Here is a 144179-nt window from a genome sequence, read left to right as displayed (position 1 = left end):
TGATTTATGCCCTGTTCACAGATAGTGTGTGGATTTTTTTTAGATCAATTAGTGTTTGTTATCTTCACTTTTTTCATCAAATCAGTAAATCATCAACCAGTCATTAGGAAGTCATTAACCAAATCATCAGTAGTTCATTTAATAATCATTTATATATATCATATAGTTATACATCATAAGTTATATATCATCAGTTATGTATCATCAGTTATGTATCATCAGTTATATATCATCAGTTATATATCATCAGTTATATATCATCAGTTATGTATCATCAGTTATGTATCATCAGTTATATATCATCAGTTACTCATAAGTTATATATCATCAGTTAAATATCATCAGTTATATATCATCAGTTATGTATCATCAGTTATATATCACTTATATCACCAATAAGTCAGTCAAATTATTAGTAAATCAAAAAAACATCAACAAGAATTAATTAATGTAAATTTGTTTATACGAATTAGCATTTTTTCAATCAACAACTAAAAAAACACTTATCCACATGTAAAATGAATGTTTATCTTTCATCTAACCTTTAATCTGGTGATTTTTATAGCCATCTTAAAGAATGCCATTCGGAGTGAAACAGAGGACGATGCTGTGGACATTGAGATGCAGTCAGACATGTTGCTGATTCTCTCCTGCTTGTGTGAGGGAGACATGCACAGAAAAGTTAGTAGAAAAAGAGATTAAATATCAGAATTTTATATTGTCTGCTTTATCACTCATGTAACTGTCTATAAAAGAAGGAGAGAGATGGTCTAATACAAGTGTAAAGCAATTAATTTCTTTTACCCTTGTACATTATTTTGAACCCTTTCAAAGGAGAGTGTTCTAAATTTTGATTGCACTTATAAAATTACAGAATATATTCAACTAACTTTGCTCTTAAATTGAGAATAAACTTTTCTTTGTTTTCCATTGTTAGGAGTTGTTTGTTGTTTCTTAACTCATTTGTCTTATTTATATTTAGGAGCTATTTGGGGTGGATGGAGTGGAGGTGATCATTCATTACTTGAGGACCAACTCTAAATTCCTGAACAGCGGCCTGGGTCATCACCGTCTTCTGTTGTCAGCTGTAGATTGTGTCTGGTCAGTAATTATTTCCCTTGTCAGTTGTGTCTTGCCAGGGGTTATCTCCCTTGTCTCACTGTAGATTGTGTCTGGTCAGTAATTCTTTCCTTTCTAAGCTTTGTTTTTATCAATAATAGCCCAGATTCAAAAAACTAAGACATGACAGCACCCATTTTCAATTGGTAAACAAACTTCTGATTCAGAAAGATTGAAAAAATTTCCAGATTACAAGATATATCTTCTGTTTTCCTTCCATAGTGAGTAAGAAATCATTTCCCTTTCAAATGTTTGGATAATAATCAGGCTAAAAGTTTTTCTGCTCAGATACATAGCTGACTCTGGCCATCACAAAAACTGTTTACAACATTGTTTGAGGTGTCATTTGAGATGTCACAATCGCAATGACCCTCCAATCAAACTATAGAATTTCATTTATATGCATAAAAATCATAAATAAACCAATGAAATAATGGCAGAAATTAATTTTGGTCTAAGTTTTTAATTCTGTGAAATTAGGGATGTACAGTAGTTAACTCCCTTGAGAACTTTGAGTAATCTTATCGGTAGTTATCACCCTTTGTTACTTGTTGGCAATGTTACTTTAGTTATTTGAGATACAGGTGTGCAGTATCACCTTTCTATATTCATCTCCCCTGTCAGATGCTGAATGAGTCTATTCAGTAATTAACTCCCTCGTCAGTGTTAACTATGTCTGGTCACTAGTAGTTATCTCCCTTGTCAACTTTATGGGGTATAAATTGTGAAAGAAAACATTGACAATTCTTCAACAGTTTTAGGGGGTGGGGGATGAGAAGGATTCTTTAATTTGATGAAAGTAGTTGCTAATAATATGGTTGCTTTCGGAAGAGGTTAGGAAGGAAAGAAAGAAAATAAAAGGGAATTGTTTATGTTACACAGGATTAAAGATTTGTGTTCAGAAAGCAAGCTTTGTGTGGGATGTGTCAGTCACGATAATCAGATTTGTTGGTTTGTTGAGGTGATGTCAAAAGTAGGAAGAATGTATGAAAAAAAAGTTGATTGATTGATGGAAATGTTTTCACAGATTTCACATAATAAAAAAATCCTTTAATCAGGTTGTTTGATTTTATACAGGTGTGCTGTGGTTGGATGTTACATCACAGAAGATTTCTTTTTGGAGAAAGAAGGTGTATTCTTACTCATTGATCTCCTGGAGGTAAGTTATCAAGTTCCTAATGAGTGCTTCTCACTAATTACCACCCACACATTATATGTTCTTAACTGTGCATGTCAAAAAGTAGATATGCAACATGAGTCAGTCTGTGAACTTGCATTAGTTTAGTGTATAAAGTTTAGAAAAGAGGGCTAATGATGCCATGTAATGATTTGTGTATTCTAAGATTCAACATTTTATTGCTTAAAAAGGGATTAACAATAGCAAAATGGTTTTCCATTTCAGGTCTGTCCAAAAAATACACACAACCTGATTCTGGGATGTCTGTTAGATCTGTGTGAGAATCCAAAGACAATTCACCACATTCACACATGGAGGGGCAAGGACAACTGCTCAGCGGCCCACCTGTTCTGTGAAATTTACAGGAATGAGGAGAAAGACATGGGTGTAAAGAGAGATAAGGACGGGGCTATTGCTGACATCACAAAGCCACTAATGGGGGCCCTGCAGGAGTATCAGGGTGTAGTACCCCTTCCCGCCAGTAATCCCAGTCAGTCTATCGTAGATGTGTCAGAAAATATGAGGGCTAAACTGTACTCACTGTTCTGTAAGATCGGTAAGTAACTCTAATCAGTCTGTTGAAGAATAACAATAGAAATTGTTAATTGGTCAAAAAAAAAAAATGCCAGGTCTTGAACTAGCATTGTTTGCTACCCTAATTATTTGAAATATGAAAAATTACAGTTAATAAAATATATATTTTACGTAAGGAGATTAATTACTTTGTGGGGATATGAAGTGATTATGAAGTTATTTTTCAGGATGGTCTGATTTGTCTGGTCTTACAGTAGATGATCATGTTACACTGGTTGTTTTAGAAAAATACTTGGATTTCAAGGTAGGTTTTTATGGTGGACATTATGGTGCATTCTTGTACATTTGTTAGGACATGTACATAAACTGAAAACACTTATAAATAGCGACTGCCAGGAGACATTCCAGCTAAATATTCAGCAAAAAGTTTCATATTATCTCAAGTTTTTGTCTCAGAAAAGAGAAAACTAAGTTTTATAACCCTGGAGTCAGTTCTAGTATACTGACATACAACAAACAAATCAAGCAAAAGGCATTTCACAAGCAGTAGGACAAGTTATACAAATTATCATTTTAGATTTATGTGTTTGATTTTCTTTCAGGGAATAAGAACCCCTGTTGTAACTGAATTACAATTACATTTTTTTTTACAGAAATTTAGAGCAATTATTTATACCATACAAGGCAAACTATGAAACAACCCATTATTGAAGACGATCAATTTATGAAGGAAAGAACTGATTTGTAAATTGTAAGAGTTATCTCTCTTAGTTGAGCCATGCCACCTTAACGTATTTCATAATTCTTGTTCCTTTAGATGGGTGAGGTATGGACCGAGATCATTCAGGAACTGCATGCTGAGAACGTGAGGCCTGTGACTCCAGACATGGAAGCCATTGAAGCTATTTCCCGAGGAATTGAAGAGCGGGCTAAAATCGTGGCAGGAACTCAGTACGAACTCCTAGAGGCCCAACAAAATCAAGACGCTCTAGATGAGCAAGAATTCTATGCCGAGGTTAGGAATTTTTCTCAACTTTTGTTTTGTTTGGCCATAATTTTGTTAAAATTGGCAAAGTGAATTAATGAAACATTCTGTGATAGATGTACTGTAAACAGGAAGTACATGAAAAGAAATCTATTGCTTGAACATTCTGTAGCAGACTCATGCCCTTATATACTAGTGAACTAGCGCTTCACTATCTTGAACATCTATATCTCATATACCATGGTTAAACTTATGTCAAAATTAATTAAGTTGGAAGCCCTGGCCACTTTTTCTCTCAATATTTTAACCTCTATATCTTGAATCATTGGTTATATCGATCCAAAAAATGTTTTAGTCCCATCAACTTTGAGATACATGTCCTGAAATTTGACTGAATATCATATGTTATGGTTGTGTCATGGAAATAACCCATATGTATCAGTTTTACCTAGAACATCCATAAATATCACCCTTCATTTCACTGAAAATAAAAACTGCTAAGATTAACCAAGTTACAGGGAACAAAAGATAATCTGCATATTCTCTGCTAATGGGGATTCCTGAATCATTTACTTTCCATCATAAAGAAACTTTTATAAGAGATTTTTAATAACTAATGTCTCTAGTGTTATGTATATTATGTGGTAGCATTCATTTATTCTGTGACTTCTATATAGGGTAGAAGAGGTAAAGTTTTACAATGTTTTTCTTCCAGATTCGTGAAAATCACAGGCAGAAGGAAAAAGCTCTGAACGATTTCACTGATTTTGTTGCTAGAACTTCAAATTACCAACTACTTAAGGTAAGAACATGCAATCCATGCTAACTTAGTAAAAAATGTATACTAAAATAAGTACACTCTAATTAAAATTAGATCCTTTACACACCTGTATACTGTTATGTTGCTGTAAGTGACATACATGCAACAGAATACAGGAGCGTAAAGGATCTAATTTTAATTAGATTGAAATAAATAAGTCTTGCTAAAATATAGAATTTTTTTTTTTTAGTCTTTATTTGATAATATCAGAAAATTGCTTCTATAGAAGTTGTAACCTATCTTTGTGAACATATTATTTGATCTTGACCTTGATTATGACCTTGACCTATAACTTTATTTTGTGATATATTAACCTTGATCATGACCTTGACCTTTTGTAGGCTGCTAAAAAGAGACAGAACCTGTCCATTGAGGCTTCACTTATGGGCAACAGATACAGGGAAAAGTAAGATAGTTTATATTCACTGCACAAGATTTAATGATATGTGTTATACTGATACATAAACTGTGGTTAGTTAGGACATTATTGTCTATCCTTAGAGTTGTATTTATTAGCAATACTTTTAATATCAAGTACACTTCTCACAATGATCAGATCATTTCCAAAGAAAAATTTTTTTACATTAATCATCAACACAAATTAAGTGGTATTGTACAATTTTTTTTATTGGATATCATGTCTCTGGAGATGTTAGAATTTCTGCAACTGTTCCAGATTTTAGGAAGAGCTATTGAGTGTATATAGCCCAGATATTATCACCTTTCAATACTGCTAGATAATATTTAAACCTTAATACCAGAATGTGTAATAAAGTATTAGAACCTTATACTGTTATTATACTCTAATCTTACCAAAGCCCATTAATGATCAAATAATAGGGCTTTTAATTACTGGTTTTCAGTTTATTTTCTTGAATGCTTTTTTCGTCTTGGATATTATATAACAACAGACTATTACACTAATATTCCTAATTTTGTTTAGGAAAACTTCTTTTGCTGCATATGAACAATTACAATGTACAATCTACAATGTACAACCTCAATTAAATGTATTTTTTATTGGGATCAGTGAAAAGAGGATGACTATGATTTGTTAAGGTCAGACGACACGTTCCTCAGATACCTGCTTTGTATCTTTTGGTATTATATCAAAAAATTATTCAGAATTGTCATTCTCTTGTAAATTCTAAATTGTTTTCAGTATGTTTTAAAAAATAAATACATCAAAAAAATGTGACAATTGCAATTCAGAAGATAACCCATAAGAATTATGTAAGAAATATCACCCTCTAGTATCTTGCCCAAATGCTTGGTAAGGTACCTCAATTTTTTGTGAGGAAACTTGTTTAGGTAACAATACTTCAAAGGCAAATTCTTGGGAAAATTTATATGTTTTCGAGGAATGTGTCGTATGACCTTAAAATAAAGAGGGCATAATGTAAAGGTTACTTAGACATCTCAGGTGATTGACACAATTTGTTCGTTTCTTTTTCAGGGACAACTTCCATGATTCAGAGTTAAAGAACACCAACACTACAGTAAGTTAAAAATTACAGTGACCTCTGACCTGTACAAACATTTGTTTTTATTTATGGAGGACTATTTTGCAGTTTTTAGGAACACTGACCTCTTATTGACAATTGTTTTTATGAACAGGACCATGCAATGTCCATCGTCTCAAGCCACGGCTGGAGTCCGCATATAGCTCTCTCCTACCCGTGGCTGCTTGATCATTAAAAGTGTCGTAATCTTACACCTTTACACCTTAATGTTGTGACGTCATGTTCAGCCAATGACAATATTGTTTCCATCGCAATTGAAGTCAACAATTGACATCAACAGTATACACGAAATGTTTCATATACTGCATTTGGATATTCAAAGTTCATTATCCTTCTATGCTTTACGCGCATTGGTCAATGTTTTTAATGAGCTACGAAATATTCTCATCTCATTCAACCACGGCCAGAATGGGAATGGATCGTACATTTTGGCCGTGGTTTGCCATGATGGACCAATGTCTAACTATTCATCTTGTGCTCAGGCCCTGTTTTAAAAATTAAAAAAATTTCAGCGGCCACAAATTTATGTAAAGACTAGAGGATGTTCATGACCCAATACCAAAGTTATTTGGACAAAATAAGGTGGACGATGGGGATAAGATTTTAAAAAAAAAAAAAAAAAAAAAAAATGATGGCAAAATTGTAAAAAATAAGTCCGAAATTTTCCAGACCCAAAATCAATTTATTTGATGAAGATTGATTGCATTGTAAAACTTGTGTAAGAAATTACTTGGTTGATTTTCTCAGTGACTTGCTGCAGGCAGAGGTTTATTAAACAACTTTTTTCTGTTCACCTCATATCTTCTTCATACCTTTAATCAATCTTTTTAGTGTGCCATTTGTCATGTCAGGTAATTAAATGAGAATCTCTTCATAATTCCATATCCTGTTTTATTGCCTAATATGTCATTTTTAAGCTAGCTAAGGCTTAAAGTTAGGCTTAGTAACCAAGAAGTACATTAATTATACATACTTAATGCTCTCTGAAGGCTGTGGTCCAGGAAGACATTTTGTTATAAATGACTGTGTATCAAGCACATGAGCAGGGATGGGGTAATCGTAATCGAGTAATCGTAATCGATTGTAATGATTACTTTTTTTCAAGTAATCGACAATAATCTGTAATTGAAGAGATTTTCGATTACTTGTAATCGTAATTTAATCGATTACAGCTAAAATTTTCAATGTAATTATAATTACTTTTTCGATTACTTTCGATTATTTTATACACAAATGGATGTTATTTTGGAGAATTATTTCCAGTCAGTCACATATCAATATCAAATATAAACCACCTAGTGTAATGTTTGGATTTACTAACTTTTATTATCATAAGTTAAATAATTTTCTCAATAAAATTTGCATTATGGACCTACTGGTCTAGTATTAAATAATTCAGAAGTGTATTTCAACAATTTATTAATAAAATATACAGATTTTTGTGTGCATTTTACATTTGACCCACTGTCCTCTTGCTGCATGTCCTTTTTCATATTTCAGATGTTGAAAAACTTTGTCTTGTAATAGAAAATTATAAATAGCAAAAACAGATTTAAGTGCTGTACTTTAGTCTGTTTTTGCTAATGTAGTTTTTTGTAGTTTTTTGACCAAATTATATATATTGTAATATAAATAATTTGGTCAAAAAACTACATTGTACTCGAAAAAAAGAAGAAGATGGAAATACTTATTCATATCTGAAAATGTTTAAACAACTTCAAACTTGTGTTTCAGTAACTTTAAAATTTGCAAAATCAATCTCATGTTTTCATTCAAAATTGTAAGGTTGCTTTTATATCAGTGAGAGGTTATATAAGTGTCTGTAAGAGAGGGAGTAAGTGTCACTGTGTTTGCTTATCTTGGCTAATTAATTGACTGAGACATCCCTGATTTGCAGATAATGAGGTGTAAACTGTGAACTACCTAGTGTTTAACTTTCATTCCATTGAAGACAAACAATATTATTAAAACAATTAATAGCTCTCAAAACACTTATTTCAATACAGAATGAAATTGTGCTATTTGTTAAAATACTTAAAGACACATTTAATTTACATGTTTATTACTAAGAGTTCGTTCTAATTTGCTTAAAAAAAAAAAAAAGACATGTACAGAAATGTTTTATGTGCACTGCCCAAATAACACTAATGAAGTAATTCACAATAAAATATTATTATAAATAATTTTTGCACCAAGTCAATAAAGATGGAGGTTCAGATCCAAGGTTGAAAGGAATAATCAATTCCTTGGCATATATTGTTGCAAGAATAATATCTCCACCTTCCATGGTAGAGAATCCCTCATTTGGGCATTTAGTAAGAATGTTAGCCACTGAAACTGCATCTGCACTGAAACTGCAGGAACATATTCAAACTTCAGTGGATAACATCAACATTTACCATTTAAATATTGCTTTGAAATTTGAAGGGAAAACAGATTTAAGCGCTGTATTAAAAACTTGGAAGTAATCGATTATTAATCGATTACATCTTCCAAAGTAATCGATTACAATCGATTACAGGACAAAAATGAGTGTAATTGATTAATAATCGATTACACAAAATTACTCTAAGTAATCGATTATTAATCGATTACATTTTTCAGCCTTTGAGTAAAGGCTGAGAATATGCTTTTGAAATTAAAAAATGCAGATAGAAAATAAAATAATGTATTGAAATCTAGAGGTATTGGGTCATGTATTTCTTTTTGGTAAACTAGCTACATGTATACAATATTCTAACTTTTTTATCTTATTTTTATGCCCCCCTCCCCCCCGCCTTGTAGTTGAAGATTTTGGGATAATTTTTGGTCTGTCTGTCCGTCTGTCTGTCTAGCTGTCTGTCTGTCTGCAAAAAACTTTAACCTTTTCATAACTTCTGAATGGTTGGTGCTACATTTTTTCTATTTCACATGTGTATTTCTTGTGACAAAACTTTTTTTTTTACCTCAGACCCTTGGAGTTTGACCTAGTGTTGTAAAAATTTAACCTTGGTCATAAATTTTAAACGGTTGGTTTCATGTGACAATTAAGACCCTTTTTTGAATTAAAAAAAAAACCAGAATGGCAAAGAGAGATATATTTATATATATAATTAACACTGGAACCATAAGGAAATAATTGTTGTGTGAACCTTTTGATCAATAATTTCTGCTATACAAGATGACTTCCTTGTATAAATGTTAAAAAATCTAACTTCAAAATCATTTCATAGACAAAACCAATAACACTCAAAGCTTGAATGCAACAAATTACAGGCAAATCAGAAGCACCAAAGGCAATACACCGTGTAAGGCATATAAACCATTGATAGATATAAATAAAAACCTCAGAACCATAGCTTTGATAGATGGAAAGATTTGACACAATTTTAGTGGTTGGACCTAATCCAACTAACACAGCTAGAATGGTACGGGCCAATTATCTGAAAGAAATGCCTTAAAAAGTACAGAAAAACAAAATTAAATGAATGACTCACCAAATCAATATCTGACGTGAAAAAAAAACTAGATGTATAAAGCTTTTTAACATTTATATTGGAAATGTGGATATCGGCTCTCTGCAATACAATGAGTCATTTGTTACGCGAGTTCTCCTCAGGTTTTAATTGGGTTGCGCAGCATTGTAGATTTATCTCCATGTCTTTACAAGGTCAATATTGCCGGGGGGAAAATTGGTCAGGGAAATTTTACACAATTACTTCAGGAGCTAGAATGATCCGGGGGCCATGTTAAAGTTACATAATGTTATCTACTCCTTTTGGGATGCACTTGAGATTTTTCCAAGGAAAATAATTCAATCTCATTCTGATTTATAATCTTTAAACCCCATCATCTACAACTTGCTTTGGTTTGCAGCTTTCTTGTTACAAGTATGCATATAAGTATACAAATGTTTAGTTTCCGATGTTTGAAAACAACTTTTAGTTAATGTAAAAATAAAATATGGTGATTTAATCAGCAGTTTATCAGATATTTGTCTTAGTCCTTAATGTTCATTGTTCCCTCTGATAAGAAAGACAACTCTTACTTGGTTGATTGAGTATTGTTCTTTAATAAAATTATCAAATTAAATAGCCATTTCTGTTAATTTTTGTTCCATAAGGTATGCTGAAATTATGTACATGTCAATTATAAATTAGATTTCCTCTGGAATATTGATAGCGTGAAAGCAAAATTGATATGAATGAACAGAGTACCATTGCACCTTAAGGACATACGCAACGTAGTTTGAACTTTACTGTCTTTTTCCCTGGAGTTGAAGAGTTCCAATTCTTAAAGGAACTGTGTGCTACATTTTAATGTCTATATATGCTGCTGTACACTTCTTCTAAAACAAGTTTGGATAAATAAAACATCTAGAATATATGTTTAGTATTTTTTGTATATTTTTCTTTTAATTATACAAGAATTTTCATCAACTGATATCTTTTCAAAACCCCTGGTGATACATGCTGACTTTTTGTCTACGAACATCTGATGGCACTTTAATCTTAAATTGAGAATATCTTGAAAAATTATCAGTAGGTAAGGTACGTTGCGTATGTCCTTAAGTTAACAAAGGGTAGCTTACTCCATTTATAGAATTCATGTATGTCTCAGAATTTATGAACTATGAGTTGCAATCTTGCATAATAAATTGATTTTTTTTTCTTTCAGACATTCTGTTTTAACCTTGTGTCAGTAGAGAGCACACCACTGTCTTTAACTGGTGGACCACTGTCAAAGTATGACACAAAGTTAGGAACCACCCAACCAAGGAAAATCCTGAAGCAAAAATTGACCACCATGAGCTCAAAATAGGTGCTGGTCAGTAATGTTGTTTATGTAGATGATGCATATAAAATTCAATTTTGTGAAAATTTGTATGTTTCTAAAAGGGAGGCTGAAGACTAAGGCAATGGAAGAAGAAAAAGAAATTTATTTTTTTTATCCTTAGATTGATACAGAAAACTTGTAGAATTTAATCCATAGAATGAAAAAAATTACCCCCCCCCCCTTCAACTTCCTCCATTCAAAAAAAGAAAGCCAAATGATTATAGATGAAATTGTAGGAGAAGAGGGGAAAAACAGATTACAAGTAACATTTTGTTGAAGAGAGTTAACAAGATCCATCCATCATTTTCTTATTTCTATAGAAGATTAACAGCTTAAATGTTTGTTGCAGGTTTGTAAAAAGGAAGAGACATTTAGTGACAGGCAGAAAACTATGGACATTAGTAAAGAATTCTGCTGTGATATTTTTTGGAAAAATTGTAATATATATGTTTTTTTCTTCTTGTACTGAATAAATGTATTTTGACCAAAATGACTAAAAGGGTATTTTGTAAGCTTTAAACATATAAAACAATAACTCAATGTGTTCGCTCATTGTGTTACAATCAGATAGTTCTACACCTGTGAAGGTGTCTTTAAAAGATGCAGCTTCAAGGTGTAGAAACTCAGTCCATCTTAAGACATTTCAGCACGGACAATATTTATTCTGCAGTCTACTTAATTTTTAGGTCACCTGAGTCACTCAGGTGACCTATTGTTATCTGTTTTTGTCTGTCGGCGTTCGTCGTGCGTCGTGCGTCAGTGCGTTAACATTTGAACATTTTTAGCTTCTTCTCTGAAGAACCGCTCAACCAATTTCAACCAATTTTAGCATATAGCATCTATGGGTGAAGGGGAACAAAAATTGTGAATTTCATGGTCCCTGCCCCCCTGGGGCCTGAGGGGTGGGGCTAAAACCACCAAAAATAATGCAATCTTTAAAAATCTTCTTCTTTACTCCTGGACATCAAGCAGTCAAACTGTTGGCATCATTGTAATAAGCATTGAGCCCTCTACCAAAATTGTGAAATTCATGGCCCCAGGGTCAGGGGTTCTGGCCCAAGGGTGGGGCTATATAGATCATATAGTGAAAGTGCATTACTTCTTTGAAAATCTTCTTCTCTGCTCCTGGGTATTAAATAAAGTAACTAAGTACATAGTTATGAAGAGCAAGACTGCCTCTTTGAAAATTGTGAAATTCATGGCCCCAGGGTCAGGGGTTCTGGTGTTAGGGCGGGGCTCTATTGATTATATAGTGAAAATGCATTAATTGTTTGAAAATCTTCTTCTCTGCTCCTGGGTATTAAATAAAGTAACTAAGTACATAGTTATGATGAGCAAGAGTGCCTCTTCCAAAATTGTGAAATTCATGGCCCCAGGGTCAGGGGTTCTGGTGTTAGGGCGGGGCTGTATTGATTATATAGTGAAAATGCATTAATTCTTTGAAAATCTTCTTCTCTACTCCTGGGCATTAAGGTGATAAACTAAGTACATAGTTATGATGAGGAGGTGGGCCTCTTCCAGAATTGTGAAAGCCATGGCCCCTGGGTCAGGGGTTCTGGTGTTAGGGCGGGGCTCTAATGACTATAAAATGCATTAATTCTTTGAAAATCTTCTTCTCTACTCCTGGATATTTAATAAAGTAACTAAGTACATAGTTATGATGAGCAAGAGTACCTCTTCCAAAATTGTGAATTTCATGGCCCCAGGGTCAGGGGTTCTGGTGTTAGGGCGGGGCTCTATTGATTAGATAGTGAAAATGAGTTGATTCTTTGAAAATCTTCTTCTCTGCTACTGGAGATTATTTAAACTAGAACTGTCCAAAAGGGACAAATACCCCCCGCTGGGTTTTTCAGAGAAAGTACCAAATCACTAATGTTTTCTAGATGTGAGAGGTGTTCACAATTTCCTTAAACATTTACAGTGAAAATTTAATTACTCATTATATATTTTTATACGTCCGTCTTATGACGGGACGTATTATGTTATAGCGTTCATGTTTGTCCATCCGTTAGCTTTTTCATGTCCGGCTCATAACTTTAATACTATTAGGCATAGAATTATCAAACTTTGTCAGCTGATACATCTAGGGTAGAAGGTGTGTCGCACATTAAAACCAGGTTGCTCTGACCTTTAATAAAGACGCTATGACCAGATATGGAAAAATCATAACTAGAAAACCATTAGACTTAGAATCAAAAAACTATGTCTTTTAACTTTTAAATTACACAGTCCCAAAAGATGTCAGAGTATTGCAGTATCTTTATTAAAAAAGTGTTAAATCAAGAAAATACTAGTCTTATTTTTTTTCACTATGTTCTTTACAGCAATCTGTAACAACAAAAATTCCACCTCTCCCATGAGTGTAATGATCAGGCACTGGTCAAGGAAAATTTTGATAGCAGAAAATTGCATGTCAAATTAGAGAGAAATTAATGAGTTTAGTGTGAGGAGATAACTGGTAGAGCATCTCTGATCAAGCAGGTGTTATCTACATCTCTTGGGAATTGGGCAAAAGGAATCAGTCTCTTAATTAATTGCTTGTGTTGTATTGAATTGTTCTTGTTGGCTAGTCTTACTTTCAAGATAAATTTGATGTAATTAAAACTAATTTGATATTGTATATAATAATTAAAAGTTATATGATATTGTATAATATAATTTAAACTAATTATTTATTGTACATTTTTTATTTGAATTTTTATATCTTTACAACAAATTGCAGACTCCCTTGTCTTGCTAAGATGTCATTCAAACAATTGAATCTAAACTGTTTATGATAATTTAACAATATTTGATGGGTGTATCATGCTGTGGTGGGGCACTTTATTTAATGAATGAAACTAAGGTGCAGCCTAATAAAACATCAACACTAATAATTACAGTGTTTTTTATTACATTGAAAAAATAGTTTGCAACTATCTGCCATCTTTGTGAGACATGACACTCTGCAAATTGATTGTTGAAAAAAAGAATATCATAATTAATTATAGAAAATCAAATTGATTTTAATACCTTTATATCAAACTCATTTTAAAAATAAAAGGCTGGTTTTAGTAACTATGTATTTTGACAGGCATAAATTACAATTAAGAGACTTAGACAACAGAGATCTTTATTTCTTTCTGCCCAATTCCCCTGAGATATAGATAAGACCTGCTTGATCAGAGATGCCCTAACAGCTTCCCACACTGAACTCATTAATTAATCTTTAACTGGATGCATGTCCACTCATTACTCCCAAGGGACAAATGGATTTACACTATCTGCTGTGTAATGTAAAAACTGTTTTTAATACTTTGTGGGTTTTTTTTAGTTCTAATGAGTAGTTTTAAGCTGTAGTTCACATTTTTGTACAGATGTTCTAGATTCTATGTCTCAAACCTTAGACATGAACCCGAAATGACTAAGTCAATAAATTAAATTAAAAAAAAAACACCTGTAAAATGCAGAAATATTATCAAATAATGTTGAAAATACCAGGTGCACATCTTCATATGGTAAATAATAAGTGTACAAATTTTCATACAAATCTATGCAATGGTCTCTGGGAACAGATCCAGACAAAACCACATAATAAAAATGAAAAAAAACACCTGTAAAATGCAAAATAATTATCCAATCATAATGAAAATACCAGGTGCACACCTTCATATGGTGAATAGTAAGTGTACAAATTTTCAGACAAATCCTTCCAACAGTTTCCAAGAAATGGTCCGGACAAAATCTCGTCTACAGACAGACGGACAGACAGACGGACATGCTGATTCCAATATACCCCCCCCCCCTAAACTTCGTTTGCGGGGGGTATAACAAACTAAGTGCATGATTATGATAGGCAAGGATGCCTCTTCCAAAATATTTAAATATATGGCCTCAGTTTTTGGGGTTCTTGAGGAGGGGGGGGGGGGGCTCTATTGATTATATAGTGAAAAAGCATTAATTCTATTAATTAATCATTAATTAATCCTGTCTGCTCCTTGGTGATGAGCTGATAAATAAATTGCTTAGCTATGATGAAAATGGGAGCTTCAAACAGATATATTTTTAAATCTTGTGGTCCTAGGGTCAGGGGTTCTGGCATAACGAGGGGGGGGGGGGGGCTTTTGATAATATAGTGGAAAAGTGTTAATTCTTTAAAGTCCATAGTTATGATGATGAGGGTAACTCTTCCAAATTTGTAAATTTCTTGACCCTTGGTCTTGGGTTCTGGTGTTAGGGTAAGGCTTTGTTGAATCTTTAGTGAAAATTCATTGTACCTGTGAAATTCTTCTCTGCTTCTGGGCATATCGGAAGCAAACTGAGTAAAAGTTTAAATGATATAAGTAAGCATATTTCTACCAGATTTTTGAACATCTGGACCATTGGTCTAAGCATTCTGGTCCTGGGCAGGGCTCTATTAATTTGTATTCTACTGAGAGAAGTTTTTCCCCTTTTCCATTCACCTTTGATAATTAATCACTGTAAATAATGTATTTGAAAGGTTAATAGAATAAGACAATTATGCAAGAATGTTTATTGTATAATTCAAAAAGTACTTTCTTAGTTTTAATAATCAGGTAGACCTGTAAGTAATAGATAAATAGAAATGAGACAAAAATAACTTATGTTATTAAAAGTTCTTCAAAGACCATAAGAGAGGTCAATGCTAGAGGTCTTAATATGGGTTTTAAAAATAGTACAGAAGCACTAATAATTTGTTAATAGTCTGCATGGTGATAGTGTTAAGTGGGGGACAGATTAGAACTTAGTTTATGAGTTGATACTGAATACTAGACTAATTATTTTGTTGATCCTGATCTTCCTACTTCTCTTGCTTTAGGGCAACAAAGCTTCATCTATCAGTGTATTTAACTTCTAAATTGTTGTATTATACTCAGGTGACCGTAAGGCCCTTGGGCCTCTTGTTATAAGATGAAATCAGAAGAAGCATTGACTTACATTTTTTCATACATGCTGATTTAGTGCTTTGAGGTGTGCATGTAAATGGAGCAATATTAAATTTGTTTGTACCTCTAGACTGTTACAGCATCACAAGTTGCAAACCAGGTCTCTGATGAGATTGAAGCTCAGCTCTACTGGTGTGTACTTGGTGTATCTTTTTTTTTTTTTTTGATTTACATTGCCCAATATCATTACAAGTATACAAATGAGACAATTTATGAGGTCTTTTTTACATTAATATAATTTATAATATACTTGGTGTATCTTAGTGTAGTGTACTTGTGTACCAAGTTTTATATAAATTGTGGAAGGAGAGCGCTTTGAAAGAATTTCAAAGAAATTTTTATTTTAAATAGCCATGGCAACATCATTTTTCGAAATAAAAAAATTGATACACAAAATTATGTATCTTAATAAAGTGTACTTGTGTATCAAGTCATGGAAATTGGACCAAAACTGTAGGAAGAGTAGCATTTTGAAGCTAATTTCACAGAAATTTCTATTTTTAGTAACCATCGCAACACTGTTCATCATCGAAATCAAAAACTGATACACAGAACTATGCGTCTAAGAACAGTGTGCTTGTGTACCAAATCTTATTGACATTTGACCAACACTATAGGAGGAGTAGCATTTTGGAAGAATTCTATAGAAATTTGCATTTTTTTGTAACGATGGCAACACTGTTCGTCGAAATCAAGAATTATTTATCTAAGTAGAGTGTACTTGTATACCAAGTCTTACTAAAATTGGATCAAAACCGTAGGAAAGTAGTGTTTTGAAAGAATTTCACAAAAGTAAAGTCATAACTGCTATAAAATCTTTAATAATCGAATTTTATCACCAAAATTTTACCTACTAATTTCTCAATATATTTTTAATTTTGCCTCAAAATTTCATTCGGTTATATAAAATACATTTTAAAATATTAGGATAAACACAACGTTAATGTTTTGCTATCGCCGCACGGCAAAAATGTTACCGACGTCTTTTCGGCACTTATTTTCAGTTCATCCGTATATCTTATGAAACCTCTTCATTTAATAATCTTAACATTTCGCTATAAAGCGTCTTGTTTTGAGTTGTTGTATTAAAATTATTTGGAACTTTGTCCAAAATATTATTTCTAAATTCATTTATTTTAGCGTAGATCTTACTTGTGGATGAACTGAAAATGAGTGTTTATCTTAATATTTTAATTTAAAATGAGTGCCGAAGAGAAACGTAAGAACGAACTTCGGTGCATTCTTTCCGTGCGGCGATAGACGATATCCAACGCTGTGCTAATTTTAAAATATTAAAAAGTAAAGAATATATCTGAATGAAATATTTAGACAAAAGACAAAATAGATAGTGGTATTAGTATCTTAAATTTTGTTGATAAAATTCGATTATTAAAAATTTTATAACAGCTGCGACATCACTTTTGGATCAACCCTCGTATATATATTGTAACGATGACACTTTTCTCTCCTCGTATATATATTGTAACGATGACACTTTTCTCTCCTCGTATATATTTTGTAACGATGACACTTCTCTCTCCTCGTATATATATTGTAACGATGACACTTTTCTCTCCTCGTATATATATTGTAACGATGACACTTTTCTCTCCTCGTATATATTTTGTAACGATGACACTTTTCTCTCCTCGTATATATTTTGTAACGATGACACTTTTCTCTCCTCGTATATATATTGTAACGATGACACTTTTCTCTCCTCGTATATATTTTGTAACGATGACACTTTTCTCTCCTCACATTTCGTGTTTTTGTTTTTAAATGTAATCGTAATTTGCATGTTTTTATGGCGTTCATGCATAAATTACATGTACATAAAAACATGTCAATTGATTTACAATATGGAGCAAGAAAAAACAAACAAACAAGATGTGTTTGTGAAACACCGATGTCCCCGTATGACAGCATATGACGAAGGTTAAAGTTTCTCAAATGCAAGTCAAACTCCATGGTCAAGATATTAAAAACGTTGTTATCCAAACCTGTGTCAATGGATAAATCTGGTAAATATGAAAGCCCAAGCACCAACCATTCAAAAGTTACGGTCAAGGTGAACGTTTTCTAACATTGGGTCAAACTTCAAGGTCAAAGGGTCAAAATTAATGGTATGCAGGGGAAGATCTTGTCATAAGAAATAAACATACAAACTATAAAAGCCCCAGAACCAACTGTTCAAAAGTTATGGTGACGGTTAAAGATTTTTAAAAGTAGGTCAAAGTCCAAGGTTAAGGTAAAAATTGTTTGTATCCAAAGGAAGGTCTTGTCACAAGGAATACACCTATGAAATTTGAAAGCCCTAGTACCAACTGTTCAAAAGTTATGGCCAAGGTTTTTTAAAAGTGGGTCAAACTCTAAGGTCAAGGTTAAAGACATTTACACCCATGGAAAGGTCTTGTCACGATGAATACACATGTGAAATATGAAAGTCCTAGCACCAACTGTACAAAAGTTATGGCCAAGGGTAAAGTTGGGTTATCTTTTGCAAAGGTGAATCGAACTCCAAGGTCAAGAGCTCAAATTTAAATATGTTGGTACCAAAAGGAAGGTATTGTCATAAGGAATACACACATGAAATATGAAAACCATAGCTCCAACCAATCAAAAATTATGGGTAAGGTTAAAGTTTTTTGCGGACAAACAAACAAACAGCTATTTGTATATCAATATATTTTTTTTCTATATATAGACTTTGACAGTTGTAGCCATTTATGGTGAGAACCTCGTAAGTTGTTAGAACTTGTGTTCAAACCATTTGTATATTACTTATACAATAAAATATGCTCAAACCAAACCAAACAGCTAAACAGCTAGACAGACGGGCGGACAGGGCAAAAACTATACACTTGAGCTGACATTCCTTATTTTAAAACAGACAAGAAATTATCAAAATATGGACGTTAAAGCCTAACACATGGTATATCATATCGACATTATTAATTCGCATCGTGTAAACTGTTAGAATATTTAGACGCATTTTTAAGTCCCTGAAAAGGAGTGGAGGGGAGGAGTTCAGCTGGGCAGCGCAATTTGAGTTAAATCTAGGAATAATACACTCTTATTTCCTATCGTTGAGTTTTGCTTAGATCAAACCATAATAGATTTTCTTGATATTCGAGAGAGCCCACTACCATCTCATGATTGCACGCCTCTCCACTTCTGTGTTATATGCTCCAATAATTCTTTGTAAATGTAGACTCAGGGGCCTGAACGAGCCACTCGAAGAAAGTTATGAAATCGAAATTTGACGCTTGCATGTCGAAATAGCATCCATCCATATAAAAAGATGAAAATCCGGGGCGGCTTTTTAAGTGAGCCAGAGGTTGTTCAAATCACTAGATTTCTGATTGTTTTATGTCCCATCTAGAAATTTTGAATCATACTGGACACCACCATGCAGTTGTCGGTGATGGGCTGCAATTTTAATCTTGCACTCGGCATTGAGTAATGAGGGATCTTTTTTTCGTGTATGCTCCTCACTTTTCACTGCGACACGGGAACTCGGTTTATACGAGGGTTGTCCGGTAAAATTGTGGGCATCACGTTTCTATCAAAAAATAATGCACGCACTGAGCTGAAACTTTTAGCAAATGTTTATTTATCAAATTTAAGTACATCTGAATATTTTTAATAAATTACAATATATATTCAAAAATAAGGATTTTATCATACTTGAATTATCTATTATCTCATCATTTGGAAAATTTCAAGGAATTTGCTTAATTTTCGCAGTTTTCGGAGATTTTGAAATGGGAAAATGGTAAACGAAGCACACGAAAAATAGCGACGTTTGATCACGTTACGGCGCACCGGAGACAATGCAGTTCAGTTATAAATATTTGATGGAGTAATTCTGATAACAGAATATAACAAAAATGTCCCTAATACATAAGAATACAATGGGATGGGCATTTTTTAAACGGGAGCTTTTTGATAGAGTCCCCCGGTAGATCAAAACATACAACCAGCTATTGGCAATGACGAAAGACGCGCTATCATTCCAGATCGTCGAAAAAAGACTGCCTATTTAGTCCTGTGAAAGTGAGAGTACCTTCCACTACTAATACAAGTTTTCATAAGGTCCTACATGTATGTGTGTGTGAATTTGGTCTATCGCTGTTAATGAAGCAAGAAAGGGGGAACTCGAGTGTGTGCGCCAGCAAAATTCCCGGAATTAAAGTGGGGCTTTTCCAACTTCTTCAAGTAGAGATGAAACGTGACGTTGCTTCAGACATTTTGACGTTATCATCCGTGCACCGTAAGCCGATACCACACATAACATAAAATCCCATATTTTGTTTATTTGAACATAAAACTCTTTTAAACTTGATATTTAAATTGATGAAAAATGTACTAAAGAGAAGGGAACATTTTGGAAAGCAGTGATGATTATTTTTCACTCTAGATGACTGGTCCACGATTTATCGGACAACCCTCGTACAGTCTCATCCAAAAAATGGGTCTCAGCGTCACACATTGGATTCGAACTTGCGACGTAAAGATCAACTTCTTACTCCGCGACTATAAAACGAAACGCTTTAACCACTGATCCACGCGGACTTACCCTATGTTATACACATTCACCTGTTACCACAGGAAAGGTAACAAACGATTTCGTAATCACTAATATTGAACTTTTCTATAATTGTGAGAGAAAAAAAATAACGAGAAAAGTGGGCTTTCTTGATTACTTTTTTTTTGCATAACCTGAGGCCTCAAGGGAAATAAACTGTCAAGGATCTGTGATCCTTTTCTCTCAGCTAAAAGATTTGACAAGGAATATTAATGAAATTGAAAAAGTAGGTCATTGTGACCACCTCTGAATTGACCCTGGTTCAAATATAAAGGTGAAGATTTCAAAAATTTTATAACATAGGTCACTGTGACCTACTTTAGATGAACATTTTGCGAGGTCAAATCATGCATCAACTGACAAGGTTTGTTGATGCCAGGCCTCTTCATGCGCGGATCTAGAGGGGGTTGGGGGGTCCGGACCCCCCCCCCCCCTGGAATTTGCAGAGTTACTAAAAGTATATACTGAAGCAAATAAAAAATGACTTTGTACCCCCTCTAGAAAACGTGGACCCCACCATCACCACCACGAAATAGGAAAAAATTCCTGGATCCGCGCCTGCTCTTAGTATACATATATTTAGCTGAAAGATTTGGAAATGAAGAGCCTTATAACTCAAAAAGTAAGTCACTGTGATTTTTCTATTTGGTTGACACCCACCAAAATGACAAAATTTAATGGCCCAGAGTTTTTTTTATAGCAGGCCTCTAAAATTTAGGCGCCAGCTGGCGCCTTATCAAAAAAATTTAGTCGTCAATGCAAATTTTTAGTCGCCAGGCAATTTTTCTAAGGCACCAACTTTAAAAGTTAATAGAATATAGGGACCCATGACGTGCCTTAGAAAACATGACTTGTCCATTCCTAAAATATGATTTCCTCTTCTTTTAAATTTTTTTTGCTTTTTTTCAGAAAAATTGTTAAAAAGGTGAAAATTTCCGGAATTCGACGATCGAGGTCAATTTTAAATGGTCGCCAATTTGGCGACTTATGGAAAATTTTTAGGCGCCAATCAAAAATTTTTAGGCGCCATGGCGACTAAATTAGACGCCAATTAGAGCCCTGTATAGTGTATATATACACAATTTAAACAATTTGAAAATGACTAGCACAATAATATCAAAGTAACCAGACCTACAATTGAGATACCATACTTGTGAGGCCTTTTTTTAGGATGATGCCAAATTTAAATCTACAGGCATCCTTGTGTAGAAATTTGGTGAAAATCTGACCAGTGGTTCTGAGAGAAAGCACTAATTTCTACCCCCCCCCCCCAAATCTCCTCTTGTTCAAGGATTACATCCCTATCTTTATTAAAATTACAGTACTTTGCTCAAGGATACTCCAAAAGTAAGAACAATTCAATTAATAACATCTATTTTTTATTTGAAAACAATGTATCCATTTTTTTTCTATAAAAGCCTGTCTTCTGACAACTGTGGAAAGAAACAAGGTAAAAAAAAAAGAAAAGAAAAAAATACAAAGGTCAGTAATAGATTACACCTGGAAATACCAACAAAACACTGTGGAATAACTGAGGTATACAAAACCTGTAGTCTTACCAATATTAAATCAAAATGATTGATAAACCAAACAAAAGCTTAAGATCTGATAATACATAACAGTAAAGAATAATCGTGATTCTTCTTTGGACATACCATTGTTAGGTATGCAGTCTTTCAGGTCATAGTTTTCAGATACATTCAGAATCTACATATTACGTACATGTATATTATACTAGATGAAATCCCGCGCAAGCGCGGGGAATTGAATTTATACTACTACCGACAGAAAATATATTGTAGTTTCTACTGACAGCCTACAGGCTTATAGCAGGAAGAAATACTTTGTTCAAAATTCTGCAGGAAGTAGATGTACGCCCCCCTCCCCCCATTTGTGAAAATTTGAAAGAAAAAAAAACAATTTCATTAATTGGCGTTTATTGTGAAACCTGTTACACTATTTTATGGATATTGTACTTCAGATGCTCTTATTGAATCCGGGATGTTTCGCGCCGATACTGTTTCGCACTGAGATGGTTCGCGCCTAAATGATTCGCGCCGATTTAGGTGCAAAACATCTCACGATTTATTTTAAATATTCAATGACATTTTTATCAATTTTAAAAAATTGTTTATCAATTATAAGATATACATATATAGATGTTGTGTGTTCAAATGCATGACTTAATAATATGTATGCACTGCCAAAGATTACGGATCGTGTTCATCAAATATTCCATGAGGATTTAATTGTAATTAGTTGTAGATCGAAAGGTGAGAATTTATTAATGGACGTGTTGGTAGTCAAACCAGCAATAATTACTTAATTAGATATGGCGGTATTATAATTAGCATGGTGTTAAAATAATACATAATTATACATACATAATTATATGCTATGTATACTTCAAACACAGACATAAATAATTATGTCTCTGCTACAAATATAATCTTCTTGAATTAAAAAAAATGTTTCAAAAAATATCAAAATTTACACCATATAACATGTTTAAAATCTAAAAATTTTGTTAAACGAACTTCAGTAGGCTAGCACATATTTGTACAACAATGTGGGGCGAACCATCTAAGCGCGAAACGGAATCGGTGCGAAACATCGTAGCGCGAACCATGCTTAGGTGCGAAACATCCCGTTACCCTCTTATTTCATTTCCCTCAAGGATAAAAGCAGCGATTATGCACATTTTACTTATAAATTGATTTGGGGGGGGGGGGGGGTTAAAATTCACTGGTACTTGGGCCTTGCTTTATAAATATGTACGTACCTTATCGATATGTAAAAAATGTACTTTACTTTTTTACATACATGTATCAATAAGGTACATACGTATTTATAAACCAAGACTCAAGTACCTGTGTAAAAATTAGCTTTTAACGCCCTATGAATAGGCCGAGTATTTGATACGAAGGACTGTATTCAGAAAAATAACTGAAATGTATTGATTAAAGCACAAAAGTTTACAGCTTTGATTGTATTTGAACAATACCTTATTCATTAATTTTCTCTTTTCATGTAAGCAAGTTTATTACGAAGTACAAATTGTACTTCGGGTTCGTTGCAAGGATGCTCTCAGTGAGGATTTTACCGATAAATTTATTAGGAAAACCTACTACATATATGTTTTTAGTCTTTCGATATATAAATATATTCAAAACTTATAGTGTTATCAATGATTTACCATTATTTAAATGACCATTCACACAAAAGCTTTTTTTATATTCATGTAGCATAATAGCCTCGTTTTTTTTTTAACATCGGGCTCGATGCTATATGATGTTCTAGAAGCTTCCGTCAATATTAAGATCGGTGAATGACGAAAATAATTTGCACATTTCCCTTTTTAATCGGGTATCACACCTTATCTCTTTTATATCATTTAAATCAAGTTTTGATTGAATAATTCAGTGATAACGTTTTATGAAATAAATGAACGATTGTTTGTTGTCAGTGTCATTAAAAATTGCCAGTAACTTAAATCCGCCAACCGGAAACGCCACCGTACTCATGTTTTTGCTATTTCATGGCTGTTTATAGAAAATGAGGGTAGACTTTTAATTTAATGTACGATACTAACTATCCGAGTGAAATCTAAATATAGTTTACGGACATCATCTTGTATCTAGTGTATTCTTAGAGGAGTTAGTATGAACTCTGGTGCACCCGTTTCGGAGTTTATTTGCAAAATTTATTAATTTATAAGTATAGATATTATATTGTAACTATTTTCTATCTTGATTTCCAATTTCAGAAAAAGGTGATTTTGACACAGACTTTTGAAATTTCATGCAAAATTATTTAAACAGACCATAACTTATTTGAATCAAGCAATTTTTGGGTAGTTTGGTCTCATTTGGAGCCAGAAGTCTCTGACGAAACTGAAGCTCTACTGGTGTGTACTTGGTGTATATAAGTCTTACTGAAATTGGTTAAAAACTATAGGAGAATGGGCAATTAAAAAGAGTTTCACAGAAATTCTTTTTTTCAGTAACCATGGCAACACTGTCAAAATCAAAACAGATATACAGAATTAGTTATCCTAGTACAGTGTACTTGTGTACGATGTCTTATTGGAATTAGACCAAAACTATAAGAGTAGTGTTTTGAATAATTGTTACAGACAGACAAATGATGGACACCTTACTATATTGCATAAGCTCTTCTGGTCTCAGACCAATAGAGCTAAAAACCTTCATAATATTTAGCAAAGCTTTAACTGTTTTCAAAAATCAAAATTTTTATAAAAATCCATCCATGGTTAATATTTTCTAATGGTATGGTATTATATGACATGTCTCTGAACTTTGGTTGTAAACAAATAAGCAATTGTGATCAGCTATTACTTTAATACAGTGAAACCTCGTTATGTTAGAGGCCAATAATCAGGACATTTCAACTTCAGGGCCAAATCGTTTGAAATAGATTGAATATTAATATCTAACCAATTATAAAACGTCCAGTTCAGTTATCCTGACGATTTGCTTACAGGAAGACAAGCACCTGGATTAACGAAGCTTGACTGTATATGTTTTAGATTAATTATCTGCTTTCCATTGTTGGTCACAAAATGATGTTGAAAAATCTATGCAGGAATGTTGGGGAAAAAAAAAAAATAAAATAAAGGCTCCCGAAAAAGCGAATAGTTCCTCTACATACTGAGATCACGGAAAACTGAATTTGTATGCTTACGAATGTTAATTGACACAAACATGTATTCAGTCCATTACAAATTGCAATTAGCTTAATGAAGAAAATCAACATTACAATTTAACAATGCATGAAAATGCTCATATACTCCAAAGAAAGTACAGTATATGTATTGCACAAGCAAATCTAAAAATAACTTCTACAAGTACTTTTTTCTTATTATTTCTTTCTTTTTGATTTAAACCCCCCTCCCCCCCCCCCCCAAAAAAAAACCCACTAGTATCTTTAACTTAAAGCTAAACACAATGTTGCAATGTCTTCGTTCTTTGATTTCTATAGAGACAAGGACAAACAGAGAAGTTAAAAAGGTGACCAGCACCTGTTCGTTTTCATCTAAACCTTACATATCAACACTAAACACAGGACATGGCTACTTCTACTAACATGTAAATTAAGAGACAATAGAAAAGAGGAGAGACAGAAGGGATTTTTTTTTCAAAATAAAAGCATTACAAAAAACTTCATTTGGAGCAAACTGTGGACTTATGATAGGTGGGGAAAAAAAAGTTTCTTTTGAGAGGGAAAATAGGGAAGGGGAGGTGGTGTTAAAAACATGCATACCTCTGAAAAATTCTATGTGAGGACTTACTTCATTGATCTTTAAAAAGAATACTGTAAAAAAAAAATTCACTTATTTTTGTGGGGTCAAATCTTTGTGGTTTGAAGAAAAAATACTTGTTTAAGGGGATTTGATTTTGTGATTGAAACATGATATTGCAGTATGAAATTTTGACATTTCATGGGGGATGTGAATTAAATCAATTCATGTCTTTTTATACCACAAAAAACAATAAAAATTGACACCCCCCTCCTCCTTGAAAATTACTGATTTCACAGTATTTGGTACATCTATACTAATGGAACATCTGACTTATCAAACATGATAAATTTTCTAAACACTGCTTTACTCTTGAATGTTTATAAATGTTGTCAAACATACAGAAGTTGTTAATGATTCACCTACATGTAGTTTACACATGCATACAATTTAATCATATTTTTCTTTTGTTTTGCTTTAGGTTTTCCCTGATTTATTACTGACAATGTTGTATAATACAAGTACTCATAAACTCATATAGCACCTATAATATTTTTTCTTCCAAAAGATGTCTTTCTAAAAAGGCTACAGTGAATATATATCACAGCTCATCTCATTACACTAATCAACAAGGTTCTTTACATATCTACAAAAAAGTTGCAGGCTAATTACAATCTAATAAAATTTTCCTGGCTTTACGTTGGCATACATTTTCAGAGACAAAAAGAAATGAATTACTTGCAGCTAATTTCACTCAAATGTCCCTGTGCGCATTTAATAACAAATATATATACAAAACTATGTACATGTCAAAACTTAATAAAACCAAAACCCTTTTCCTTTAAGAAAATGATTTTTACATGATCTTTCAATATATGCTTACTTATTCAAGACCAGCAACAATTCAGAATGCTACTTTTCCTTCCTAAAAATAATTTAATTCATTTGAAAAAGATTAAGTTGCATACTAATTAAGTGTGCCATTTTGTAGTCGCATAAGATACTCACTTCTCTTTTTCCTTAAATTAGCTTTCCTAGTTGAATCTTTTTCTTTCCAGTGCTCTTTCTAAGCCCTTGAAATATTTTGCTTTTATGCAATATATTGTTATATGTACTGACTTAGAGAAAAATAAATCTGAACACTGTACAATGGTTTAACTATAAAAAGTGAACCATAACAATGCAACATGCAGGTCAAAATTGATTGTCAGAACATGAATTTTAAGAATTTAGTGTGGTCACAGCTACTCATAACTGCAAAAAAAAACCTTAGAAGGATCAATTGAGATGAAGGTTGCTGTGCTTTTAATCTGTATGAAAATTATCAATGGTATCAAAGTTAAATTTTTAACATATCAAGTTTTTACAGAAAAAAATCAATTCAAATGAAAAAAAACTATATAACAATTTTCATTCATGTTTGAAAACCATGCAATACTAAAAATTCTGATCTAGAGTCTTCACAGAAAGTGACTACACTTATAATGCTGGTGTCCATAATATAACAACAATTCAGCAAAAAAAAAAAAAAAAAAAAAAATATTACTCTGATATAACTGCATCTTGTTCTATCTCAGAAAAGATTTTTTTTTAAAACCCAATTTCCTTATTCATATCCAAATAGCTGTCTCCACACCAAATTCTCTTTCAAATGACAAGTTAATTGATTTAATCATAGTCTTGTTTGAGTAAAAATTACATTTATATGAAGTAAGAAAACAGTAATAAGGAACAAGGGAAAACAGTTTGATTCAAATCTTCATTGCACTTCTTTTTTTAACTGGTCCACTTTCACTAATTACACACAAAGTACACATCATGGAGATTATCGGGAGAAGGGAACCAGTCCAACAACAACTGTGCTTCAAGAGCAACATATCCTAACACTATACAACACCCATAATACTTTTATTATATAGGTACACATTTTTAATACAACCAACTGTAAAAACAACAGCGATAACACTTTCTCAGTAATACTTATCACTTTGACCCTTGACCCGTATCTCAACAAAATCCAGTACAAAAAAACACAACAATCCCTGCCAGGTACTGAGTAAAAAATTCATGTCAATGTAACAATTTTTTTTTCTTTGACCACATCAACACAAATATACATTACAGTCTCTTTCCAGGTCAAGGTCAAAAAATGAACTATACTTCAAGGTCACATTATTCTGCATCTTTAACCAGATGCCACAAACTGGTACCACTTCTGTCCTCACAATGTTTTAGTTTCCATCAATGTGTCACATTCTTAACAGCAGTTTAATCCTCACTGATCCATGTCAACAGTCCAGTATTTAACTGTTCTGACCTGAATGAGGTCATTTAAGCCGAGTGTCCTTATCAAGGAGAATAGGAGTAAAATGCTGAATCTCCTCCCACGGTCACTGGTAGTATCAATTCTTCATGTATCGGTACAAAGTGCTGAAAATAGAGAAAAGTCATTGGTCACAGAATACTGAGATATCAGACATGCAAGGAAATCAACAAAACTATACTGTTTCCCATTTGAACTAAGCTCTCTCTTGGTATTAAAATAAATTTCATGATCTATTTCATTTCACTCCATTAAATTAAAAAAAAAATACATAGCTCATTTATCATAATTATACAGTAAAACACTGTTATTGCAAACATGCTTAACGTGAATTTACACTTACAATGAAATGATTTTCTATCCCTGTGGTTTCAAAAAGTATTGTAATCTTAACAGACATAATGAATTATATTTATAACAATCAAAATTGTTCATCCCTGGCCCTTTGCTATAAGCATGTTTTACTTTAATTATTATGCTAAAATATTTCAGGTAAAATGTATGGGAAAGCACTTGATGAAAACAATCTTTCAGTTAAAATGTTAAAAAAGTATAAGGTCAGACTTTTACAATCCATGAAATCTACAATACATTAATTTTATTTATTTATTCATATGAATTCACATTCCAGTTTCCTTCATATCTGAAATACAAGTAATTTTATGAAATGTCAAATATACTTATATCAATATATGTATGACCTTGGTTCAGGTGAGCTGTAAAAACAAAATTTTGGAGCCAAAGACTAGAGATTACAAACAGCTTCAATACAGACATGATTAGCAGTTTTGATATACTGACATATGTTATCAAGTGCTAAAAAGATTTCATCAGATGTGGAAAAAAATGCAGCTTATCTGCCACAATTATAGAGCATTTGGTTTTCATTGATTGTGAGAACCCAGCATAAATTCTTCTATTTGACCTAATAACTCTCAACTAAAGGTCACACGACCTCCTTAGAAGTATCGTGTTCATTAACTGCAAAAAATTCTGTCATATCCTTTCATATTTCTTGCACAATCCACTAGAAATGTTTCTAAACCTGAATTTGTTGCATGTTTGTGCTTCACTTATCATAGTGTCTGTACAACAAAAAAGTGATATCACCTTTAAGCACTCGAATGATAAATATATCACCAGTGACAGTCATTATCCTAGATCTAAGATACTTTTTTTTATTACCCTGTTCCACGATCAACCTGACACTGATACCCTATTTCCTTCAAATATAAACGTCCAATGTGGGACGTAAAAACACAATTCTTTAACTCTGTCTGAGCATTGATAGGAAATGCAATTTGAGTAACTTGGTATGTTATGCCGATTTCATTAGAATGTCTTACAAATTTGTAGTGCATTTAACACAATACACAACATGGAATTTAAAATGCAGTCTAGATTTTTACACCGATTTGTCTTCTTAATAGTCTACATGATTATAATAAACCCCAAATCTTTCACAGAATAAAAATATTTCTGGCTCTTACTTTTATACAAATGCAGTAAATATGCCAAGTTGTTCTAATGTATCTCCGGTAATTTGTATTAAACCTCTTTAGATCGGCTCTTCCTATCATTTCAATGAACAGCAATCACCGACATTCTGCCTAAAGAATACTTTATTGAAATGTTTAGTGTTTTAATTGCTCACAAGAAGCTATAGGTTATAAGGTCAAGAACCCTTCATCAATCAAACTCGGCAGAGATAACCATGCCGAAGGAAGCTAAGGTTTGTTATCCAAGGAAGCTAAAGGTTTGTTATCGAAAGCAAGCTAAATGGCATTTATTTATACTTATTATATCAATAGGGCATCTAGAATTCTCTGTCAACCAGTCATTGCGATTAAATCTGATCATGTCTGAAGCAGACATTGATCTATAGTCATATAAGTGTCCCTAGACACTCATTGGGATCATGTCCTCAATGCACTATAATGTACTGTAAAACACACTTATAGCAAAGTGCCAGGGGCAAACAATTGTGATTTGTTATAAACATAATTCTTTGTATCTGTTCAATAACAGGGAATGAAAATCACTTGGCTGTATTAAGCAAGTATTCAATATAAGCAATGTAACCAGGTTCTACTGTACAATGCACTTCTATCATGAGCTAATGCTCAGTGGCTGTAAAGTTCACCTGAGTAATGTGCAGCAAAATTGAATTTTCCATTCTGCAGACATCAAGCTTAAATCTATTGATCATTTGAGGCTCTAACAAGATTGTGTTCTGGTTTAAAACTTACCATTTCATCTCCCTGGGATAGAACAATTGACACAGGGTTGATGCACCTCTCAGACCAAAACACCAGGGACTGAGCAGCCTGTAAACGACAGCAATATCGAGCGCACTCATCGTCTAAAAGGGCCTCACGATACCTCTGCTCATTTGCTATTGACAACACCTCTTTATACAGGGGGATTTCCTGAGTTGGTTGAAAATGTCTGCTGCTGGGATGGGAAGATGGAACATTATGGGAAATAATTTGAGATTGCAGTGTATTGGCTCTAAGCGAAAGTGACCCAATGTCTTGTGAGTGAAAAAGTTTTGGGGAAGAAGTAGATAAAGTGCTTTCAGAAGTCATACTTCTTTTATTCAAGGGAAGGTGTTCAGCAGAACTATTGAAACTTGTCTCAGTCAATGATTTTAGACTCAAGTCCATGGGTTCGTCAGCAGCTTTTGCATAGTCTGGTTCCTGCTCGAGTCTTCTCTTGGTGGAGGGAGTTGAAGGATCTGATGTTGAGTGGCGCTCAGCTTCACTCTTAAGAGCCATAGCAGTCCATATTGGAGGAGGAGAGGGTGACTTAGCACCTTCCCTCTTTGAAGGTGGGGCTGGTTTTAATGGTTTTGGTGACTGAATAAAGGGAAAACGATTTTGTGAATCACAAGTAAGATTGCTAAGCCTAGGTGTAAGCAAAGACTTTTGAACAATGTCTGAAATATGAGGTGCCTTTGGTGTGCTAAGTAGTGTATTTGAAGCTAAGGGTAGACCTGATGGCTGTGACACTGAAAAACTCTCCTGTATTGAACATGGAATCAAAGGTGATTTCACAACAAATGGCGAGTCATAATTGTTATTATTTCTTTCTTCCTCTTGAATGCTTTCTAAATTCTGAGTTTGTTCATCACTCTGTAAAGTCAGCATCTGCTCAGATGATGAAATCAAGTCACTGACTTTCGCATCCAATGCAAAATTCCCACTCTCGTCTCTCTGGTTATCTGTGTGACCTTCGACCTCTTGGTACTCAGCCTCCATCTGAAGTTGTTGCTGGAGCTCCCTCTGCAGTTTAAGTAGTTCTTCCTGTTGTTTTCTGATCAGCTCTAGCTGGTACATGATGTTTGTGTTTTTTCTCATCTTCGATTGATTCCTCAGACTCTGAGCCTGATTACAAAGACTCTGCATGTGAACATTAGACTCAGATATACTCTCATTGAGCTCAGCAATGCTCTGTCTCTTTTTGTTTTTCTGGACTCGCCCAACAAAGTTTCCCACAGAGTCCCGAGTCCGCTCTCCACTGCTGGCCTGTTCTCGAGTCGATGTTGAAGGAGCTTGACTGTTGTCATCCTGTTCTGTCTCTGTAAACATGGCCATGGTGGTCTGTTCTCTTTTTTGCTCTACCAGAATTTCCTAAAAACAGTAAGACACATATCATTAAATCAATATTACTCTGTGTATATTTGGTCATTCCTTAAATCCAACTGAATGGAGATAAAGTAAATGATGGAACCCCCCCCCCCCCCCCAAAAAAAAAAAAAAAAAATTGTATTAACCATGGATTCCAGATACATGTATTGAGATTAAAATAAATTAGGAAAAGGTGGTTGGGACTTCCAAATCAATTTGACATATCCATGGCATTCAAAGTATGGAAATTCAAGATTCTGAAGTTTAATTGTGATTTTTTAAATGTTTTTGATTTTTAGATTTTTTAATCAGTTGAACTGTCCGGAATTAATCTTATACGTTTTTTGGAGAATCTACCCATTTGGAAAAATAATGAAATCATCTTTGTGCGACAAACACAATGTTTGATATTAATTTTCTCATTCTAAACCAAATTTGGTGTGGAATGGTCATACAAAAAACTGCTAAAATTGTTCAAAATACAATCAGTTCAATTTGCTTAATAAACACTGTGGTAGATGTAAGCCTCATTTATGGATCAATAAATGCTCAGAGCACTGAATCAGCTTTCATAAGAAATTTTACAACCACAGTGCAGTTAGAGTTGTTAAATTTAAATCACTCCTCATCAAAATATAGTTACCACAATTAATTACATGACCAAGTTATATGCTAAAATGGATGCTGATAAGTAGAAATTTCTGATCCAATTTTTTTGATCTAAATTGTGCAAAAATTATGATTAGGAGGTGAAAATTGACTTAATTTATGGGTCAAGGTAATTTGTGCATTAAATCAATGAAAATATTATGATCAACTCTACAGACATGTTTAGAAAAAAAAATTATGCAGATAAAATTTTTTTTTCCACACTTTGAACTGTCAATCTGATAATTAACATTATCATTGAGGGTGATAATAAAAATTATGTTTTTTTGTCTGGTGGGATGTCAATTTATTCCAGAACCGTGTTATCTAACCCTCCATCTGGGTTTTACTAAGGAAATGAAGCGGTTTTCACCAGATAAACAGCCAGGAAATGATATTGAGTCATACAGTCAATAATTACGGCAAACATAAAAAAAAAATTCAGCACACTATCATGTGCACATGTAATTGTGCAAATAACGATCTATTGAATTTCCATCTGGAAGAATCATTTTATACCAAAGGCCCCTAGCCAAATCAATCAGCATCAACATCTGTCTAGTGTGAGGAAAAAAACCCAACCCTGTATTTTTTTTAAAATTTGAATTGAGAAAGCTTTTATTAATTTCTCAGGTGCATCTTAATTTGCTTTTTGTACAATTGTAAACAATGCTGGTACAGTGCACGTAGGAATAAAATTAGGCTTAAGTAAGTCAATCATATACAAGGTGTGCATATTATATAATTATTGCTGTTTTTGAGGTCAATACCATGATTTAGCCACCTGAGGAATACAATATTCACCGAGCCCAAAGAGCGAGGTGAATATTGTACTTCAAAGGTGGCTAAATTATCGTATTGACTGAAAAAACAGCAATAATTATTTTATTATATGATTAAACGATTAAATGATAGGAACTCGTTAAGCAGCTCATGCCATCTTACTTGTTTACATTTGCCCATAAGTGAAATAAATTCCATATTCAAATACAAAATATTGAATATTCTCTCTCTCTCTCTCTATTTTTTCAATGAGTAACTGGTTACTGGAGTACAAGTCGAAAGGTCCAACAAGTATCGAATTCAAAAATCAGTACTCGAGTACTGGGAAAAACTATAAACCTATGCAATATTATTAATTGTTAATCACATTATTCTCAGAGATTATTGGACTGTTATCTCAATTAACTACCTTGAATTAAGACCCCATCATGTTCTGACAATTTATTAACTAGAACTGTCCAAAATGGACAAATACCCCCCGCTGGGTTTTTCAGAAAAGATACCAAGTCACTAATACTAGTATTTGATGAATCTAAGAGATGTTTACAATTTTTTTTAAACATTTAGAGTGAAAATTTACTGGTAATTGCTCATATTATTTTTTTAATGAATGAAACTAAAGTGCAGCCTAATAAAATAGCAATACTAATAATAACATTGTTTTTTTTTAACATTGAAAAAATAAATATCAATTTTTTCAAGTATTTCTCGGTATTGGAAAGTATGGATGCATTATCAAAGTTGTGGAAACGTTTTCAGATAGCCAGTCATTCAGACTGGCAAGAAGACAAAATAAGCCGGTCTGAAGTGATTTTAGCCAGTCCGAAAAAACAAAAACAAAAACGCCCCCCCCCCCCCCCCCCCACCACCACCACCACCAAATCAAATAAACAAAATATATAACATTTATTTACTTCATTACACATCTTTTTACTTCATAATAATATAACATTTACTCAGACTCCATTTCTAAGTCCTCGTCTGTTTTCAGCTTTTGCATTTAACAAAGTACTAGATTTACTGCTTTCTGGCAGTTGACAATGCTAATTTAGGATAGTATACATAATTTTGTTGAAACATTTATGCACTGGGGAATTAATATCAACCTAGAAAATGTGTCTATAAAAAATGAAGAAATTCTGTGCATCAATAATAAAGATATCAAGATGATCAATGAAAAACCGAAATCCGGGACAGTCTGGACTACTAGATTTACCGCTTGCCCTAACTGTGTTTGAATTTTTTATTTTTCATATTAAGCTTTGTCTCCATCTATTTTTACTTGGTTTCACTCCAGTTGTAAATTTAATGGACCACGAGGCCATGCTGGTTTCACTTTCATTAGCCTTGATTACGTGTAAAGTAAAAGTATTACGCAATCGCACTTTATACGATAATTGGGCTGGAAAGTGTGCTGATGATAACAGGAAAAACGAAACTTAACCAAAAAGAGGGCCGGTCCTTTGAACCAACATTGATGGCGTTTTTACCGGTCATATGCATTTTTAGTCAGTTCTACCGGCATGACCGACAGTTTTCCACAACTCTGAATTATTTATTCATTTTTTCTTCAGTGACTATAGGTCAAGATCATGACATACCCTCAGGTCATAAGCAATCTCCCAACATCCCAACATTATTTTCCATAAGAAAAAAATGGTCCGAACACAAATTATGAACTTTTTCTGTCAGTGACCTTGAACTTGCCCAAATGACCTTGGGTCAAGGTCATGACACACCCTCAGGTCATGAACAATCTTTGTGTGAAGTAGAAGATTCTAATGTTCCTACATAAGAAAGATATGCACCGGACATGTTTGCACAGACAGAGAGCTAGATAGACAAACGGACAAGGTGATTCCTATATAACCCCCTACCCCCCCAAAAACTTTGTTTGCAGGGGGTATAATTAGTCATTAGCCTCTTAGTCAGTAGCGACACATTGTTTTCTTTTTAATATAGGTTCAAATTAATTCAATAAAATATAGCATGTCTCTTTGTCTATTAGTAAATAGCAAACTGTTTTGATCTTTAAATGTCTGGAGTTTTTAATGAGGTTGATCATGCTATCAAAGTCTTCAGAATTTTTTGTCAAGTATATCTTTTTATTATCTTCACACATAGCTAACTTAAAAATCAAAACCAGAAAGGGGAGGAGGGGTGTCAATATGCTTTTTCTTGTTGACTAAGTCATTTAATATAACCTTTCTGCATAGTAACTGCATCTTAAACATAAAATTTATTACTTTTTCAAAGATGGGTATCTATGATGTAATTTTTTAGATAATAATTTCCAAGAAGTGTTAATTGAGATCTGAAATTGGGGCTTTCATTTTTTTCTATGCTTTCACAATATGTTTGATAAATTTGTCACAATTTGATGATACAGACTTCATAAAAGTCAAATAATTAATAAATAATTTGGACCAGAAAAAAATACACACGTATCTCATGTATACTGCACAAAAAACTCTGGTGCCGCCTCCATGGAAAAATAGGAATCCAAAATTAATAATACTGTAAATACTTTGAAAGAGAAAAATTGATTATTTTCTTCTTTTTACATTAAATCAATTAAATGTTCATTATAATTATGCATAATTATATATTTACATTTGCAAATGTTTTCCCATATTTAACACAAACTAAGGCATATTTAATTCTTTGTATAAACAGGTTTGCTGACCATAAATTCATTGTTTAATCATAAATGATTGACAAAATTTCATAAGTAGTTGATGTGTGCAACACATTTTATACCGTTGAGGTTTGAAAAAAAAATCATTTCATGATTTTAAAACTATAGTACCCAAATATTTGCTAAAAATCGGTTATAAATGTATGTGTTAAGGTATCAATTTAAAACTTTTATTGGGATGTAAATAGGGGTTGGTCATGATCAAATCCCATAAAGCCCGAAAGCTAGGCTTTATGGTAGATTTGATCACATACCAACCCGAATTTATATCCTGACAAAATTTTTAAAATGATAACTTATTTTTTCAATATAGGGGATATTCAACATTTTTGTACGTGAGACAAGATTTGTTTTATTTTTTAATATATTTTCAAGAGTGCAAAGAACCTGTGAAAATATATATACAGTCAAACCTCGCTATCTTGAACTCGAAGGGACAGAGAAAATACTTCGAGATAACCAAGGATTCGAGATATCCAGGGTAAAATACTTAAGGAATAAGCAGTTAGGACTTCAAAATCAATTTGACATATCCATAGAATTCGAGATATCCGTGTTCGAGATACCGCAGTTCAACTGTATATCTGTATAAACCTCTCTCATGAGTGCATTAAATTACATATCCAACTATAAAACATTGAATTTTCTGTTTATTAGATTTTCTTTGTGTTTTTATCTTTTGTGACTATCAGCCTTTTAACTACTGTAAACCAACTTTTATTTGCGTGCGAGAAATATCCGTGAGTTTTGCGACCTACTTTAACTAGCGAACATTAATCACCGCGAACCATTTATTTTGCTTTGTACTTGTAGAGAATGTTTCCTAAATTGTGAAAATTAATCGTCACAGATTGAATTCAAACTGACGAATAAAAGATGACGCGAATAATAGTTGGTTTACAGTATCTGGTTCTTAACACAGTATGTGACGTAGGCTATAACATCATAATTAAGTGGTTGTGAAATGTCAACGCAAACTGAGTAGTGTGAACATGGACATCAACATCAATTTAGAAAAACTTTGGCTGTTTTACTTAAGAAATAATGTATCATTTTTAAACATCAATCGAGATATAAATACGGGTTGGTCACGAGATCAAATTCCATAAAGCCTGAAGGGCTTTATGGTAAATTTGAACTCGTACCAACCTGTATTTATATCTCAATAGATGTTTAAAGATGATACATTATTACTTATATTTACATTTATGACTCATTCATATTTTATATTTTCCTGATTATAATCTTTAACGCTTGAAATGTTTTATTTTTTAAACTCAACGGCACGTATTGATTGCGCGTCCACCCTTTATGACGTCACTGAGGAATTATGATGCAAGGAACCCATGTTTATACGGATATAGATACGTGTTGCTTATAATAGTGTTCATCTTTGCTAGCCAAGGGTTTGTGATACGCTACTCTCCTCATAAGCCCTAATGGCATACGGTGTTAAAAAAAGTTGGGATTTTTTCTCAAGTTGTGATTGGAGTTGATCGACATCGGTCGACCAATCAGCAACTGTTTTTTTGTAAATGACGATATTTGCGTTCGGGATATATCTTGACTCTTTAATATCGTTAATGTAAAACGCAAGTAAACAATGATCCGTAAGATAACATGCCATTCTATGAATAGCTAGTATGGTGTCATCCAATATCAAAAGCTACGTGCAAAATATGTGATTAAGAATCTATACTGAAGATGTAGATTTGCATTTTTACATGTTTAAATAACAGATTAACATAACTCAATACCTTCTTGTTAATTATTCTTTAAAAACATTTTTTTTTTAATACGCTTTTTATTTCTGTCGATGACGCAATCTGTGCGTACCTGGTAAGAATCATGATCACGTGACAAAAACAATCCCGTCTTTTTTCAGCACCCTATGCCAAGGGTTTATGAGGAGAGTAGCGTATCAGAAACCCTTGGCTAGCGAAGATGAATAGTGTTATATAAAAGAAAACATTAGCAAATGTAAATATTTGGTGTTAAAATTAGGATGGTATATTTACTCTTGCTATCTATTGGAAGTATATTTTAACTGGTATATTTTCTTGAAAAATTTTTGTGAAGGGAAGGAAAATAGAGTTTTATAGAATGCAAATTTACTACAAATGTATTATCACAAAGTGAAAATAACTTTTGTTGTTAGCATGATAAGAAGGTCTGTAAATATATTACTTTCTTATGAATAAATTGTTGAAAATTAAAAACCAGAAGTCTCTGATGAGACTGTAGCTCTACTGGTCTGTTTGTATAACAAAAGAAAAGTAGCACTTGGATTTGAAACATTGCAACATGCAACAATAAATAGAATTATGTATCTTAATGTAGTCTACTTTTGTGACAAGTTATTGAAATCAAATGAAAACTAGGAGTAGTAGCGTTTTGAAAGTATTTCACGGTAATTTCTATTTTTAGTACCGGTAACCATGACAACACCATTCACCCAAATAAAAAAAAACAGAAATACATATTATGTATCGTAGTGTATTCTAACTGTGTGCCAAATTAGATTGAAATCAGACCAAAATTGTAGGAGGAGTAACGTTTTAAAGGAATTTCACAGACATTTCTATTTTAAGTAACCATGGCAACACTGTTCATCGAATTAAAAAAAATGCAATAAATTATGTATCTTAGTATAGTCTTCTTGTATGCCTAATTATATTAGAAGCAGACTAAAACTGTAGCAGGAGTAATGTTTTAAAGGAATTTCACAGAAATTCCTATTTTTAGTAACCATGGCAACACCGTCCATCGAAATCAAAAACCGATGCACTAAATTATGTATCTTATTGTAGTCTACTTGTGTGCCAAGTTATATTGAAATCGGACCAAAACTGTAGGAGGAGTAGCGTTTTAAAGAAATTTCACAGAAATTTCTATTTTTTAGTAACCATGGCAACACCGTCCATCGAAATCAAAAACCGATGCACTAAATTATGTATCTTAGTGTAGTCTACTTGTGTGCCAAGTTATATTGAAATCGGACCAAAACTGTAGGAGGAGTAGCGTTTTAAAGGAATTTCACAGAAATTTCTATTTTTAGTAACCATGGCAACACCGTCCATCGAAATCAAAAACCGATGCACTAAATAATGTATCTTAAAGTAGTCTACTTGTGTGCCAAGTTATATTGAAATCGGATCAAAACTGTAGGAGGAGTAGCGTTTTAAAGAAATTTCACAGAAATTTCTATTTTTAGTAACCATGGCAACACCGTCCATCGAAATCAAAAACCGATGCACTAAATTATGTATCTTAGTGTAGTCTACTTGTGTGCCAAGTTATATTGAAATCGGACCAAAACTGTAGGAGGAGTAGCGTTTTAAAGGAATTTCACAGAAATTTCTATTTTTAGTAACCATGACAACACCGTCCATCGAAATCAAAAACCGATGCACTAAATTATGTATCTTATTGTAGTCTACTTGTGTGCCAAGTTATATTGAAATCGGACCAAAACTGTAGGAGGAGTAGTGTTTTAAAGGAATTTCACAGAAATTTCTATTTTTAGTAACCATGGCAACACCGTCCATCGAAATCAAAAACCGATGCACTAAATTATATATCTTAGTGTAGTCTACTTGTGTGCCAAGTTATATTGAAATCGGATCAAAACTGTAGGAGGAGTAGCGTTTTGAAAAATTGTTTACAGACAGACGGACAGACAGACAGACAGACAGACAGACAGACAGACAGACGGACGGACGACGGACACCTTACTATCGCATAAGCTCTTCTGGTCTCTGACCAGTAGAGCTAAAAATAAAATATATAATTTTCATGTTTTACAGCACCTTTAAGCAGGAATAAAATACTGTTAAATGAGTATCTTTTTAAAGCAATTAAGAAAGAAAATTGATAATTTCAAAAGTTTCTCAGATATTTGCATCCTAAACACATGCAGTTGAACTTAGGTATCTCAAACACTGATCAGTGTTGATAGCTGGAATATCATGGATATAACATTGAAGTTAAAATTCAGAAGTGCCAACTATTTTTTTTTTAATTACGTTTTTAACTTCAATATCTTCAACCCTCGGACATCTCGAAGTTTTAAATCTTGGTCCAATTGAGTTCATTAGATAACGAAGTGTGGCTGTATTTTCTATCTATTCATGCAGGCTTAATTAAGGAGGTGTCTTGTACCTCGGTAAAGAAATAATCCTGTATATTTTCTAAATGTTGTATTTTCTTGAACTTTCACAATATTAATGCAAAGCAGTTCTAAAATTTTAGAGAGTAAATAAGGCTATAAAGACAACTTACTGATTTAACAAATGTTTAATGCCCTTATTTGTTTTTTGTTTTGTTTGTTTATTGTTTTGTTTGTAATAAATGTATCTGATAAACTTTATGAACTAATCACTGATTACTTGCATATATTAAAAAATCAGCACTGAGAACAACTTCAAACAAAAAAGTATTTGCACTTGCTACACGTAGCATCGATAATTGACAATTATTGAGTGAATTGTTGCATCTGTCAAATTTTTAAGTTTCGCATCAGTTAAACTGCACTCTATCTTGCTTTAATTAAATTCTCGTGGCTTGGACCAATTCTCTTTACCAAGAAATATCCATCTTTATCAGGACATTTTTTAATCTTTTGATTTAAGGAGGTTGGATCCTGCCACCAAAAGTAATGAGAATTTTTTATCAAGTATATTTTAAGAATTTATACACATAGCTTAATTAAAAATCAAAACAAAACCTGGGGGTCAATGCGCTTCTTTTGGCGGTACAGAGCATTTAGTTTGACCTTTTTGCACTGTAAATACGTCTTACACATAATCAATTTTTAAAGTTTTTCCTCCAATATTTTTTATTCAAATAAATTATGGGAACAAACACAGCCTTATTTCTTCTCGAATAGACACATTAAAATTTGTCACAACAAAAAAAATTTCAAATTACTCCGCATGTTCAATTATTTGACCTTTTTGCACCCAAAAAATTTCATTTTTCTGGCATTAAACATTTAACAAGCAAAAAAATAATTTGAAAGTAATGACATTTTACTGAATTTAAGAAGAATGGTTAAAAGTATCTTATATATTCAGAAAATAAAATAAAAAGTGGGGGTCTGTGATGTAAATTTTTAGATATTACTAAAATAGTGCTAATTTTAAGCTTAAAATAGGGATATTTTTTTCTTGATTTTCACAATATATTTGCTATATTTATGAAATATGATGATAGAATCTATGACAGTTTATTTGATATACAATTTAGGACCAGTATAAAACAGTTCACTGTACAAAATAACTTTGTGTGCAGGCTGCATGGAAAAATAGGAACCCAAACTTAACATACTTTAAACACTTCGAAAGAGAAAAAATGATCATTTTCTTCTAAAAAACCTTCCGCCACAAAATATAGTTCCTGACTTATTGCTTTTGGTATGGAATTTAATCATGGAGTTTTAACTAAATATAGTTTAATTGGCATTGTAGAATCCAAATTTATTGTAAGAATTAAAACTTTATGCAGAATTTTTAAAATATAGGTTAAGATATAAATCTGATCAAAAGCTCAGGAGCGAACCTCGTTAATTATTAGAAACTTGTCTAATTGCCTCAATTAGAATAACAGTTATCTTGGCATTAATTTATTATTTTAATAAAAATATCTATGAGATTTTAAGGATTTTTTTGTAAAAGGTCCCTGCAGAGTTCACTTTTCTAAGATATTACTGATTCAGATCCTTGTTTTCAATACTACACCAGTTTTTGATAGCTATCAATAATAATTTAGATAAATATTGATCTAACCACATCTTTATCACTTGAATTATCAATTGAATATAAACGATATCAACCTGATGAAAGGTGTCAAACATGTTTTCAATATCTATTTACTTATTTTTTAAGAGAATCTCATGGATTTTCCCACACTAACTTCGTTTCTCTCTCTCTTTTATTGGATCAATTTTTTTTTTAAGCCATATTGCACTTTATGAAACAACAAGCAATAAAATCCCATTTTTATCCAATAAAACCACACTAGATATCTTATGAGTTTAATATAAATCATAAATTCTGCATCTGTTAATTTATTTCAATGGATACCACTGATTTATCATAGTTTGGAGAATTTTTTTGTCATTCTATCTTCTCATAAAAGTTGTTCAAGCAGCTAATAAACAGAATATATCTGTTTATTTTCATATTTCAATTTAATTCAACGCATATCACAGTGTTTTTTTTTTATTGTTTTGTTTTTGTTTTTTTGAATTTTTTTTTTCAAATGAATATCAATTTCATGGCAAGAAGCAGAATTCTCAAAAGGGTAAAACCTGTATTTGAACGCTCTAAAACATTAGGTATCACATAATTAAAAATGCCATTGCCATGATAAAAATTTGTACACATGGACCGAACTGGAATGTTTCTTTCCCTTTGAAATCAATGTCTATCAAACTGTAACTTAAAGCACCTGTTCTCCCACCTTACCTTAGTTATCACCAGTTTTCTGACATCACATTGTCCTTCTTGGCATTGATCCCCTAACCCTGCAGAATATGGTCTAACCACTGTTTCTTTAGACTGTTTATCATCACCACCATGCTCCTGAAATTGCTGCTTACTTACAATATAGTTTGGAAAATGTCTGATTTTTTCTGCCTCTGAATTAAAATTCTGTTCATCACATTGTGCTAGATTTTTTATACAGGCATAATGTTTTCCTTGTTCTCTGCAATCTTTAACAAGATCAAGAGATCTACTAGAAGTTGGTTGACTTTCTTTGATTATTTGTGCATTGAGCTCATTTGATGAAACAAGTGTGTGATCCACTGTCTCCAAGTTTTTCTGTGTCTGGGCCCCATCTCTGAAAACTCCATTGTCCTTTTTGTGTTCAAATATCCTCTCTAAACCATTAGATGATGCTTGAGCATTTTTTGACTGCAAGTGTGCAAATTTTCCCTTGGGATTCTGCAACCTGTGGTTTGAGATCTCAGCTAAGCTTCCTTCTACATTTTGCAAACCTTGGATAGAGTGACCTTCCTTGGAATTTTGCAATCCTTGTGAGGAACGGTTTCCAAGATTTTTTGTGAATTCAAGATTTGCGGCTCTTAGTCCTTGCAATTCCGAACAGGTAGCATTTCTCAAGTTACTAAAGCATTGAGTGTCTCCAGCATACTGGCGACTGTAGGCTTGTGGTGCTACAACACAGGAATGAGTCACCCTCTCTCTATTGCTGCTTCCATCTCCTGATATTGGTAAAACATCTTCAGAAACATGGGGTGATTCATCGTGACAATTTGCTTTATCAGCAGTGCAAGGAAAAAGTCCTCTTTTGTAAACAGTTCCATCCGTGCTGCTGGCAAAGCCCCGAGATTCCCCACCAACCTCCAGATCATTGCTCAAATGAGACACGAGTCCATAAATCTCGCTCGAGCCCTCAGTTTTTGGGTCAGAACTAGTCTGAGCTACACTCTTGCTGTTATTGTTATTTAGGTTACTAGGCAACACTTGGACTTCCTTAGCTTCAGCGGTTTTCTGTCCATTATTGATGGTCCACTGACCAGTGCTAGTGTATTGTGGGATTGATTTGACCGTGCTCTGCTGACCAGTCTTAGCTGGAGTGAGTTGTTTGGTTACAGGACAGATATTCTCCTTACATTCATCATCTTCCTCAGAATCCTCCACAGTAGTGAATAACGTCCTCTGGACATTGTCCTACAAAGACATCAAAGTCAAAAATAAAACTCATCTGTACCTGTAATTTACATGGAAATCTAAAGTTTACTTTTACATGTATTTGATCTTTGGAAATCAAAAAGAACCAAATAAAAGTCAACAACATACACAAAACATACCAATTTAAATCAAATTAACTGGCCAATTAACATGCTTTGTTAGGACAAAACAGAACTGTTTTTTTTTCTAACTTTATTTTCAGAAAAACAGCTTTCCAAACCTGATCAATACACTGAATGAAAAACAATGCCCATCGGTGCTTATCTCATGTAACAAGTACCTTTTAATAAAGTTCCAACAACAGCATCCGACCAGAAAACAACTTTATCAATAAAATCACCCTACTGCAAAAATCTGTCCCCGTTATCATTCAGTTTTCCGTTCCATAATTTCTTACTGAGATTTTTGCACATCATTCATGAATAACAGTCATTCAGAGAGAACATTAAACAACAATTTCCCTGTAATGCGTACAGGACACCAGCAGGATCATCATTTGATAATTCACAAAGGAGAGCGTGTGCCTAGAAATTAAAGTACTGCAGCATTGCAGCAGACATTTATCCATATTAATGATTATAACTTTGATTTTATTAATGTTTGGGATTGTAAATGTTTATTATTGAATTTTTTTTCTAAATTTTTTAAAATGAACTTTCAATTAATTAAATGATTTAATTTAATCCCCTTCCTTAAAAAAAAATCATGTTTCTCACCCTTCTAATATTCTTCAAGTGTCAAGGTTAAAAAATTATTGAGAGACAGACAGACTTAACAGAGTATATTTCCCTTCCTTCAATCTAGTACTGACTCCCCCCCAAAAATCCTTTTATTTTATTCAATAAAGTTGTTGACAAACAGACAGACACACTATAAAGCATACATTTCCCCATCTTCCTATCAATGATATAAAAAAAAATTTCTTTATTTGATTCAATTAAGGACCCAGAACATAATAAATACTGATTTGTGGTTGATATGTGAGCTTGCCCTGATTTCTTCCTGGTCGAGCTATCAGAGAGAACAATGAGTCATATCTACTATTGAATGCAAGGACAAGTCTACAATTTCTGATCTCCAGTGGATAACAATTGCTCTCATTTGACTTTCATTGTCATATCTAATAAAGCTGTTGGGAGAGAGAGAGAGAGAGAGAGAGAGAGTGCAAAGGGGGTCCCTAGGCTACATCACTCACATTGCAGCTGCATATATTTATTCATCATTTACATTTTTTTCTTAGAATACTTAATTCTGAGAAATTTGTGCTTTTGTTTTTTTTGCTCATCAAAATGGCAGATGAAAAAAGCATCAGGGATTTTTTTAGGGTCTCTCTGGGGCCGAAATCCGGCCCCATTCCCAACACTGAAAAGTGCATGTTTTCCCAAAATTATACCTAAAAATTCCCAATATGAAAAAAGTATAAAGTTGTAAATTATTGAAATACAATAATGACAAAAAGGCATTTATGTTCTCTATGTGCGATGTATGAGCCATCCGAGGAGTTCCGAGAAGTTATTCGGAATACTACGGAAGTTTGCATGCATACTTTTTAAAGCGGGATCTATGTTTGAAAATTAAAGTCGGGATCTTTATTTAATAAATAAATGTGCATCCTGTCAGTCTCTCCAGTTTGACGGTAATTTTCAGGCTGGGTTGGGTCGCCCTTATTCTTATAAATTGGTCAAATAATACCGATTAACCACTCATCTGGAACAAACCCACTATCAAATGTTATTTTAAAGAACTTCTTACATAAAGGTAAAAAAGATGACAATGTATAAATATGTTCATTTACAATGTTATCATACCCTGCAACTTTGCCATTTTTAAGCTTCTGAACTTCAACAGCTGCTATTATTTCATATCACTGAAGCTGGTTCAAGCCAGCTTCATACTATAAAAAATAAGAAAAATGATTAAATATTTGACTTTTGCTTGTTTTTTCCTATTTTAATTTGCATGAAGATATTTTTCCCAATTTCAACCAAATATCGCTATTTTTCCCAATCTTGACGGCCCCTGGAATCAAAGGGTAAAAAAATCCCTGAGCATAGGCACTTGATGTTATGTATATGAACAGTATTTCATTAAAAAAATTATTATCAACTACATTTTTTCCCAGAATAATTACTTTGAGATATTCATAGTTTAGTATTTTTGTTTATCAAATTGAGGGATAGGGTTGAATAATATTATCGGTAAGGATGAAAGATAGAGTTGGATACCATGAAAGATGAAACAGTATGATACTATACCTTTAATTTTTGATATGATTTTGTAACATAAGACAGACAGACGGATGCTGGACAATGGGTGATTAGAAAAGCTCACTTGAGCTTTCAGCTTAGGACAAAATTGTCATATCATAATAATTAAGTCCTGTCATTGGGAGGGTGTATTAAAATAAATAAAACACATGCAAGATTTAAACCTACAATCCCCAGATCCCAAGCTAATGATCTTACTGCTTGAGCTATTCAGAAAGAAAGAAAGATAGAAAAAGGAAGTACATCACATAATGGAGGTCAGAGGTTCCCTTTCTCCATAACCTTACATTTTTTCTTAACTCCCAATTTACTCATGTCCATAGTCAGGCACACTGTTGCTTACTGGTACTTATTATTTTTTTTTTTTAATTCCAAAATGGATCCACCAGCAATAGTTATCTAAAAGTTTCACCAAAAACATTTATAATAAGAAAAATCTTTTATCAACCTACCCTTTTTTTTTGAAAAGGAGGGGGGGGGGGGGCATGAGACAGAAAAACATTAAATTATATACATTTTTTGCATTCTGCTGTATTTTTCCATCATACTCAATAATGCACACTTCTAAAACAGAAAAAGTCCTCCACATATAATCCTCTATTGCTCTAACACTGTAATACATTGAAGACTGTTGGTCTCCGACAGCAGGCTCTGACTCAGTGTTTGTCAAAGGAAACAGGCTCAAGTTATCTGCACTCAAAGACTCAGTTCTAAACGAGATCAGGGGATTATTATAACAGGAGTCCTATGTTGACCCGTGCAGTGATATAGCTAAATGAACATGCTTTTAGTTATCAGACTGACATTATTTACGTTTAGTCACTAAGTCTCAGAAACTGCACTCAGTGCCCTTCTGAATCCAGTTAAATTCTTTTAACTTGGCTTAACATCAAAAATAAACTCAGAGCCTAATTTGCAAGACTGACACGGTCTCATAAATATTCTAGGCTTTGACAAGATAATCTATTGTGAATCTCAACAGCAATCTCAAACTTGAATTTTGAACTCTAAGTTGACATGAAGACCTGATCATGGCCTTATGCAAGATAAAATTTTATGCAAGATTTAAGACTGTGGGCCGGAATTATAACAGATCAAAAACAATATACTCTTGGGGTCACAAATTAAGTGATCCCAGGGCTCAATAACCTTTGCATCAAGGTCGGGTAAAAAGACCCTGTCCAATACTTCCATTAGAAAAGTGCATCACTACATTTGCAGATGACTCCATGTTGATTCAAAAGCCTCCTTTCAACTGAACATTATTATTAGGTACAGGCATTTAAAAAAAAAATAAGAAGACTTAACTAAAAGGAATTTTTGTTTGGCTTGAAAATTGCTGAAGGAATTGACTTCCAGCAAATAAAAAAAATTCTTATTCCCATTTGACAAAATTATTACAATGTATTACATTTGACTCTTCAAGACAAGGAGGAAAGAATGGTAGATGAGTTCAACGACTTTTACCTCTTACAAGATGGCAGGGGAAAATCTGAAAATCTTGCAGAATTTATATCACAATCAATTACTGCAGTCAAATGAAAATGAAAAATTGTCAGAGGGTCCATAAGGGCTTGAGAGACCTAATAAAAATACTCCATAAGCAGCATTGTATATTCTCCGAGTTCCAGAGCAAACTTCAAATCCAAGGCTAAAGTCAAAAATAGATGTGCAAGAGTTCCTGAGAACATGACAGGTCACAATTAGTGATTTTCTTCTCACTGTTCTCTGATTTCCCCTGGTGGACAACCGGTGACATACAAAGTGTACAGCAGGAATACAGATTCCTGCCAATAAGGCTAAAATTGTATTTCTAACTGAAAAAAAAGAAACTTTGTCACTCAGATATGGTAAACAAAGACAAGATACATTATTGCTTTTAAACTGTGTTATGAAACGTAGAGATATGTCTGATTAAAAATGGACAAAAATTAAAGATTGTAATCTTTGTAATCTTCTGCAATTTTAACACCAGCAACACATGCACCCATGCATATGCAATAAAAAAAAAAAACAAAAAAAAAACATACTGCTGATAGACAAACAAGTTAAAGCAATGCAACCACAAAATGCAGTTCCTCTTTTTCCAGAAAAAATTAAAAAAAAATCAATCTAGCAGAAATCAATGTTGCACCTTGAGATTAATTAGACGTAGTGTGAACCATCTGTTAAAAGTACAATTTCCCTGATAACCAGGCTTTGTGTTACAGAAAAATTGGTCCCAATGGTTTAACAAAGCCAAGATTCCTTAGACATTCTATTAAATGCTTAATCTGATGCTTGCATTCGTCAAAGAAGTAAAAATTCTTTCAAAAATTGGGTGTTGCGATATCATTGCAAAATCTAACTGCATGATTATCTGAAATGTTGGGGGGGGGGGGGGGGGAGGGGGGATTAATTACATTTATAAGACCATCTTTATCTAAACTCTCTTCTAATTAAAAATCTCTTTTGCATCAAAACTTACAAAAAATACCTGGCTCTCTTATTTCATCTTCCAGGAGCACCTTCAAGTACTGGACATTGGTCAAAAGCCTGATTTTTTTTTTGCAAAACATAGATGCTCACACAATAAATTGATATAATATCCACAACAAAATGAATACCAATTACTAACCTTAGCCTTTGAACTTTTGACCCTGGGATCAAATGGTTTCTTTAGCTTGGCAAAATGCCTTTCTGAATGAAGTTGAGACTGACAAGTTATGTAATATAAATAAATTTTGTCCACAATGTCATTTAAGAAATGAATTTAATTTTTGAGAATTCATGAGGACATGAACTACGACACTTCAAGCCGGCATATTTCATGAAGCGCATTAACTTTTTCTAATTTACAAAGAATCTTAAGGAAAAATATTTGGAAATGTAAATATTTACTGTTGACATTGACCTTTTGACCCTGAATCAATAAGCCTTTTCTCTGGAAACCATGCATTTCTATGGCAAGTTAAAATTAAGCTGAAAGGTCATATTCTTTGACCTTGACACCTGATTTTTTTTTATCCTCAGACGTATAGATCTCTTTCAAAAGTCATTTACTAAACTACATTTCATGACCAAAACACCTTTACAAACCCACAGGAACAGTTGACCTATGGACCTTCAAAGGCCTGTTTCTCTGGTCAACTCATCTTCGCTTAAGCCAAGGGTTTGTGATACGCTACTCTCCTCATAAGCCCTTGGCATACGGTGTTAAAAAAAGTAGGGATTTTTTTCTCAAGTTGTGATTGGAGTTGATCGACATCGTTCGACCAATCAGCAATTGTTTTTTGTAAATGATGTTATTTGCGTTCGGGATATATCTTGACTCTTTAATATCGGGAATGAAAAACGCAAGTAAAAAACGATCCGTAAGATAACATGCCATTCTATGAATAGCTATATGGTGTCATCCAATATCTTAAGCTATGTGCAAAATATGTGATTAAGAATCAATACTGAAGATTTAGATTTGCATTTTAACATGTTTAAATAACAAATTAACATAACTCAATACCTTCTTGTTAATTATTCTTTAAAAACATTATTTTTTTAAAATACGCTTGTTATTTCTGTCCATGATGCAATCTGTGCATACCTGGTAAGAATCGTGATCACGTGACGAAAGCAATCCCGTCTTTTGTCAGCACTGTATGCCAAGGGTTTATGAGGAGAGTAGCGTATCAGAAACCCTTGGCTAGCGAAGATGTGGTCAACTATACCTCAAAAGCAAGAGAAAGGCTAAATGGTACTCTACACATCTTGTCCATAACACTAATAAGAGGATATCCTTACTCTGACCTTGACCTTTTGACCATCAAATGCATAGTCTTGCTCCTCCGATCACTTACCAATTCACTTGCAAGTTTGCATAAATGGTTAAAAGGTACTCAACACATCCTGCCCACAACACTTAGTAAAAAGATTCCCTATCAATGACCTTGACTTTTGACCCTCCAATGAATAGACTTTGCCCCTGGTAACCTACCACCTCTGTATCAAGCTTGATACGGAAAGGTGAATTATCCAATTGTGTCCAAAACACTGTTAAGGATGCATGGTAACTTAGTAAACTTTTGACCCAAAAAATAAAGATGCCCTGTAATTAATTACCTCCGTAATAAGTTTGAGACTAAATGATCAAGTGGTGAAAAAAAGATAGGTGTTAACTGGATATAACAATAAACAGATTCATCTCTGCACTACGGGTACTTCCTATTGCAGCTAGAGTTATATCCCTTACATGAATCTTCAATGTAAGAGAAATGCTACCAGAACAGACCACCTGAGGCATTTTAGACTGTATCAGACCTTTAAATAATCATGTGTAAATGCTTCTTAAAATGGCAGAATTGTCTTATTTACAATGTAGTTGCTTGCTGCTTTACGTATGCAATTGCCTTGCATGCATAGAACCTTTTTCTGTCTGGAAAAGCTAATCAAACTTTAGGTGATGCTTTTTTACTCCTACTTCCTCACATGCAATGTGTCTATTGGTAAAATTTGGACTGGCAAATCAGATGAAGTCTGATAATAACAACCTGATACACAGGGCTACTTCCATGCTGGAATCATTTGGTGTGAGATTTGACTTTGCTGGGTGAAACCAAACATTTTGTTCTTAGATTAATATAGAAACTGATATGAATTTCATATATGAATGGTCAATGGTCACACGTACTGTTGTGGCTATAAAGACTATCCTGAAACTTCTAAATTATAACCTGAGCTTTAGGGTAAACTGAGGCAACATGAAAACATGATATTAAACAAGAGGCCCATGGGCCACAACGCTCACCTGAGTAACTTTGGCCCTGCTGTTCTTCACCAGACTTTCCCCCATGTAATACACCTGTTTAGAATCTACACTACCCCAGGATACTTCTACATTAGTTTCAGCTTTTCTGGCCCAGTGGTTCTTGAGAAGAAGATTTTTAAAGATTTTTTCTATATATTTCAATGTAAAACTTGGATTCCCCATTGTGGCCCCGCCCTACCCCCTGGGGTCATGATTTTAACAATTTAGAATCTACACTACCCCAAGATGCTTCCACATTAGTTTCAGCTTTTCTGGCCCAATGGTTCTTGAGAAGATTTTTAAAGATTTTTCCTATATATTTCTATGTAAAACATTGATTCCACATTGTGGCCCAGCCCTACCACTGGGGGTCATGATTTGAACAATTTAGAATCTACACTACCCCAGGATGCTTCCATATAAGTTTCAGCTTTACTGGCCCTGTGGTTCTTGAGAAGAAGATTTTTTAATGACCCCACCCTATTTTTGTCTTCTCTTGATTATCTCCCCTTGTGAGGGGACTTGGCCCTTCATTTTAACAAATTAAATTCCCCTTCACCCAAGGATGCTTTGTACCAAGTTTGGTCAAAATTGGCCCAGTGGTTCCTGAGAAGAAGTCAAAAATGTGAAAAGTTTACAGACGGACGGACAGCTAGACAGACGGACAGACAGACGGCTAGACGGACGGACGGACGATGGACAAAATGTGATCAGAAAAGCTCACTTGAGCCTTCGGCTCAGGTGAGCTAAAAAGACTGATTCATAAAAACAAAGACCATGCATACTTTTTGGTGTACATCAATTGTCTCAAGAGTATAGTATTTCTTTTCTCTTCATACTTAATACTTTATCTTAGTGGGAGAGTTTTCTTGTAATTAGCACCTGTTCAATTTCTTATTATAAAATTAAGTAAAGAGAATGTAAAGGGCAATGCTTGTTTCCCTCTCCTTCACTAAAACAGCTGCTAATGAATATTTTATCAACACTGTACCAACAGAAGGAAAACATTTTCATAAGATTTTTTTGGTGCACTGATATGAACTTTGAATATTTCATTGACCTAAAAGCTGGCAGCAACATAAAAAAAAAATCAGTTGTGACATTGTGTCACAAGGAATATGGGTGTCAGCTCTAAGACAATGAACAGAAGAAATATCTGCCAGTGCCAACTCACCTACAACACAAAAGGTGTCAGGTCTTGTACAGAGAGAGAGCTGTCGCCACCTTAATTTGTTTGCAGGCACATGAAACGCTAGACCATTGATGACTTAATTTTGAATGGGGAGAAGGATTCTAGATTCAATCCTAATTCTGTTAATATTTACTCTGTCGGGTCTGTAATGGTACACTGTACAAATTAATGCTATCACCTGCCAATATCAAGTATTGAACCATGTGGAAATCGCTTTCTTCTCTTAATGAGCATTTAACTTAATTACTAATTATAACTAATACTTTGGCACCATAACTAAGTCCTGGAATAAAAAAAATGAATAGAGAAATTAAACATAATTTCAAAGGAATTTTTTCCTCATCAACACGTCCTTATTATTTTTTTTTTTAGAGCATTAAGTTCATGAGAATGAGAAATCTTCATATTTCTCCCAGCACCAACAGAAAGGGAAACAAAGGTCTAGTCTTTTTGTATTGATTCCCATTGAACAAACTATTTAGGGTGAAGGTTTCAAAGAGAACCTTACCATCTCTAAGCAACACAGGAACTTGGATATAAACGAAACCTCTATTGACAAAGACATGAGGAGTATCGAATGCTTCAGATGAAGGTTGTGATGTGCTTTTGTCATAATAAACACACAGTCAGTCAAGAGAACTAAGACACAGAGAATGTTATAGTCTGGTTAATAAATAAATAATTCACATTCTAGTACTTTGTCTCCCACTCCATCCTTATCCCTTTCAAAGCAGAAATGAAATAAATAAAACAAAAGAAATCAAACATTAAAATAATTTTTAAAAAATACCTAGTCATAATATATAAATTTAATTATCATGCACCTTCAAGCTTTTTGAAATGCAAGTAAGTCATTAAAGTGATAAACTCTGGGGATCATGAATTGAACAAACTTGAATTTACACCTAATTAAATATCTGAAGCTTTCACATAAGTTTCATCTTTTCTGGCTCAGTGGTTCTTGAGAAGATTTTTTAATACCCCACCCAATTTTCACTATTTCTTAGTTATCTCCCATTGGAAGAGGTTGTGGAACTTCATTTAAACAACTTGAATCCCCTTCTCCCAAGGATACTCTGTGCTTAGTTTTGTTGAAATTGACCAAGTGATTCTATATGTGAAAAGTTTACAACAACACCAATGATAATGACAATGGACAAAATTTAAATACAAATCTTACTTTAGCTCAGGTAAGCTAAAAGAGTAGGGTCAAGATCAAAGAGAAGGTCAGGATAAGAAATGTTTGCAGCAGTTGAATAGCTCTCATTAGTATGTATCAGCATATGATGTTTGATAAAAATATCTTGAATAGTTCCTTTGAAACTGAGCTGACACAAATTTAAGTATAGAAATATCAAGGAATCTTCAAGGCTAATTTAAATGTTTGATGCACTTGAATAGCTCTTACCAATATGTACTTAGCATATGAAATTTGAAAAAAAAAATAGCTGGAATAGTTTTTTGAAGCTGAGCTAAACACAAATTAAAGAAAAGTGAGGTCAAGGTCAAAGGAAACGTCAAGATCAAAAATGTTGTTCTAATTGAATACCCGTAGCTATAAACAATATGTACAGTATCAGCATATGAAGTTTTAAATATCTTAAATAGTTTCTTTGAAACTATGCTATAAACACAAAGTGTGACAGATAGACAAAAGAAAGGTTGGAAGACATGACAAACACTATTAATTTGTCCCTGCCATATTCATGATGAAGCAGAAAAATGTGTGGAATTATTGTAAATATCAGCTTAACTTGATTAGTTTAGCTTTCTACTGTGTCAATTTTCAAAGTTCCTTTAGTCAAAAACTCGTTAAAGTGATTGATTCAATTTGCATGTACTGGTAATTTTTTTTTGATCTATGACACAACTAAATGCAAATAATGACAATTAACGGTCAAATTAATATGGTCCATTTTATGACATCATAACCTAACATCAAATCAAACAAAAAAATCAAAATCATTCTCTTGACAATATTTTCAAATTATACTCACAAAAATCCACAGGACTATCAGTTTAACTAAGATCCAAACCTCAGATACCATGAAGCAGCTCAGCAAGGCTACTAGTTCAAATGAGTTACATTTATAAACAAGAAAATGTTCATAAAATCCAAAATTTGCAGCTGCATGTAAGATACAACAGCTGAAAGCCGGCTCACTAATAGGCCTGAACTGTAACTGAGGAACTGTGGCAAATAGTATAGATAAAAACATAAATATTACAGATTATCATCTTATATCAAACACTTTAGCTGGCATTGTCGTGCATTATATCCAACTTTCAAAAATGTTTCAGAAATGTTGCAACTTTAGGTTATGTACTACAGCTAGATAATATAAAAGAAAAATGTTAAGTTTTCTTCAAGAATGGCCAAAAAAAAAAAAAAAAAAAAAAAAAAATCAACTGTAAAAACAATATCTGATGAAATATTTCTGCTATGGCAATATCCTGTAAATTATTCTAATGAAAGCTCATATTGTTAAAAGACTGCTTATTTTCTGAGGGGAAAAAATCACAGATGTAGATTCCTCGCTTTAATAGCTCACATCGATGGTTCATCAAAAAAGATTTAATCATCAAAGCCGCATTAATCATGCCAATTTCTTATCCAATTTTTCCTTTGAATTTTGTTAAAATAATATTTACTTAGGTATTTCAAAAGAATATGTAAAATGTAAAGTATAGTTTTCATGAACTTAACAAGTTTTTCTAAGAAATTAAGGCATAAGGATCAGCATTTACAAATGAGATTTAACATGTTAGGAAAATTTCCCTATTCATGCTATTTTATTCATGCATTGTCACTTTCCCAAAAGTCATCACATTGCCCTGAATATTTTTTTATTAAGTATCACTATCATGCTCCTTTTATATTAAAAAGCAAGTGAATTGGAGTATTTAATTTTCCCCCCAAAATTTAATGAAGCTATCAAGTCCCCCTCATCCAACACTATTTGATGCCCTCTCTCCCCCACCACCATTTTTTTTCTGTTCCATGGACTTGAAATTTTTTTAAAATGATTTCTTTTTCATTTCCCTTACTTCTCAAGGTTTTTTCTTAAAGATCATGGACAATGATTTTTTAAAGATAACAATGATATCTATTATATATACATTGTATATATTAAATTATAAGCCTATCACTAGTAATTCGCTTATGTTGACTCCTTGTGGCAAGGTAACGATATAAATCAGACCTTCATCATAAACACTTCACAGCAGTCAATGAAGTGAAAAAATATCATATAGAAAAATATTAGAGCCCAACCACTGCGAATCAAACATCAGGTATTTTAATCGTGATCTTCCTTAATTGATAGCTAATAGAGTTTGGCTCTGAGGGTAGTTCTGAAGTCAGGACCTTACGTATTTCCCACGCTTCTTCAAAAGGTCGGGAGAGGGAACCAGCGTAGCTGCCAGGCAGGGGGAGAGAAAATATGTTTTACATAACTTGCGTATTAATCACAACGTTCTCACCTGGGAAATTTGAATGCAGACATGAGAAATGGCTGGTGTTATCTATCTGTTTCTTGTCTCTCACTCCCCTCTTATTTTCTTTTCTTCTGGGAATGTTTTCTCTAGATTTTTTCTATGTATATCTTGTATACCTGTCTTGTGATAATTTGATTTAATTTCTTTCAGATTCCTCAGAATCATGTATAATGCTGAGACGTAGTAAAATTGCTGTAGACAAAACGACCTCTTTTTTTCCTGGGCCAAATGACGGGAGAAAAAAGAAAGAAAAACATGAAATAAAGGGCGTCAAAAATTTTTTTCTTGCACACTATACTTTCTTCTAATTGTGCATTAATCTCCTTTGCCAACTCTGAATTTAGAACTTTTTTCATGGAATGCCAAAAATGACATTTGTTTTTCATTCTGAATTTTATTTTGGAAACCAAAGGACCGCGGCTCACCTGTTGTTTATGATTTGTATTATCATCACAAGACTTTCACAGACTCTCTCTCCTTAGATCTGCTTGTCTGTATAATTGTAAGCAAGCTCTCTCACATTCCAAAATCATCCTATCTAATGGCAAGTTATAAATATGTGAACTACAGTATCCCAGTGTCTCCTAAGTCAAAACTAAGCAAGCTAGAATCCTTCCACTTTGCCTGGACTTACTGAATTTTCAGGAAAGAGAGAGGGAGAGAGAGAGAGAAGGAGAGAGAGAGATAATAACCATCTCTAACAATATCAGCACATTCCCACTGTATGAAGTCACAATGAGTCAACTCTAAAAACCATGTGTACATCAGACAGGTTAATGCCTGCCCACTAAACCACAAAAAAACTTCCCTGCCAGGCTCCGATTCCAAATACAGGGAGCTTATAAAAACTACGATCGAGATTCCCCACTGTTTCAAATATTTCACTCCTGGTCATTGTATAAAAATGTTGTATAAAAAATGAACTCATTCAAAGACAATTTTTCTTGAATTTCTAAAATCTACTATGTTCACAGTTCAATCAAGATTTTAAGATATTTTAAAACACCCAATTCATATTGCAATACTGTTTTTTAGCTATTCAAAGAAAAAAAACATATTTAACTTATTATCAAATTCAATCCAACTTTTAAAATTTAAACTTAGAGGCAGGAATCAAGGTATTCCTTGAGAATATTAGTACAATTAAATTACAAGAGCATGATGCCAACAATATGTTTATGTTGACAATTTTTAATTTATATTATTGTAAATGTTAATCACATAATTTTTGCGACATCTTTCTTGGAACCATAGTTATTTGGTATTTATAAGCAAGATAAATTTTTCAAAAATTTTTGGTTTTGTTTTGTATCATCTTTAATAAACAAAAAGAAGTGACACTAAAATTTTTGCGAGCATATAGCAATTATGCCAAAAAAAAAGTTCTTGCAAATAAAAGGTGATTTAATTAAGTATACACCAGAAAGCCATCTCAGTAGTTTCAAGAACATAAAAAAACCCACTATAATTTGAAATAAAACACCAATATCAATTGAAAAAGCTAATGTAACAGTTAAAGTTTGATTTGAATGAAAACTGAATATAATCATGATAAAGGGACAATAACTCTGTGAAACTGGACAAAATGTATATAAAATCAAAATGATTCTCTAACTCATCATTTAAATTTCCATGTGCCATGTTAGTATCAAGTAATACAAGGCCTGGCATGAAATGGTAAATTGTGGTAATTTTCAATCTATCCAAGTTTTGGGCCACATTTCTGTTCCTTTAGCTTACTCCAAATCTTTAATAGTGATTCAAGGACGTCTGAAATATATGACTGCCACAACTTAGTGGAGAATACTAACAGACAATTTACAACAAGACACCTTACCACAATACAAAGAAATAAAGTACAAAATCTGTGATTTATTAGAGATGAACATAAAAAACGTTCCATCTTCTGAATTTTCCACCACATAGCTCTCTTTCTACTCAGCAAAATAAAAATATAAAAAAAATAATCACCCATACTGTTCCAATAAAAATGTTTTTTGTAGAGGGGTACAGTGCGGTAATTAGTGCGCTCTTGTGTCAATGGGTCCCTTGTAGTCTTAGCGGGCATATAGAGTTACTTCTAACACTTAAGAAATGGATGACTTTGATCCCTCCCCAGCAATAAACAAGACTTTTGAATTGTTGCCTCTGTGTGGTCTAGCCTCGTAAACTGGGTTACAATTCTCTAAATGCATCATAATCACTTATGAATCTCCATAAATTCCTTGTGAGTGGCATATTTTTTTGTGTCTTAAATGCTATCAATCAAACAAAATTTTGTTAAATTTTTATGTTACCATTTGCTCGTTTCTACTCATACAACACCTGACAAAGAGAATTGAATTTGCTGAACTGATGGGTTTCTATAAGACCACACAGCAATATAAAATTCTCAAAAATTTGTATGATTGTCTGGAACGTAAAACAATGTGAGGAAAATTATGTGTGAATTTTGCTTCAGAGATGAGAATGTTATAAAACAGAATGTCACTATTATATCTCTTTGTTTCCTATATTTTCCTTCCTTCCTTATTCACAAAGGTTTATAATCCTCAAATGGACTAAGTTGATGAGAATATTCTCAAGTCAATCACAGTTCATGCCCCCAACAGGAGGTCTGGTACTCATTCATAAATAATAATAGTGCTCCAAGTCACACTTATTATCAGGTTGCTAACTGGCGACCTATACATTTTTTTAGGTTGTCATTTCAGAATTTCTTATGGATTTAATAAAATTTCAAAATTTGTCGAATTATCGGGAACCAAAATGAGATTATTAAGACTTGTTCTTTGCATCCTCCAAACAATTTTTAAATTATCAAAATAATACTGCATTGTTCTGTTGAAAATCAAATGTGTACCAGTGATTCATTTTGGTCTGTGTCCTGCGTAAATTACGCTTAAATTTTGCTCAGGACGCATTATTTCAATAAATTTGCATCCCAATGGACGCAATAAATTCAAAGAAGGACATTTATTATTTTAAATTACTTCGATATAATCTGATTCAAAACTTGACCAATTGCATCATATCCACATGCTAAGTGATATGCATAAGCAATTTAAACAGTTATGTTTGACAACAGGTCAGATTTTACAATTCACTGTTAAATTGCAGTTAACAGTTAACGAGCAATTATCAGAAAATGATAGCATAGTTTGATTATGTCTACTGTTGAACATTTCTGAAGCATATACTATACCTTTGTATTGAAGCTGTAACCTGTAGTTTAATTTTTTCTTAAGAAGCTAAGAAGTATAAAATTCGATCAACTTTCTTTCTGACTATTTTTCATTTTTAAAAACTTTCTTTACTTCATTTAATAGAACTGATCTGCTTTTGTGCTTTTTATGACGAGATCGTATTTAGGATCTAAAAATAGGAATAAGGTGCACAGTTGACAATATATTATTTTTATGTCACAAAATCATGTATTCTTACTTCCAATTCAATAGTAAAAGTATAGACCATTCAAATCGTCGCAAGCCACGGTTTTGTGTCCATTCTATTTCCACAAACCCGTGGCTGCCTCCTACCAAATTCTCTCGTTCTCGCGACTGAATCATGGAATATTTATTAAGTAACACCAGATTTACCTTGACCAATGAAATCAATCTGTAGCAATTTCTGGTACGCCCATAATGAAATCATGTTTGCTATGCTTGGCAGAATTATTAAAAAAAATACGATAGATCCTGAAGAACAGAGGTGAGTAACATATATTCTAAAATACTTACAAAGTTTTACTTTAAAATACAGGGTTTCGAATGTAGACGTTGTGTGAGAACGCTGAATAGCGTTACTTGTTGAGAAAGGAAATTAGAAACCGAAGTTGATGTACAGCTCGTGGTTATGGTTACATCCAAATACAAGATAGACTGATCATTTTCATTGGTTCTGACTTGAAGCGTCAGATGTTATTCCATTGGTTGAATGTATGTTATTAATATTCATGAGAACGAGAGAAATTTGTAGGAGACAGCCACGGGTTTGTGGAAATAGAATGGACACAAAACCCGTGGCTCGCGACGATGAGACCATTCACAGCTACAATAAAACATTTGCACTTTCATGCAATACCCTTTTATATTTCACCAGAATTTCCTCTATTGAATCTAATATGCAGTACCCTTGGATTTGCACGCATGATTTTGGCATGGGACTCATTGTTGTCATTAAGAGGGGTCCTTTGGACCCATGATAACCATTTTCAAAATGAATCACTGTGTACAACTTCTTTTTTAAGATAAGAGTTTGTGAATGACTGTGCAACACAAAAGTGACCATTTACACCTAAAGACATGATATCTATGACTAAAAACATTTATACAAGCATAACTGCTTGCTTGAAAAGATTCAGGATGTTTAAGTCATAGTCTTATTGAAATCCAAGTCCCCTTTACAGTGACTTATCAATAAACTAGAGGTATCGTGAGGGAGCTCACAAAATCATAACACCCCCCTGCTGCAATTTTGTAAAGTGTCCATTTATAATTTTCAAAATGTGACCTTGAACTTGCCAAAATGATCTTGGTCATAAGTAATCTGTATGTGAAATATGCACATCAATATTTCTCCATTAGAAATCAAGATGTGGTTGTGAAGCACTGATGTTCCCCATATGGCAGCTCATGTTAAAGATTTTCAAAAGTAGGTCAAACTTTCTAAGGTCAAGAAGTAAAAAATGTTGGCACCCAAAGAAATGTCTTGTCACAAGGAATACACATGTGAAATATGAAAGCCCTAGCAACAACTGTTCCGAAGTTATGGCCAAAGATAAATTTTTACAAAAGTAGGTCAGACTTAAAGGTCAAAAAGTTGGTAATCAAAGGTCTTGTCACAAGGGTTACACTTGTGAAATATGAAAGCCCTAGCAACAACTGTTCAAAAGTTAAGGTAAAGATTAAGTTTTACAAAAGAAGGTCAAACTCCAAGGTCAATACCATGAGGTAAAAATATGTTGGTAGCCAAAGAAAGGTCTTGTTACATGTACAAGGAATACACACATGAAATATGAAAGTGCTAGCACCAACCATACAAAAGTTATGGCAAAGGTCAAACTTACTGTAAATCATTTTTAACTTTGATTTTGCATAATTACCAGAAGGTCTGTCCATGAAAATTTCATTCTCACGTTAATTTTTATTAGCAAAGAATATGTAGAGCAATAACCATCATTTGCTTATAATTTAATTTTGTTTGTATTCTAGCCTCTGATTGGTTAATATCCAAAAAGGAACACAAATTATTTCTGTATAACCTGGTTAGGTATGGGGACACACCCCCTTGACAACCAGCTGAATCATCTGTATCCATACAATCCTCTCGTTTCCAGTCCTCGGGATTCATGGAAAATTCCAGATAAATGTACCTTTAATTTGGAAAATTCCAGATAAATGTACCTTTAATTTCAAACAATAATTCGATCTTACCACATGTAACCAAACAATATGGCTTCTAGGCCTATGTATAAGTTTTTACCTCCCCTCGATTCCCATCACTTCCGTTACTTCCGTTGCTATGGTTGTATTATTGAGCGGCAAATTTGAACTAATAAAAAGTAACGAAATTTTACACCCATAGTTATTTAATGATTTTAAAATTAAATTATAAGGAATGACTCTAATTCTTGGCCAAATTAATCGAGTATAACCTGTTTTATAATGTTTTATAATCTGCTTCGCGGATTATAAAGCGTAAACTGACCCAAACCAGGTTATACTCGAATAATTTGGCCAAGAATTAGAGTCATTCCTAAAATAAATACCAAGTAACTATCGCGCAAAAATAAGGTGTCACGAAAATTTGGTGTTCTACAGTAGGCTAAAGCTTTACAAAAGAAGGTCAAACTCCAATGTTAAAGTCATGCAGTCAGAAACGTTGGTAATCAAAGAAAGGTCTTGTCACAAGGAGTACATTTGTGAAATATGAAAGCCCTACAACAATTTTTCAAAAGTTATGGCCTACGTTAAAGGTTTTGTGAATACATTGTGAACCTGACATAAACTTTTTACTTTTTCTGCCAGTGACCTTGAACTTGCCAAAATTACCTTGGATCAAGGTTATGGCATACCTTCAGCTCATGAATAACCTTTGTTTGAAATTTCAACTTCCAGTACTAATCCATTAGAGATTAATGAACTGGACACAATTTTTTTTTTAATTTTCTGCCAGTGACCTTGATCTTGTGAGAATAACTGGTTCAAGGACACACCTTCAGGGAATATGTAATATTTGCGTGAAGTATGAACTTCCAATGTTTTTCCTTTTGAAAGTTAGCTGGACTACACACAATAAGTGGTTTACAATAAAGAGGCTTGACCAGGGACATCTGAAACAAATTAGTTGACAAGAATAAAGTCTCTTAAGGAGGCTGGGGGGTCAACAAATTAACCACAAATTAACCACCAGATTTAACTTAATTTTTTAGATATGATATCTTAAGCTGTCAACTATCATTTGGCAAAGAAAAATTTCAAAAATTTTAGTTTTAAAATTTGATCATTTTCTATATCTTCATATGGAGCTCTTCTTCTAAAGGAGATCAATATAGTCTAAAAATGGCCACAACCCCCCAGCCTCTTTAAAGTGAATGGTGTCATTTTAAAGTAGGCTAATGACTGATATATTTTAACAAAATACAAGCTTGAAGTGGGGGGGGGGGGGGGCTGAAATTGAGTTAGTTACCTTGTGGAAAGAAAAAGAAGGGGGTGATTCAACAATACGAAACAAGTGCCTGTGTCAGTAACCAACCTTATAACTAATATCAGAAACACAATTTAAGATGACCATCTCTCATCTTAGATCAATTTACCAAACAGTTTTTACATCAACTTAATCTGCTGAACTATCACTTTCCTCAGCATTACTCCTCTCTTACAGTACTTATAAGTTCCACATGTTGGAAACACATCAAAGGGGAAGTAACTCTTCAAAGAAAAAGTGTAATTCTTTTGAACACACCATTTTCAAAATTATTTATATTTTTCAAATAACCAGAGTATTGTCACAAAAGTGTATATCTGTACTGTGTATCTAAGTAATTCAGTTGTTATAAAGTATTCCCTTGATAAACTATAGATTACTTTAAAATACTTTTGAACCAATTGGAGTTTTCTCTTGTCATTTTCAGGCAATAACTGCTACAATTCTATTTCTCAGTAGATTCGTGATAATTAAAATTGTTTAAATAACCATAAAGTTTTCAAATCAATAAAATAATTTTCATCCCTAATAGTTTTCTTTAATGTATTTTGTACCTCCTAAAAATGAAAAAAAAAAAAATCAGAAAAAAAACCCACACACATGCATCAAATTATTTCCCGAACGTCAGGTTATGATACACATCAAGGATATGACAAAGTAAAGCTGGCATCCGATGAACAAGTCATTAAGATAACATCATATACATGTCATTGTAAACCTGACATCAGGTAGTAAGTATTAGGAAACTGACATTACGACTTGACATTATGACTAGTAATTGTAAAAGCTGACATCATGATGACATACATTTTTATCATTATCATGATTATAGTTCAATGGAAATCATGAAACTGACACCATGACATATACTGTGAAATCACAAAATTTTGTGAAGGTTTTTCATTGATTTCATGGTGTGAAGAGAACCATAAATTCATATCCTCCATGAAATGTTAGAATTTAAGACTAAAGTTTACTTCTCACTTCTTCAACCATGAAATTGAATTCCCACAATATTTTTTCCTTAAACAATTTAATTTAACAAGGCCAAGTCTAACTCAAGTGTACATGACTTTGTGCAGCTTTTTAATTTCATGCAGTCGTATGTGCAACATTACATATAAGAGATGTGGGAAGGGGGGTGTTTTAAAAATATTTTCCGTCTTCTGTTAATTTTTATAGTGAAAAATGCTAAATTTACCAAAATTAAAGAGTTATATCTCTTTGTTTTCCCAAATAAGCCATGTTTTATGAAAATTCACATAAATATCTATATAAATATGAAAAATCATTCAAATATGCTAACTTTTGAAATTTGACTTGGAGGTAGGCGGGAGAACAATACTATCGTTAGCAGTTCTTTGAAAATGTTTTGATGAAAACTATTTGAGTTATTGTACAAGAACAAATGTGTTGATAGACGGACTGAGAGACGGACAATGTGAATCCTATAAGGCTCCGACATTTCATTATTAAAACATTACTATAGTGTAAACATATCACTACAAGACCGACTTTACATGTACATGCCATTATCAAACTGACCTTCTCTTCTGTGATGGACTCCTCAAACACATCTGCCCATTTAACATGTTTCTGAAATGAGTGAAAAAAAACCTTGAATGTGCAACATATTTTATAATTCTGGATGAATAAAAAAAAATTACATATGATGAGCTGGCAAGAGAAGCAGCAGAAGTGTAACATGTGAACTTCAAGATTTATCATGGAAAAATATATCTTAGAAAGCAATATTTTAGTAATAATTTTTTCAAAAGAAGAACACTCAGCTTATGAAATGAGATTTCAAATATTATGTATTTATCCCATGTTTACCCCATTATCCCGTGGATATGACTCATTGGATAATTTTTTCATAATCCACAGTTGTGACGTCACAATGGTTTTTGCGTTAGCGCGATGAAGTAAAATAAAGTGGAGTCCTATATAAAACAGTGTAAAACATTGGTTGTGAAGTATTAAACATGGGATAAAAAGAATCTCCCATGATTTGTAGTTGGATATGACTTTTATCCAACTCGTTGTGTGTTTTTATCCCCTCGCCAAGGCTCGGGGATAAAAAACACACAACTCGTTGGATAAAAATCATATCCAACTACAAATCATGGGAGATCCTATATATATGTCACTTGTGGGGCAGTGTTAAAAAAGATCAACTTAAATGTATGTAATGACAGTGAAGAAAATGGGTTATCTACTAGTCAGGGGCAAACATAATACAGATGACTCTCGACGGCTCGAACTCCGATCTCTCGAAGTTCTCGATCTCTCGAAGTGAACCTCCGGTCCCGTTTTTTTCCACTATATAACTAAGCAAATTTACTCCTGATCTCTCGAACTCCCAATCTCTCGAAGTTCTCTATCTCTCGAACCAAGACCTGGGTCCCGTTATTACACATATTTCATTGTTTTTTACTCTCTATCTCTCGAGTTTTGATTGCGCATGTATACATGTAAATCAAGTGTAAAATTAATTCAGCTTGGACTTATCTGGGTAGCAGTGAACGCCTGGGGCTGGGATGGACCTGTTAATTGGGTGTTTACATAGATGATACTACACCTGTGAGTCGTCCGAGTGTTGATATAATTAATTGGTTAGTTGGTAAATTATAAACAAATCACTTCACAACTTATTTTGACTGGACGAGATGATAATTTTGAGAAAATAATTTAGGGACGTGTCAGTAATTTTCCATAGATTATGAACTTTAATATTATTAGAGTCTACACAATCCCAGTTTGGCAAACATTGCACAAGAAATCCTATCTCAAGAATTGTATACCGATTATGAGCAATTTTGTGAAGGACCGATCAAGCCCGCGCCCGGGTTTCATGTTATCATGAGATGAAAACAAATAAATATTGAAACTTAATCATTTTATTTATTCAAAATATGATCATTGTTGTTGAAATCAAGTAAATTACCTGTAAAATACGAATGAAAACGTGTAATGATGATAATGACATTATCAACATACACTTCCGGTATGTATAATAGTAGAACAATGATGATCGGAACTGAAAACTCTGGATTTTATTCATTTTCCATCTCTCGAACCCCCCGATCTCTCGAACTTTTCTTACGGTCCCTTGAACTTCGAGAGATCGAGAGTCACCTGTACCAGGTTTGATATCTATCAGATCTCAATATCATTAAGGTAATTTACTTCTTAGAGGGTGTCAAGTGTAGTGAGTGTACCAAGTTTGCAAGCAAATGATTCTCAAGATATGTTCCTTTATCAAGAGTAGATTGACCTTTGATCTTGTGACCTCAAAATCAATAGAAGTACCAGTGCACCAAGTTTGCTATCTGTCAAGGAAATAATCCTCAAGATATTGAACAGTCAGTATCTTCCTATGTCTAGTTGGACTCTTGACCTTGTGACCTCAAAATCAACAATGGTCATTTACTCAAGGAAAACCAATGTACCAAATTTGATGTTTTTCAAGCAAAGGGTTCTCAAGATATTGAGTGGTCAATATTGAGATATTGAGTGGCCCTTCCAAAAATAATCAGGAATTTTGATGCTTTTTACGTAGGTCAACCATTACCTGACCAGGTCCATATAGTCACAAATAGACCTCATCAAAAGTCAATAATTGTATAATGTCTGGTTTGACTCTTGACCTTTTGACTCAATATCAATAGGGGGTCATCCTTACCTTAAAGAGAACCAAAATACCAAGTTCAATGTCTGTCTAGCAAAGGTTTCTGAAGATATGCGGACAGTATTTTCAGTATTACATACAATACTCTATAACAGTTACATGTATGCGCAGTATTCATACATTGTCCACATCACTGATATGAATGCTCTCAGATACCAGTTACTATATTTCCTGTCAGTTTTTTATGACGGAAAAAATAGTAATGTCAAAAAGAGCTTATTGGAATAATTTTATTTTTAAAATTACAATGGCTTTCTCATAAGATTTTTTTACTTGTTTTACCTCCTGGGTCTGAAACCCTAAAAAGCAAATTCAAAGTCAAGGTCAGAAATGAAAGTTCTTGTCACAAGAAATAAACATGATCTGAACTTATGGGCAAGGTTAAAGGTCAAGTTTTTCAAAAATAGGTCAATCTTGAAGGTCAAGGTCATAAAGATAACAATAAAGGCACTCAAGGAAAGGTCTTGTCACAAGGAATACATGTGAAATATGAAAGCCCTAGCCCCAACCTTCTAAAGTCATGGGCAAGGTTAACGTTTCCCTGTACAAATAGACAAAAACAAACCAAAAACTATATGCCCCTGAACCTCCAATTAAGGGGCATAAAAATACATTGCATTCTGTTTGTATATATAGTCACCTGTTCTCCAGGTTTCTTTGATGGTCCCTCTCCCAGAATGCCACATTCATTTCTTAGCACCCTTCTTGCCTACAAAATGTTAAAGATTAAAATCATACCGTATTTGGTTGAATATAATATGCACTTTTTTCCTAGAAAATGTTTTTGTGAGAAAGGGGTGCCTATTTTACACCACAACAGGATTTTGATAGTTTTTTCTTTCAGATGAAACACGGCTACAGTATCACACGGACATATCGTAGTATAACCTAGAGACATGGGCAATTTCTTGTTGTTTATCGCTGTATTTAAAACTTCGGAAAATTGTTGGAACGTAGGCTTGTTGAAAATGTTATGTTCATAATCTGTTGATAATGATAATCTGTTGTTAAATGATAATAAAAACAAGTTACAATTAATTTGAGCTGCATATTCATCATCTCCATTTAGGCCGCCATTGACGATGTTATTTATAGACGTTCATGCATTCCTTTGCCACTTGCTTGCGTAATCATAGTACACATGTACCTAATCAGACACTCGGTTGGAAAAACAAATAATTGAGCAACTTTATAATGAAATACAATAAATCAACATTTATTTGGGTTTTTAAATAACGCGGTGAAAATTCATTTCAACATAAACACCCCAGTATACCATTGCATACTATATGTCTCAATCGAAGCCAATGTTGTGAACACGTGCACTTGTCACTTGATCTGAACACCCCTCCAGGCAAATAAATTGTCTACCAACTCCTAAGCATTGTTTTTACAGTTAGAGCACTGATTATTTACTGCCCTTATTAATGGCTTTGATCGTTTTCTTTGTTAAAATTCGGGGGTCGATTTTTAGCCTTTGTACAGTATCTATGAACTTGTGTTGATTACGACACATTAAAGGTGCTTAGACACAGATTTGAAATTAATATTTTCTCAAATTTTCTGTATAATATCACGACTTATATATTGCAATAGCATTTCACACGAAAATATAATTAAAAACTTATTTTATCTGGAAATTATTGGAACTACGAATTCCTGGACGCGTTTGATTAACACATCCTTGCACTTTCACAAATTTTATCTTTATCCTTAATATTTAAGAAAAGAAGCTATTTTTTGTGTATTAATGAAAAACATTACATCTATAATCCAGAAAATTCAGAGTAGAAATGTGTGAAAGCAAACCCCCTCACTAATACCGTCAGCCCGTGCTCAGTGCTGTGTACAGAGTTTAACAAATTGATTACACCCGTGAAACGTAAACTGTTTTTGTAAACAGGGCACGAGCTCTGTTATTGTTAATGTTTACGATTCACCGGGTGTGTTCAATTGTTAAAGTCTGACACCACACACCACTGAGCACGGACTGACAATACTGTGAGTGGGTTTTGCTTTCGAACATTTCTACTCTGATTTTTTCTGGATTATAGTTTTAATATTTTTCATTAATACACAACAAAATTGCCATTTTTCTTAAGTATTAAGAATAAAATTAAAATTTGTGAAAGTGCAAGGATGTGTCAATCAAACGTGTCAAGAAATTTGAATGTAAAAAAAAGACAACATTACTGCTTGGTCAATTTTTTGACAGCGTATAATACAACTGAATTGCGTTTTTCCCCAAATTTTCAAGCCAAAAAAAGGGGTGCATATCTTACACAAATGCGTATTATATTCCGCCAAATATAGTATATGTACATTTTATGTGAAGATTATATTTATCTAATTGAATGAAAACCCACAAGAGGGTCATAAGCCACTATGCTCACTTGAGTCACCTTGGCTCTGATGCTTTTAGGGAAAAGATTTTTGATTTTCCCTATGTTCCTCTGAAAAAAATTTAACCCCTTCTGTGGCCTCAACCTAACCCCTAGAGTAGGAGTGAAACGGTTCACCGCGGTATCGATGCACCGCGGTATTTTTTCTCGGTTTGATACACGGTGCAAAATCTCTAATTTTCGGTTCGGTTCATTTTTCGGTCGGGATCGTTATTCAGTCGGGTTTGGCATAAGGTATAACACGTTACTCAGTATAAATAAGTGTAGAAAACGTAAATTTTTGATGACTGATAGCTTGTAAGATAATTTTTGACAGTCAAATAATTTTAATCAATTTCTTCTAGTCAATTTGCAAATAAAATTCGTAAAATAGGTGACTAGATTTAGAAAAAGAAAGCATAAAACAACGTTGAATTTGTTTCCTTCTATCAAAATGTATCGTATCGAAAATAACCGAACCGAGACAAAATTATGCAATACGTATCGAACCGTGAAGGAGGTGTACCGTTTCACCCCTACCCTAGAGTCATTACTTAAACAAATTCTTTTGGGTTTGTTGTGTCGAAGATTTTTAAAGATTTTGAATTTACAGTATGTAATGAAGCTTTAACATAAGTTTGATTTTTTCTAGCCCAGTGGTTCTTAAGATTTTTAAATGACCACATCCAATTTTCACTATTTCTTAAGTATCTCTCCTTGGAAGAAGGTATGGTGCTTCATTCGAACAAACTTGAATCCCTGGAGAGCCCTGGCAGGCTAGACAGACTGTGATCAGAAAAGTTCACTTGAGCCTTTGACTTGAGTGAGCTAAAAATACATTTAAATTCTCTAAATAATGAATCGTGTCCCACAAAGTCTGTGGATTCTTTACCTCACTTTTGGTGGCACTTTTAATGAGGTCCGGCACAGGGCCCTTAGCTGGGGTCCTCCCTAGGGGAAACACAGTCGGTGCAGGTGATGAAGCTAATGAAACAATTATACATGATTTTTTTTAGACAAATATCTCTCACGTTTATTTTTAGAGAGAGAGAGAGAGAGAGAGAGAGAGAGAGAGAGAGAGAGAATCCCAAATTAAAAAAAAAACAAACAAGAATTCTGTGAGCCAATGCTCACTAGTAATACCCCCGCTTTGATGTGACTATACACTCTGATGTGAATGTACACAAGTTCAGCTACGGACAGACACAGGGATAAACAGGAAGTTGACATCAGATTGACAATGGATTCAAACAAAAATAAATCCCACCATATGGCATGCCTAAACAAACAGTGTGCTAAAATTTCATACATCTGTAATGAGTAGTTGCTGAGAAAAGTGCGACAAAAATTTGTTATGTATGGTACAGACAGACACACAGATAAACAGGAAGTTTACACGGGATTTGTACAAAAATGAATCCTACAGTCCCTGAAACGTTCTACTTTCCCATTTTTCCGTTCGCTCACCATTCGTTCAGCGTTCGTTCACCGTTCATTCACCGTTCACAGTTTTGCGTTCTGCGTTCACCGTGCACTCGCGTTCACATAGCGTTCAGCGTTCGCTCTCCGTTCGTTCACTTTGCGTTCACCTTGTGTTCAGTGTTCACTTTTCGTTCAGTCTTCAGTGTCATTCGGAACTCCGAAGTGAAAGGACTTATCTTTTTTGTAACTAAGGATTTACGGGATTTTTTAATTTAATAATTAACATATCGTGTTTAAAGAATCGTTATCTCATTGGAAAAAATATCCATAATATTCTAACATTATTTTTTTTTATTACTCAAACTTTGCTGTAAGGTTATTTATTAATCTACTCTGGGAAATAAATGTTGTTATAAATATGTACCTACATGTATGTAGAACGATGCTGAAAATTTTAATTGAAATACGGGCGATATCTAGATACATCAAGCACTGCAACATTTTGTTGTTATGTTATAGACGACAAATCGTTAATGGGGAGATAATTATCCAAGATAATTAAGTTACAAACTGCAGCAAAATTACAAAAATATTTATTTCTAACACTGCAGCAAAATTACGAAAATATTTATTTCTATTAAAACTCTTTTTTTTTTCAATTACTACAGAAATACATGATAGAACTAGTTCTGAAAATTATACATAGTAATGCGGATATCTTGTTAATTAAATATCTTTGGAGCGAATTAAATTGATAGTGTGGTTATTAAAATATTTATTTTAAATGTAATACACTACAGATTTTCTCTACTATATAAAGTCTATAGTTATAGAGAAAATAAATTCTTCCTTCACTGTAACTTTACATGTATATGTTTGCCATTCGATATGATTAAGAGCCCCCCTTTTTTTCCTCCTACATGTAAATCAGTTACTTAGTCAGTATTTCCAGTATATTTTATAAACATTTAAAAAGGAGTTAATGTGTTTTGTACCACAAAAATTTCAGTCTAAAAAAATGCATCTAAAAAAGTCATTAAACAATAGAAGTTCAAAATATACACGTGTCGGCGGTGGTATTTTAAATTGGCAGAGAGTATGTTTCAAATTGAAGTGTTAATGCCCAATGTATTTTAATTATTTATTTATATAAAATTGTTGGAATCAAATCTAGAAATAATTTTAAAAAATTAAAACTTGTTGGAGATACTAGCACTTCGTCTTAGGTTTGACGAGACTTTCACACCTGCACAGAGTCGAATGATTTTGATTGACAGGACAAACACGTGGACTTCGTGTGAACTTGAAGCAGGAAAAAAAAACCGAGTGAAAAAAAGAAATGAGTATGACAAAACAAATGGATATGTTGATAAAAAAGTTTTTTTCATTGCCTGATATATTTAGAAAAAATGAAGATTTTTTGTTTAATATCAGTACAAACATTTGGTGAAGCCTGAAAGGGGGGGGGGGGCTAAAACGGAATCTCTCTCTCTCTTTCTCTCTCTCATTTGTCTTTTTGATAAAAACTATGACAGCATATTGCTTAAATATCAAGTTCTGAAAGTTTAATCTATAACAAAATTATGAATATGTATGCCTCTTTGTATAATCTTGTCCGAGTATAATAACGGGGAAATGTCTACAGGTACATGTACATGTAGAAGTTTGCTTAATAAATAGAGATGTCACAAAAAATATTATTCCAGTAAAAATGTAAAAAGGGGATGTATTTATGCAGTACGTCCACAGACCTTTGTTCACTTTTTTTTTTTTTTTTTTTTTTTTTTTTTTTTTTACACGGAATCGCCTTGGCACGGAAATACATATGAATGGGTGTTACAACCGTTATAATTCATTCTATAAATCAGAAGTTTTCTCTTATTTGTACTGGGGTTTTTTATCAAATAAGACTAAACATATTGATTTTCAATCTAAAATATTTTTATCTTTTTTATACTACAGCATTCAGTAACAATTACAATGTATTGCAGCGATAAAACTCGTGTGATTAAAAAGTTGAATTTAAACATCATACAGGTAAAAAAAAAAACAAAACATTAGCTTTACTTAATGTGCATGTATCGTCTTTAATTTCTTAGGACAATTTTGTAGCATTCATTTTATTTATTTCTCCATTAATTTGTTTATTTATTTATTTTTTGGCACGTGACATTAGAATACAAAAGAAAAGTTTCAATCAAGGAAAAGATCAGGGGGATTCCGAATAAATCGTTCATCTTGCGTTCATCGTTCGTTCACCGTTCACTTTGCCTTTGCGTTCCGTTCGCGTTCTGCGTTCGCTCACCGTTCAGCGTTCACACATCGTTCACCAAGTTGCGTTCAACGTTCACACATCGTTCACTCACCGTTCGCTCTGCGTTTGTTCACCGTTTGCTCACCGTTCAGGTGGGAAAGTAGAACGTTTCAGGGACTGTACCATATGACATGGCTAAACAAAGAGTGTGCTAAAATTTCAAGCCTCTGCAATGAGTAGTTGCTGAGAAAAAAGCAACAAAAATTAGTTATGTTTGGTACGGACAGACACACTGATAAACAGGAAGTTGAAATCGGATTCATACAAAAATTAATTCCACCATATGACATGCCTAAACAAACAGTTTGCTAAGATTTCAAGCCTCTGCATTTAGTAGTTGCTGAGAAAACTGCAACGACAATTAGTTATGTATGGTACAGACAGACACACAGATAAACAGGAAGTTGACATTGGATTTGTATAAAAATAAATCCCACCATATGGCATGCCAAAACAAAGAGTGTGCTAAATTTTCAAGCCTCTGCGAGGAGTAGTTGCTGAGAAAACTGTGACCAAAATTCGTTATGTATGGTATGGAAAGACGCATGAAAAAACAGGAAGTTGACATCAAATTCATACAAAAATTAATCCCACCATATGGCATGCCTCAACAAAGTGTGTGCTAAAATTCCAAGCCTCTGTGATGAGTAGTTGCTGAGAAAACTGTGACGAAAAATGTTACGGACAGAGAGACAGACACACAAGGGTAAAACAGTATACCCCTCTCCTTCAGAGCGGGGGTATAACTAAACCTTCACAAGTTATCTCAATATGATAGAAACTGAAAAATTCTAACCTGCTCCTATCAATAGTTTTCCAGTCCTGGGACCTGCTCTGTACTCAGATAATCTCACATTCCCAAACACTGAGTTCCTTGAGCTTGTCATGGCGTCATAGATTGATGGTCTTTCCTGAAATTTACAGCATTAAAATCACTTTTATATACCTGTAGTGTTAGGGTGCTCAATAAAATCACACAGACCACTTTTTTCCTGTGTTATGACAACCAGCTTGACCTCCCTGTCAGTTGCAGGAACTTTTACCATAAATTTTCACTGTTCATAATCTGATAATAGTATGTAATCAACAGTATTCTTTATAATAGGTCCTTCTAAAAGGGAAAACATCTCTTTATTGGATCCCTTACACTTCCTACAAAGACCATTATGTACTGTTAACTAACTTTCATTTGTGTGCAAGAAATATCCACATGTTTGTGACCTTCATTTACTTGTAAATATTTTTTGATAGTCATTTATCAAGTAAAATATTTCCTTAATCATGGAAATTAATTGTCAGAAATTGATTTCAAACAGAGGAATCAGAAATAAGAGCTGTTGCTGATGAGAACTGGTTTGACAGGAGGGCAAAGCCTAAGACAAGTTACCTCAATAGCAGTACCTCCGACAGATGTCATTGTATATAATATACCTAGTAGTGTATTAGCCCTGATACAAGCATATTGGACTAGGTGAGACAGCATCTGGGAACTAGGGCTTTCTGGCCCTCAGGACAGTAATTGAGATAAGCACATGCCCTGTGCCATAGTCGCATTAAATTAAATAATGGCACATTGCTATTAAAAATGCTGCGCCCTTATGGTCATCATCACACATACTTCTAAACTTTGAGCTTTTCCCCACAGGCTTGTGATCTCTTTTGCTACAATGCTTTAACAATTGCCATCATATTTACGCTTGTTACACATATTACCTGTCTTATGACTGGTCCTCCCAGGGTTTTTCTGACAGGGGCAGTAACTCTGACGGGGGTCAGTCCTTCACTGTTGATGATATTTCTCATTGACTGAGGATCCACCTCAAACTCCTCAGCTAAAAACATTATATCACATTACTTTTAACACACCATACAATCTAGCTGCAATAATGTAGCCCTCTCCGATTTTTTTTAATCTGATATTTTCTGGAGAGGGCTACAATTCCACTGCATCTCCGTAATGGTGCAAATATATTTTTTAGATATGGGCGAATGCAGGCAAAATAAATTGTTTTTGCATTCAACTTACTTCCAATAAGACGGAATTTTTATTCACAATCAACATCATAGCCCTTAATGAGCGAAAACCAAGTAAAATAAATCTGCGTGTTTACCAGTCGTTCTCTTCAGCAGCCATGATAGTTCTCGCGTGATGTACAGAGACTTGCGCTTGAATTTTAGAATCACTTGATAAAGTAAATGTCAGTGTTGATAAATCTTTGTGTGGTATGACATCACTAAACATCGATAAATAAAAGCATTCCATGTGATTTTTTTTTTCATAAACAGTGATATTTATGCTTAAAATAAGGGAAATCCTAAACGATCCGCTCCCCTAGATCCCGATTTCTCATTGGTTGTCCCAAAATAAAATCGATCAAGGTCAGTAAACATGGCGGATAAATTCAAGTTGTGATGTTGACATACACAAAAAATAACCGATATATGGATTGTTCTGTATATTTTTGGATCAACTCATGTCTTGCATAACTACATTTTATGAGTTCAGGTAAGATATGTTAATAAAATACCCACTTACTGATAATTTGAGCCGAAATCTGTGCGGTAGTGAATCACTCCCGCACTCGCACCATTACGGAGATCCTAAGGAGTTGTAGCCCTCTCCCAAAAAAAAAAAAAAAAAAAAAAAAAAAAAACGGGAGAGGGCTACATTATTGCAGCTACATACAATCCATCCACACCATATACACAGAAAATTTTTAATCAATATTCTTTTGCTTCATTTGAAATTGAATATTTCTTTAAAGTTGATATAAATTTTACTATTTTTTTTTTTTTGCTCAAACATGAGTTGTCCTTCTTGCCACAGTGGATATAGAATTTTTGATTTATTTTGCAGGAGTTAGATTTTCGATTGCATGAGCTTGGGAGTCCATTTTTAAAACCAAATGAGTGCCAATATCTACCAACACAGTTCAAAAATGTCTTTGTTTAATTGCATGGACACATGTTTCTCAAATTGTTACAGAGTCTATTATCTCATTGTTTTTAGATAGATAACTGAACAATAATTTGCTGTGAAGACTTTTTTCTGTCAGAATGGGAATGTAATTTTCAAAGATTGCTGAGACCTATTTTTTATTCGTAACCAGGATCCCTATTTTTTATGTTTGTAATTCTGTACTCTATAGATTTGTTATGTTCGTGATTCTGTACTGACTGTAACTCACCCAGTGACTGGGGTTGCTGCTCCACCTGTTTTCTAAGGTTGTTTTGGGGAGGGTCTCGGCAAGCTTGTGTAGCTCTCTGTACAGGACTGCTTGGGGGACCTAAAATAGTCAAATACTTGCACCTACTAGTATCTCAATACTAGTACTTTCATTGATCAGAAAAACAAACTGGGAATCTTTAAATTCATATTCAGTAACAAATATCATTTGTAAAATTGTACCTAGACCTATGCTCTTTATCATGTCCAATTGACAAGATTTTACGAAAAATCAAAAACTAGATTTACCTCAATTTATATTTTTACAGCAGTTTCATTTCATAATTTCATAACTGATGTCACATGACTGTGGCAATTAAATTAAATAGATTGGAAGGTAACAACTTTCAATATTTACATTTGCTGTGTTATACTTAAACCATGAAATTGATTTGAATGGAATTTTTGTGTATACTCACTAATAAAAATTACACGGAGAAACTAGTGTAAAAATTACATCACAATGAGGATACAGAGACGTTAATAAAAACATAACGATATAGAGCAGTGAGAAGTTTAAACATTAAGTGCATTTTTGCAGCTTTTAAACATCTAAATTGTAATTATAAGAAATGTTTCTTAGTTTTGTGTGAGTTATTGGTGTGTAAATCACACAGACTTGTCATGTAGGATTATTTCATGAAGAGCTAGCATGCTGCATGAAAAATGACTGTGCGATTTACACACCAACTCACAAAGAACTAAAAACACATACCTTAAATAACAATTCTTAATCAAGATCTTTTTCCCCTGCTTCAGACTCCTACATACAGAGCATTACTATTGTTTACTTGTTTTCTTTACTTACGGTTCTTGGGATGGATGACCTTTGAAGCCTTGTTTGCCATCTGTACTGCAGCGAATTTAGAGTTCAGATGTCGAGAACTTGTCATTGCATCATAGATTGAAGGCCTCTCCTTAAAATCATATTAAAAAGAAAATTTACATGATATAGTAAGGTTCAAGTTAAACTCAGGGAAATTAGAATAGACTCCAAAGTTTGTCTTTTATAGTTAAAAAAAGTAGATTCTAACACATTTAACATAAAATTTTAACATATTAAAATTAAATCTTTAATGAAATACTGTAAAATAGACAAAATTTGAGAAGAACATAAGTTATTTATATTACCAGAAAATTTAAAATTAAATTTCTGGATGTAAACATTTTTTCAGTTTTATTTTAAAACTAAAAACCTAATTTTTAATTTGTACTGTGAATTGTACAAAGATATTAACAAACAAAGAACTGATTTACTTGTCTGATGACAGCCCCTGTCGTGGTCTGTCGCTTGGGAGCCGCTACCCGTGACGGGGTCATACCCTCGCTGCTAATGATGCTACGTAAGGCTTGGGGATCTGGCTCAAACTTAACTTCTGAAAACATTTGATTTTGAATGTCCCTGAATCATCTTCAATTTTGATTTACATTAAAAAAAAAAAAATCAAAGAAATTGATTGGTACTGAAAATGTAGTTTCAGTTTAATTCCTGAAACCTGACGGACTCACCAGCACTCTCTTTCAGGACCTTGAGAGGGATCTCCGCTCTGGCACTGCGACTTCTACGTCTGTTCGCTTTGGACGTTTGATCTGGGTCCAATGGAAGCTCTCCAAGTACACGCCTACTTCCAATGCTGTTACAACTTTGGCTTCTCTTCCTACAAGGTTTAAGAGCATTAAATGCATAAGAAAACTAGAAATATATCCATAAGACATGCATGTCCTGTCCAGAGTTCATTAGTAATGTAACATGAAAAAATCCGTATTAGCATAAGAAAATTCTTTAAAACTGAATTTTATTCACAATAATTAGTATTTAAAGTCAAAGGTCATTGGGAAGGTCAAGGATAAAAAAAAGTTCTCTCCAAATTATGTAACAGTGCACAAGGTTACATGAAAATATATTGAATAGTTTCTTTGAAACTGAGCTAAACACAAATTTGAGAAAAGTGAAGTGAAAGGTCAAAGACAAAACATGTTGATGAAATTGAAGTCCCAAATATGTAACATCATATAAGGTTTGATAAATACATCTGGAAACTAAAATTTAAGAAAAAATGAGGTAAAGATGAAGGGAGAAGTCAAGGTCAAAAATGTTGATCTAATTGAATAGCTCATATCACTATGTATCAGTAGATAAGGTTTAACTAAACTCTCTTAAATAGTTTCTTTGAAACTTAGCTAAAAACATTTTTTTAAAACTAGAAATATGTCCATAGGACACGAATGTCCCAACGAGGGTATATTAGTAATGCAACATGAAAATTGGTATTAGTGAATATGAAATTTGATGAGAATATCTTGAATAGTTTCTTTAAAATTGAAATCTAAAAAGTTGGATATAGATGATAAATTCTCACCAAATTATGTGTAAGTGCATAAGCTTACATAAACATATCTTAAATGATTTCTTTAAAACTAAGCAAAATGCAAATTTAAGAAAAGTGAGGTCAAGGTCACAGGAAAGTTCAAGGTCAAACATTTTTGATGCAGTTGTATAGTTCTCACTAATACGTATTAGCATATAGAAAATAGAGCTAAACATTAACTTAAAATAAATAAGTTAAGGTCAAAGGAAAGTCAAGGTCAAAAAATGTTGATGCAGTTGAATAGCTTACATCAGTATTCATCAACATATGAAATTTGATTACACCATCTTGAATGGTTTCTTAAAAAACTGGGCTAAAAACTAATTTAAGAAAAGTGAAGTCAAGGTCAAAGGAAAGGTCAAGGTCAAAAAAATGTTGATGCAGTTGAATAGCTTACATCAGTATTCATCAACATATGAAATTTGATTACACCATCTTGAATGGTTTCTTAAAAAACTGGGCTAAAAACTAATTTAAGAAAAGTGATGTCAAGGTCAAAGGAAAGGTCAAGGTCAAAAAATGTTGATGCAGTTCAATAGCTCTCATCAATATGTATCAGCATATAAAGTTTGATGATACTATCTTGAATGGTATCTTTAAAACTGAGCTAAAAACTAATTTAGGAAAAGTGAGGTCAAGGTCAAAGGAAAGGTCAAGGTCAAAAAAATATTGATGCATTTGCATAGCTCTTATCAATATCTATCAGCATATGAAGTTTAATAAAAATATCTTGGATTGTTTCTGTGAAACTGAGCTTTGAACTGAGCTAAACGCAAAGCGCGTCGGAAGGACAGACGGAAGGATGGAAGGACCGAAGGACAGAAGACAAACATGACAAACACTATATGCCTCGGCCATATTCATGGTGGGGCATAAAAATGAGGTCAGGATCAAGTAAAGGTAAAAAAATAATGATGCAGATGAATAACTCTCATCAATATGTAACAGCATATAAGATTTGATAAAAATATCTTGAACAGTTTCTTTGAAACTGACCTAAACACAATTTTTTGAAAAATGATGTCAAGGTCAAAGGAAAGATTATGGTTAAAAAATGTTGATGCAATTGAATAGCTCTCATCAATATGAATCAGAAAATTAAGTTTGATAAAAATATCTTGAATAGTTTCTTTGAAACTGAGCTAAAAGCAGAGTGTGATAGAAGGACATACAGAATGACAGAAGGATGGAAGATGGATATAACAAATAATATATGCCTCGACCATATTCAATGCATAAAAATTGTACATAATGGTTGTAGCAATACTACATCAGAAGAAAAAGAAAGTTGGATTCTTTCCTAAACACAGGTTTTGTAGCTTGTAAAATGGACATTTAGAACCTTTTCACAATATGCATTGTCATTGACCATTTTGACATGAAAAATATCAATACTGATCAATATCAAACCCAATAAACCATCTTATGGAAAAGAAAACTTTCTGGGGGACAGACAGAGTGATTTTTTAGAAGGCTAGCAGAAATTATTGGGGGCCCCAAAAGAATCACGGTAAATTAATCAAATGTTGCACAAGCACATGCATCAACACCTACACATCTCTTCCTGTTGCTGTGGTTGCTCTTCGTGAAGCAATTCCACGTCCGGGCAGCCCACGGAGAATGGCTTCCAAGGACTTGTGATCTGCCTCAAACTCTTCATCCGAGAACAACTGTTTCTTTGCATTGTTAGGTGGATCAGCTTTGTTGCTTTTGCTCAGCTTAAATTCTGTTGGCTACAACAAAGATAATTTTATTTTCATCAAAGATCTGAGAGCTCCTTAAAATATCTTCAGAGATCTGATGTACATTCTATAGCCTATACATTGACTATGCTGTAATCTGGATGCCAAAGATCTGGAAGTTTAACATTACTCGCTACATTTCAAAATGAAATACCTGGCTCTGGGGCCATAAAAGTTAGATCAGCTAACTTTTGATCTCAGTCTCACTTTTCCATTATACAGTTAAACTTCGCTATCTCGAAGTTGACGGGACCGTTGATGAACTTTGAGATATCCGGGGGTTCGACATATCGAGGGTTATAATTCAAATGAACTTTAAATAAACTTAGTGCAGCGAACGTGTACTTAAACATGTCAAATTCCAAATTCTGTATACAATTTCTTATATATACATGTACATGTATTAAGCAATAAAAAGATTTTTACATCCTCTTTATAATTTACAAAATAAAAACTTTATATAATATGCACAGAAGTATAATCCTTAGAACTACCAACGCGGCAAATCAACCGCTAGCATCGCTTCCCATGTATACATAACCGGATATCGTCTTTGCATTGTAAATTAAAAACCGGTTGCTGTCAGAATAACGAAAACGAAATATACATTTTCTTTTATTGGAACAACATGTTCATGCATGTATAATCAGTTAAAAGAAAATTATTTTACTATAATAAGATCAAATGCAAAAGAAGAATCACGCACTTTTGTCTAACAACAGAACAACACTGAATCACAGGGCACTATAGCACAAGTTTTCACTGCGACACACGCTCACATGATGGTGTGTACGGACGATTGTAAATTCTCCACGCTCATATAGGAAATATAAATTCTAATTGCATTAAATTACAGAATTTTGTTTTACTTCGATGTTTATAATTTTCACTTTCGTATGCATAAAATATGTATGCGCGCATATTTCACAGCATTAAATAGCGATTATCAAGATAAACGTACCCAAGCCACAAAAAAATTAACGTGTCATCCACGCGTATGCATTAGACTAATACACACAACCTTTGGCTTGCATAATTAAAATATGGTAAGCCATATATACACTTCGTATAATTATCGCGCTATTATCCGTTGATCACAGGAACACAGGTAACCCGAGCGTGACAGACAGGTGGTTGTTATCAATACAGCATTCAGTTTACATAACGGACTTGATCATCAGAGCGGAAAATTATCCTGACTTCGAGATAACGCATGTGATTTTAATGAATGGGTACACAATTTTACTTCGAGATAACCGGGGTATTCGACATTACCGTGTTCGACATAGAGGGGTTTATTTTAATCATTTATAAAGCAAATTTCATCGGGACCGCGGCCTTACTTCGACATATCCGGGGTATTCGAGATATCCGTGTTCGAGATTTCGAAGTTTAGCTGTACATCCCTTTAGTAAAAGTGAGACTGAGATCAAAAGTGAGCTCGTCCAAGTTTTATGGCCCCGGAGCCTAATGATCATCTGATACCTGAAGGTCAATTCAACTTATATTTTAAACAGAATTCTCACCTCCTTTTATTTCTATTTAATTGTAAACTAAGCTTGCAATGTATGATAAGTCACAACTCTCAAGTCCAGTTTAAATATAAGCAATACCATTTAAGACATAGATTTTAACTTCTTTCATTCAACAATTAGGTGTTCATTAAAATTATGGATCCAATGATAATGTTCCCTCAATTGTTAGCGTATTCCGGTATTTATAAAAACCTTACCACTGTCTGTGGTTTCTTGTTACAAATTTTGCCGACTTCTAATTGTTTCTGCCATTTCTCGTGAAGTTTGCCGAAGTCTGGGACCACTTTTGTCTTTTTCTTTTCACCAGGAAAATACTGAGGAATTTTACTGAAAAAACAAAATAAAATTGTTATTATTTGAATGCACTGGTTATCAGAACAGGTCAGATAGGCCTGTGAATTAGACTTGGTTTTGACTGAATACAGATTAAGAAATCAAAAAGAAACCGAGCTTGAAACTGATGTTACTTTCCACAGATTCCTCAGAACACTTTACATTTAATTTGTGAAAAGCAACATATCATTCTTATTAGTTATAATCCACGGCAATTTTTCTTCATATATTAACTATCATTTTTCAAAATGATTTTTTAGCAATATTCTCAAAATATTTAATGTCTATCAGGTTTATATATATATGAGGCATTCTACCAGTGAATGAATCTCATCTTCCACACAAGTCATGTCATACATTCTACAAATTCTTTCATTTCTTTCAATGGTGGTTTTTCTGTCCTTCCATGTTTAAAATTTTTTTTTCATAGCATATTCCTCTTTCACATAACTATAAGCCTTAGATGCTAATGTAAAAAAAAATTGTCTGTACTATAACAATTATCTTTGCTGATTTTCTTGATGGAGAAACCAAACCTTGGACCGTAGCTGTTTGTTTTCTTGGCCTGTCGTCCTGACTGGGACTCGGTTCTGACAGAGGTTCTCTTCATCACTGCGAAGTCTACATAACATTTATAATCATTATAAATAGATGTAACTTTATCAGGAAAAATAAAGTTAAAGCATGTACGGTACATGAATCTCAAAATAAGCATAATTTTTTCTGTTGATTCTAATGGTCTTTAAAAGTATTCAACTTAAGTAACAGTCTTTCAAAGGGCAGTTAAAATTTTAACAAATTCTTTATGATAACAAATAATACTTGGGAATTCACAGTTTTTTCCTCTCATTTTTTTTTTATTGAATTAATCTCATCTTTCTTGCAGTTCTTTCTGCATCAATTAGCCACTTCACCGTAACTGTGGTACTTCTCTTTTGCAGGGCAAAATAACGTTTGGCGAAGTTTTTGTTGACAGCTAATCAACTGACGTATATTCAACAATTACTTTTACGTCATATTTCACCAAACTATATCATTTTACCCTGCAAAAAAGCAGTACCACAGTTACCATGAAACAGTCTATTGATTCTTTTTAAAAATAATAATATAATATAAAGAACTTTCCATGAAACTTTCCCTGAAATTAAGGATAAGCTTTAAACACTGCACACTTTTATGCAGTTAGAGTGATCTGCCTTGATAGAATAACAGGATCTAGATTTGTGAACTTATAAAACAGTTCCAATCTTTGAACCAAGTACTCTAAAACTAACACTTTTGCTGCAGTGAGACAATGGAAAGGGAAATACTCACTCACATCATGCACATAGTTAGACACCTCGGCCCAACGACACCTCGGCCGATTGACATTTCGGCCCAATGACATCTAGGCTCAGACGGGTCGGCCCAAGTATTAAGACAGGTCGGCCCATACATATGACACCTCGGCCCAAGCTAAATTTTACTACTAGATGAAATACATATTTCCAATTTTGGGACTTGAATTAAATTTTTATTGAAAAAAAGTACATGAATAAACTATCAAGATTTTTTTAAAAAGACCTTCCATGAGCACATTGACGATATTCAATGAGAAGACAATGCTTTTAATTAAAGTGCTAAATGATAAACAAACAAAATGCTGCGGCGCATCCTTTGGTATTGGTGACAACAGGGGTTCAGGGCTCGACATTAACGCTTGTCCGGTACTAGTGAAAAAAAATTAAGGGCAAGTGAATATTGCTGGGCGCTTGTCCGATTGGACAAGTGCATTTAAATGTAAAGAAGTCTCAAAATAATAAAAAGAATGACTGTCGAACGTTTACCGGTACTGAAGTTCAAAGACGGAAGTAATATGTTCCTAATACCGAACTTAGATTCCAATATGGATCACTATGTAGTTGAGTTCACACTTGATTGGGATCGAAGTTTACTAATTGCATACTACTGCAAATTAAGGCATGGAATTTATGAAGTATGGATTCTGTTTGATGTTGACAGTCCCATTTATGTTGTTGTTAGGACAGAAAGTCTAGATAAAATTTTGTGTTATGTGTTTGTTGTATTTATCAATAACATCATGAATCAATCAAGCACATGTAATGGAATTCATTTTAGTTTTCAAGTTGACAGTATTAGATCTTTATTAAAAATTTTTTTCGGACAAGTGAAGTTGAAGTTCGGACAAGTAAATGTCTTGGTCACTTGTCCGAATGGACAAGTAGGAAAAAAAGTTAATGTCCAGCCCTGGGGTTTAAAATTTACGAGCAGACAACAATTTTGGGCCGACCTGTCAGGGCCTATTAAGAATAATTTAACTGTGTCCTGGGACAAGCCTTCACCACAGTTACATGTATAATACGTCCCATATACTTGCAATGTAGCAAATCAGAGTGGATCCACTCCGAAATGATTTTGAAGAATACTAAAGGAGTTGCACTGAAAATAACTACCAAATTAATCATAACAAACCTTTTTGAGACTGTATATGCCTTTTAACCTAAAAAATAATCCATATAAATATGAAAATTCAACTCACTTTCTCAACATTTTTTTCATCGCTTCAGATTTAACGCCATGTTGACATTTGGTACTCTCTGGATTGTACACAGAAAATGCAGAGTTCCGAGTTATCGCCCGTGTTTATTTTGCAAAATTGCCAATACATGGAACGAATTTTATCGTTAAAAGTAGGACAATATCATTTTAACGATAGAACATTCTATCTAGTCAGGGCTGAGATTAGGGTTGGATACCGTTAAGGATGAAACGGTACGATACCATACCGGTATTTTTAAAACGATACGGTATTTTTAACGATACGGTACTATATCTCGATGAATGAGAATGAGGGCTCATTTTATAACAAATGTGCTTTCACCAGTCTTCAACCATTCAATGATATAATCTAAAATGAGCCTATAAACTATGTTATATTTCAATCTTTTAATAAATCATCAACAAAACAAATAAATTGAATCTCAAACAAATTAATCTAACTAGATACAGCTGACCGCTTCACCCAGTTGCCACTTGCCATGACCCATTCTGTTTGGTCGCACTAAATGACAAAACATTAAAATGGAATCGATAGAGATGCACATCACATTTTTGCGATATTTTGCATTTTTTATTTACAGTTATTATCAGTTTTTATAAATAAAATTAAAACACGATTAATGTGATTTTTTTTAATTTTTCAGTATTGATTTACCTCGAATATCGGCAGTCAAAAGCAAGTATCGTACTAAGCATCCATTTCGATAAATAGCCTACCCTTTCAATGCGCGGAGAATTTTATTTTAGCGAGTCTGGAACCTCTTTTTTAAAAGTCATTTTGAATGTATTAAAATGTTTCAAAGATTGAGAAATACCGTTATTAGTACCGGTATTAAATGAAATGGTATTTTACCGGTATTTTTGAAGTAACTATTCGGTACGGTATTGGTACCGAGTACCGGTATCCAACCCTAGCTGAGATGTCAAGCATGACAGGCCGAGGTGTCTTTGGGCTGAGATGTCTATCTACCATAGTTATACATATCTGGAAACTTTCCCTAGCTTAACTTTTAACTAGAAACAAATTTTGAAGATATACTAATATATTACCATTCTATGTCTGCCTCAGAAAAATGTTCCTTGGTAGGTTAATTCCCCTGGAAGATCAACTGTAGGATAAATTAACACAATTTGAATAAAAAGCAATATATACACACGTACATGTACTACATTCAGGTATTTCATATTCACAACTTCAACTTCAAATTAAACATACCTAAAGAATGTAGGAGATTATCAACAGGATCGATCTTAAATTTATTATGAGAATGGCATTGTATTTGCAATAGATATACAGGCACTGACAGGCTGTTCGCAACATTAATTTTCGTATACAATATGTTCTTCGTGTATTAGCTGGTTATATTATTATTTCATCTCATTTTTTACTTCTAAGTAACTACGAATGTGATGTTTAAAAGGCAGAATACTCACAATAAATAGTTTGTTTTTCCCTCAGCATCCGACAAGTTGAATTTCCCATACGCTGTCCTTGTTGTTTCATTTCGACCAATGAGATTCTTCGTCTCATTCGTCTAAATTTGGTAGATCTCGATATGATCTCGGGGGAATTCCCGAGATTTTGTAAATTACAAACAACATGGCGACAACTCGGTGGGTTCTCCTCGAATCAGTTGTAATAGTAACATTTTTCATTAGTTCACAAGTGGAATTAACTTTTTCTGAAGGTAAGCCTTTCGTAATAATTTCATTCTAGTGCTAAGTCAATTTTTTAAAATCGAAATTTTGCTGGGCCGGCGAAATTCACTTTTTACCTGGAGATTTTACCTGAAATTTATGTAATCATTAGGTATGCATGCTTATTGATGCGGAAATGATGCTGTTCTGTCAAAATTGTTGACCACTAATGAGTAAAAGTAATTAATATTCATTCTTCATACACTTATTAATTAGTTTTCTCGGTTTTTAAGTTACTCTGTGATCATTTAACTAGAATTTTCTCGATTACAGTAAAAAACAGAACGTAATAGAAACATACTGAAAGTTAAAAAATGCCCCCATTCTCTTTCTCTCATACATATATGGTGTACAATTATTAATTTTTTTTTGTTGTTACTCAGTCCAGTCAGGTATTGAAATCATTAATATTCCAGATTTAAGCTGTACTGTAGGTAAAATTTGATGTCATTTTTAAGATGACTATTTATGAATGTGATATGGTTACAGGTATTGTAATTTGTAAATGCATCCATGATGCATAAATGGGATTATTAGATTACATTAGAAATTATCAATAAATATAATAATTTAATTATGTGTTTATCTGTAACTATAGATAATGTCCTATCAAGTATTTCTTAATATTAGTATATAGTGTTTAAACTCTCAATGTTTTTGTTGATACACCATTTATCATGATACTCACTTGACATTGTTTTTTATTGCCATTTTATAAGGAATGCTAAAAATCAATATCATTCTGTGGTATGTATTGCAAAACCCCTCTCTACTTTGTTAACAGGGCAGTATATTTATCAAATCCCAATGGAGATGAATAAATTGGAAACATGAAAATATAGTCTATGTAGACAAAGAGATTATTAGACTATTATTATTAAGGGAGAGGGGGTACTTGAAGGGGAAGGGAATGCAGAGAAAGTAAATCACAAGAATTCAAATACACATATTTTGGTACTCTTGTTCAAAATGTTCTTCCTTGTCTAGAAATTCTTGTACAATGTGGAATTTCTAAAGACATTCAGGCTCAAAGGCAGATCAATACTTGATCAGCAATACCCAGTGTGTAATGTAAATATTTATTTCAAAGAACTAAGGAAGTAGTTTTAAGAAATTCATTGTCCTAATTCAGTTTTTTCATGGTCTACTGAGTTTGTGTTTTACAGGTAAAACTTGGCATTAGGACTGAGCTTACACAAGATTAAAACTTGATCTTAACCCTTCAGTTATAACACATTTTCAGTTTTGAATTCTTCTTTGACCGTAATAAATAATTAACCAATAAGTTGGAATCCACAAACATAACACAAACTAAACATAATTCATAGATCAATAATTTCAGTATTTCTGCATGAACAGTAAAAATCTACAACAAGAGACCAAAGTAAATATTGAAACATTTTTCTGTCACTGTATAATTTTTCTCCAGAAACCCTATTTTATATCTGTAGAAATGCTTGGACCATGGTAACATTGTTAACAGTATTAATTAAAGGATAAAATGCACTTGAATCATTTATCACTTTGAGTGTCTTAAACGTAGAAGGATATCCTGTATTGGAGAGTTGAAGTAGATCACTCATGTCACCGAGATCAGGAAACTGAGTCAGTTGGATGTACCTTTACTAAAACTAAATATGTCAAGTTATCTGGGTAGTCAGACAGTCCAATAGCCACCTGCTAACTTTTGTCACAAAGTACAGATTTGTATAAAGATAATAATAAAAATAGATATTCATTAAAATATGAATGAAGAATATTTTCAATTACCTGAATAAATCAAATTTTATAAGATACATGTATTTATACATTAGTGTGCTTTACACATATTTGAATTAAATATATAATTATAGTATTGAACTATTGACCCGGTACTCATTACTATTCTAGGAATGATCAATTGAATTAATTTTGCAATATATATCATCATGCTCATGGTTCAACGTACAAGTTTCTTTTTCAATTTATTTCAATTGCTTCAAAATCTAGAATCCATGGAAAACATTTAAAGTGCTAATAGAAAAAGATTTTCATTTTATAACTTAAAGCTTGATTCTGTATGAAGGACTAAGGTGCTCATATAAAGTTTTTTTTTTTACTCACTTAAATATTACTTTGTCCTACATTTTAAACTTTTGCATGAGGCTATGGAAAAGATTATATATATCACAAAATTACACTTCACTGCTATTTAATTCAACCTTCATAAATGTTAAAGTATTCAGTACATTTAGAGAACCTGGACTATAGCCCATAAATTCAAATAAAAGTAAAATGTACATATTGATATAATTTTTAGAATTCACTTTGATCATTTTGGTCTCCTTTAATTTTCCTCTCCTAGCAATTGTATTTGAATTTCTGGGAAAAAAATTGAAATGCATGCATTTTAGGTGTTTTATAACTGGTGACGCATTTGACATACATTGTGAATTATGAAATCCATGATGATCAGAGATTATAATAAAGAGCTATGATTCTGGTAACATTCAATACATAAACATAAATGTACTTAGGAAAATTTTTTTTTTTTTATAAAACTGTGTCTCAAAACATTGGTTTCCTCCGGCATAAGGTCACTGACCTAATTAGCATTTTAATTAAAAAGATTGTATTGTCTAAACATAAAATTGTGTTGACTTGCATTATTTAGGTGAAAATTAGATTATAAAGAACAGAGGTGAAGCCTAGAGATATATCTCACGTATGATCATGTTGAAGAGGTTACTTACAGTGGAAGTAAGAGAGTTGTGTTGATTTCTTTGTTGGATCATAGGACAGACATGAACAATTTATCAAATTAGGGAGGACTTTTTTTGATGTAAAAACAGCTTCACTGAACAGATCTGATGAATGAGAGAGTTAGCTAGGTATTCAGGATGGCTGCACTATCTTTGATCGTTTCTTAAAAGTTCTGTTTTTTTTCCTTTGATGATCGATGAATATGATTTTCAGAATTTTTATGATTATTTTTAAAAAAGTATCAATTCCAGAAGAAACTAATTCTATTTTGTATGCAAAATGGAAAACACAAAATTCGTACAGCTCTGAGTCTATTGGTATAGGAAAAATAATCACAGCATAGATGTGATATGTAGGTAGTTCATGTGCACTAATAATGGGAGGGGTGGTTATTGGAGTGGAGACAATATGATGCATACAACACCAGAGTAAGATGGATTCTGGTTTGTGAGATGGAGTAGCTTCGTTATTAATGATAAAGTATTTCTGTAGATAATAGTGCAATTAGCATAGTACATGGTGCATACAGTTAAAGTATACGAATCAGAGTCGACAGGTTGAACAAATGTGTGCCTGGCAGTTATGCATATAAATGTAACAACACATTCAAGGAAACTCAAGGATGCCGATTTTGCCAGTCTCGTTAAACATAATGTTACAGTAGCTTTTTTCTAGGCCAGATGTGCTTATATTTTCTGGAAACAATGTATATTTTCCTTGCAAGCAATACAATACATATCTCTCTCCCTCCGTTGTCTGTTAATATTTGTCAGTTTAGCTGTAGATTTAGAATTCTCTGCTACAGTTTGGCAGAGGATCACGATGAGTGACAGAACACTGCAGGAATCGGAGCACTGAGGCCGGGAATCTGTTTTGTTTACAAACAATCTATAGGATTTTGTATGAAATATGTCAGCTGGGGGTACGATGAGGAGAGAATCACATTGTATGGCAACATAAAAGGGAGGGGGGAAGCCAAAAGGAATGTACAAGTGTTGTATTAGGAGAGGAATTGAATGGGGGGTATGGTTTTTGTCAAAGTTGCCTTGAATGATAATGCAGATAAACTTAACAGGGGACACACCCTGTTTTGTATTGTTTATTTGGCATACATTATTATTGTGTAATTCTTAGGTGGGTGAAGGATCATGTGTTGAATTAATGATTTACTATCTACCTCGCTCATGTTCACAGTTTACACTGTCAATTTTTTTTTTTTGTTTATGAATGGAATAAATTGATCAGAAGACTTGCATGCAGTAGAGTGATTTACATTGTATGTCCATAATCATGCACTGAATAAATATGAAATCAAAATGAAGATATTTCACATTTATGCAGATTTGGAGATTTGACATAATTTATTTATTTATTTTCTTATTTGTGTAACATTCATATTTTTAGATATATTTAATCTATAGCTACCAACTGAAACCTATTGAAATTTATAATTGTTATAGATTAAAAGTGCATGTACATAATGATAAATGTTTGTCATATTGTCAGATGCTGTAACACTGTGATTATGTGAAGTCAAACAGTTAGGGGACCTCACTTCAGTTAATATATAGCTAGCTGTATTTTTACGAGTTGATGGTATCAACTCATGTTATGTGACTTGTAAGGGATTCCCTAATGTATCGAAACTAATCACATTTTCGTTTGAGTACTTTGCGTACGGGTTCTTGTATAATATTGGTTTATTTACAATTTTCATAATCTACAGAACAAGAATATGTTTCCTGATATGCTTTGAAGTGTATATAAACTTATATATTTTATTATTGATTTTAATGGAATTTTTGTCTATCCGCTAGAGAAAATAGTGTTAGGGACAGCGGTCAACAAAAGTGACATGTCGAGCAAACAAAGCTTTGATTTATAAATCAATAAATGTTTATATAATAAGAAGTATTTTGAAAACAGACTTTTAAAGAAAATTCACAAAATTGAACATTGTACAAACCAGGTTATTTTTACAAGATTGACGTGCTGGTGGTATATAAGTAAACTAAAATTCTTGCGCTGTTATGCTAATGAACAGTTTGCCCGCGCTTGTGATGAATCGTTCAACACAGAGAACACTGCCTATGTTTGTAAACAAAGCGAGGAGTTTGCAGTAAAGAAGATCGAAGTAAACCAATTACTAATCTCAAACGGAAGAAATGAGCTGTACCAGTTGAAAAAAAAAAAATTGAAATTATAGTTCTTATTTCTTGTGCAAGAAATAAAAGATTTCGATTGCTTAAAGTGTTAGATTTTTTCATCAGCGGACAACTTTGTGTTCCAATTTCTTTTTCCTTGTTAAAAACAGTGTTAAGAATTCCCGTCTTCTAAAATCTAGATCTGTTTCGCAGCAAGCTTTAAATACAGCAATGGTCACTTACTACGCCTGTCATTAATTGTCGGCACTACACTGGAAAGTGGTTTCCTTTAATATGCCCAGCTGTGTTTTGCTATCAGATGCTGACCATGTGATAAAGTGAATTAGTACTGTGAAGGCAATAAATAAAAACGAAAACAAAAAAAATTAAGCGGGTGTTGTTGATAAATTAAATGTGAAATGCATATTTATAAATGTGAAGAGATCAAGAAATCAAATTAATTCAAGAGTAGATAGATCATGTAAATAGTCAATATCATGTCATTGTGATGAATTTAAAGTCTTCAGTCGAAAAGCCGAAAGAATTGAAATATTAAATGTGCACACATGTATCAATGAAAGTCAAGTAGTTGAATTTCAAGAAAGGCTAAACCGAGAGAAATGATGTATAAAATGTGCATATCAATTAAAGTCAAGTTGTTATATTTATTTCAAGAGTGACTAAACCAAACGAAATGACATATAAAATGCTCATTTCAGTTAAAAGTCAAGAAGTTGAATTTCAAGAGTAGCTAAATCAAGATAATTAAAATATTCATTGTGCATATCAATGATCATAAAAGACAGGGTGCTGAATATCAAGAGTGGCTAAATCAAGAAAATTGAATTATAATATGTGCATGTAAATTTTGAAAGACAAAGAGTTGAATTTCAATAGTAACTAAATCAAGAAAATTGAATTATGTAATATACATATAAATGAAAGTAAAAGATATGAATTTTAAGCCTGGCTTAATCACGAGAATTGGAATATATTGACATGCGTTGAAAATGTCAAATTGTTTGTCAATTTAAGAAAGCAGTGAAAATATTCAATGAGCATGTTAATGAAATAATTCAATTTGCGCTATTTGCAAGTAATAATTCCCTACTTGTAATACTATTGTAGGTTTTGCCAATTAGTTTGAGATATGTGTGTTTAAAGCGTTTTCTTGTTTTTGTCTATTTAGGAGTTGTTTTAGTTCTGTAATATGATTTTATACAACAGTTGTGCCATTTTTCCCTATGTGAAATTTCTAGTTACTTGATATATAATATTTCTGTCAAATGATATTGAGTGCCCAAAAACTGTTCCCGGTAGTTTTAATGATGATATTCTGTGCTCTGTGACCATTTCAATAATGGTAGTATCCTTTAATATTTTGTAAAAATACAAATTACTTTAAATGCAAGCTACATTATCATTTTACAAAAAATCCCAAAACTAATTACATACGCGGATCTAGAGGGGGTCCGGGGGGGGGGGGACCCCCCTGGAATTTGCAGAGTTACTAAAAGTATATACTGAAGCAAAAAAAAAAAAGACATTGGACCCCCACCCCCCCCTGAAAACGTGGACCCCACCATCACCACCACGAAATAGGTGTTTTTCACGATTTGGAAATGGATTTTAGTTTGTTGTTTTTTTGTTTTTGTTTTTTGTTTTTTGTTTTGCTTGTCAAGAAATTTTTGGGTTGGAAATTTTTTTCACTGGGGTGGACCCCCCCCCCCCTCCCCCACCCCTGGAAAAAAATCCTGGATCCGCGCCTGAATTAGTATTACATTGTATTTGTTTTCTATATTTAAAGGTTCGATTTGTGATAAATTATTATACATTCTAGTAGATATTAAAAAAATACAAATATATTAAAAATGCATGATAGAAAAGGTGGAAATAAAATGATACAATTTTATTTCTCAAAGAAAACAAAAAGAAAAGATTAAGTGATAGTTTTCATCATTGCACATAATATCACATAATCCAAATATGGATTAGAGATCTCTACTCATTTAAACATTATATAATCAATACCATCAACTCGTAGTAGTACTTTCAGTACTTTGATTTGTTGTTGGTTTTGTTAAATGGAAGAGATTGCTAATAATGGATATTTTTCTCTCGCTATGACTTTCTCTTTTCAATGTTAATAATTCATGTATACCTTTTAGCAAGTCTCCCTTAGTATATTGTCCTATATTTGTAGATCAGCAATCGATGTTTGTCCCATTACTTAAACCTTCTAAAGTGATTCTAAAATCTAGAAACTAACTGTGTTATTTTTTTCCTGTATCATGCTGAGTTGCTTTTATCACGTTTTTCATTTATATAGTACATGCTTTAGCCATTAAAAAGTGAAATGGAGCTTAAAGGTTGAAACATTTTGAAGATTAAAACGTTTGAAAAAAAGATAAAAGGTACGCGAAATATTTGTCAAAGTCCAATGACTCCAAACCTAAACATACCACATGACTTAATTCAATAAACATTGTGCGACTCAGGGTGGAAATTTAAGATATTATGCATGAGAGAAATAAAATAGGCAATGATGACTTAACAGTCACGTTTTTGGTTATTTGGTCTTGTATTGCGGGTATACATTGTATAATATTTAGGGTTTTTTTTAAACTGTCAAACTTCCTAGTTGTATAACATATATTTTGTTGAAGAACATAGACACTTTTGTAAATCTGAATTCCTGTGGGTCAGAAATGCACCTTATTTGGTTACCGTAAACATGGTAAAACAATATCTTTTCCATGTGTTTTGTGTATGTGTCTTCATCAGTTTAAAAATAAGTACTTAATAAGATATTTTCTTCATTTTTCTTAGAATAATTGAATAATAAAAAACTTGATACTCTTTATATTGATTTAAATATTTTTACTTATTTATACATTTGAAACATTCTTCATTAAATTCTATAATCATTAAATTATCTCTCTCTCTATCTGAACAAAGTTTAAAAGAGGAATAATTTTTTAACATAGTAATCAGTTGTGTGATCTTGACTGTTTTCTGGACCTGATAGTCGGTATCCTCAAGGCTAAACATGACATTTGTAAAACATTATCTAACACACGGTTTGTAATTCTAACTCGATTAGACATTTCTAAACATTCCTTTAATAATTTACAAGTAAACAGGTATTGCAAAATTTCTTAAATGCTCTGTCTGATGTAACAACACTCAAAAGCTCTGCAAACAAGAAAAAATAAGTGAAAATTTGTTTAATAGATGGAATTTCTATTCACACATATTTAGCTTTTTTCTTTTAATAAAATAAAAAATTTTTTGAAAATTTGATGAATACCATCTTCTTAAAATGCACAGAAATTCCAAGTTGTATAATTACAGGTATTCTGTGTATCATCGCATGACTTGTAAGATGATTGATAATTAATTAGACTAAAAAGTAAAGCAGTATGTTCCCAAACTTTGTTTGGGGAACATAATTAAGATTTTCATTTTTTTTGGTTGATGAATATTAATTATGACTTATGGACTCAGGTACAATAACTTTTTAGGTCACCTGAGTCACTCAGGTGACCTATTGCTATCCGTTTTTGTCCGTCGTCGTGCGTCGTCCGTCGTGCGACGTGCGTCGTGCGTTAACATTTAAACATTTTCAGCTTCTTCTCTGAAACCGCTCAACCAATTTCAGCCAATTTTGGCATATAGCATCTATGGGTGAAGGGGGACAAAAATTGTGAATTTCATGGTCCCTGCCCCCCTGGGGTCTGAGGGGTGGGGCTAAAACCACCAAAATTAATGCAATCTTTAAAAATCTTCTTCTTTACTCCTGGACATCAAGCAGTCAAACTGTTGACATGATTGTAATAAGCATTGAGCCCTCTACCAAAATTGTGAAATTCATGGCCCCAGGGTCAGGGGTTCTGGTGCTAGGGCGGGGCTATATAGATCATATAGTGAAAGTGCATTATTTCTTTGAAAATCTTCTTCTCTACCCCTGGGTATTATTGAACAAAATTGAATACATATTTATGATAAGCAAGAGTGACTTTACCAAAATTGTGAAATTCATGGCCCCAGGGTCAGGGGTTCTGGTGTTAGGGCGGGGCTATATAAATCATATAGTGAAAGTGCATTATTTCTTTGAAAATCTTCTTCTCTACTCCTGGGTATTATTGAAACAAATTGAATACATAGTTATGATAAGCAAGAGTGACTCTACCAAAATTGTGAAATTCATGGCCCCAGGGTCAGGGGTTCTGGTGCTAGGGCGGGGCTATATAGGTCATATAGTGAAAGTGCATTATTTCTTTGAAAATTTTCTTCTCTACTCCTGGGTATCATTTAAACAAATTGAATACATAGTTATGATAAGCAAGAGTGACTCTACCAAAATTGTGAAATTCATAGCCCCAGGGGCAGGGGTTCTGGTGTCAGGGCAGGGCTATATAAATCATATAGTGAAAGTGCATTATTTCTTTGAAAATCTTCTTCTCTACTCCTGGGTATTATTGAAACAAATTGAATACATAGTTATGATAAGCAAGGGTGACTCTACCAAAATTGTGAAATTCATGGCCCCAGGGTCAAGAGTTCTGGTGCTAGGGCTGGGCTATATAAATCATATAGTGAAAATGCATTAATGCTTAAAAAATCTTCTCTACTCCTGGGTATTATTTAAACAAATTAAATACATAGTTATGATAAGCAAGGATGCCTCTTCCAAAATTGTGAATTTCATGGACCCTGGATCAGGGGTTCTGGTGTTAGGGTGGGGCTCTATTTATTATATAGTGAAAATGCATTAATGTTTTAAAAATCTTCTCTACTCCTAGGTATTATTTAAACAAATTAAGTACATTGTTATGATAAGCAAGGATGCTTCTTCCAAAATTATGAAATTCATGGCCCCAGGTACAGGGGTTCTGGTGCTAGGGCGGGGCCATATATATCCTATAGTGAAGGTGAATTATTTCTTTAAAAATCTTCTTCTCTGCGCCTGGGTATTATTTAAACAAACTATTAGTACATTGTTATGATACGCAAGTATGCCCCTTCCAAAATTGTGAATTTCATGGCCCCAGGGTCAAGGGTTCTGGTGAAAAGGGGGGGGGGGGCTCTATTGATTATATAGTGAAAAACAAAATTTCTCTTAAAATATTCTTTTCTGCTTCTGGTTAAAAAGCAAAGAAGCTAAGTGTATAGTTATGATGAGCATGATTACTTCTTCCAGAGTAGTGAATTGCATGACCCCTGGGTCAGATGTGCTGGTGTAAGGGTGGGGCTCTTGATAATGTAGTGAAAATGCATTAATTCTGTTAAATAATCCTGTCTGCTCCTTAGTGTTAATCAGATAAACAAAGTGATTACTTACATGTATGATGAATAAACTTCTGGTCCCAGGGTGAGAGACTCTGGTGTTTCTCGGTGGAGATGGGAGGGGGGGGGGGGCTGGGGGGCTCTATTGATAATGTAGTGAATCTGTAGTAAAAACTGCATTATTTCTTTGAAAATCTTCTCTGCACCTGGGCATATCAGAGGCAAAAAGAGTAAAAGTTTTAATAAATATTTTTAAACATCTGGGCCATTTTGTCAAGTGTTCTGGTCCTGGCCAAGGCTCTATTAATTTGTATTCTACTGAGGGGAGTTATTCCCCTTTGCCATTTACTTTTGATAATTAGTCACTGTAAATAATGTACTTGAAAGGTTAATAGAATAAGAGAATTTTGCAAGATTTTTTATTGTATAATACAAAAAGTACTTTCATAGTTTTAATGATCAGGTAGACTTGTAAGTAATAGATAAATAAAAATGAGACAAAAATAACTTGTCTTATTCAATGTTCATCAAAGACCAAGAGAGTCCAATCTATACTTATAAATTAATAAATTTTGCAAATAAACTCCGAAACGGGTGAACCAGAGTTCTTACTTACTCCTCTAAGAATACACACGATACAAGATGATGTCCGTAAACTATATTTAGATTTCACTTGCATTGTAAGTATCGTACATAAAATTAAAAGTCTACTTTTATTTTCTATAAACAGTCATGAAATAGCAAAAACGTGAGAACGGTGGCGTTTCCGGTTGGCGGATCTAAGTTACTGGCAATTTTTTAATGAAACTGACAACAAGCAATCGTTTATTTATTTCATTAAAAGTCATTACTTAATTATTCAGTCAAAACTTGATTTAAATGATATAAAAGAAATAAGTTGTGATAACTGATTAAAAAGGAAAATCTGCAAACTATTTTCGTCATTCACCGATCGTAATATTGACGGAAACTTCTAGAACACCATATAGCATCGAGCCCGATGTTTAAAAGAAAAACGAGGCGATTATATCTGCTTTAACATAAAAAAAACTTTTGTGTGAATGGTCATTGAAACAGTGGTAAATCATTGATAACACTGTAAGCTGTGAATATATTTATATATCGAAAGACTATTACATATATGTAGTAGGTTTTCCTAATAAATTTATCGGTAAAATTTGTATATATTCCTCACTGAGAGCATCGTCGCAACGGATACAACGGAAGTACAATTTGTACTACGTAATAAACTTGCCTACATGAAAAGAGAATATTAATGAATAAGGCATTATTCAATTACAGTTATGCTGTAAAATTTTGTGCTTTAATCAATACATTTCTTTTTTTAATACAGTCTTTTGTATCAAATACTCGGCCTATTCCAGTGGCGTATATTGGAATCTTGAAAGGGGGGGGGCAATTTGGGGTTGGGGTAGGTGCCCACGGACACACCAAAAAAATTGATTTATTAAATTTTATGTATATTTTGGACACAAAACGGGAGGGGGGATGGGCCCCCTCTAAGTCCGCCAGTGCATTCACAGGGCGTTATATAAAAGGTAATTTTTACACAGGTTCTTGGGTCTTGGATTATAAATATGTATGTACCTTATTGATATGTACACAAAAAGAAGAAAGGTGCAGTTTTTACATATCAATAAGGTACATACATATTTATAAACCAAGCCCCTTGAGTACCTGTGAATATTTACCAAACAAAAAAAAATCTATTTCTCAGTAAAATGTGCATATTCACTGCTTTTATTCTTGACGGAAATGAAATAAGAGCATCTGAAGTACAATATCCATTACATAGTATATACAATATCCATAACGTAGTATAAAACAGGTTTCACAATAAACGTCAATTAATGATATTGTTATTTAAGTTTTACAAGGGGGGGTTGGGGGGGGGGGGTGTTGGAGACGTACTTCTACTTCATGCGGGATTTTGAACGAAGTATTTCTTCCTACTATAAGCCTGTAGGCTGTCAGTAGAAACTACAATATATGTATTATTAGATTTTTTTCTGTCGGTTGTGGTATAAATTCAATTCCCCGCGCTTGCGCGGGATTTCATCTAGTGTAAGAGATTTCAACAAGGAATTAAAATAGTACAGAAGCATTGATAGTTTGTTAATATACTGTATGGTGATAGTGATAAATGGGGAACAGATTAGAACCTAATTTATGAACTGTTAATGAACACTAGACTATTTATTTTGTTGAACCTGATCACCCTATTTTTCTTGCTTTTGGGCAACAAAGCTTCACTTTTCAGTTCATTTCATACTCTATGGATTCTCTAAATTGTTGTATTATACTCAGGTGACCGTTAAGGCCCTTGGGCCTCTTGTATTTTTGTAGCTATATATATACTCGATTCTTTTACAGTTTTTATCTTATTCTTAACATTAAAGTTTTATGTGAATATTCTAAGGTTTAAGGCCTGTGTAAATAACTTATTCTTTATGCATTTTAGAAAATTAATTTGGAGTTAAATATGGTGCACCACTGTGTTACTTTCTATTAACACATAACGTGTCATCATTGACTCGGAGGTGACATTGTCATTAAATGTTAGTTTAAGTACAGGCTGCATTATAACAATAGGGCACCATACTAAACCACCAACTGTCTCACTGCTAGACTGGTCATTAAATCATTCGTTAATCTTGTTAATTAATAGACAGTCAGATTATTCATAAGATATGTGTATTATTGTGCAATGTATTTATAGTCAGGGTCCTGAAATCATGTACATTATATTGTATATAAAAAAAAAAAAAACTAACTATAGATGGAATTGTTTTGTGCCTTTGCATGCTCTTTTATCATTTACTGATTTAACCATAATTATAGTAATAAGTTAAATGATTGTTAAATTTTATGGAGTTTGATCTTTTACATCTTGCTGCTTATAAATCTGTCTCACAATATCAGTTTAAGGCAAATCTTATCATGATTCATGCATTTCCTTTATTTCTTTTTTTTTTTAATTGTAAATTTTTTTTATACAAAGTTCTAAGGTGAAGAAGCCCACTTATCCAGAATATTTTTATAGGGAGTACTTGTTATATTTTAGAAGTTCTATCTGATGTTTTATGTATTAATTGAGGATGAGTTAGGTCCAGGGATGTTTGACCTTTGACCATTGACCCATTGACCTAATAGACCCTAGGGGACTCTCTGATGGTGTCCATTAATTTGAATGGTCACATGTAATAGGTACATGTCTGAAATTAGTCTGCTGTTGGCCGTTAATTCATACATCACTTAATTAAAGAGGCGCGTTTCACCTGAGTCTAACGTTCAACATACCATATAATTTTTTTTACATGATGCAGTGGGGAGTCATAGGATCAGACATTTATGCAAATATTTTTATGTTCAAAAGGTTTAGTTTTGACCACACAGATTATTTGACATTCAAAGACCCTGTATACACTAATGAAAAATGGAGATTTTTTTTTGGACATGGAGAAAATTATATTGTATAAAGGTGTAAATATTTCATTTTCAACACAGAATACTAGGCATTTACCAGAAAAAAAAACCCATTAAAAGACAACAAAGTATTCCTGAAGAGCTGTCACTGTTGCTTAATATACTTAAAGCAATATGAGCTGCAACTAAAATTGATGTCGGAAATTTCCGTTGCAATATTGTAATTAAACTATTTCAGTGACAGAAAAAAAGAACATTTATAAACTTCTGTTGTTCATATTTGCGATGGAAGAATTGTATTTATAAGCTTTGATTATTATTATCATTAGTTATAATTATGTACAAAACACATTTAGGACACCTATGTGAGCTGAATTAATTAAAAACAAACACACGCACACACTTTAAAAAATGCACGTCAGTCTGATTTGAAGGGTTTTTATGAAAAGACAGTTTTATGATTTTTTTCTCCCTGTGAATCATTAATTTTATGTTACTTGCAAACCCAAACTTTCTCATATTGCAATAAAACTATTATATATTGCATTGTTATATTCAGGAAAGAATTAAGTCTCTATATTCTCTATAAAAAGAAACGGTCAACATAATTGATAATCTAGTTCCTCCAAAAAATATTGATGGCCATTTATTTTTACTGTTGACCAGCAAAGAGAGTTTTTCTCTCATTTTTAATGATTTTGATTCTGATTTGTAGACTGATTTATTGTGACGAAATGATACCGTTGTGACTTCCAAAAAACATGTATTAAAGACTTGATGTTATTGTTTGATCGCAATAAAGAAAAAAACAACGCAGTCATGGCAGGATATCCTAGCTCAGAATGTAGTCTACAAGCAAATTGCAGATAATGCATAGGGAATAGATCTTTTTTCATTAAAACAACGATTTGGCATAAAACAATAACTGATTATTGTTTATTGATTATTCAAAACAAAATGCTATTTTATTGATTTGTTTTGGTTTTCATATAACAAAACAATTATTGCCCATGTTATAGGGCAACATTCACAGATTATGTTAGTCTCCTTGTGACGAAAATATTGCCCTCTGCTCTGCATCCGGCAGTATTTCATCTCTTTGGTGCTAACTGTAACATAATCTATGTGTACTTCAACCCCAGTCAACATTTGTATATTAATAATTATCTAATTTATGTGCACAATCTTGAAAGAAAGAAAAAAACATAACATACATGTATGGGCCGAAATATGTATACATGCATACATGCAAGTATTGTGATGAAGTTTCAGAAATTCTATCTTGCAATGCATACAAAATTTGAAGTGAAAACCCTGTAGGATTCAAATTTTATTGTAATGAGAGCCTTATGTAAATATTTATGTGTAAATTGGTGTATTAAACACCAAGTGCACTACTGTAAACCTAAGGTTAGCCTTTAGCATATTTTAGCCAGTTTTATCTTTAACTAATGTATACATAAATATACATGTAGGCCTTTATTTTGTGGAGTCTTTTCTTAAGCTGGAATTTACTTAGTGTCAATATTAGTTCTACTGATTATAGAGAAACAAATTTAATGTTCATGCAAGGATAAAGACTGTGCCCTGTCCATCTGTCTGGGTTTTTTTTTTTCAAGAAAGTTTATCATCCTACACATCTGATTAGGAAAAACTAAACATGCTGAACATTAGCAAATTCAAAGAATTATGGTCCCCCGCTTTCGGTGTCTTAGTGGTTGGAATGCCATTATTTATGGCATAATTTGTAAATGTTTTGATTGTGAGTCCTTCAAACTTGTACTAGGTCAAGGTCATGAAGTTTAAGTGATATACCTTTCTGAAAGGTGCTCTCATATGTAATGTACATGTACATGCTAAATTTGAAAGCCCTATCATCTCACAATCAGTTATTACAATGTAAAAAAGATGAAAAAGACTGTAGGTAAAACTTGAAGGTCAATGTCACAAGGTCAAAATCCAGATTGCATTCAGAAAGGTAGTGAAACAGGTAATGCACATGTCAAATATAAATGCCCAATCTTTTCTCATTCAAAAGTTATCAGCAATGTTTTTTTTTTAATTAGGTTAAACTTCAAGGTCAAGGTCATGGGGCTGAAAATCATAGTACATTTGATTTGGAAACGTCTTGTCACAGGTAGTGCACACATCAAATATGAATGCCTTCTCTTCTCTCCTTCTAAAATTTGCAGTAATGACAACAACTTTTAAAAATTAGGTCAAACTTGAAGGCCAAGGTCATATGGTGAAATATCATAGCACATTTAGAAACATCTTGTCACAGGTAGTGCACTTTCAAATATGAATGCCTTATCTTTCCAAATTCAATAGTTATGAGAAAGGTAAAAGTAATATTTTAAAATTATTGAGAAGTAGGTCAAACTTCAAGGTCAAGGGGTCAAAAATCATAGTATATTTGGAAAGGTCTTCACAGGTAATATACATGTAAAATATGAAAGCCCTGTCTTAATGTCAGACAGACAGACGGACAGGCAGAAAGATTGACAGATGAATGAGATTTAATGTCTCCTCACTTTTGTGAAAGCGGGAGACAATTATCAAGATGCATGAATTCAATTTATTGATTTTTGATTTCAATGAACACTATGACCATAGTTTAAATAAGAAGATAATTTATCCTGTTAGATTCTTTCAAAAGTCTATACTTTGTTCATTTTTGGTCTTTAAGACTGGTTGAATAAAACTTGGGACAATTAGCACCTAAATTCGTAATTCTTTAGAACTTAAAAAAAAGAAATGCTTCATCAAATTTAGATGCAAATTTTCTCTCAGGCTATTGCAAGATCTAATGGTAAAAGCCTCTGTTTCATCATAAGGCTTTACAATTCTGATAATAAATGACCTCTAAATTGGAGAACTATGAAATAACTTAAGTGACATTTTTGGCATAAATTATGAGTAACGTCTTCAACCACTGAATTTAATTCAACAATGTTGAGTAAATTTTGCTGAGCAAGGCAAAAAACAGGTGATATTATTTCAAGGAAATTTAGAAAATTAATTTCTTTTTTACAATGTAAAATTTGAAGTCCGTACCTGGCTTAAGTAGCTGTTTTAAAAGTCATAAAAATCTGCATATATTTCATTTGGAGGCACAAAGTGTGATGAGTTGAAGCATCACATTTAAATTATAATAAAATGTAAATTGAGTAATGTTTCCACAAAAAAAGGTAAAAAAAAAAAAAAAAAAAAACCTTGAAGATTTTCCTGAATTTTATTTGGAATTTTGAAAAACTGTCAACCCCTAAAACATTAACATCTTGTTCTGTGAAACATAAGGAACATTATTTTAAACATATAAGTGACTAAATGCCCTAAAACATTTGTTATTGTTTTGTATATGATCAGAGCAGAATTTGATTGAGTGGTCCAAAAACATCACCATTTTTTTTCTAAAGATCAGACGATACATATAAAAGTTCCTTTAAAATAAATTTATGGATTACGTCATAATTGTGGTTTTAAGTTCATGTTCTGGAGAATAATATAATTCATTAAATGATGTAATAATTAAACATCATATTAGCATGACATATGCTTTAAATTTGGATATATATTTATGAAGGAGTATATTGCTATACTGAGTCAGCTATCTTTCTGTTATTTTAATACCGGTATTTTGACTGAAGAACAAAAAAAAGTGCATTTAGAATTTTGGTGTCTCTTGAGAGTTTTATATCATTATTTACACCACTCTTGACTCCTAAACTCCATCTAGAAGTACTTTTCAAGACTATAGCCATTGTGATTTAATTAACACATTAAGAAACAAGAATACATTTTTAAACAGAGTGCTATACTGTAGATCACCATATTTTTGTGACACCTTATTCTTGCGAGATAGCTACTGTAAACCAACTATTATTCGCATCATCTTTTATTCGAGATTCTTCAGTTTGAAATCAATCTACGATGATTAATTTTTGCGTCTGAGGAAATATTCACTACAAACACAAAGCAAAATAAATGGTTAGCAGCTTTTAATTATATTCATGAGTTAGAGTAGTTGCAAAACTTGGGGATATTTCTGGCACACGAATAAAAGTTGGTTTACAGTATGTGGTATTTGTAAGCAAGACAAAATTTTCATGAAATGTGGTTATTGTTGTATATAATCATTAACAATAAAGATATATGTGAGAATGAATTTCCACAAGCAAACAGTCTAACATACTGCATGTGTACTTTAAAAAGCAGGCTTCATATTTTAGCGGCTTTGGTGCAGACAACGAAGCGCTAATACATGAATACCGCTAAGAAATTATTTATTAATACAATTTTAGGCACGGACATGTATATCGCTTATTTATGATTTCGCCAACAACTCCATACCCACTACCCAGTGATTGTGCTAAATTTTGAATACCCCAATTTATGTACATGTACTGTAATTACACAACAATAAAGTTCTCGCAAAAAAAAAGTGATTTACAGTTCTATGCCTTTAATTTCAGGCAATGAGAAAAGCATATATTTTAAAGATTAAAAAGACAAGCTATTATATATATTTTGTAGGAGTAGCCTACAGTCTGTATAACAGTGAGCCAGACTTAGATTCTGTGATATCGTTTGGACAACACCATAACCTATACAAAAGACAGAGTGGTAATAGCAGCGGCTCTACAACACAGTCAGCCACCACTACAATAAAAAGTCCCACAACACCACTACCGACCACCACAAAGGAACCGACCACCACACCTAATTATACCGAACAAAAGGTAGGGATAAATAAAACAAATGGTAGATATATACTACCTCAAAGTATTTAGACCAAGTGGTAGATATATACTACCTCACAGTATTTAGAGCAAGTGGTAGATATACAGTACCTTACAGTATTTAGAGCAAGTGGTAGATATATACTACCTCACAGTAATTAGAGCAAGTGGTAGATATATACTACCTCACAGTATTTAGAGCAAGTGATAGATATACACTACCTCACAGTTTACAGAACAAGTGGTAGATATATACTACCTCACAGTATTTAGAGCAAGTGATAGATATACACTACCTCACAGTATTTAGAGCAAGTGGTAGATATACATTACCTTACAGTATTTAGAGCAAGTGGTAGATATATACTACCTCACAGTATTTAGAGCAAGTGGTAGATATATACTACCTCACAGTATTTAGAGCAAGTGATAGATATACACTACCTCACGGTTTACAGAACAAGTGGTAGATATATACTACCTCACAGTATTTAGAGCAAGTGATAGATATACACTACCTCACAGTATTTAGAGCAAGTGGTAGATATACATTACCTTACAGTATTTAGAGCAAGTGGTAGATATATACTACCTCACAGTATTTAGAGCAAGTGGTAGATATATACTACCCCACAGTTCACAGAACAAGTGGTAGATATATTTATTATATACCCAACTGTTAGGGATGTGCGATTTTATCGGTATACTAATATATCGTGATTTTTAATTGTGTGATACATATCGTGATACAGAGATTAAAAATTGGTATTTAGGTACATAGTTATAATTCCAGAAATCGTTCATTTATTTATTCAATCTTTCAAATTACAATTACAGGAAGTGTAAAAAATTTGAAAACGGTAATAGAACGGCATACTAGCATTCAAAATTGCTTGATTATGTAAATAAAAAATGAAAAAAGCAAAGTTATGTTTTTTCAGCTTATTTTTCAGAAAAATATTCATTTAATTATCATTTTAAAAATTGCTTGTATAAATATCATGATATTTTAGGGTTATCGAACTTATATTCATTTGGTGAATATTGGCACGAGTTGGCTGTACAAATGCACGAGCCTCTGTATATAGAACAAGTGGTAGATTATATGCTATACCATAGTATATATCATGGTTATAGATATATATATCATGCCAATCACTTATTTTGTATACTGTGGTGCAGTACATATTTAAAATTTATCACTTATTCTGCACACTGTGGTGTAGTCAGTATCTTACCATGTGTTCTTTATATTCTAGTATGGTATATAAGTACCAATTGTTCTATACACTGATTTATGGTATAATTTACTGGGGTTTTTTTTTTATGTATTATGTTGTCACAGTGTGGCATTTACTACAAGGAAAAAGAAACAATTTATCATATATTTTTGCAAGGAGACAGTATTTCTAGAAGCATCCAACAATGTCGGTGAAATAATTCACTTCTCCATAACGTTACAGTTCCATGAAATTGGAATTTTAAAAATGTGTATAACTAAACCTAAGATTTAATTAATTAATGTTAATTATTAAAACGATATGAAATGTAGAATATTGTATGATAATGTATTCCACATTACATTTTATTTTTCACCACAGATCAGACCACGACTGTTTTATTATTCTCGACATAAATCAACATCTAACCAATGTATGGATGCTGTGTTTTAGGATTTTAATTCACTGGTTTCTTTTTTGTTCATTATGATTATAGAACTGTGTAGTTGTGGTTATCACAGGAAGTCTGAAGACAGTTATATCTGCATTGAATGTTTTTAAATAGAGGACAGACATTGTTAGATGTGGCCTATCATTAACAGACTGATCTGATTTTAACATGATCTTTTACCCATGTTCAAGAAATTTACCCCATTTTTGGATCAGATCTGTACTGCTTCAGATGTGATTAAAATGCTATTTAACATTGTTTAGTTTTTTATTAAAGAAAAAACATGTGTATCTAAATTGTCCTTAGAAAAAAAAACATTGCAGCATTTGAGTGGATTATAATGAGACATTGCTAGAGTTTAGTATATAGTTTATATACTAGGTTGCCTCTTTATTTCTGTTTGTTAGAAGTAGATTAATATCTGTGCGACTTTTCACATGTTAAGCAACAGAAGCAGTTTTTACTGGGTATAGTAGAGCCTGGTTAATCCAGACAACTGTATTCCAAAGTAAATCATTCATTGATTACTGAAGCATTCAGATTACTGAAACAGACCTTTTATAATTAGTGCACCACATATAAGAATTAATTCTGATCCCCATAAATTATGTCCAGAAGGTGAAGTGTCCGGATTTTTGACATCCGGATGACCTTGGCTCCTTTCAGTGATGATTCTGTTCCGATATTTATTGGAATTCCGCTAATTTGAATCCAAGAATCCGATATTTTCAAGTGTTTTCCAATATTTCAGTACTTTCTTTTTTTTTTTTTTACAGCGATCCTTTTCCGTTTTTGTACGGGTAAAAAATTCAAATTGTTTCGTACGTGTTTCATCTAGTCTGCATCATCCAGACGTTTGCTTTTATCTCCAAGTAAGGTAAACACAAACATAGGGATGATTCAGACTTCATTACAATGGTGTGGCAGTTCATTCAGCCAGGTCAGGATGTAAAAGTTGTTGAAAAAACTGTCACACTTCAATTTTCGTCACTCATTTAAGCTTACTTTGGGTTTGCTAAAGCCAATGTTTTGCTAGCCCCTAGACCCCAAAACTATTTCAGATATTTTTTTCCAATTCACAGAATCATCACTGCTCCTTTGTACTTAATCTTAGTTATTTATAACTGTGTTTTCAATGTGTAGAACATTGCTCCAGCTGAATTTTTCCATCCGTTCACAAATTACTTGTTAAAGCTTACAGAAATGTGAATAACTATGTGATAATTTGACAACATTCTTTGTAGCTTAGCCAACATCATAAATATTACACCTCCAAGATAATAACTACAACTGCTGAATTCCCTAAATACTGGACAGAGCTTTACGATGTCAAACATAGTGAACCATTATCAGGGAGTCATAGGGTAGCCGTGGTAAGTATATAAAATCAAGTTTAAGTACTGGACAGAGCTTTACAATGTCAAACAAAGTGAACCATTATCAGGGAGTCATAGAGTAGCCGTGATAAGTATATAAAATCAAGTCTAAGTACATGTACTGAATTAACAGAGCTTTACAATGTCAAACAAAGTGAACCATTATCAGGGAGTCATAGAGTAGCCGTGGTAAATATATAAAATCAAGTCTAAGTACATGTACTGAATTAACAGAGCTTTACAATGTCAAACATAGTGAACCATTATCAGGGAGTCATAGAGTAGCCGTGGTAAGTATATAAAATCAAGTTTAAGTACTGGACAGAGCTTTACAATGTCAAACAAAGTGAACCATTATCAGGGAGTCATAGAGTAGCCGTGGTAAGTATATAAAATCAAGTCTAAGTACATGTACTGAATTAACAGAGCTTTACAATGTCAAACAAAGTGAACCATTATCAGGGAGTCATAGAGTAGCCGTGGTAAATATATAAAATCAAATCTGAAGTGACTATAGAAAAAAAGTAAGCCAGAGTTAAGTAATTTCGGAAAGTAAATAAGTCAGATCCAAGGAACTAAGGTCAATTAAGTCAGACTTAGGTGACTCTATTTTGTTAACTCAGACTTAAGTAAGTTGGAAAAGTAAATAAGTCAGACCCAAGTGATTGTGGTAAAATAGGCCAGACTCAAGTGACTTCAGTTAGTTAATCCAGACTTAAGTGTTTGTGATAAGTAAATAAATTAGATACAGGTGACTTTGGTAAAATAAGTCAGACTCAAATGACCTTGGTCAGTAATTAAGTCAGATTCAAATGATTGTGGTCAGTACTTAAGTCAGATTCAAGTAACTAGTAGTTATGTCAAATTCAAGTGACTGTGGTAAGAAAGTGAATTGAACTTAAGTGACTTTGGTTAGTGTTTGCTATTGTAGACTAAAATGACATTAGTACATAAATAAGTAAACCTACTGATAATGGTAAAAAAAAAAGTAATGTTTAAACCAATAAGTCTTATTTAAGTTACTGTTGTAAATAAACATTAGTCAGACTTAAGTATTTAAATGGTTCTTTAGCTCACCTCAACGAAGTTGGGGGAGCTTATGTAATACCGTCGGAGTCGGTGTCGGCGTCCCAGGTTAAGGTTTTTGGAGCAGTTTTCTTTTCAAGTACTTCTATGGCCTATATTAGTCAGAGATGCATGGAGGATGCTTCTAGTGTGTTTTATTGTACCAGTCAAGGTTTCAGATGCTGCAATTTCAGCTAAAGAATGACCAGGTTAATGTTTTTGGAGCAGGTTAAAGTTTTTGGAGCAGGTTAAAGTTTTTGGAGCAGGTCTCATTTCCAAGTAACTATAAGTCCTATATTGACCAAACTTGCATGGATGATACATCTAAGGATGCACACTACTGGACTTGCTTCGGATGCTGGATCTGACCTATATTTTATGGATGAGTGACCAGGTTAAACTTTTTGGAACAGATGTCATTTCCAAGTATCTATAAACCCTATATTGACCAAACTTGCATGGATGATACCTCTAAGGATGCACACTACTGGACTTGCTTCGGATGCTGGATCTGAGCTATATTTTCCGGATGAGTGACCAGATTAAAGTTTATGGAGTAGATCTCATTTCCAAGTAACTATAAACCCTATATTGACTAAACTTGCATGGATGATACATCTAAGGATCCACACTACTGGACTTGCTTCGGATGCTGGATCTGAGCTTAATTTTCCGGATGAGTGACCAGGTTAAAGTTTTTGGAGCAGATGTCATTTCCAAGTAACTATAAACCCTATATTGACTAAACTTGCATGGATGATACATCTAAGGATGCACACTACTGGACTTGCTTGGGATGCTGGATTTGACTTACATTTTCCGGATGAGTGACCAGGTTAAAGTTTTTGGAGCAGATCTCATTTCCAAGTAACTATAAGGCCTAACTGAACCAACTTGCATGGATGATGCATCAAGGGACGAACAATCTCAAAACTTGCTTTGGATGCTGGATTTGACTTACATTTTCTGGATGAGTGACTATTTTTAAGGTTTCAGATAAGTCTATTCCCAAGTAACTGCAAGCCTTATCAGACCAAAATTGCATAAATGTTGCATCTAGGGATGCACACTCCTAGATTATTAGTTTAGTGTGGGACTTTGCCTTACTTAAAGACAACATTCGTTGAGGTGAGCTCTGTAATCTCTGATTACCTATGTTTTTTTCCTGTAACAATTGAATTTTGAAGAATAATAAAGATGTTTAGAAATGGTAGAAAGTTACATCTATGAGTCTATCAGAAAGTGAATATAGTAAGTAAATCTTCTTTGTCAGATTTACCAAAGATTAAGTGGTTGTGTCAAGTCATGAGTTAGATTTGAGTCTGAAAAGTTGAACAGATTTGTTTAAGGCCTCAATCAGAGTTGAGTTCCTGTGTAAAGTAATGAGTCAAATTTAACTTAAGACATGTAGCTTATTAAATGTTAAAAATTATGAGAGTTTTAATATTTCTTTATTTTCAGAGTGTACCAATCAACTTTAAATTCAAATTTTATGGTCATGAAGTTTCAAAAGTCACCATAGCCACTGGAGGTAACTATTAACTTTCTTGAAATATTTAGGGACTGTTATGGAAAACTTGCAGAAACATAGCAAAGTACAGTAAAACTGGCTTATGAGGGTCTTGCTTATAGTGGTTTTTTTGTTTAGATAGAATAACTTAGATTTCCTGACTTTTTATTTATAAAAAATGATCTTTGGAGAAAATATTGGTTATTAAAGAATTCTAAAATGAAAATTATTACTAAATTGATTTTAAGACATTTACTTATTCATGATCAAAATAAAAGGAATTTTTGGGCATCCCTGACTGTGTACATGTTTAAGCACTCAGTCTACTGACTGATGTGGGGTAACATGTACTAATTCACAGTGGGGGAAGGATTGCTATGCTGATGAATTAGAATTATATCCTCAAAGTCCTAAAAAGCATGCTAAGTGCTTTATGAAATTCAATATTGGAACATAACTAAATTATTGATGGGTCTTATCTAAATACAAGGGTAAAAGCACTTACAAATTAAGTATCAAAATTAAGTTACCCATACATGAGTGATATTCTTTCCTGAGAAGTAAAAGCAAGAGGATGCATAATCAATCCGTACGGAGATCAAATAACCAAAGTAGATAGACAAGAGACATGGAGTTCATTGTTTTGTGTTGTATGCTGCGGAAGCAGGTTTAATAATGAGGATATGTAGCTATATTTTATCAGATGATGAACATTTCTGCTTTTAATTCCAGGTTTCCTTTACATGAGTCCATTTCTGCACCAATGGCTGACTGCCACACAATACATAGCACCATTGATGGCAAACTTTGATACCTCAATGAATAACGATTCCATTATTCTCTATAAAGATTTTGGTAAGTTAGGTCCATGCAGCCCCTGGTACGAACTGATCAGTGATGTCCAAGTCTTCTATAAAAACCCACTGGCCTGCAAAACTGAATATGTAAAGGCCAAATAAATTAAATGTATACAGTATATATATAATATTTATATTATTGGTAGAAGTTCAGGATATTTAGTACGCTATGTACGCTGCCACAAGTTTTCCATTGAAATTTGTCCTAGCGTACTGATAGTACATTTAAGGCATGTAGAGGCAATTTAATAATTCTGTGTAATTTTCTACCAGTGGATTGAACAGAAATTGTGATTCCATGGAATAATGACCCCATGGAAAAAAGAACTTTTAAGTAAGGGGAGAGATGCACTGCATCTATTTTGACACTGGCTGTACATAATACTTCAATTTAAGCACAAACTATGAAGATCTAAAACGTTTTGGTCCATTAAGAAATTAACACCAACCTCTTTGACATGTAATCATTATCAGGCAATGAGGCAAATCTAGTAAGCACTCAACTTTCTTGGGGCTAAATATCAGTTTAGATACTAAATGATAAGTTTAGTGATGCAAGCATTGCAGGAATTTATATGGTTGCTCGAGTCACTTCAGTAATCCTTCAGTAAGGGAATTTTGTATTCAATCCCCGTTAAGTAATTTTGTTTGACACAAGGAGATAAGAGAATTAAAACCATAAAATTGCTAGAATAGAGGAAATGTGAATCTTGCTCAGATTTCCAGGTAATTTGTGATGAAAAGGATTTTACATCTCTTCTTAATGTTCTGCAGTTCTTAAGAGAAATTAGGATTGATGAATTTGCGAAAGCTGGTCATGTCTGCTAATGATTTGGAAGTGGCATGATGGGTAATGAAAATGTTGGAGACAAAATTAATATACTCAGGAGCGGAAGAGCAATAATTATACGAATATTGTGAAATGCTATGGCAATTTTCACCTTATATTGTGTCTGTCACCTATCATATTTCTCATTTTAAAAGCAATCAACGAAAATAGATACAAATATGTTATTTTGTTGAGATTTTCAAAAAGAAAAAATTAAGTTGTCCTACAAAAAGTGCAGTAATGATGGTTTTCATTATACAAATTGCAACAAGAGTTTCATTATATTGAATGATATATGGTCTAAAGGTTGCAGTTGTGTTAAATCCTCATATTTCTGTTTTATCAGGCATGTATACATCTCAAAATATAGTGAAAAAAGTTTTTTTTTCAAATGCTTGAATAGTATGTTATATTTTTTCCAAAATGCAAGGTGCACACCAAATTTTTCCTCTATCTACTTAAAGTAATTTCTTGAAGCATTTTAAAATGTTGCAGCATATTGTTATAGAAAATTATCAGAACTAACAGTCACATATATAGGCCTAAATTGAAATGTAAAAGTAAAGCCAATACAGTCACTTGTTAAATGAAATGCCAGGCTCTGTGAGATTCTCATACTGGTGTGTCTATATGCTAAGACTGAGTTAATGGTGTCTGTATAATTGAAAATTTGGCTAGCGGCTCAAGAACTATCATAGCCCGTCATCAAAAAGAATGGAATAGAGCCAATCCATAGACCCTTTCAATATAGATCATCGTCAAATTTGTATATCTGTGACGGAATGGATATTGATGGTAATAAACGGAGCCGTCCAGATACTGATTTTTTAGAAGCTTAAGATCTTGATTGGTAATAGAATGTTTACACAGACAGTTTGGGTGTTTTCATAATTCCCAGGATAAAATCCTTAATCTAATTAAATGTGTACTTTGCAGAGTATGTCAATTAATTTTTAGATTTTTTGGGTTTTTTTCAATGTATTTAATGAATTTAAACAATTTATTGCATGCATTAATGTATGATTTCAGACCGAAGCATTTTGATATTCTTTTATTTCAAAGTCAGAATACAAAATCTGTATCATACCCTTCTTAATAATTTGATCTTATTAATAACAATAAAAATACAGATCTTCATTTTGTAATTAACAAATGCTCTCACACAGATTATCCAGCCAGAGGGTATATATGCTTAAACTTGCAAATACAGTCAAATCTCAATATCTTGAACTCACTAGGCCAAAGAAAAAAAATTAAGATATCAAAGGACTCAAGAAATCAAGGTTAAAATACATAAAAAATGTTATGACTTAAAATTCCACCTTACTTGACATATCCATGGTATTCTAGATACTTTTAAATACCAGTGAGAATTCAATTATAGTACATTATAGACAATACTTTTTGTTATGAGATGCAGAGTATAAAGGTCCTAGATACCGTATAAGTGGAATTTTTAACGAGACGCAAATAGAGTGATTTGTCATTAAAAATCAGTATTCAATTTTAGGGAGGAGTAATTTTAGCGATTCTATGGTGCATAGAAAGATAATGGTTACATCTAATGCGGAATAAATTGTTATCGATATTTAATTTTAGCGATCTCAACTCCCTCGCTAAAAATGCCAAAATTAAATCCTTGCTAAAATTTCTGCTTATACGGTAGTTACTAAATAATGAAAGGTGTAAAATGATATGGGTTTCAAAAAATCAGCATTTAGGACATGTGCGACATACATGGACATGTACTCTACAATATACTTTTCCCACTGATAATTTTCCAAGAAATTCTTTGTTCAAAATCATTAAAATTGACAGAGGTATATATAGATTTTGCTGGTTGATTTCCTGTGAATTTAATTTGGAGGAGGTGTACAGCATTACCAGGCATCATAAAATCACATAAAGGTCCTTCAATTATTAGAACAACTAGAAACTCATTGCGAGCAATGAGAGGTCTTCCGTCCGATTCTGTAAATAAAAACGAAAATTCAAGCTGAAAAAGAGATAAAAGAAATTCAGACACTCTGGAAATTTAACCCTGGTCGTCAGCGTGAAAATCCAACTTGCTAACGTTAACCATTCATTTTTTACATCACTTCCGGTCACGACCGGAAGTACCGGAAGTAACGGTGATACAAGATTTTCTCACGATTCATATAACTGATGACTGACCATCAGTCCTGAAAGTTTTAGACTTCAGTCGTTTACTGTTGCCGAGCAATATTGTGAGATCAAATTCTAATTTTGAGGACAGGTAAACACGAGACCGGAAGTGAATTTTATAAAAAATCTTTGACTTTTCTCTAGACATTTGCAGTATATACAACATACATAAAGTCATTTCAAGTACTTTATCGATGAGCAATATTTATGAGAAAGTTAAATATCAAAGTAAAGTAGTTTATCTCCTTAAACCGGAAGTTGACGTTTTTGTTTCCGGTGGAATCTAACATATTTCCAAACAGCAAAAGAGATGCAATAAAGTGATGCAAGCATTAATTTAAAAAAGAAAAGTTAATTTTTTTTAGATTTCTTTGATCACTTACTGTGACAAGCGGAAGTGACGACTGACGCGTTTCACCCAAATGGTTTTGCCTACTCCTCAAGGTCTATTACTCATAAAAGTTTGGTGTTTTAATCTTTTACCTGGTTTTGAGATCTCGCTCAGACAACTCCACATTTTGAGGACAGGAAAACATGCGACCGGAAGTGAATTTTTGAAAGATATTTACGATTACTCTAGACATTTGCAGTCTGAATAACATATTTAAAATTCATTTCAAATACTTTTTCTAGAAAAAATATTGATGGAAAAGTAAAATACTCAAATTATGTAGTTTTTCTCTTATAACCGGAAGTTGTCACTTTTGTTTCCGGTGAGACCAACATCTTTCGAATCTGCGAAAAAGATGCAATAAAGTGATGCAATTTTTAATTAAAAAAAGAAAAGTTGAAATTTTCGATTTCTTTGATCACTTCCTGTGACGACCGGAAGTGACGGCTGACGCTCTGAACCCAAATGGTTTTGCCTACATCTTAAGGTCTGTTGCTCATATAAGTTTGGTGTCTTAATCTCTCGCCGTTTCCGAGATCTTGCTCAGAGAACTTCTCATTTTGAGGACAAAAAAACACGCGACCGGAAGTGAATTTTACAAAGATATTTGATGTTACTCTAGATATCTGCAGTTTGAATAACATATTTAAAATTCATTTCAAATACTTTATCTACAAAGGATATTAATGGGAAAGAAAAATACTAAAATTATGTAGTTTTTCTCTTATAACCGGAAGTTAACGTTTTTGTTTCCGGTGGGACCAACATATTTGGAAACTACAAAAGAGATGCAATAATGTGATGTAAGTATTGATTTAAAAAAAGAAAGTTGAAATTTTATGATTTCTTTGATCACTTCCGTAAACGACCGGAAGTGCCGACGACGAACGAAAATGCGATTCCACAAATTTAGAAGTCATGATCTATGCTCTCCAATAAGTCTCCAGTTCATATCTTTAGTCATTCTTGAGAACACTCGAGGACAAAATTTCATTTTAAAATCAGGAAATTGCCCGTAACTTGGAACCAAAATGGAATTTTCCAAATTTTCCTTGTGATGAAACAAGTTCATAAAATGACTAATTTTTCCTGAAAGTTTCACGAAAAACCACTGAATAGTTTTCGAGAAAACGCCTGCACAAAATTTGGTCAAAATAATAATAATAATAATAATAATAATAATAAGAAACAGTAGAATCACTATAAGGTCTTCCATGAAAACGGAAGACCTTAATTAAATTATACAGGAAATAACAAATTAAAGTTCAAAACTATGTTGCATATGTCCTGAAGGGCAAAAATAGAATTGCCTGTGGTCAGAGTTTTTTTAAAGCTATATGTTACAGATAAATCACTTAATTGTCGTGAAATACAGACTGAAATACCAACTCTGTTGAATGTTATGTATTAATGAAATACTAGATGATAAAATTTTTCCCAATATATTATTTATATTTATATTATTTCAATAAAAACATCAATATTATAGTTGAGATATTGAGCTCATGTCTAGATTTGTGGGGTATTTTACTTCTGCATAAAGATGTAGTGCGGATTTCAGAATTTATATATGAAAAACATACAGTAACTGTATTACTTTTTCTGGTGAAAATAATGTTGGTTAGAGCAGAGCTAAAAAGGAGAAATGATTAAAACAAAATTGATTAAAAAAATGAAAAACAAAAATGCTTCAGAAAAAGTAATTAAGACAAAAATGAACAAGGACAAAATTTATGAGTGATTCTATTGTTAAAAAAAATATTATAATTATGTGAAGTAGCATAAAAAGATGGTGTGTTCCCGTTTTGCACACATTTGATTTGATTACTTGTCCAGTTAGTATCAAGTGAATATAATTATTGTATTTATGATATTTTTTTATGTTTTAAAATATTAAATAAGTTCTTTTTATGAAATTAAAGAAATAAATCAAATATCAAATGCAAAATTAACATTTTTTTTCTTTCTATTCATTCCATAGAATCTCATTATCCAAATTCACAACTATGATATAGACTATAGCAATTAAGTAATTATCTTTCCTGGACAAATTCCCATTTTGAACACATTTTTTCAATACCTGAAATTCAAATGTGTGCAAAATGGGAACAAACCAAAAAGATAATGCCTTAGTATCGTTAAAAAACAGATATTGACAATCATTACTGTTGTGTAGCTGTCATTAAAAGGGAATTATGATTTAGAAGTAGGAAAAGAGTTCTTTTATGCAGGAAGGTAGGAAAATGATCCATTTTGTCCAAGACAACCTTAATGGGATAGGTCATGCAAAATGGATGTTTAAATTGAACTCTTTTTACAGGAAAATGTTACATCAGATTTTTCAAAGAATAATGTTGATTAGTGCTAAGATTTGAGTATTGATTATGTAATTTTCCCCAATCTTGTCAACATTTGTAATCGTGGTAACTCGACATGGGGGATTTCAGAAGGAAGTTCTGGGAGAAAGGCAGTAAATCAGGATATTTAATTTCGATTCTGTAGATACCTTGAGAGAATCTGGATATGTAATTACCTGGGGTATAGTTTCCAAGAAATATCAGAGACCAACTTCTACCAAGGGCTTAGTATAAACAATGGAAAAGGAAGATATTTAAATTGAAAAATAAAACCCTAGCATTGTAGCTATTGCTTCTGTTAACAATGTTAACAGTTTAATGTTCAATTGCAAAACCTGGCAGAAGCCTTGAAGATGTAATGCTGGTTAAATTTTGACCACCAAGGACTATAATAGTTGTTACTAAAAAAAAATATAAAAAGCAAAGTTTCTGAGATTAATCACAATATGGCAAATACAATGACATGAAGTTCTTGCCCATTTGACCAAGTGGAGAAATAGTGGTGTTCTCAAGGACTAGAGGGAAATATGTATGTAGTAAACAGAACAATAACCTTGTGAAACTGAGGTGACCCTTAAGGCCCATGGGCCTCTTGTCTTATCTAGATATCATGCACCAATTTAGGTAATATAAGACTTAGTAATTAATAAGAGAATTTAGAATATATTTATACCCCCGCTCCGAAGGAGAGGGGGGTATACTGTTTTACCCTTGTGTGTCTGTCTGTCTGTCCGTCTGTCTGTCTGTCCGTCTGTCTGTCTGTCTGTCCGTAACAAACTTTGGTCGCAGTTTTCTCAGCAACTACTCATCAGTGGTGCTTGAAATTTTAACACACTCTTTGTTTAGCCATGCCATATGGTGGGATTCATTTTTGTATGAATTCGATGTCAACTTCCTGTTTATCCGTGCGTTTGTCCGTACCATACATAAAAAATTTTGGTCGTAGTTTTCTCAGCAACTACTCATCGCAGATGCTTGAAATTTTAGCACAATCTTTGTTTAGGCATGCCATATGGTGGGATTCATTTTTGTATGAATCCGATGTCAACTTCCTGTTTATCCGTGCGTCTGTCCGTATCACACATAACAAACTTTGGTCGCAGTTTTCTCAGCAACTACTCATCACAGGTGCTTGAAATTTTAACACACTCTTTGTTTAGGCATGCCATATGGTGGGATTCATTTTTGTACTAATCCGATGTCAACTTCCTGTTTATCCGTGCGTCTGTCCGTACCATACATAATAAATTTTGGTCGTAGTTTTCTCAGCAACTACTCATCGCAGATGCTTGAAATTTTTTCTTTGTTTAGGCATGCCATATGTTGGGATTCATTTTTGGAACAAATCCGATGTCAACTTCCTGTTTATCCATGCGTCTGTCCGTACCATACATAATAAATTTTGGTCGTAGTTTTCTCAGCAACTACTCATCGCAGATGCTTGAAATTTTTTCTTTGTTTAGGCATGCCATATGTTGGGATTCAGTTTTTACAAATCCGATGTCAATTTCCTGGTTATCACTGTGTTTGTCCATAACTGAACTTGTGTATTCACATCAGAGCGGGGGTATTATTAGTGAGCATTGGCTCACAGACTTCTTGTTTATTTATGTACTTTTTGGGGGGTTATGATTTTTATGTTTATTTTTTTGATTGTTTTGCAAATTTACTTATTCATGTATATTTAAATGTCCAAACACCAAGATAATAATTTCCGTTTTCCAACCACGAAGGCTTGCTATATCAAGTATGTTATACCATCTTAACTGAGTAGGTTTTTTTTTCTTCACATTTTTCTATTGGCTTTTCTTTGTATTTTAGGTGATAAGTTTGTTGTCGAATGGCAGCGTGTTTTCCTCCAAGACCAAAATCACAGTAAGCTCCTTTGTCCGTGATCTGTGACAATTTTAATTCATTTCTCTCTTTAAGTTTGTCTTTTTCTTAAAATCAATTAATTTGATTTTTTCTAATAAACTGAAATTGAAGTGTACTTTCTTTTGTTTTGTGAAAAAAAGTGCTAAAATCATATAGTAAAACAGGTGTACAATTTAATTAATTTATTTTATTTTTTTTTTTTTGCAGCCAATCCTTTTTCATTCCAAACAACACTTCATAGTAATGGAACCATATATTTTGCATACAGAGACGTAAGTACATGTATTTTAAATCAAGTTCCATTTAATTTACTTGAATAAGTTTGTTACGCGAGTATTTAATTGCAATTTAATAAAATTAAATTCAGAATAGCAATTACTTTGTCCTTAAAAGTTCTATTTGGATTTCATAAAGGCAATGTAATGTCTGAAGTGTGTTTCAAGATAGAACTTGATAACATTCATTTGAAAAAAAAATGCCAGCGTAATTTGTCCAAACCGGATACCACCCACTCCATAAAAATTGGCCAGATTAGACAGAATTCGGAATGCAGGAAAATATTTGAAATTTTCGTTGTTTTATCAACAAGTACAATGCATATGTTGGCAAAATATAATTAAATGATTATATCTTTCGATAATTACGGAGTCACTTAAGTAGCCCATCTATCATGAAAGGTGTTAATTGTATTGAGATGACTCAGGTCATATGGTGTGGCCAGATTAGAGGAAATCATTTCTGTTGATTATGAGTAGTTGGGACCAATATGGCCATTAGGAATACAGAATAGACAGTATCTGGACCACACAGAATTTTTAATGATGCACTTGTGAAAGAAGTGCATGGGACTAAAATTTAAAAGTGAATTGACAAAATTCTGGAGTACTCAGAATGATTATGCAAATTGCACTGTAGCTTTAAAGCAGGTTATTGGCACAAACACGCACAAATTTCTTAAAACAGAGGTAAAGGGGGGGGGGGGGGGTTCTAACAGTATTTTACTTTTGTTCATCATTGTTACCAAGACAGAAATTGTGATTTTAGAACATCCACTCCTTTCATACTATAATCCTGATTTCCTCTGCTGTCAGGGTACCATTTCTTACCACAGATTGATAGAGTGAGACACAATTGATTCATTTTCTCCAATTATTGGTTCCTCTAATTAGTCATTGCCCTGTGTGTACTGTAGCTTCTCCTAAAAGATATAATTAGCTAAACTCAATGTCTTGAATCTAGTACAGTACACAAGACTAGTGTCCAGAAAAGAATGGCTTCCTTTGAAGAACCATTACTGAGTGTAGGAGAGTCCAAATACCTCTATCCTTTATGCTTCTTTTGCATGCTTGACACACATAACAGCTTGTTTAAAGATTTATTGAATGAAGTTACTTGGTAAATGGCTGAACAAGTATAAAATTGCTTTTTCTTCTTTTGCGCTCATCTGATTGAAGTTAAGACGAGTTTATGCTATACTCCCATTGTTAAAGCTTTAGAAGCAAGCCCATTGCCAAGTAACCATACTCCCTACCTGGACATAATTTGCATTGATAAGGCAGCTAAGACTTGCTTTTACTGGTGCTTCTGACTTACATTTTTCTGGATGAGTGACCAGGCTTAAGGTCCATTCTAAAGTATGGTAACTAACAAGCACTACCCTGTCCAAACTTGCATGAAAGCACACAACCAGACATTGCTTTTCATGCAACATCTATGCTACATTTTCTGAATGATTGCATGAACAGGTTAAAGTTTATGAAGCAGATCCATTTCTTAGTCACTATAAGCCCTATATTGACCAAAGTGTCATGGATGATGAATTCTACGGATGCACAATACCAGACTTGCTTTGGATACTGGATCTAACCTACATCTTCTTGTTGAGTGACTAGGTCAAAGTTTTTGGAGAAGGTCTCTTTCAAATTAACAATAAACCCTACCTGATGTAAACTTTTATGACTTTTGCATCAAGGGATGCCCACTACCAGACATTGCTCCAAAATCTTATCTATTTTTTCAAAAGATTGAACAGTTAAAGATTTTGGAGTAGATGTATTCCCAAGCTGCTGCAAACCTTACCTAGTCCAAATTTGCATAGATGTGCATAATTAGGGATGCACACAACCAGACCTGTTTCTAATGTTGCATCTTACCTATTAAATAACTTGTTTTTTCATAAGAAATTTTGGAGAAAATCAAGAGACCTGTTCATTCAGAAACATTTTTATGCCCCAAAGTCCATATTTTAAGAATAAATATTGTATTTCTGAAAGTTTCTTGAAGCTTAATAAAAAAGTTTTCTTATCTCAAGCTGAATGGAATCGTGTACACTGGAGGAGTAATGTATTCTACAAAAAAGATTGGATACTGTTATAAATAAGAATGAAACCTAGAGGTGAAAGCATTGAGTACAGGTATCCAACCCTAGCTATGAAGTATCTATATGTTGTATATCTATGTATTATATATTGTAGGTACCTGTCGAGGTATTTAATATTGAAGTGAAAAATCACCCTGTGAAAGTGGGTGTGTCTGACGCTTTCTACATCGACACAATACAAGGAGGTAATGCTCTCAGCTCTGTTCATATTTCACAAGCAAAATATTTATTCAATAAAGAGCCCTCCAATGTTATAATTGGTTGAAAGGTCTTTAGGGAATATCAGTGATACATATATTTTTTTCTTGCTGTGACTTTATCATATTGATTTTGTCATCATTAGAAACCTTTACCTTCATCAATATTTTTTCTTTTGACATTCTCAGCAATTTTATTTTCATTTTGTGTGAAAAAACAGAATTAATTGCTTGCAAGAAGAAAAAACAAGTATAATTTGCAATAACATCATTCAACAGGATACACTTATCTTTTAAAGAAAATATAAACACTTTCATGAAATTCTGTTAATTACATTCCCTTAAAGAAACCCTCTTCACTTTTTCTGATTTATTTAGTCCTCTTGAGTTTTTTTATGTGATTTTAATTCCAGCAAAGAGTGTACTGATAAGAAGGTATTATATCATTACATTTTTACAACCCATTTCAGGCTGGCGAATGACCACTTAAACATGTAAATAAAATATATATTTGCCAGTAAAACACCCCCTTTGCCAGAAAAACCATAACACCACCAGCATAACACCATGCTAGGTCAAAAGCTCAGTACACCTCATGTCTGCTTCGAGATTTATGTATACTTTTTACCTGAAAACATATTTTATGTTGGGTATATGTCTCAATTCTTGTCATGTAAATCAGCTGTTTTGATTGTTAAAGGGGCTTGGACACAGCTGATTTGAAGTCAATATTTTCTCAAATTTTTAGTATAATATCAAGACTTGTATGTTATTAAAACTAAAAATTCGGGACACGTTTGACTGACACACATCCTTGCAATTTCAGGAAGTAAACTTTATCATAGATATTTAAGAAAAGTGAAAATCTGGTGTGTATTAATGAAAAAATATTAAAACTCTAATCCAGAAAATTCAGAAAAGAAATGTGAGAAAGCAAAACCAACTCACCAGTATCATCAGTCTTTTTTCATTGATGTGTGCAGGGTAAACAAATCGAACACACCCAGTAAAACATATACATTAACAATAACAGAGCTTGTGCTCATTTTTACAAAAACAGATGTTTGACATGATGTTATGAAGAATGGCGTTGTCATTAAAGTTTTAAAATTTTCGTGCAAGGTCAATTTATTAAACTGAAGTATTTTTTTTTAATAAAAATGTATAAATTTAAAATTGTAAACAAAATGGCAATGCAGCTGTGTCCAGGCCCCTTTAAGAAGCTTCTCTACTGTTATTTTCTTACAAGATTCAGCGACTCTTTCTCTAGGACTTGTATGTATTGTTCTGTGTGACATTATGCATAAAGCTTTTATCCTTTTCAACATGCATCCTTCTGTTCTTGTAGTAAAAAGTAAAAATGAGTCTCACCATCGATACTCTGATACCAACGAAGGTAACACTGTTGCCATGGAAATTATGCGCATCTTGTCCTGGCCCTGACCTTCATAATCTTGACCCTGAACTCAGCCTTTAACCATTACAAACTTATTAGACAATTTCTTGTTAAAGTGAATTTTACTGTAAAAGATGGAAAAAGAAAATGGTGTCTTGTACATTTTGTTTGTGCACTAAGCATTATTAACAGTTTAGGTATAATCATGCATGGCTGCATGTAAGATTGTTTGTATACTGTTCCTTGTTTCTTTCCTACAAATTCTGAAACTCAGGTAAGCAATGAAAATTAAGATTCACAAAATTAATGCCTCTTTCCAGAAAATTTTCCAGGTAAGCCCATACGGTACTGCATGTCTTTACTGAGAAAGTTCTTATTGTGAACATGAAGTTAACACAGACTGCAGTCAATGAAACTTGATATGGTGAAAGATGACTCACAAATTATGAATGAATTTGATTTTCAGTGAGTAAATTCTTTAAAAAAAAAAAACCAAAAACATAATTTAATGTATATTTATTGTGGTTCAGGCATACCTAAAGCAATAAGCTAATCAATAACTTCTATAAAGTCTGACAAATATCCAGACAAAACAATATCATTACCACTATATTGATGGGTTCCAAAGGCATGTTTGATAGGTATTGACAATATTATCACAATATTGGAAGTCATTTTGTGTAAATGGAGGTTGTACAGACTGCAGGTTGCATTATAAATACAGATTTAGTTCAGCTAGTATGTCTATGTCCTATGTGTTTTCTGAATAGTAGTTTTAGGCATGCTGTTCGTATTCTGAAAAGAGTTCTCAGTTGTATAAGTTTTTTAAATTCACAGTTATGTACAGTACACTTTGTTCAGAAAAATCCAGCGCTTAAATATATATTTTTTCCCAAGTTTTAATTGATATCCACTTAGTTTAGTTTGTAATACATATGTGCAGAAGTCTTGAAAGATTTTCTCATCAGATATTTGAAGTTAAGCTTTAAGCATGGTTATTTTCATCAATAGTTAATAGGAGGGGAAAAAATAGAAGCATCTGTATTAAGTGCTTGCTACAATGGAGTAATTTTTTTTTTGTGATGTGTGGCATGATAATTATATCAAACATATATTCCTGTTTGTACCTGGTAAGTTAAATTGAGAGTTACAGTAAGGAAGTGTAGTAAATACTAGTCATGTGATCAATTAAGATGTATGGTTTCATTTGTTTAAGGAGTTCCTAGCTTCCTCACACTAAGAGATTTATGCACTGATAACAATGCTAGGAAAAAGTTTAAGCAATGAGTTCTATGTGCAACAAATCTCCAGGGGGCCAGTTAAGATCAAAGCAACAGAGTAAATTAAAGTATAATTTGAGAAGGATATTAACATATACAGTAAAACCTTGATATCTAGAACTTGACAGCTAAGCAGATACTTAGAGATATATTAGAGGATTTGAGATATGGAGGTTTGATATGCACAAAGAAAAACAACTCACTTAGACATATCCATGGTATTTGAGATATTCAATGTACTGAAGTTGGACTATGTTGATTATACTTTTTAAAGACACTTAAGTAATTAAGTTGTGAGTTGCACTTCACTAAATTAAGAAGGTCATTATCAAAGAACTATTTGCTGAGTTAATGAATTTGTTTTTAAGGTGTACAGAGAAGAACAATATATGAGTATCATCGAGTGGAAGTTGACTTTAAGCGTGTACGTTCTCAATCGGTGGTTATATTGGAACCATTAGCAAGTAAGTGGACAAGCAGCATGAGTACGGGAGAAGCTTTAGGGCAGTCTACATTTGATTAACACTAATGATTGAGATTAATGTTTGATATATAGTCAAACCTTGTTAGCCCAAAGACCATAGAAACGAGGAAAACTTGAGATATGAGAGGATTCAAGATATCAAGGGTAAAATATTGAAGGAATAAGTGGTTGGGACTTCCAAATCACTTTGACATATCCATGGTATTCAAGATATCAGTGTTCGAGATATGGAAGTTCAGCTGTATATTAAAACTCACTGGTGTGACATCACAATGTGCCTACATGTACATAATGTCCCTATATGATGCTTTTGCAGAGTAGAAATTTTTCAACCATGGGATTGTTTAAGATTAAATTTTGCTGGAAAAAAAAACTTTGCCCTCAGTTTGGACACAATTTTAATTTTCCAGCAAAATTTCTAGACTGTGATTCTTAAGAAACCTACAGTTTGAAGAATATATAGAGGATATTCGATGTTTTGTAGTTGGATATGGATTCTATTTCACGAGTGGGACAGGAATTTTTTTGTATTTTCATGAGTGCGAAGCACAAGTGAAAATATAAAAAAAAAATCCTGTCTCATGAGTGAAATAAATTCCATGTCCAACTACAAAACATTGAATTTTCTGTTTATTACATTTTTTTCTGTTTTTCCCTTTGCCTCTGTCTTTTCTTAACACAGTGCCATTAGGCAGTGACGTCATAGTTGAGCGGTTTAGATGTCATAGCCTAGCGAGATTGAAAACATTGTAATATGGATTTTAGCAACATATTTGGGAAGAAATTGGCAGTTTTAGTCTCTATCAAGATGGTTTAGTTACTATCTCTACATTGTATCTTGTCTTATGACAGACCAGAAATTATTTTTTACTTACTTTGCTATCCTCTCACACTGTGAGAGAATATCACTTTGGTATCCTTTCACTCTATGAGAGGATATTTTCTATCTTTTATTCAATAAATAAATCATAGTATTTCACTGTTGAACATGTAAAAAAAACATATCTTAATTCTGGAAAATGTCAAAAACTGTAGCAAAATGGAGAAAGAGTCTGAGTTGGGTTGGATAGAAGACCATTCTATGAGAATAGACATAAAAAAATAAATGTTACACACTATATTCCTGCTAGAGGCATATATCTGGAAAGACTGCAAGCCCAGTATCCATTAAAAAGAAATTTCTTGTACCTAAAAAAAAGGCATTTTCTTTATTGGTTTAAGTCCAGAAGAGTATATAGGGAAGGTAACATACATATCTATTGTCCATACTGCCATCTGTCTCTCCATCAATAAACCATTTTTCAAAATGCTAATCCTACAGTTTGGACTGATTTCAATAGAACTTGGTACACATATGGACTGTGGCCCCATGCTCCCCAAGGAGCAAACAGGAATAAGTCAAGTCAAAGACACATATGGACTACACTAAAAAATACAATTCTTTATGACAGATTTTGATTTGGACAAATAGTGTTGCCATTTTTACTAAAAATATAAAATTTTGTGAAATTCTGAATGCTGCTCTTCCTATAGGTTTTGTCCACTTTCATGAAAATTTGGTACACGAATTTAGAGGCTACACTTAGGAACATAATTCTCTGTCCAGTTTTTGATTTTGATGAATGGTGTAACTGAACCATGGTTATTAAAATCAGAAATCTCTGTCAACTTCTTTCAAAACTCAACTCCTCTGAAGGCTCAAGTCCAATTTCAATAAAAATTGAATAAAAAAGTATACACTACATAGGGATTACCCCCCCCCCCCCCCACTTTTTTTGCAAAGATAGACATAATATAGGCATTGAAATTTGGGGCTTAGCCTCCCAAACGTTTTTAGCTCACCTGAGCTGAAAGCTCAAGTGAGCTTTTCTGATCACCCGTTGTCCGTCGTCCGTCCGTCTGTCCGTCCGTCCGTCTGTAAACTTTTCACATTTTCAACTTCTTCTCAAGAACCACTGGGCCAATTTTAACCAAACTTGGTACAAAGTATCCCTGGGTGAAGGGGAGTTTAAATTGTTAAGATAAAGGGCCAAGTCCCCTTACAAGGGGAGATAATCAAGAAAAGACAAAAATAGGGTGGGGTCATTAAAAAATCTTCTTCTCAAGATCCACTGGGCCAGAAAAGTTGAAACTTCTGTGGAAGCATCCTGGGGTAGTGTAGATTCTAAGTTGAAAAAATCATGACCCCCGGGGGTAGGGCGGGGCCACAATAGGGAATCCAAGTTTTACATTGACATATAGAGGAATAAATCTTGAAAAATCTTCTTCTCAAGAACCACTGGACCAGAAAAGCTGAAACTTATGTGGAAGCATCCTTGGGTAGTGTAGATTCTAAATTGTTAAAATCATGACCCCCGGGGGTAGGGCAGGGCCACAATAGGGAATCCAAGTTTTACATTGAAATATATAGGAAAAATCTTGAAAAATCTTCTTCTCAAGAACCACTGGGCCAGAAAAGCTGAAACTTATGTGGAAGAATCCTTGGGTAGTTTAGATTCTAAATTGTTAAAATCATGACCCCCGGGGGTAGGGCGGGGCCACAATAGGGAATCCAAGTTTTACATTGAAATATATAGGAAAAATCTTGAAAAATCTTCTTCTCAAGAACCACTGGGCCAGAAAAGCTGAAACTTATGTGGAAGCATCCTTGGGTAGTGTAGATTTTAAATTGTTAAAATCATGACCCCCGGGGGTAGGGCGGGGCCACAATAGGGAATCCAAGTTTTACATTTAAATACATAGGAAAAATCTTGAAAAATCTTCTTCTCAAGAACCACTGGACCAGAAAAGCTGAAACTTATGTGGAAGCATCTTTGGGTAGTGTAAATTCTAAATTGTTCAAACAGGACCCCCCGGGGTAGGGCGGGGCCACAATAATTTTACAAGGAGGGGGGGGGGGGAATCTGGTAAAGAACAGCATGGCCAAAGTTACTCAGGTGAGCGATGTGGCCCATGGGCCTCTTGTTTTTGTTTTTGTTGAATTAGCCCCCTCTGCCATTCAGTTTTCTTCCGATGCCTTTGCTCTACACCAAGTTGTACGGTGCTGTATTTTGGTTTTACTTATATAAACATATCGCTTATCAATTGTCATTTCATGAAATATTATTTTACCTTTATTTACAGCTTGTAATATTGCCAAAGACTGTAACACTTGTTTAACTCAGGATGATTCGTTTGATTGTAAATGGTGTCCTCAGGTCAGCAGATGTTCAGATGGCATTGATTGGCTGAGACAAGAATGGCGGGATAGGGGATGTGAAATACAGGTACGTAAATCAGGACTCCATTTTTGTTCACAGTTGTCTCCTTTTCTTTACATACTAACAGCAGAGAAACAATTTGAATATCTGTGTTTGATATTAGTAGTTTTAAACTTTGTAATGATGTAAAAGATTTACAGACTTTTTATTTACGGCCTGCTGTTTACTATGATGTGGCTCTTAATATCATACAGTGCTGCAGTGAACTTTTTTCTTTATCATAAATATGAAAAAAAAGACTTCTGTATTTTTTCCTGATATTTGAACATATATTTATGATTTATGTACATGTACACAATTTTTCTTTAAAGAATCATTTAGAATATTGTGATTTGATTCTAAATTATAGGCCCTCGGTCAAGATTTCTGACAAAACTGATGTGAACTATTAGCTGAATTTAAAAAAAAAATATTTTGCTGTAGTAGTAAACTAACCATGTAGAATTTCAGAATGGATAAAGAAAGGGAACTCTTTAATACACTAAGGTTTGCACAACACTACAGCATTAATTTTATGCTATATATTCTTATTAAAATTGTGCAACTCAGAGTAGAGTATTGATCCAAAACATTTTTGGGGGATATTTCTTTTCAAATCTTCTGAAGCAATACTTTTTTGCATTTTAGTACTAAAAACACAAAGGCATCAAGCAAGTCTCACACTAATCAATCCTCAAATACAGCATCTAAACATGCATCAAATTTTCATCAATCTGCAAATGTCATTTTTTATTCATCTGATAAAGATAAACCAGTCCCTGTCTAGTACAGAAATAGCTGGGGGGAGGGAGGATAAGGAAATTATTTTTACCTTGATCATTCTTTGAGGTGAAGTGAAACTGAACACGATACTCTTATGACAGCTTTTAAACACAAGGACCTGTAAAACAGAATAATGTTGACCAACAATTAAAGGGGCATAGCCATATTTATGTTTATGATTTTGAATAAAAATCCCTATTCATTTTGAAAATAACTTCAGTTCAATGGTTTGAAATTTAAGTGAAAATTTCAATGTGACAACATCATTCTTCTTAACTAGGGAAAGGGCAAATTAAGTTTTAAGAGCCTGTGACCAATTCCATTGTGCAGAAAAAACAAGATTACAGTAATCATGCTTATACATGTAATGAATTCACGCTTACAGCGAAGTAATTTTCATTCCCTGTGGTTTAAAAGCATATTGTGAACGTAATGGATATTACAACTTAGGTTTATAACGAATCAAAATTGTTCGTCCTTAGCACTTAGTCATAAGCGTGTTTTACTATATATATATATATATTTATTGCAATAAAATATGTCAAATCATTCTTCTTAGCCAGCACCAAACACCTGTGTTTGTAAACATGGGCTTTAGCTCTGTTATTGTTTATGTTTAATGAGTGTATTCAATTTGCTTACACAGCACAAATCACTGAACAAGAACAAAAAATACTGATGTGTTGGTTTTGCTTTCTTATGTTTCTATTCTGACTTTTCTACATTATACTTGTAATATTTTTTAACACCACAAATTTCCAACTCCGTATTCTTGAATTTGGAAGGACTGAGAAAAAAAACTTAGAATTATCTGAGGATTCGAAATATCAAGGTTAAAATGGATAATGAAAAGGGAGTTTGGACTTCCTTATCACTTAGACATATCCACTGAATTCAAGACTTTGCATGACGTTCGAGATACCAAATTTCACCTGTATGAAGGAAAAAAAATTAGTGTATGAAAGTGCAAGGATATATGCCAATCAAACGCATCAGAAATTCTAGGTTATGATAATGTCTAGATAAAGGAAGATTCTAAACTTGCTTTTAAATTTTGTCCATCTGATATGCTCTTGCAACATAAAAATCATGAATTTCTACCAAAAATTTGAAGGCATGTAAACTTCAACTGTGTCTATGCCCTTTTAATGTACATCACAGTATATGAAACATACCACATGTTTTAGATATTTATTCCTAGTTCGGTTGTATCCATGTATTATTTCTTGTTATGTAGCATGTACATGTTTGCTGTATCCAATATGATATTGTTTGATTGTGTCTGCATGATGGTATAGCTAAAATAAGAGTATATTAGTGTCAAGGACATATACAAAATCCATTGTACCAAGGGAAATATCAACCCATCATACTCTTTATTCCACAAAATAGGCATTTAATTGAAGAAGGAAGATATTACGTAGTACTGCTAACCTGTGAAACAAATCATTATGTAACTGATCTCATACATTTTACACTTCAGTAAAAGATTTTTTTTCATTAAAAGCATTTAGTAACAATGCCTATCTTAGAGATTCATCATAGATATATTTTTTAAATTTATATTAACATTTGTAGTACTATATATTAAAATTTACCTACTTTGAAGAAGTATATATCCCCAGGGTTTTCCTAAATTTGAGGGAGACATCATTATTTCTTTGTCTTAATTTAACTGTTAAAAAAAATTAAAACTTTCATAGAAGATATTTATTTCATATGAAACAGGAATACTTGGTTAAGGAAAGATAAATTCATTCAAGATCCATTTAAAATGTTTTGAATATACTTCTGTTTGGTCTCAATATGAAATTGTCTGTGTATCAGGGCTTTGATAAGGTTAGTAGATGTAACCTTTCACCTACGACCCTTTCACCTATGACCCATTCAACTGTGACTTCAGCTACACCTTCAGAGAAAGCAATTATCCAGCCTGATTGTTCGGTAAAGTGACATTCGATTGGAGGACATTAACTGATCTTTTCTTGGTTTTATTTTCGCTTTAGTTTAGTCTTCTGTTGCATATTTGCTTTTTACTTAACTCTTTAAGGCACAGAAGAGATGGGTTCATGTGTCATTAAAAGTTCTCACATTTTTTAAAACAAGTTGATTAAGTTTGGGTGTTGGCAATTTTTATGTTTCTGTAGACAAAGCCTTTTTACAATTTTGTGAAGAAATTTTTGAGAAAATTATTGAAAATCTTAAAAGTACTTTTATAAATGTAATATAAAAAATGATTAATATCAAATCATGTTTGGCTTATTCATGTTCATTTTAAAACAATACCCTAAAAAAGGGGAAAAAGAGAGAGAGGGAGGGAGCATGATAAATACCACCATGATGGACATCAGCCTAATAGCAGATGAATATTTACAACAAAAAATATATGTATAGAAAGCTTTTCAGACAAGTTGACTTGGAAGAATACAAAAAAGGTCCATCCCTCAAGTAAGAACAGTAACTCTCTTGAAATTATAATTAATTCAAAGTATATTTTTATGTCTGAAATTGAAGTTTATCTTAAATTCTTATTTTTGCAACAAATTTCATTTCATGCCTTTTCAATGGGACCTATTATACTCGATTCAGGTGCTCTCTCTCTTTCTCTCTCTCTCTGTGATCTCTCTCTCTAGCAATCACAAGTATCTTTCCCCTTTCTCTTTCCTGTTACATCCATATCCCCTTTTGTTCCATATCAAATACAGGAACATTGATATTTACGCATAGGGATTTATTGTGGATATTGTAGAAAATTTGTTTAGATATTTGTTTGGTGTGAGTATGAGAATATTTGAGTGAGTATTGGTTGTCTTGCTTTAACTAAGCAATTCTTTGACTTTACCAGGCATTCGACAACCCAGCTAAGTGCGCTCCACCTACAACAGAATCACCTACAACCAAATCACAAACAGACATACCAACAAAATCTAACACAACTACCATGGCACCTAAACCTTCAATAAGTACACTTAAACCTACCACAAGTATACCTAAACTCAGTACATTTAAACCCAACACCACAAGTACACTTAAACCCAACAGTACAGCAAAACTCGCAAGTACACCTAAACCCACCACAAATACACCTAAACCTACCATCACAAGTACACCTGTACCCACCACAAGTACACCTAAACCCACCACAAGTACACCTGTACCCACCACAAGTACACCTGTACCCACCACAAGTACACCTAAACCCACCACAAGTACACCTGTACCCACCACAAGTACACCTGTACCACAATCAACATTGGTTGCTCCTCAGAAGAATGGGGATGGATGCATGCCAGGGGTATAGTCAGCAGAATGTTGTTTTTTTTTTGTTTGTGTTTTTCTTCATAATGATATAATAAAGTTTCATTGTAGTAAATCATTATGCTTTTAGGTTTGACTTGCCCAGACAAATTTAGTGCTTGCTAAAAAGGAATATTGTAATTTGAAAGGACAAACACTAATGTCATTGAAATAGTCCATAGCTTCTGAGACATACAGTGAAACCTTGTTATCTTGAACCCCGGAAACTTCAAGATATCCAAAGATTCAAGATATTGAGCTGAAAATACAGAAAGAAAGAGTGGTTGGAACCATCAGATTAGTTTGATGTATCCATGGCATTTGAGATATTGATGTTTGAGATAGCAAAGTTCAGCTGTATATCTATTTCAAAGAAGGATTTTTGCTTTGGTGACCAGAATATAATGTATAAAGAAAACAAATGAAGAAATCAGAGTCATACTAAGCAAAACATAATAATCAAAAATTTGATCTGATTAAAGAAGAGAGGGGATGTCAATGTGACATACTTGCATTAGGGAGACACGAGGAAATGGGGATGCTTTAAAAATCAGCTGCTTAATTGACTATTTATTGATAACTAAATGAATCATACAATTACCTATAAAATTTAAGTAAGGTTTACCCAGAGAATATCTGCGAAAATACTTCTTGAATATAATTAAGTCAAACTTAAAAGCATTTTGATTAATTTATTTCAAAGCTGGGACTCTAAAGCTAATTTTTTTTCCTATTATTTATTGGAAGATGTTCAAAATCAGCAGTATCTAAAGTTATGCCTCCGTAAAAATAACTGAAAATCTGGCCAAAATGGGAAATTTCAGGTTTTTCAGATACTATATACTGTCTCGTAGTTGATAACCTGAATTATATAATTGTACAATACTATTGGGACCATCCTATGACTGCTTCACTATTAGTATTCAACAGATACCCATATTCTACTATATTTTTAAGGTTGTAAATCAATATATTTTTAAAGAGTTAATTTTTGATTCAAAATCTAAAATAGTTATTTAATTTTTGAATTCAGTTTTGTGTGTTATAATAACCATTTGCCCTATTTCAGCATGAACCCATCCTTGTCTTGTCAGTTTTTTTCTCTGTTTCAAAGCTAATATAAAAAATTTGTATGATTTTAGCATGCAAATTAATATACTGATTCTGTCTTTGTCAAAAGAGAAACAAATAATACTACACCACCGGTCAAAAAAATAATTTGTGGCATTTCCTACACATGATTACTTAATGTCAGTCATATTCAAATGTTGAGAAAGATAGAGAGAGAGAAAGGAAGAGAGAGAGAATGTCAGAAAATTGAGAGATATATGTTATTATGAAGATATTTTTCACAATCAAGCTCTATAGTGATGGATTTTTTTTTTTAGTTTATATGATTCTGTAATCTTTTTAGACATAAAAACAAGGGGACATTGATCAGTGATTTTAAAAAATCGCTTAGAAATTAAAAAAAAAATCTGGAAAGTTTTGTAAAATGCAGACAGTTTTAGAGTCCTGGCGTCATGTTTGATGTCATTTTTTTCACCCCTCCTTGGTGTTTGGATATCACTTATCACATTAATTAACACTTGGCAACTCTTTAACTTTTGACGAGATAGATATATATTTATACATATTTATATTGATTTTGAGTGGAAAAATCAAATTTATCATGTATTAGATGAATTAAAGGCATGTTTCCACTGCAATGTGGAATCTGTTTGCACTTTAAAGTATGTACAATGTATCTACAAACAAAACAAGAGTTGCTAAATATCATGAACATAATTTAATTTTTTTTTTAATTTATTAATTATAACCTTGCACTGTATGGTATTTTTTAAAGGCATGTACATGCATGTAAAAAAAAAAATACAAATATAATAGCCTAGTAACTAAAGTTTACTTCTTGCTTAAATTTAATATCCCATATTATACATATTTATGGCATATATACAGTCAATACTTATTAATCCAAACACTTGTGTTTTAAGCAAATATCTAGATTGATAAAGTGTTTTAATCATTTAAACATATCTTTTGTAATTGGTGAATATATATTTAAATTCTTCTCCCTAGTCTATCAAATGGTGGCCCTCAAATCTATCAAACAGTAGCCCTCAAATCTATCAAACAGTAGCCCTCAAATCCTCAAATCTATCAAACAGTAGCCCTCAAATCTATCAAACAGTAGCCCTCAAATCTAATAAGTTTTTATAAGTAAAGGCTGCATGCTGTGCAAAATGATGGATATGTTGTTTAGAAGAGCAGACTTTACAAATTTAAGAATGAAAAATATTAGTTATCATTTTTTGAAATACACAAAATTTTTATGACAATGTGAAGAGGTTTTTATTTGCATGGCGTAGTTGTTTGAGGAAAACCATTTTACATTGTGGCTAAAGATTATGACAGCCTTTACATATTAAGTTTTTATAATCAAAGCATAATCACTATAAATTGCATCTAATATGTGTGCAATTTATATCTCTAAGGAATGATTTTTTTATGGGAGGAACTATGATGGGGCCCAAGATTGAATTTTTCATCGTGACACACATCAATAATGGAATAAAATCAGAACATATACTCTCTGTTGTAGCATAGGTGTCTGCTCTGTATTCTATCTCCAAAATTTATATTTGATAAACTTATTGCATAATTCTCTCAAATAAGTCTCAAAGTTGCATGAAATAAGGAAAACCAGCTTTCATAACAAATACAATTGCATTGTATCCAATATCCAGATTTATATTTTAAAAGTTATTTGACAGCTATCTTTAAAACTTTAAAAAAAATACTTCTTGACATTTTCCATGTAATGACATCTAAACCTTTTCAGACCAATTACTGGAGAATCATTTCAATTTGTGAGGTGTCAATGTTCGTGGCTATAAGGCAAGAAAACTTTTTTGGTGCGTTGGGATGTAATATTGTTGGTAACTGGTATATATAGAATATTCAATAAGTAAATATGTTTACAAAATTATGAAATCCATGAACATTGGTCCCCCATGAACAATGATAAATCCTCAGTATACTGCATTCTTGATAATGTTATCTCATATAGGGAAAAATACATAGATTAGGTTCATGTAGAACTGGAATAGAACAGTATGCTTGGTAATTAAAGTCTCTGACTAGAGAGAAAGGCATAGAAAGAAGTGATTTCCCAGCTTACCTGATCTCTCTCTAGCACCCTATCTCTTGCACAAATAATTAAACATTCAATATTTCATTATATGTAACATGTATTTGATTAACATGACTTATATGACAAAGTATGAAAATTGTTATGCAACAAGAGGATTATATATTGTCCTATAAAATCTGAAATTTAAAGCTTTATACTTCATTTTAAACAATTTCTTTATTGAAAAAAAAGAATAAAATAAATAAATAAATAAGAATTAAAATTAAGAAAAAATTAAAATTTATATCAAATAAATCAAATAAAATAAAAAGAGTAAAAAGGAAATGGACAGAATAAGTTACTTCACTTGAAAAATACTTCTAGTTTAATGTGATTTTTCTTTTTTACATTTTCAGTCCAGCAGGAGTAACTGTTCTTACAAAGGAGCCCAGAAAAGTAAGTATAATTATAGATAGACAGAAAGCTATGTACTAAAAACAGAGATAAATATCAAAAGTGCCACAGTACCCAGTGTGGTGGTAACTATGTTGATAAATACTGATATTTACTGTCTTTAAGTATCAACATTGCTACCTTATCTAGAGTCACTGTGATACCTTCATCATCTATTAACAAGTATTGATAGTGCCATATTACACAGTGTAGTAGTGACAGCTGATATTTACTGTCTATTTAAGAAATAAAATATCATTTTTAGAGTTTCATTGGGATATAACATGAAGTTGGTCATGTGATCAAATCCTATAATGCTTACAGGGCATTAAAGTAGGTTTGACCATGTACCAACTTCATGTCATATCCCATTTAATATACTAAAAATGATATTTTATTTCTTATATTTATATTTTTTATTCATGTTACAATGAAAAAATTCACTTTTTAGACTTGGTTATGGAAATGCAAAGTAACATACGTGTAAGACATCATGTGACATCACAGTGTATGGTTTGCTTTCCATATGCATGAAATTCTGATCATGTGACCAACTTCATGTCATCGAAAAATTGAATGCCAATTTCTTTAGTATTGTCATATAAGGAAAGACATTGGTAAATGTAAAAAAAAATATTAATACATAACCAGCATTTTCACATTATCCTATGTTGTTATGACAGAAATGATTTTGATATAGATCATCTGTTTATTAATGTTGCCACACTATCCCAGTATTGTTTGACAGAGATCTTATACATGCTCTTTGCACAGGTAGTGACAGTGCCACAATAGCTGGCGTGGTGGTTGCGGTGATTATACTTGTGGCGTTAGTGGTAGGAATTGGAGGCTGGTTTTTCTATGCTTACACTCATCCCACATCAGCCTCAGGTCAATGGATGATAAATGTGAGTATCTGATTTATAAAACTCTTTATCTAAAATGGTAACATCAACTCTAGTTCTGAAAAAGCTAAACATTTCATGAGTAATGAGGGCTATAAATTGTTAGGTGCTGAAAAAGCATATTTGATGGCATAAAACAAGTATACTGGACTTACTGAATTTCTATGTTGTCATTGGTTATAATTCTCTGTAGCTGAATCAGGACTGATTCAGGACTGCTTTAAAAGTATACAAAGCCTTGAAAAATGTTAAAACTGGTAGATCAACTGCCATCATGCTGCATGTTTATTCCCTAGATATACAAAACTAGGAATACATTGTTCCAGGGAATACTGCCTACTGGCACCTTGTTTACACTTTTTTAATTTCTTTTTTTCAGCATCGCCCAAGTGAAATGAAAGCCAAGATGAGTAAAATGAAATTCTGGAAAAAAGACACTGGATCAGGGGAGAAATATCGTGTAGAATCTCAGGCCTAGGGGAAAAAATAAATTACAAAAGATGTGAACATTTGCTCATCAAAATATGAAATTATTTTTTTCATTTATTTATGATTTGTCCAACCAGAACATGTTTTGGTTTGGCATGTATATTATTTGTAGTATCTTATAAATCTGTATTTTTTCAAGGTATAGGTAGGCAGTTATTAATTAATCAAATATTTTCATTTTTGTTGAGCAAATTGGCTACAAGACTGTGATATCTAACTAAGGATTCCTTCGCTTCAATGTGTTTTAAATCTCTTAGAAGGGCATAAAACAAAGAAAAAGCATCATTTTTTAAATGGATTCATAGACCATCTTAGTGTCTGTATTTTAATTAAAGAATTGTGTCAATCCAGCTAGAGTAGCCAAAGAGACCTGGGAACCTACTGGACTGAGGGAATGCCTTATGAGAGGTTTTATATCTGTTTTGTCATTCTTTTCTCCCATGATGCCTTAAAAGACTTATATGGGAAGTGCAGGATGCTGTATCGCAACTTCTGATGGGTTTTTTTGGTGCATTGTTATTTGTCAGTGGGATACTTCATGAGAATGGGGCAAGGGAAAGTGTTTTCTTTTCCCACAGAACTTGTGCAGTCATTTTAATCTTGCTTGCAGAGCTGAAAGGAAATTGCAATTTTTGAATGCTGGGTAGAATTGAAATTGTCTACTCATTGATTCTGAATTCTGCTGCAAATTTTGACTCTGAAACATTTTATTTAAGGTACACAAGGATAAATATCAAAATAGCTTTTTAAATCAATTTCCTAGAATTTATTGTAATGTGGAGTATGAAATATACACCAAGATGATGTGTAAATTTAATTGTACAACTTACTGAAGTCACGTTATGTAGGAAAGTATTGAATTTTTGACAAAACATGTAAGTTATATTTTTTATGGTTATACCTCTACAGATTTTTCACTACCTAAGATTGAATTGATATATTTTCCCGATTTCCTTAAAATCACTGTAAGAAAACTGATTACCTACAAAAAGGTGCATCAGTTTGATGAACTATTTAGAACACCTAGCAGTTTCTTTTAATCTAATGAAAAGTTCTGATATGTTCCAAATAAAATTATGAATATTCATTATGCAACACAGTTAAAGTTACATTCAAGTAGGTGGGGCCTGATTGGTATGGAAAATGAGTAGCATGTCATTGTGATGTCATAGTGGTAAAATTTGAGAGGTGGAATACATAAGCTTTTCAGAGTAAAAATTGTGTTTTAATGAAAAAGAATGTTTTTTGCAATATAACATTTGTCCGATATTGGTAAAAGTCTTAAAAGAGAATGTATTTTTATCACAAAAAATACTGACATTTCCTTTTGGAATACAATTGCAATTTTGAGTTATGGGGTAACTGGTCTAATTTTAGTATTGGTATAATTGAACAGTCAAAATGTATTATTGAATATAGTTGATAAAATACATCGCCTCAGGAAATAGGCTAGCTCTTGGGGGAAAACTGGAATCTTACTGACTCCCTCAGTGACATTCTTAACTACTTAAAGTCATGCTGAAAAATGATTTATGCTTTGAAATATTCCAAGCTCTACTGGAGGATGACAATGCACTAAAAAACAGATGTTGTATACATTACGATGTAAGCCATGACCATACTACATATCATGTTGATTTTTATACAATTTTGTCCAAGAATTCCACTGAATATTATCATTTTATTTCTTTTCGTGTAGTTCTGCAAATTCTGCTCGATTAACAGTCGGATATTAGGAGAGATTTGTCATTGTAATTTTGTGTTGTATTTCAAAAACACACTTTGTTACCATTGACTGCATGGACAGGTTTACTTCATCTTATTTCTGATTGGTTGTTTCATACTATGATGATGTACATGTGGAATCATCTTTCATTTTCCCACCTCTCTTTAGTAAATTTAAGTAGAATTTACCAGTTGTGTGTTTAGCTTGTACTTACGAGATATTTTCAGAATGAACCTGTATCCTTTGTAGATACAAGTTCATACTCGCTACAGATTCTAGCTTAAAATACTGTTGTAAATGAATCTTTTGTAACATTAGAGAGCTCACTACATATCTCATACAATGTGATATGACTTAGCATTTATCTTTTTTGAACAATGCGAACATTTTTAATTTGTTGTTTTTAATTTTCATTTAAATATCCTGCCTGAAAATATAAGACACGACCACCAAAAAGACCACCAAAAAAAAATTATCATCTCATATACTTTATAGCAATGGAATTTTTGTTCTGCTTGTTAAAGCATGAATCTCTTTCCCAGCTTATTTTGTTACTTTTATTTTTTTTCAGTGCAATTGATAATGTTCAGTGTGATTAATATTTTAATAATTTTGCATGATTAGGTACACTTATTAATTAATATTCTGCATTATTTATGTAAATCAGTCAAACTGACAATCTGACTTCATATTTATGCAAATTAAAAAAAAAATATTCATAAAAGATTATTTCAGATCTTAGATTTGGGTTTCAGATTTTTAGTTCTGTTGTTCATGATGTTTGACTTGATGTTTCAGTTCTGTTGTTTAATTATAATGTTATTTAAGATAGTTTTTTTTTCTTCTTTTTGTTGTTTATGATTTCAATTGACACAATGGAATATTGTTACTGTTTGCTGTTATAAATAATTGATAAGTCAATTTTGAGATTATAGCACAATATACTCCAAAAATTTGCAAATATGTAAGAAATGATATTTTTGATCATTATGTACTGAGATTATATTCTTTTGAGCTCATCTTTATTGAGTTTTACAACAGAACTGCAACGAATGACTTAATTGTACCGGATTGTAAAACACCACAGGCAGTAGAACTTTACTTTAATTTGTCTTGAAATTTTATATGTGAAAAGAGACAAATTGAGAATCATCAGTAATTTTTTATGAGAGAATTTCCTGTGATAGCACTTTCCTGAAATTCAAGTGATATTTTTCACATTAATTTGATTTGAAGTTCGAATTTTAAGTGTAATTTTCACATTAACTTCATTTGAATTTCATATGCTCACATGAAATTACCAGGAAGTATGTTTGGTCTTGTACCATTATTCAATTTGTAATGAAATTTTAACCTTTTTCGATAAATATATTTTTAATATTATTAACACATTCGTTTCAGTTAACTCATACCCATTAATTGATTATCAAGTGAATGAGTGGTGGATCATTGTTAAATATTTACGAAACTTCTTACAATAGAAAATGGGTTGAACAAAGATTTTAAAATTGATTTGACATTTTTTTTACACTTGCATTATCATCCTGCTATTCAGACATGTACTTAAGAAATTTTCGCATGTTAAAAAAAAATTTCAGACATAGAAGCCTGTTATGAAATATTGTCAGAGAAATCTACTGAATATTTATAGAACAGACAACTTGATAATTTATTTTTATCACCCCACTTAGAAGTATCCTGGCTTTAGCAGCAATGATCAAGAAGATAATTAGATGGCATTTTACCATTCTAATTTGCTTAAACAATGTTAAATGATTGTGTAAATAATAAGACATTTCTAATATATACAGATCAATTCGTAGCCAAGTTTTACTTGTAGCTGAATTTACCAAATTGTATGATTTTTCTTTATTATTTTCTTTCTTTATTGTTTATATAGTGAATCAAAATCTGAAATGTATTTTTGATCCATACACTATTTTTCCATTTATGTATTTAATCTTTTGTAATATTTAAAACAGACGAGTATCAAAGCATTTATGAAATAATCTGCCAATCTTAATATTTATAAAAAATGTATGTCATTCAATTTTTCTGTCAAAAATGCCTAAAAATTCTGTTTAGTTTCCTTTATTTATTGAATCTTTTTAAAGTCTGTTTCATATTTCTGCCTCCTTGATTTGTAAATATTTTAAAAATCATTGAATTTTATGGCAGTGTGTGCAACTTTGACAGAAGCTCATTAAAACTTGTTTATTACATGGATTTGTTTATTATTTTGACAGGCACATCCCTGATTTAGGAAGTTAGAGTACCTTCCTCTCGAGAATTTTTCTCTCATATGGACGAGGTCGACAAATGTAGTCATGAATGACTTCAAACTTTTTTTAATTAGATAGTGATGAACAGTTGTGCTGGAAATTTTTCAGCTTCATTTCCTGCAATTGGAGAAGAGAAATTATTCTTTTGTATGCAGCATGAATACCCCTTCCTTTCTGTTATTTTACAAAATTTGTTCGTTATCTTCACTTATTTCATCTCAACCTTTGACTTTTATCTTTAACAAAATGATCCAAAAATCTATAAATCTTTTTCCCTTAACTGAATTTAAAGTTTATCGTTTATTGTCCAAGAATTTGGATCAAAATGGTCATGTAAAAGAAACCGAGCTTTGGTCTATTTGACTAAGTGACTCCAAAAACGATAGGAGTCTTCAACTCCATGAAGTTTGACGACCACGAAGTAAAACAAGTATAAAAGTTACAAATTACATCACATATAATTGTGCAATGATATTTTAATTTTAAATTTTGACCTTAAGATTGAAAAAAGCGTCCTTCACTTAGCATCCTGAATCTAATTAGTAAAAGGTTTAGAACCATGCAAAGTATATCGCACTGATTAAACATCTGTAATAATTAATGAAAATGACCAATGAAAAAGCAGTCTTTCTTCCTTTCAGCTATCGCAGATTTCTCAGATGCGATATAAAATTATAACTGGGTGTGAAGAGGTGTTAAGGACTTTGAGTTTTAGATAAAAATTGCATTCTTCATCTCCTGCCAAAAAACGTATGCATTATACATCCATAGCAGCGAATTAAGTGACATTTTGAAGTAACATAGTGAATTAGTTTGAGAGTTTGACAATTTCTAAAACGAGGTAAATTATTGACAAATAAGTTGATGAAACAAGAATATCAGCTGTCTCGTTTAAAGTCATCATGATCATTTCGTAAGTTCTATGGTCGATACAATGACCTTGTCAGCAAATACAATTTATCATTGAGTCAAATGCTGACAGACGTTTTTCATACTAATTGTTAGGCCATTATTTACACACTGAATTGTCGACGGATTTTTCCGTTATTTCCCGATCATGACAAGGAGCACACGGCGGGTGTGACCGGTCGGCAGGGGATGCTCACTCCTCCATGGCACCTGATCCAACCTCTGATGCTTGGGATCCGTGTTTGCTCTGCTCCTATTTTGTACTGTTTAATGGACTTTTGAGCTTGAATACTGTTCGTTATCTCCACCTATTTCATTTGAGGTAGTACACGTTGTCAAAATAAAACCATTATTTTTTCAAGGATAAGCTAAATGGTTTTTGCAGACATTTTAGATTGTATCTTTTCCCATAAAAATATTACATTCAAACCATTTCTGGAAAAGTAAAACTCTAGATATTATTTTGTTCTCAATATATCGTTGCTTGTTCCTCTTCCAGAAAAGAAGTGAGTGTTATACTAAATTCAAATGATACAAATTTCGACATAGAAATTTCACAAAGATTCCAACTTACTCAACGACGTACATCTAAGTCTTTTTTTTAAATTGTCCCATAAAGTATAATTTAGTTTGATGCCAAGGTTGGAGCCCTGGCTCCGGGGTTATAAAACCTAGATGAGCTCACATTTTTCTCAGTCTCAATTTTCTTCTATTAATTCCTTTGGTAAAAGTGAGACTGAGATCAAAAGTGAGCTCGTCTAAGTTTTATGGCCCCGGAGCCTGGATTCGACAAAAACTTTAAATGCGATTAATATTTTACTTTTAAATTGTGCGACATGTGACATTTTGAAAACTTGTTCCCACACACTCATATACATGTACATGTACATGTATACTCTTACCTGTTTACAATTTATGTTATTATTTAAATAAAAGAAATCACGACATTAAAATGCCATGTACATGTGCAAGAAAAAAGTTTAAATTTTTATTCCAATAATAAAAAAAGTTCCCCATCCCTTTGTATAGCCTTGTATGTTTCCATTTTTTCATCCATGAATTTCTGAATTTTTCTATAATACAACATCTCTCTTGTAGCCCCTTCAAGGACTGGTAATAGCTTTCAAATTGAAATACGTTTTTTGAATATGTACTTTTTAATAATCAATATTAATACATACTAGTATATCAAAAGGTACTTCAATCTTACTGATAACAAAAGTTGTGTTCTGTATTGATGCAGTCAATCACTTTATCACATAGTTCTTTAACAGATATACATTCCCAAAATAAATGTGTTATAGATTTTGAATGTACATTACAAATGGTGCACATTGCTGAGTCTGATAAGTTTATTTTAGATTAATAAATATTGACTCTAAAAATTATGTTCACAGTGCAGTATTGGAACCAGATTAAGTGTATGTCTTTCGTTATCTTGAAAAATAAGAAGAAACATTAATAAAAAAAAACATTATTAAAAAATGTTCACTTTGTTCCTACCAATCTTGTTTAACATGTAGATTTAGTATTATTTCCCATTTCTTCTCACTTTTTAGCTTAACCAATCTGTTTTTTTAGATAAAGATGTAATGGATATGACTAAATCCTTTTATATTTTTCCCTATGATACTTAGAAACTTTGGACTAAGAATGCAATGAAAAAGGTGAAGAAGATAACGAAGAGTGAACGATCTAAGACAATCTACAAGCATTACAAATCTGTGAACAGGACCCCTAGAAACCTCAGGGGATGGGATCAGGTACCAAAGAGAAGTAAGCATCCCCTATCGATCGGTCCCACCCATCGTGAGCCCTACATATTGATCAAGTAGACAGAGTTAACTGTAGTCAAATTTAGTATCAAAAATTACCTAACAGTTGGTATGAGACAAGTCAGACAAAATACAACCCAAAGATAGGTTAAAATTTGCAAAATGTCACTATAAATCTAGTCAGTAAAACATCCAAATATCCCTTAAAAAATACATAATAAACTATAGTTTAATATAAAGTTAACTTTATCATCAAAGTTTTCACCAGTAAATCGAAGTTTTTACTATGGTTAATCAAAGTACTTTTTACTATAAATTTTTGAATTTTTATATTTAATTTTCTTACATGCAATTTTTTTTATATTAAACAGAAATATTTTACTTGTATATTGACATATTATTACCAAAGTTCACACCATTGCTATGCATTTTTAAAAGAGACATCGAGGCATTAAATTTTAAAAGAATTTTTCGAGTAAAATTCATAGTGAATCAAAGTATCAATTTATTTATTTATAAGTTTTTAAAGTTAACTGTAATAAACTGAAGTTAATCTACAGCCGACCTAAGTCAAAAGATAAAAATAAGATAAAAAATAGGTAGCAACTGTTCCTTCGCCAAGCGCTCGGCACATTGAAGTGAAAGTTACGGGTTCTTCGGATGAGACCTTAAAAACGGGCCCCGTGTCACGGTAGGCTTTGGCACGATAAAGAACCCTCACTGCTCAATGGCCCTGAGTGCCGAGTAAAGGTCTTAATTTGAAGCCCTTCACCGGTATATAGTGACGTCTCTATATGATTGAAAAATTCTCGAATGGGATGTAAAACAACATACAATCAATCAATACAACATTTCATTTGTATCAATTGAAATGTTTTTCTTGTTCAGGATAAGCTGAAGAAACTATAGTTTGCATTCTTTCACTGAAATGTCACAAATACTATTTTGTTTTAAAGTTGACCATGCTTTCTATGAGAAATTTGTTTTCTCTCCAAATTTAAATTACACAGATATTTTGTATTTTTTCTAAATATTAAAGATATTTAAAAAAAAATGTTAACTGAGTGCAAGAACGGTACCTTGTAACAAATTTAATGATGACCTCAAAGACATCTAATCTTATATTTACTCGGCACAATCTTAATAAGAATCATATATGAAAGAGGAGAGAAAATGATTGACTTTATTCAGTGTAGTTTGCAAAACACTCTTTTTTTTAAAAAAACAACAACAAAAAATCACAAACGTACAGAATTTCACATATCACATATTTAACAAAGAAAAGGGATTAAAATGCAAGGTGAAAGATAACAATGGCAAATGTGTGTAGATTTATAATGTGTATTAAACAATATAAACAAAAAAACTCACTAAGTTCTTTTATCTTCTCTTTGAAAAGCAATAGTTGAAAACTGATAAAACAAATTGGTAGCTTGAATTTTGTCTACTGTTCTTGGTTTGATAAAATATGCATTAAACAGTCAATTTCTTGATTTGTATCACAGGTGTTAAAAGTCATTTGAGCTTTCAATTAAACATAGATAAGACTAATAATAGCATTAATATTTAAAAAAAAACTTTCAAAATTCAAATTTTAATTTTGGAAATATAATGTAAACATGATTTAGATGTATACACATGTTTTCGAATATTTATTGTATCTCTTTATAAATTCCACCCTTTTTCTGATTAATGTTAATAAATTTAAA

The 144179-nt window shown here is 32.9% G+C and overlaps 3 protein-coding genes across 7 annotated transcripts in view; 2 read left to right on the top strand and 1 right to left on the bottom strand.

Moving 5' to 3' along the window:
* LOC133194162 (cilia- and flagella-associated protein 69-like) overlaps window positions 1-11463 on the top strand; it is an 18633-nt gene extending 7170 nt beyond the window's left edge. The window contains exons 13-23 of one of the 2 annotated variants that reach the window (XM_061330158.1): window positions 566-681; window positions 983-1101; window positions 2197-2278; window positions 2522-2852; window positions 3058-3134; window positions 3648-3845; window positions 4531-4617; window positions 4977-5041; window positions 6092-6134; window positions 10815-10958; window positions 11323-11463. In XM_061330158.1, the coding sequence (XP_061186142.1) occupies window positions 566-681; window positions 983-1101; window positions 2197-2278; window positions 2522-2852; window positions 3058-3134; window positions 3648-3845; window positions 4531-4617; window positions 4977-5041; window positions 6092-6134; window positions 10815-10958 (1262 nt within the window). In that variant the 3' untranslated portion in view covers window positions 11323-11463. Of the gene's footprint in view, window positions 1-565; window positions 682-982; window positions 1102-2196; window positions 2279-2521; window positions 2853-3057; window positions 3135-3647; window positions 3846-4530; window positions 4618-4976; window positions 5042-6091; window positions 6135-10814; window positions 10965-11322 lie in introns of both variants that reach the window. The other variant, XM_061330157.1, reaches the window with a different exon arrangement.
* A 13974-nt stretch (window positions 11464-25437) lies between these two features.
* On the bottom strand, window positions 25438-84661 carry LOC133194168 (uncharacterized). The gene is made up of 16 exons (XM_061330167.1): window positions 84634-84661; window positions 81561-81645; window positions 80889-81018; window positions 78969-79147; window positions 76555-76703; window positions 76303-76421; window positions 75854-75962; window positions 75008-75106; window positions 73533-73651; window positions 72616-72730; window positions 68976-69067; window positions 66343-66411; window positions 63557-63607; window positions 42319-43545; window positions 30343-31725; window positions 25438-28200 (listed from the first exon to the last, which is right to left on the bottom strand). Exons 2-16 carry the CDS (start codon window positions 81632-81634, stop codon window positions 28120-28122), a joined length of 3996 nt encoding a protein of 1331 aa, XP_061186151.1. The 5' UTR covers window positions 81635-81645; window positions 84634-84661; the 3' UTR covers window positions 25438-28119.
* A 505-nt stretch (window positions 84662-85166) lies between these two features.
* LOC133194159 (plexin domain-containing protein 2-like) lies at window positions 85167-138268 on the top strand. Of its 4 annotated transcripts, none has more exons than XM_061330153.1 (15): window positions 85167-85271; window positions 103440-103645; window positions 106561-106689; window positions 109219-109288; window positions 110000-110122; window positions 117689-117742; window positions 117950-118014; window positions 120217-120307; window positions 121668-121715; window positions 123364-123459; window positions 126603-126745; window positions 130347-130796; window positions 134348-134387; window positions 135159-135292; window positions 135669-138268. In XM_061330153.1, exons 1-15 carry the CDS (start codon window positions 85184-85186, stop codon window positions 135765-135767), a joined length of 1836 nt encoding a protein of 611 aa, XP_061186137.1. In that variant the 5' UTR covers window positions 85167-85183; the 3' UTR covers window positions 135768-138268. The 4 variants fall into 4 exon arrangements, with proteins under 4 accessions (XP_061186137.1, XP_061186139.1, XP_061186138.1 ...); XM_061330155.1 differs by lacking the exon at window positions 130347-130796 and adding an exon at window positions 129329-129445 and having other exon boundaries at window positions 135669-138266; XM_061330154.1 differs by lacking the exon at window positions 121668-121715 and having other exon boundaries at window positions 135669-138267.
* Window positions 138269-144179: the final 5911 nt, after the last annotated feature.

This window comes from Saccostrea echinata, unplaced genomic scaffold (assembly GCF_033153115.1).
Source record: "Saccostrea echinata isolate AGI-Se365-2 ecotype Australia unplaced genomic scaffold, CSIRO_AGI_Sech_v1 ptg000028l, whole genome shotgun sequence".
Classification (NCBI taxonomy): Eukaryota; Metazoa; Mollusca; class Bivalvia; order Ostreida; family Ostreidae; genus Saccostrea; species Saccostrea echinata.
This window is presented reverse-complemented; position numbering and strand designations above follow the sequence as displayed.

Bases quoted from the DNA above. Each gene is read 5' to 3' on its own strand.
- LOC133194168 (XM_061330167.1), bottom strand. From the start codon at position 81,634: ATGAAGAGAACCTCTGTCAGAACCGAGTCCCAGTCAGGACGACAGGCC. The intron at 81,019-81,560 runs GTTTGGTTTCTC...TTGTTTTTTCAG, and splicing joins ACAAACAGCTACGGTCCAAG to TAAAATTCCTCAGTATTTTC. The intron at 43,546-63,556 runs GTCAGTTTGATA...ATGTCTTTGTAG, and splicing joins AGTCCATCACAGAAGAGAAG to GACAATGTCCAGAGGACGTT.
- LOC133194159 (XM_061330153.1), top strand. From the start codon at position 85,184: ATGGCGACAACTCGGTGGGTTCTCCTCGAATCAGTTGTAATAGTAACA. The intron at 118,015-120,216 runs GTAAGTACATGT...TATATATTGTAG, and splicing joins TATATTTTGCATACAGAGAC to GTACCTGTCGAGGTATTTAA. The intron at 121,716-123,363 runs GTAACACTGTTG...TTTGTTTTTAAG, and splicing joins ATACTCTGATACCAACGAAG to GTGTACAGAGAAGAACAATA.